Here is a 144,179-nt window from a genome sequence, read left to right on the forward strand (position 1 = left end):
ATATTTCAATGAAGAATTAAAACATGGGGACAGTTGTTAGAAATATATATTCGAGGAGTTCAGCCCCCAACCCAATAGTTACTCCTTTTTTGAGTTTATGACTGTCAGTGGGAGAAATCTGGAATAGTGAGGGGAAACACCACTAAATTGGAAAAGCCCCCCCAAATCTGTCTGACATGTTCTGTATTCTGCAATATCCCAAGGAGAATGGCCCTGTTGAATGACAGACATTGTAATATACAGTAGTGTGAAATCTGATACAGATTGGGTATCCCTTATCTGAAATGCTTGGGGCCAGAAATGTTTTCAATTGCAAATTTTAAATTTTTTTGTATTTGCATATATATATATAATGAGATTATCTTCCAGATGGGACCCAAGTCTAAACATAAAATGTATTTATGTTTGAGATAATCCTTATAGCCTGAAGGTTATTTTATACCAATACAGTAGAGTCTTGCTTATCCAACTTGGCTCATCCAGCGCAATCTTCCTCCTCCCCAGATCTACAGCTGTTTCAATATATTGTGATGTTTTGGTGCTAAATTCGTAAATACAATAATTACTACATAATGTTACAGTGTATTGAACAGCTTTTTCTGTCGATTTGTAAAATTTTATGTTTAAGGCTTTTCCTTAATTCCTCCTTATTATCCAACATTTTCACTTATCCAACATTCTGCTGGCCCATTTATGTTGGGTAAGCAAGACTCTACAGTATTTTAAAATAATTTTGTGCACAAATTTTGTATATATTTAACATCAGGAAGCAAAGGGGGTTATATCTCAGCCACTCGTGGCCAATTTTGGAATTTGAGACATTTCTAATTTCCAGATTAGGAATATTGAACCTATAAAATCCAGGAGTCACTTTTCTAAGATATCTAGATGTCACAATCACTTGATCTGTTCTTAGAGAGCGAAAAGGAACAATTCGCTTTTTGAATTGGTGTGCTATGTTTCAAGAACCCCTGCTGTTGTCATGCGGTTGAGTTCATGTTTACAGTTGCTGTTTTCATAAGACACAAATAGAGGTCACAAGTTGCTTTCCAAGAGGATGGTGGAGGGAAGAGGAAAGATTTGCAGCCTTCTCTAGTGAGGGATTTTAAATTTTTATTTTAAGTACTCTTAACTTATCTCCCAAATGCATTGACCTGAGAAGACTATGCTTTTAGATTTTGAGAGTACGGGAATCTGAAGATGCTATTAATTTACCTCAAGAATATGAAGTCTGAAATGTTTTTAGCTTCAGTTATTTACTCAAGACATGCAAAAATGATGTTTTTCTGCATTTTCTTCCTTTCTACATAATTTTTTTCCCACATGGAAATTTGACAGCGTTCTTTAAACATGGTTGTTGTGTTCCTTTAATTCAGTGGTTCTCAACCTTTTATTTGACTGGGGACAACTTGACCAGGAACCACTTGACCAGGGACCACTTTGACCAGGGACCATTCTCCAACATTAGTACCAAAAGGTTATTTGGGGTGCTGATTCAGAAAATTGCATTGAATAGACCACATCAGCTCAAGTTTCTGATACAGAACATATGCCATCCAGTAGTCACCATCTGCTCACTCACAGAAAACCATATTTAATAATCTAGAGCTGATGTGGTAGTAGTAATCTTTTGTGGGAAGTCAGCGTCTCCCCTTTCGACATCCCTGTTGCCTTGGCACTATAAGAGCGTTTTGCGAGACCAGTGGCTCTTGTTGCTGCGTGGTTTCGAGACAATGGTGAGGCCATGTACCATATTTTGGTTCTTGCGGACCACTGGTGTTCCATGGACCACAGGTTGGGAACCACTGCTTTGGTTAGTTTCCAGTTTATGGTGATCCTAATTCCACTGAGGCTTTTTGTGTGCAAGATTTGTTCAGATGAGGGTTTGCCTTTGCTTTCGTATGAGGCTGGGAGAATGTAAACCTGCCCAAGTTCGCCCGGTAGGTTTCCATGGCTGAGTAAGGGATTCAAACTCTGGTCTCCAGTCTAGCACTCAAACAACTACACTACACTCACTCTCTTCACTAGCCATACTACTTTCTAACTTACGGTATTTTTAGCTGTTTGCATTTTTATGTATACATGTTGTTTTATGTTCATCTGTGTCTGATGTCTACATCACACTAGAGCATGGATCCGCTTTAAAATCAGTTTCTGCTTCCTGCAGAATTCTGGGGTTTGTGGTTTAGGGAGGCCCAGGACCCGTCTTGCTGAACAGTTTAAAGGCCCCCTCCCTATACTACAAGCCCCAGAATTCTACGGGAGGCAGAAATGGATTTAAAGTGGATCCATACTCTAGTGTGATGAGGCCTATAAAGACACCGTGATGCTTTGTGTTTAGTAATACCTATGAATACCAGACGCTGTAGGCTATATTTCAGAGGAAGGAACTGGCAAAGCCACCTCTGAATATTGCTTGCCAAAGAAAATCCATGGGGCCACCAAAAGTTGACAGGTGACTTGAAAACACACACACATAACGCTAGAGTCTTGTTGATCTGCAAAGTCTTAAGGTGAGGAGTATTTTTCTTGCAATGACTACCAAACCCAACAAAATTGTTTTTCATCCTTACATGGGATTCAAGGCTGCTTGCAGTAAAATAGAAGGAGACATAGAAATGAAATGATTTTAAAAATGCATAAGTAAAAGAGAAAAATGTCCCCTCCCAGAGGACGCAAAGTCAGTTGCAAAAATCCTGTTTCAAGTAAAAGTGTCTTCCTGTTGATGGAAAAATGGAGAGGGAGCCAACCTAGTTTCCCAACCTGGGGAGCTTCAAATCCTGGGTTAATCTCCATGCCTCATTCAGCGAATGTTGTTGCCTTATGTGAGGGACAAGATGGTGTTTTTTTCCTACTTTTAGAAGACAACTTGACTGGTAGGGGAAACATTTCTTCGGCTTTTGTGAAGGGGGTGGATTATGTGGTGTAGTGTAAGTGTAAGTTCAAACTTCCAGTGGATGGGAACAGACAGGAAGCTGCCACAACCATCAGCACTGTCCTCCTGCATCTTTCTGCTGAGATATTCTACCCAATAGTAGAATAGTGAGCAAGACCTAACATGCCCAAAGCTCTTTGCAATGCAAGATATACATGACCATTGATCCAACAAGAGGCATTACAGGATTAACTCATGTCCTATTAGAATGGTTCGAATGCTTCTTTCAGAGGTGACATAACTTTTTCCAAGCCCATGGAATTGTTGTGTGTGACTTGGGGCCTGCAACTATAGCTGATAGGTCAATGCAGGTAACCTCTGGCACCGTCTTTTGCTGCTCAGAGGCCTCTTGTTGAATCTATTAGCCCTAGAAACAAGGTGGTGTTAGGACCCAGCAGCAAGAACAAGGTGGCAGCAGCAGTTTGGTGTTTCAACTTTCCGTCATTCTATTTAAAGGCTTTCCTGAGTCAGGAGAGCTGAGCTGCTGTTGACAGTTTGCTTCAGGCAACCCTGGAGACTATTGAGTAGAGGGGAGACAACACGGCAAGAGGACAAAATGGACACTGATTGCAACTCTGAGTATGAGGATGGATCACCTGATGTCTCTGTGGGAGAAGAGGAGGAAGAGGAGGCCCCAGCAGAGAGGCTCACAAGCAGGTATCTGTCTTCCAAAGGGAGCAAACTCCAACATCTGCTGGCTTTGCCGGTGCTTTGGAAAACTAACCTGGGGCATGTGGCTTTTGCAAAGCCAGTGCGTGGCACGAAAGGAAGTTGTATAAATGCAGGGGAGTTTTACGATGAAAATGCAGCTGTTTATGATTCTGAAAAGTGCCTTGTGTGTGCATTGAAGGCATTTTCTATTTAAAGGTCTTATATTGTGCCAGTACGATTGGCGTCTCCTCCTGCTCCACTCCTCCTAGTTGGTTTGTCGTCATTACATATCAATCCCAGTTTCTCAAGGGGTGTGGGAGGGGCAGAGGGGGAGTAAAATGACTGACTCCTAAAGGCAGGCCTTTCATGTTAGACAATAATAGGGGGAGAATTTGTGATTCTAGAGTTTGCTTTTAAGCAATGGATTAAGGATTTGAGGTTGGAGGCTTTGAGCTCTTTCAGTTTTGGATGTTTTGTAAATGATTTGTCTAATAGCACAGTATTTTTTTAAAAAAAGGAAAACATGTTAATTGGCATGTTTTGATTTCAGATTCTTGCTGGATGGAGTAGATCTCAATATAAGACTACATATGTATATACGGCAATATAAGACAGTTGGACTTGCTCAAGGACACCCAGGGTGTTTCCATGGCTGAGCTGGAATTTGAACCCTAGTTTCCAGTGTCTTAGTCTAACACTGAAATCACTGCAACACAATGTCTCACTCTGATGTGTTAGAATTAACTATTTCTCCTTTTTAAAACACACTTGTTTGGGACATATTTACGATATTTATATGCCACGCTTCTCACCTCGAAGGGGACTCAAAGTGGCTTATAAGATATATATATACATAGGTAAAGGTAAAGGTTGTCCCCTGACATTAAGTCCAGTCGTGTCTAACTCTGAGGTGTGGTGCTCATCTCCATTTCTAAGCCGAAGAGCCAGCATTGCCCGTAGACATCTCCAAGTTCATGTGGACAGCATGACTGCATGGAGCACCGTTACCTTCCCACTGGAGTGGTACCTATTGATCTACTCATATTTGCTTGTTTTCGAACTGCTAGGTTGGCAGAAGCTGGGGCTGACAGCAGAAGCTTACGCCGTTCCCTGGAATCGAACCTGCGACCTTTCAGTCAACAAGCTCAGCAGCTCAGCACTTTAACCCACTGCGCCACCGCATACAATATATTATATTATTACAATATCAGTATTATATATTACTATATTGTACTATACCATTATATTGTAATATTATTAGTAATATTACATGTAATATAAAATATATAATTATAATATCTTATTATTAGTAGTATTATATTGTATTACATTATAATATTATAAATATTATATGTATATACAATATATTTTATTACATTATATTATATTATTAGCATAGCACAGGATACAAGGTGGAACTGTCCTCCCCCTCCCCCCCCCTTCACTCTGGCCCAGAGCAGCAGTCTGTGCTGGGAGGAGGGGTCCCCAACTGATGACATATGCAGAAGACAGGTGTCATATTACATATTACTGTAATAATCACATCTACTTACATAGGGACCCCTGTTCGCACAGCAGGTTAAACCACTGAGCTGCTGAACTTGCTGACCGAAAGGTTGGTGGTTCAAATCTGGGGAGTGGGGTGAGCTCTCACTGTTAGACCCAGCTTCTGCCAATCTAGCAGTTCAAAAATATGCAAATATGAGTAGATCAATAGGTACAGCTCTGTCGGGAAGTTAACGGCACTCCATGCAGTCATGCCGGCCACATGACCTTGGAGTTGTCTACGGACAACACTGGCTCTTTAACTTAGAAATGGAGATAATCCCCACCTCCCAGAATCGGACACGACTAGACTGAATATCAGGGAAAACATTTACCTTTTACTTACATCTAGTATGCATGAGTGTGTGATTTAGCACAAATATGTTTAAGGGCAACTATTTCCCAATGCAAACCCAGTTTATTCTGCTGGAGTGCATACTATTAATTTTCTGGTAACATTGACCCAAACTAATTAACTACTTACATATACTGGCAAGAAGATTCCATCAGATGTAGTCCAAAAACGATTTTTCCACACCTGGGTAAATCCTATTGAAATTAGCAGAGTTTACATTTGTAAAGTGTTTACAAGACTGGAGGACAAATCCCTTTCTTTTTCTTGTCCTACTTTTGCCCTTGGTTATATTTATCTACTGCCTCCTTTCTCCACTTTACTCACATAAGAAAGGAAACATTTGCATGTGACAGTTCAACCAGCAATAAATTGGAATGCCACAGGGATCTTTGTAAAGATTGCAGAGTATTTTCTGGTTTACACTATACAGCGCATGTATTACTCATGGTTTTTGTGAGACTTCCTCTGCAGAACCCTTCACAGTCCTTTAATCCTCACAACATTCTGTGAATCATAATATTGACTCCTCCACCTCCTTTTCACTGAAGGAAAATGAAAGCTAGTGTGACTGGAACAGAAGACCGTAAGAGTCTGCTGGATTACACCCAATGCCCATGTTTCTCACAGTGATCAATTAGATGCTTATGAAAATTCCCCAAACAGGACTTACAATTAGGGGAAATGAGCCAGTCACCCTAGACAGTAGCTGTTCAGGGGAGATATCAATGGCAACTTCATGAGTCCCTGACTATTTCCCTCTGGTGGAAGACAGAGTTTTAGCCTTCCAGTACTTCCTAAACAGGTGTAGTGGTTTTGAGTCTTAGACTACCTTGGACAAGTCACACAGTCTTAGCATTTCTAGTCCCTTGCCTGATACCACAGGAACTTTTTGTCATCACAAAAACTCACCCTATGACAATACAGGAATTGCCACCGGGGGGAGGGGGGGTACAATCTCACATCCTGGGGTTTCAGGATGAAAAACTGAGACCAATGGATGATGTTTAAATATCACAGGGGGCAAGCCATAGCGATGTCACTGTATGGTACATGAAAGTATCAACTAAAGAGGTACAGACTGTGGTGCTCAAGTTTTTTTTGTTTGTTTTTTAAAAAAAGGAAATCTAGCAAAGGAGTACATACTTTTCAAGGCAGCACTCTCTCCCTGCTATTTCTCCTGCTAACCTGAAGAAGAGGTGCAAGGCCCTGAGACCTGGGAAACATGACAAGAGCCCTTTCCTGATCTCAGCTTTTGAAATCACAGGGAAAGGCATCCTGCTGACCTGGTATTCATAGCAGGGAGCCCTTGATGCTCCAGATTATTTGGACTATGTTTTGAACCAGAATCCTTCATCACTGGCCATAGTGCGTGGGACTTCTGGAAGCTGAAGTACAAAACATCCGAATGATCAAAAATTCCCTAGATGTGACAGCGCTTTCCCAGGTCTGCCACCTAAGATCCTTTGTAAGCAACACACGTTTATTATCTCACTGCAGGCAAAATATTCACTCTACTACAGTCTATTCCCATTTGTAAAGAATGAGCAAAACTGTATGTAGCTTTTCATAAATAGATATGATTGCTGTTCATTGAGTATTTTCTCCAAATCAGTGCCTCTAAATGTTTTGGACTACATCTCGCATAATTCCCTCACCATTAGACATGTTATCTGGGATTCATGGAAAATAAAATCTAAAACATCTGGAGGGCTCCAGACTGGAGAAGGTTGAAGAAGGCTGAATTGATTTTATTGGGTCTTTTCTAAGGCTAGTCTAAATCTTGACCTAATCCAATCATTCTACTATGAGATCATTTTGCCCTCATTGATATATACCAGACATGGGCAAACTTTGGCCCTCTAGGAGTTTTGGACTTCAACTCCCACAATTCCTAAACCTAGTATATACTCTTGATTTAGAGACTACATCCAACCATGTTAATGTTGCAGTTGTCATTGGATAGGCACATCTCTTAAAATACAGAAGCAAGTTTAACCTGTTCAAAGTTGAATCTAAAAACTGCAATGAGAGTTTAGAGGAATGAATCCAACAACCACACTGAAGAACTAATAAATACTAATTAGAGCAATGGTTCTCAACATTTGGTCTTTCAGTTGGTTTATATCAACTCCCAGAAATTCTAGACAATAAGTCCTAGAAATTTGAAGGATCAAAGACTGAGAACCACTGGCTTAGTGTGTGGAAATGGGACTTGGGAGAACCAGGTTATCATCCCCCCTGAGACGCAAAATAGATTGAGTAATCTTGGGCCAGCACTTTTCTCTCATCCTCACATATCTTACAAGGTTATTTTTGTCAGGATGAAGTGTGGAGGGGAGAGATTGGAGCTCTTTGGAGGAAAGGCAGGATAAAAATATTACCAATAAACAAACAGAGAAGTAAACACTGCTGTTGTGAACTCTCATTACTTTTTGTGGGGTAGAGGTCTCCTGTACTTGCCTCAGTATAATGAAAGCCATCTGAAGAACATTCTGTTAAGATCAAAACCAGTCATGGAAGTCTTCTACAAGGAAGCAGAAGTTCTCCATAAGGAAGCATAGAGAAAAATTTGTGTATAGAAACTTTTGTTAGAAATTTCCTTCTACAAAAAACAAAAAGAAACTATTGCTTTAAGAAGAAATCTGTTTAAAGAATCTTTGGTTGGAAATTCTCTTCCACAAAAAGAAATAATGATTAGCACTCTGAATATAACATACTTACGTTTCATTGTATATTAATGCTTGTTGTGTCATTTGTAATATTATACTACTGTAATAGTGGATTAGTGGATTGTTTATCTTGGGTGTGCCATTTTATAATGAAAGATAACATGGAACCTAAGTAATCAAATTTTGACAATGCTGATCTTTCTTAATCTCTATCACAGCTACTTTCATAGACCTCTCAAGAATGTTGTGGTTTGCATGACAAATCAATAATTTTAAACTTCAAATATTGCTTAGAAAATGTTGGATTGGGAAGGCTCTCCACCACAAACAAAAAGTCTCATTGCACTTGAATAATAATAATAATAATAATAATAATAATAATAATAATTTTATTTCTTATCCGCCTCTCCTCGTGGCGCAAGGGGGGTTATGGTACAGTTAAAATACATAATCATTGTAAAGCTTCTATAAATACACATATTAAAATGTATTCCTATAAAATATACGTAATAAAATACACAAAATAGGGATTTATGCTTTGAATGAAATTTTCCTGCTTCTTGGAAGGAGGTTGGAGAGGATGACCCACGAGGTCTCTTCCATGATTCTATGATTAAAGCATAAGACATGGTCTTTAGGTGTATTTTTAATTTCGACACCTAGTTTAGCTGTCGGAGCTCTTCCAGCAGGTCGTTGCACAGTATTGGGGCAGCGATGAAAAGGTCCCCTGAGTTACGGTGGCCAGTTGGGTTTTGGCAAGCTAGAGTAGTTGTCCTTCAGAGGACCTAAGTGTTCAGGGTGAATTATACTGGAAAAGGCAATGCTGTAGGTAACCTGGACCCAAATCACATATATAGACTTTGGTGGATTTCACACTACTTTATCAGATGCAACCTTCAATATGTTTTCATCTCCTTCAATATATATATATATATATATATATATATATATATATATATATATATGGTCCATGATTTCACACTACTTTATCAGATGCAACCTTCAATATGTTTTCATCTCCTTCAATATATATATATATATATATATATATATATATAGTCCATGTTTAAGAGTTTCTGAATTTCCTTTCCTCACCCCGGATGGGTTTTTACATGATGTGAGCAGAAGGAAGAAGTCTACACTGTCCAAAATGTTTGTATTCTTTGAAGGGGAAAGGATATTATGATAGCATGTATTATTTCAGTATTCCAAAGCTTCATCCCATTCCACTCTATGTATAACAGGCAGCTTTTATTTTCTGATAAAAGTGCTCATCGTGAGATTGGGATGGATTGAAGTGTTCTCTCTAGCCAGACCTTGAAAAAAATAGAGTTAGTAATGAGGTAGGGTCAGCAACAAGTCTGGCAATTATATTCTGGGTGTCACAGTCCAAAAAAGCAACTTATCCAATCTCTGTTATCTTCCTAGACCCAGGATACATATTATCAGAATGACACTGTTTGAAAGGAGACTAGGGCCCTATCTTCACTGCCATATAATGCAGTTTGAAACTGCATTATGTGGTCAGGATAGACTCATATAATTGAGTTCAATGAGATATAGATAGGTCAGTAGATAGAGTTTAGAAAGTTTGATCGGGAAAAAGCTGTTCCTGACTTACCCTTTCAGACAGTGGTTCTCAACCTTCCTAATGCCACAGTCCATTAATATAGTTCCTCCTGTTGTGGTGACCCCCAACCATAAAATTAATTTTGTTGCTACTTCATAACTGTAATTGTGCTACTGTTATGAACTGTAATGTAAATATTTGATATGCAGGATGTATTTTCATTCACTGGACCAAATTTGGCACAAATACCGAATACGCCAAAATTTGAATACTGCTGGGGTTCAGAGGGTGGGGAGTGGGGAGATTGATTTTGTCAATTAGGAGTTGTAGTTGCTGGGATTTATAGTTCACCTACTATCAAAGACCATCCTGAACTCCACTAACAATAGAATTGGACTAAACTTCCCACACAGAACCCCTATGGCTAATAGAAAATTTGATGACTCTTTGACACTCCCTGGCAACCCCCCCCCCCCCCCCCCCAGGGGTCCCAGGTGTTGAGGAACGCTGCTCTCAGGTTTTCTGTCCTGCACCTATCTTTGATATTCAGACAGATGCTCTTAGGGTCACATCCTTTTTGCAAGGTTTCAGCCCCCTTCCTTGAATTTTCCATTCTCTTTGTTTTTACAGAATGAGCTTAGCCTAGCTAGAGGAAGGATCCTAGTCTCTTTTTCTATCATCCATATGCTTCTCATAAAAAAAGCTTTTTGTAACTAGCTACTGGTTTTGCTCCTTGAGTGTGGTAACTATCTCATAGTTCCTCTTGATATGCGCATATCTCTGCGAACAATTACATGGCAGTGTAGGTGGGGCCCACGGGTTCTCTAGTCCTTGCCAGTGCAGGAATCTATAGCTCAGATATCCCAAACTTTCATTCAAACCTGCCATCAAAGAGAAACTTGTCCCTGCAAATTCTGGGGCAGCCTGCTCCACTGTTGAACAACTCTAACCATCGACTGGTTCAAGTCCTGCTCTCGGAAGCAGCAAGAGACAAGTTAACTGCACCTTTCATGTGACAACCCTTCAGAGAGCTGGAATTGGCAATCATATCATCTTTCAACCGTCTCTTCTCCAAGCTAAATGTGCCAAGGACTTTTAACAACTTCTTAAAGGCTTGGCTTTCAGACCATTTATTTGGATATGTTTCAGCTTGATTATTTTTTTCTTATATCTGGTTTCCAGAACAGGGCACGATAATACAGATTCCAAATTAGAATAAAAGTGGCACAATTGCTTCCCCTGCATCTGTTGATGCAACTTAATTGTATTAATTTTTTGCTAATCCAACCCACTTTTGTTGTTCTTGTTTATTTGTTCAGTTGCTTCTGACTCTTTGTGACCTCATGGACCAACTCACGCCAGAGCTTCTTGTCGGCTGTTGCCAGGCCCAGCAAATTCAAGGTCAAGCCAATAATCTCAAGGATACTATCCATCCATCTTGTCCTTGGTCAGCCCCTCTTCCTTTTTATTTCCATTTCCCCCAGCATCATTGCTTTCTCCAAGTTTTTCTGTCTTCTCATTATGTGGCCAAAGTACTTTATCTTTGCCTCTAATATCCTTCCCTCCAGTGAGCAGCCGGACTTTATTTCCTGGAGTATGGATTGGTTTGTGGTCCAAGGCACTCTCAGAATTTTCCTCCAACACCACAGTCCAGCTCACTGCTGACTAGCTTTTTATGCCTTCTGATGCTAAGCTATATACAAGAGTGACAAAGTCTGGTGATTTGGTCATTTGCTGTCTAGTGCAGAAGCCTATTTTCAGACCCCTCTACTTCTATACAGTTCTCCCTCGCTTATCACAGGTGTTCCATTCCAGGACCACCAGTGATAAGTGAAAATGTATTGATGTGCTACATTTTAAATGCTTAAACTGTTTTTAACTTAAGTAGAGGTACATTCCAATTAACAAAATACATATGTTCTTGGGCTTTATATTTTTAACAAAAGCCTTTGTACCAAAAACATGGGGGGAAACAGGGATAGATTCCTACACCACAAAAAAGAACAGTTTCAGCATCCTCCAAAATTAAAATTATACACATGTGGGGGGAAAAAGCAGGTCAGGTAAGCTTTACATAAATAAACAAAAACATTTGAGTCTTCTGGAGACCACCTCAAAGTTTCTTCCAAAATGTACCCTCTACTTTTTTTAATGATTTCCATTTGCTGGCAACACTCTCAGATCTATGCATTTTCAACAAGCCAGGAGAGTTGGTGAGGCAGCCTAATCTGCTTTCATCTTCTTTTCCATTTAGTCTTCATACATGCTAAGTAAGTGAATCTAGAGGAGGTTATTTATCTTGCGTGTTATATGTAAATACAGCTATAGGAGGATCAGTTGAGTCACAGAGGCGCAATGGATCAAATCATTGTGCCAGCTGAACTGCTGACCTTAAGGTTGGCGGTTTGAATCCACGAGATGGTGTGAGCTCCCATCTATCAGCTCCAGCTTCTCATGTGGGGATACGAGAGAAGCCTCCCACAGGATGGCAAAACATCTGGACATCCCCTAGGCAACATCCCTGCAGACAGCCAATTCTCTCATACCAGAAGTGACTTTTTTTTCTTAGGCTGCTTCTGGCATGATATAAAAAAAGGATCCGTTAATGTAAAATTTCATTTTTTCCTAACTCCAGCTTTATTGCATTGTTTTGTGCAAACACGTTTTTGCAATCCAACACTGAAAATTTGTCTTTCTCTAGCAGTCCTTCACTGTTCTCTCAATGGGAATATTGCAAAAAACAAACACTTCTAGCTATAGTTTATACTTTAAGACTATAGTTTAGTTGCATTTAATAGTTCTTTAAAATTACAATGGAATTCTAGCTATATTCTTTTAATCTGCTTTGTAACCATCTTTTGATCTTATGTGGAAGAAAGGCAGGCATAAATAAATACATTTGCCTCTAGTTTGTCCTGCCTAAATTCAGGACATGACATTTATTTCTGTTGAAATTCGTTTTGTTACTATTTGTCCATTTTCCCCATTTGCTAAAGTCATTTGAATCCTAATTCTGTTTTGTGAGGCATTAGTTGCCCTTCACAGTTTGGTGCCATGTGCAAATGTGATGAATGTCCCTTCTGCTCTGGCATCTAAGTCATTTATAAAGACGTTGAACAACATCGACTAGGAGGGAATGCTCTAGCACCCCATATGTCATTTTCCTCCAAGTTGATGGGAAACCATGGATGAGCACTCTTTCAATTTGATCTGTGCTGAATTTAGTTCTTTTGGGGTAGACTGTTGTTTTGTGATTCTCTGTGGAAAAAGAATAGTCAGAATTCACCAGCGCGCACAGGAGGAAGATAATTTGCTGTTGTTATTACATGCCCTCAAGTTAGTTCATATTTACGGGGATCCTATCATGAGGTTTTCTTGGCACGGTTTATTCAGAGGAAGTTTGCAATTGCCTTTTACCAGGGTTGAGAGTGTGACTTGTTTAAGGGGCTAATGGATTTTCAAAGCTGAGCAGGTATACAAACAATCCTGACCGGGGATGCTGGGAATTATATTTCAACACATTTTTGTAGACCAACAGATTCCAGTAATTTTAAAAAGTCCCAGTTCAGTTGTCACAAGCCCTTGATTTTCACGTCATATTTGTATGAGGATATAGGGCTTTGAATTTCTTATACACATTTTAGTTAAGTATGATGAGATCTGTGTGTGTGTGTGTGTAGCTTATGTAGACCAATAGGAATGTGATTAATGGAAATGGCTAATGTGATTTGATAAATGTGTTGGATGCATCTCTGGGAACTCACCCAAGTTTTTCCCATGCTTCTTCCTTATCGGTCATAGCTTTTTACAAGATGTGGCCAGAAATTCATCTTCAGGATGAGATCAGATTGGATTATGGATATGAGAGAGCAGCATAGCCCATCCTATCATTACAGGGAGAGGGAGACAGTGATTCCAGGCAGCAGATTTGGGGTGGGTCATTAAAAGGCAGCAAATTAGTGTCTATTGTTTTGATTTGATTTTTACTACCAACAAGTGGAAGGGACACCTGTGGGATTTGTTGTCTCAAGTGCCAAAATGCTTAACATGGGGTAGAGTCCTTTCTTTATGCCTCCAAAATGTCTTGGGCTGGCTCTGCAGAGCAGAAGACTCAATCTGTCTTGCTGTTTACTCCATGCTGCCCAAAATGTATTTATAACCCAACTGCAACCATTGACTCAATAAAACAAAGTGGTTGTACCAGCTACTACATTAGAGATGTAAAGAATTCTCACAGATTTTCTTGCCCTGTTGAGAAAATAGTTAAATCTCCATGAGATTTTTTTGATGGCATTTAGGGAACTTTTTGAGAAAAATTCAGGTTAAATGCACACAGATATACACACATTGTTGAAGTGACTGGACTGACCTTGAAGGAGCTGGGGGTGGTGACGGCCAACAGGGAGCTCTGGCGTGGGTTGGTCCATGAGGTCACGAAGAGTCGGAGACGACTGAATGAAGGAACAACAACATACACACATTGTGCAAGAGAAGTGTTTCATAAAGCTTTTCTTGTGTTTGCAAATGGATTTTTTTTTGCCTGAATTTTTTGTCTTAAAGTATTCTTTTTTATATAAAAAGAAAAAGAGTAAAGGCACACAAAATAAACAAATTACATCCTGAGTTTATCACTACATTTTACTGGGACTGCCATGACCAGTAATTCCATATTGTGTACCTCTGCAAAACAGGTATCAGAACCAACCTGTGCTATATTTCCTGGCTTATTCTTATACATGATGGCAGAAAACAAATATGTTTCAATACAGATTTTGGGGGTGGTGTGGGGAGACAAACACCTTAACACATAGATTTCCTGTGGCACCCTTAGCCCCTTTAAGTCATTCACCATGTATACAAACTATCACCCAGGTCCAGGGAGGGGAATTATGTGGTGATAGGGATTCCCTTCATCCTGGAAAACCAGGAAAATCCTAGATTGAAGGGAGGAAAAAAAATGAAACCTAGCAATAGTTCCTGATGGTATCATTAAATTCTATACATTCTAACAACCCCCCCCCCCCCCCATTTCCCTACTTTGAAATTAAGACAAAAATCATATCTATAGACGAGATAAAGGAATAATTCCTTCCCAGTTACTTAGTGAGACAGGAGAAGGAACATGCTACTCAGTTATTTAGGAGCCAGCATGGTATAGTCACTTGAGTGTTAGACTATAAATCTGGAGATCAGATATTGAATCCTTGCCGACCATGAAAACTTAGTAGGCAATGGTGCATTTTCAGCCTCAAAGAAAACCAAAGTCCCACACCTCGAACAAATGTTACCAAGAAAACCCCAAGAAAAATGCAATTAAGGTTGCCACAAGTTTAAACTGCATTGAAAGCACACACATACCATTAAATCTAGGTGATATCCATCTTCTAGCCAATAGAGCAGAGGATGAGCCCTGGAGCCACAAGCAATGGGAAGTGAGGAGGAATCATAGAATCATAGAATCAAAGAGTTGGAAGAGACCTCCTGGGCCATCCAGTCCAACCCCCTGCCAAGAAGCAGGAATATTGCATTCAAATCACCCCTGACAGATGGCCATCCAGCCTCTGTTTAAAGGCTTCCAAAGAAGGAGCCTCCACCACACTCCGGGGCAGAGAGTTCCACTGCTGAACAGCTCTCACAGTCAGGAAGTTTTTCCTCGTGTTCAGATGGAATCTCCTCTCTTGTAGTTTGAAGCCATTGTTCCGTGTCCTAGTCTCCAGGGAAGCAGAAAACAAGCTTGCTCCCTCCTCCCTGTGGCTTCCTCTCACATATTTATACATGGCTATCATATCTCCTCTCAGCCTTCTCTTCTTCAGGCTAAACATGCCCAGCTCCTTAAGCCGCTCCTCATAGGGCTTGTTCTCCAGACCTTTGATCATTTTAGTCGCCCTCCTCTGGACACATTCCAGCTTGTCAATATCTTTCTTGAATTGTGGTTCCCAGAATTGGACACAATATTCCAGGTGTGGTCTAACCAAAGCAGAATAGAGGGGTAGCATTACTTCCTTAGATCTAGACACTCTGCTCCTATTGATGCAGGTCAAAATCCCCTTGGCTTTTTTTGCCACCACATCACATTGTTGGCTCATGTTTAACTTGTTGTCCACGAGGACTCCAAGATCTTTTTCACACGTACTGCTCTTGAGCCAGGCGTCCCCCATTTTGTATCTTTGCATTTCATTTTTCCTGCCAAAGTGGAGTATCTTGCAGGAAGTTAAGTAATGACAACCTCATCAGATGAGTAAAATAGACATTTTCAGATTGCCCTTTTCTCTTACCTAGAGGTTAACCTCCTTATAAAGAAAACTGGATAATTTGAACCCACGGCTAGACTCAATGTAGCAACTCTATTTATATGAATCAGCACAAGTGCCTGAATTTTTGAATATTCCTTGTGTATAGCAATGGAGTTTGTCATAATGAATTTCTGCACTTTAAAATGTTTCCCTAAGCTACTGGTTCTGGGTTCTGGCCGGGGGTCTTTTGACAATATGAATCATAGGTCTGTCAGCACTCGCTGGCTTTATGATTCTCATATACCAACTTGATACCAACAGACTGGGATGCAATCCTGATTTGGAAGGAAATAGCTCTATTGTTTTCTTGGAACCTGCTTCTGTCTTGACTGCCTGCCAGAGCTAAGGCTGGCTGCCCACTCTCACATCATTCTACACTGGGAAGTGAGGTTCATTCACAATAAAAGGCAGAAGACATGCTAGTGAAGCATGAGACATTGATAGATTGCAGTTGGTCTTGGCAATCTGTTTTAGCACATTTAAAAAGCATGATTATTTCTTGCTCTTGCTGTACCTGGTCAATATTTCTTCTAATTAACCCAGAGCTCTTATACTTTTGTGTTAGAAAAGGGTGTCCATGAATGTAGTGCAGCATAATTATTCCATTTTTTTTAAATGGTTGGCATAACTTTAAAGTGGGTGATAGAGACATGGATGTAGTCAGATATTTTCTATAAAGTAGCTCAGTTGTAATTAAATATCTAGACCAGGCATGGTCAAACTTGGGCCTTCCAGGTGTTTTGGACTTTGATTCCCACAATTCCCAACAGCCTACTGGTTGTTAGGAATTGTGGAAGCTGAAGTTCAAGACATCCAGAGGGCCAAAGTTTAATCATGCCTGATCTAGACTGTATCAAGAAATCAGAAAAGGCCAAAATAATCTGGAGGGATGTGCTCCAGAGCTGCCCTAATGCAGCACAAGAGCATTCTCAAAGCCCTTTGGGCATTTCGATAGCAGACTGACTGAAGGATGCATTGGAGCCACTGCTGTGCCACCAGCTACAAGCAGTTCCTTTGCAGAGACTTGCTGGTGACATCACTTTTCTGGTCACATGACTGGGGCCCCATCTACACTGCTATATAATGTAGTTTCATAATGCAGTTTAACTGCATTGAATAGCATTATATAAGTCTGTACTGCCATGTAATGTAATTAAATGCATTGGGTATCCCGTTGTGGCCTCACCAGACATGACATCACCAGCAAGGCTCTGCAAGAGATCTACTTATGGCTGGTAATACAGAAGGTAATACAGAAATGTGTCTGTTGGACATATGAATACTGGATTGGGCCATTTCCAACCTGATCCAGCAGTCCATATTTCCAAACTTCTTGGATCTCTTTTCCTTTGTTTCGGATCAATAGCTAGAAGCTGTGCTACTGCTGCACAACCAGTAGTATGTCATGTGGGCTCACCACAGCAATTTCAGGGTGAATCATGTGTGCCATTTCTATGTACAGTTGTGAAAGTTGGCCAAAAAAGAAAGCTGGCAGGAGGAGAATTCATTCATTTGAAATGTGTTGCTGGCAGTAAGTTCTATGGATGCCATTGACTGCTAAAAAGACAAGCAAATGGGTACAAGAGCATCTATCTATCTATACATATAATAAAAGTCAAAGTTTGTATGCGGAGGACAAAGTGTGGCGGTGTGGCGGTGTATGTGCCAGCATTCTGATTTGACAGCCTGAAAGTTCCAAGATTCTGATTGGCTGCCGCTGTGGTGCTATTTGCATATGGTCTCTGATTGGCCAGCTTTACAGGAGCCCCTGGTGGAGAAAAGGGTTCATGACAGAAACGGAGACATGAGAGAAGGAAATTTGCATATGGTCTCTGATTGGCCAGCCTCAATTCCAAGATTCTGAGATGACAAAGAGAGGAAAGGAAAAGGCCAGGGGAGGCTGGGTCAGAACATTACCAATACAGACCAAACTTGGCACACAGAGCCCCCATGACACTCGACATCCTACTGCAGTTTGGAGAAGGATGAACCATGGATGATGGGACTTGCAGTACCATCACTCACATTCTGAGACCGCTGTTAACCTCATCAAATGACTGATCAGGACCAAACTTGTCACATAGACCTCTCATGACCCACCTTATGTCCTGGTGTGGTTTGGCCGGGGATGGACCATGGATTATGGGACTTGCAGTACCTTTGCTCAATTCCTGAGACCACTGCAACCCTCATCCAATTACCGATAAAGACCAAACTTGGCACAATGAGTCTCCATGACACACTCTACATCCTGGTGCAGTTTGGAGGAGGCTGCACCATGGACGATGGGACTTGCAATAACTGCGCTCCCTTCCTAAGACCATTACAACTGCCAACAATGATGGATCAGGACCACAATTTACACAGAGAGTCCGCATGACCCACTCTACATCCTGGTGCGGTTTGGAAGAATTTGTCAATGGATGATGGGACTTGCAGTCACTTCACTCACTTCCTGAGACCATGAGACCCTTGCCAATGACTGATCAAGACCAAACTTGGCACACAGAGTCCCCATGACCCACTCTACATCCTGGTGCACTTTCAAGGAGGACAGACCATGGATGATGGGACTTCAAGTACCTCCACTCCCCAAGACTGCTGCAACCCTCATCTAATGTCTGATCAAGACCAAACTTGGCACACAGAGCCCCATGACTCACTCTACATCCTGCTGCAGTTTTGGAGGAGGATGGACTATGGATGATGTGACTTCCAGTACCTTCACTCACATTCTGAGACCGCTGCAAACCTCATGCAATGACTGATCAAGACCAAACTTGGCACATAGACCTCTCATGACCCATTTTACGTCCTGGTGTCATTTGGAAAAAATTGGAGATGGATGATGGGACTTGCAGTAACCTCACTCACTTTCTGAGACCACTGAGACCCTCACCAATGACTGATCAAGACCAAACTTGGCACACAGAGCCCCAATGACCCACTCTACACCCTGGTGCAGTTTGGAGGACAGACCATGGATGATGGGACTTCAAGTACATCCACTCCCTTCCCAAGATTGCTGCAACCCTCATCTAATGACCGATCAAGACCAAACTTGGCACACACAGCCCCCATGACTCATCCTACATCCCGGTGCTGTTTGAAGGATGGACGATGGATGATAGGACTTGCAGTACGTTCACTCACTTCCTGAAACCATAGCGACACTCATTCAAAAACCAATAAAGACCAAACTTGGAACAGAGAGCTCCCATGGCCAACTCAACATTCTGGTGAGGTTTGGGGGAGTACAGACTATGGATGATGGGACTTCAAGTACCTCCACTCACTTCCCAAGTCCTCGGCAACACTCATCTAATGACCGATCAAGACCAAACTTGGCACAAAACCCCCATGACCCACTCTCCATCCTGGAGCAGTTTGGAGGAGGATGGACCACAGATAATGGGACTCTCAGTACCTTCACTAACTTCCTGAGACAACTGCAAGACATATAAATAACTGATAAAGACCAACCTTGATACACAATTCCTTTCTCAAATAACTCGGGCAGCGCCGGGTCCCCAAGCTAGTATGTTCATAAAATCTATCTGCTACAACTCCCTGCCATGTAGATATACACAACTAAAGCAATCCTGAAAACCACCCAACTAGCTTCTGTTTAAAGACCTCTAAAAACACAGAGCCCATCAAGGCGAACCAAGTTTGAGTCAGATCAGATCTGAACACTCCAGAAAGCCAAAATGAATAAACTGAGGCTATCATGCCTTGGACATATTATGAAACAATATGATTCATTGGAAAATATAACAATGTTTGGCAAAATGGCTTGCATCGCAGGTAGATGAATTCAGTGAACAAACCATAGCCCTAAGTTCACAAAACACGAGCAAGACTATGGATGACTATGATACTTACTGATTTCTCATTCACAAAGTTATGGGATGAAACCAATTTGACATCAAACAATAACACGTTGTTGTTGTTCATTTGTTCAGTCGTTTCCGACTCTTCGTGACCTCATGGACCAGCCCACGCCAGAGCTCCCTGTTAGCCGTCACCTCCCCCAGCTCCTTCAGAGTCAAGCCAGTCACTTAATGATGCCACCCATCCATCTTGCTCTTGGTCGGCCCCTCTTCCTTTTTCCTTCCATTTTCCCCAGCATCATTGTCATCTCTAAGCTTTCCTGTCTCCTCATGATGTGGCCAAAGTACTTCGACTTTGTCTCTAATATCCTTCCTTCCAATGAGCAGTCTGGCTTTATTTCCTGAAGTATGGACTGGTTGGATCTTCTCGTGGTCCAAGGCACTCTCAGAACTTTCCTCCAATACCACAGTTCAAAAGCATCTATCTTCCTTCGCTCAGCCTTCCCTATGGTCCAGCTCTCACCTCTGTAAGTTACTACAGGGAATACCATGGCTTTGACTATGCAGATCTTCGTTGCCAGTGTGATGTCTCTACTCTTCACTATCTTATTGAGATTGGACATTGCTCTCCTCCCAAGAAGTAAGTGTCTCCTGATTTCCTGGCTGCAGTTTGCAGTAATCTTTGCACCTAGAAATACAGTTTGTCACTGCCTCCACGTTTTCTCCCTCTATTTCCCAGTTGTCAATCATTCTTGTTGCCATAATCTTGGGTTTTTTTATGTTTAACTACAACCTAGCTTTTACGCTTTCTTCTTTCACCTTGATTAGAAGGCTCCTCAGCTCCTCCTCACTTTTGGCTATCAAAGTGGTGTCATCTGCATATCTAAGGTTGTTAATGTTTCTTCCAGCAATTTTCACCCCAGTTGGAGGACATAGCAATTTTTTTCACTGACATGGAAAATAAAACCATGGATTTGGGTTCCACACTTATGGAGGTCTTTATTTCTGTTGGACAGCTGATGAATTTACGACTGCCCTTACATAAGATATAAGCAGATTTCAGGCCTGCCTTCCCTGGTTGCTCATGCCCTCTACTTAGGGTTCGCATCACAGGTAGCATTAGCCATGATAGATCAGACAGTTGTCACTGGCCTTAGGCCATCTTACAGCTTACAACGTCTGCCAGGAACCGTCCATCATCTTTGCAAAACCTACAGTTTTAAGCCCTTGTCTTTTGCTACATATTGTGGAAATCAAAAGCAAATGAGCACAGAATATATTCAAAATGTAGGAGGACCTTTTACCTTCTTGAGGATTGTTAGGACACTCCTCCTTCAATAGCCTCTGAGGCAAGAAAGTCTTTGGTACCTATGATGTTTAACTTCTCCGCAGGACTGCAGGTGTGACTGAGAGATGTAAATGATGGACTTCTTCCAGACTCATTTCCTTTTATGGGCAGGAATCCATACTCTTGGGATAATTCTGTTCAGTGAGAAAAATCTGTTCTAAAATGTCAAAGCCCACATGCTGTCTGCTAAACTCTGATCACTCATTCAGGCTCCACACATTATTTTATATAATGAGCAGCATTTACTCATCACTGTTACATCATTGCTGGGGTGAGGGTGGGGGACATTTCATGGGATTTTACCCATATTGAATCCCTTTGGTATTTTATTAGTAGTTTTTTCAGCATATTTATAATGGGTTAGTAACCTTTCAGTCTTTTAATAATGAGCAAGGAGCAGTATTAATACATGTGTTAGAAAATTAACAAATAATGAATCTTTGATACAACCTTACAAACGCTGGGAAAGGTGGTGAGGAATGAATTATAAGGCCACCAACTGCAACCTTTAAATTATTTTTGGACTGCAGCACCCAGCAGTGTTAGTCAGTATAGCCAATGAAAATACTGGAAGGCTTCACATTTCCCACTTTCTTGTCTCAGTTTAGCACATGGCACCCCCAAACAGCTGTTGAGGCCTCAACGCTTTTCAGGGCTTAATACTGGGGCTGCGGTAGCACAGCGGATTAAACCACTAGCTGCTGGAAATCTACTAACCAGAGGGTTAGCAGTTCAAAGCCACGAGTTGGGGTGAGCTCCTAACTTCCGCCTACCTATAGTAGTAGTTCAAAAGCATGTAATGTGGGTAGATCAATAGGTACCTGTTCAGGATTCCTCATCGTCAGAAGAGGAAGGGGAGCAGGGAGGTGCTCAGGTCTTGGAGGGAGAGGAAGAAGAATCCAACAATGAGGTTTTGCAGGTGCCTACTTTTGTAGAAAGTCGGAGGGAGTCAGAGAACAGGCGGTGGTCAGCTCGATTCGCTGCTAAAAGATTGATGAAGTAATTGGGTGACGCCCTAAGCCCTCCTGCGTGGGTTATAAATCAGAGGCAGGAGAACTTATCTTTTCACTGCTAACAACAACTCTGTTACTGTTGGAACCTGCTTTGTGTTAAAGACTCCGTGATCTGTGCCTTTATTGTTTGCTGATTTTGGTGGGACTTTGCAAAATACTTTCATTGGTGTATGTAGTAAGACTTCTTTGTTTTCTTTTTCAGTTGCATTTGCTTATTTTGTTTGCTGGAGTAAAGCATTTTTGTTTTACTTTCAATTTTGTATTGAGGCTGTTTCTTAAGAGCAAAACAGGACAGTACCGCCTTGGCGGGGAAGTCAAAGGGTGCCCCATGCAGACATACAGACATGCCGGCAACAGATTGGAGAAGTCTTATCGACAAAAGGCTCCTCGGCATGGAAAAATGGAACAAGAGCACCTCCCCATGGCTGGAGTTGAGCATTGCCCCCAGACACCGGGGATGGAAGGAGAAAGCCTTTACCCCTATCTGTATATTGCATGTCACTGTTTAATGTGAAAAAGGCATTGAATGTTTGCCTTATATATGTAAAACTGTAATCTGCTCTAAGTCCCTCCAGGGAGATAAAGCAGAATATAAATAAAGTGTATTATTATTATTGTTGTTGTTGCTATTATTATTATTATTATTATTATTATTATTATTATTATTATTATTAGAAACACAACAAGATGAGTCCACAGCAGACAAGATCATTCTGCTGGCTGTTGTATTGGATCACACGTCGGACATTTCCCAAGCGTCTAGGATTGTGTGATGTATCGGCGAATAATGCGTGCAGATCCCAGTAAGGTGGCCTTCTGCAGCTGGCAGCTGGTAATTTTGTCAGTGCCAATTGTGTTTAAGTGCAGGTCAAGGTCTTTAGGCCTCACCCAGTGTGCCGATCACCACTGGGACCACCTTTACTGGCTTGTGCCAGAGTCTTTGCAGTTCGATCTTTAAATCTTCATATTGTGTCACCTTTTCCAGTTGTTTATTTTCAATCCTGCTGTCGCCTGGGATTGCAACATTGACAATCCATACTTTGTTTTTAACACAATCGTGAGGTCAGGAGTATTGTGACCTCTGTCTGTCTGAATTCGAAAGTCCCAGAGGAGTTTGACATGTTCATTTTCTGTAACTTTTTCCGGCTTGAGATCCCACCAGTTCTTTTTCGCAGGCAGATGGTATTTGTGGCACAGGTTCCAATGAATCATCTAAGCAATGGTGTTATGCCTCTGCTTGTAGTCTGTCTGTGTGATCTTCTTGCAGCAGCTGAGGATGTGATCTATTGTTTCATCTGCTTCCTTGCAGAGTCTACATTTAGGATCTGTCGTCGACTTTTCAATTCTGGCTTTGATGGCATTGGTTCTAATGGCTTGTTTTTGAGCTGCCAGAATCAGACCCTCCATCTCCTTTTTCAAAGTTCCATTTGTGAGCAACAGTCATGTTTTTTTCTTTGTCAATTTGGCTCTCAGTTTTTCCCAGGAACTGTCCATGGAGAGCCTTCTTTTGCCATTTTTCTCTTCTGCTCTGGATTGTATTTTTACAGTATTCACTCTTTGTGTTTTGCACTTTAAGCAGTTTATCACTAGTGACTTTCCTCAATGTTGGTTCTTGATCGCCTTTCACATAATCTGCCAGTGCATGTTTCTCTTCTTCTACCCTTTGTTTCACCTGCAGAAGCCCTCTGCCTCCTGATTTTCTAGGCAGGTAAAGTCTGTCAACATCACTACGTAGGTGTAATGAGTAGTGGATTGTCATCAGTATTCTTGTTTTTCTGTCCAGATCATCCAGCTCTGCTTGTGTCCAGTTCACAATTCCAGCAGTGTATCTAATGACGGGGATGGCTCAGGTGTTGATAGCCTTGATCGTATTTCTGTCATTTAATTTGCTCTTCAAAACCTTTCTGACTCTTTGGATATATTCTTTGCTGACCACATTTTTCACATGCCCATGCTTATTATTATTATTATTGTGCCAAGGACCGTGGGATTGGTTTTATAATATGAGGGTTCATTGGTGGGCATGTCATTATTAATTTTGAATACTTCTTGGGTTGTTCCTACCATATGTCTTCAAGTTGTTTTCAATTTACGGCAATCCTAAAGGGATTTCTGGTATGTGGCTTGTCCAAGTTCATTCAGTTAGTGTCCATGTCCAAGTGGGAAATTGAAACCTGGTCTCCAGAGTCAGAGTCTAACATTTCTGCTTCTCATGTCACAACTTGTTGACATTACAACAAGCTGTACATTTTTGCAAAACATTAAAAAGACACAATTCTCCTAGCAATGATTTCAATAACTAATTGAAATGCCTACAATTTGAGGCTCAGCATCTCTGGGAAAAGGACACAACTGTAGTTCTGGTTGTGCGAGGTGCTCTAGGAGCAATTCCAGACAGACAGACAGACAGACTATGAATGAAATGCCCCTAAACTGAGGGATGGAGTTATGTGGTGCTGGTGCTGGTGTGTGGGATACTGAAGGATGATGTGTCCAGCCTCCCCCTGCTTGCAAGCTATGATGTGAGAAGCAGAAGCAGGGAGCCCACGGGTGTCTTGTCACAACTCCTCAGCACACCATGACATACTAACAGGAGGAGGATTGACACATCATCCTTTCGCACCCTAGTCACTAATCCCAGAGTGTTCTGTCCCTCAGTCCTGTTGACTGGATTTTAAGGTGGCATTTATCATCATGGCAATGGTAACATGATAATAAATGGAAATAGGAAACATGAGGTCATAAGTTTAACAGCATTATAACTGACTAACATACTGCTAGCCAAATCACAGTAGCACAATTACAAAAAGAGACATCACTTGGAATGTGTTAGGCTATCCGGCAATGCCTCTTAGATTATTGGAGAGATTCTGAATTGTGGATAAGCCAAAATTCCAGTTGGTAACACCTGCTACACTGTTCAACTGATATAATAATACACAATGAAACAGAATACATTAAAACAAATATCCACAGTAGTGAAAATGTAGAGACTGTAATTGGTGAGAAAGTATCCCTCTAAATTGGGAGAACGGACTTCAACATGGAAATGCAAAATTAAGTGAAAACCAGTGTCAAATGATGATATTGGGGCAAAAAATCTCAGGTTCTTGGTTAGCTGATAGCAGCTGACCAAGACATCTGGGGTCACGTCTGGCATTTCTATGAAAATAGCAAGCAAATGTGTGGAAAAGGAGGCAAAATTCAAGTTGGGCATAATTAGAAGAGGGGTCTGAAATAAACTTTCATTATCATATTGCCTTCATACAAATGTATGCATTATCTAAAATACTTTGTAATACTCGGTAACCTTTTGATCACCACTTTAAAAGGATCATATTGAAGAGATGGGAAAGATGCAGAAAAGAGCTCATCTGAGAGAGGAGATTGTAATGTTTGGGTATGTTTAAAGTAGGAATAGAACAATTAAGGGCAGATGTAAAACAATGGATGAAGTTTATGATATACAAAAGTAAGTACAAAGTGCACAGTTTTTTTTATCATATCAGAAGCAACTTGAGAAACTGCAAGTTGCTTCTTGTGTGAGAGAATTGGCCATCTGCAGAGATGTTGCCCAGGGGGTGCCTGGATGTGAATTCATCTTGTGGGAGGCTTCTCTCATATCCCCACATGGAAAGCTGGAGCTGACAGACAGGGGCTCACCCCATCTTGTGGATTCAAACCACCAACCTTCAGGTCAGCAGTTCAGCTGGCACAAGGGTTTAGCCCATTGTGCCACTGCAGCTCCACCAAAGTGGAATGGAAGTGCACAGTGAAAATATGTCATTCACTATCACAAGATATAAGGGTTAGTTTAAATGATGACTCCCAATCGATCTTGGCAATGCCAAGAATACTATTGAACCTGCGAACACAAGTTGCCTACCAGCAGTGACTCATGGACTGAACAAGTCCCCTCTCTATTCTGCTTTGGTTAGACCACACCTGGAATATTCTGTCCACTTCTGGGCACCACAGTTCAAGAGAGATACTGACAAGCTGGAATGTGTCCAGAGGAGGGCAACTAAAATGATCAAGGGTCTGGAGAACAAGCCCTATGAGGAGCGGCTTAAGGAGCTGGGCATGTTTAGCCTGAAGAAAAGAAGGCTGAGAGGAGATATGATAGCCATGTATAAATATGTGAGAGGAAGCCACAGGGAGGAGGGAGCAAGCTTGTTTTCTGCTTCCCTAGAGACTAGGATGCGAAACAATGGCTTCAAACTACAAGAAAGGAGATTCCATCTGAACATGAGGAAGAACTTCCTGACTGTGAGAGCCGTTTAGCAGTGGAACTCTCTGCCCCAGAGTGTGGCGGAGGCTCCTTCTTTGGAAGCCTTTAAACAGAGGCTGGATGGCCATCTGTCAGGGGTACTTTGAATGCAATATTCCTGCTTCTTGGCAGGGGGTTGGACTGGATGGCCCATGAGGTCTCTTCCAACTCTTTGATTCTATGATTCTATGATTCTACATGGTTTGGGTCCAAGTTACCTACAGGATCGCCTTCTCCCACACAATCTGCCCCAAACACCGAGGTCCTCGGGAAGAGGCGGGTCTACTCCAGCCTGCCAGAACCCAACTGGCAACCATCACCCAGATGTTCTTTTCATCGGCCGCCCAAGACTGTGGAACGACCTGCTGGATTACAGCTAAATGAGCTGTCAGAATTTAAAACACATTTGAAGACCCATCTCTTCCGGGTGGCCTACCCAAACAGTTTTAATAATGAATTTTAAACTTGTCTTGTGTCCACTATATTTTAATCATTGTTCTGTATATTTTAATATATGTTTTTGTGGAAATATGGTTTAATATGTGCCTTTTATGTAATGATTATGTGTTTTTAGTTCTGTTGTAACTCACCTCAAGCCACAAGGAGAGGCGGGTAAGAAATAAAATTATTATTATTATTATTATTATTATTATTATTACTAATAGTGCTTGCCTTCCTTTCATTATATAATGGGAAACAGGCTTTACAGTTTGGATATGTTAGGGATGCATTGCTATTCTTCAAATCCTTCAACTTGCCTAACCACCAGCCATGCTGGTTGGGGATTTTGAGAGTTGGAGTCACTGCATTGATGAGAGTAAGGGATTATCAGAAAGCATCTTCTAGTCTGAAACTGGCCCTGATCTTCACGTATTTCCTAAGGAGACACATTTCCCTCTAAATTTGCTCCCCCCACTCGAGGAACATAAGTTTTCCCCTTCCAACACACCCACACACAGTCCCTAAATAAATTGATGCACTATGATTAAAAAGTTGTTAGCTGAGGAGGAATCTTGAGATAGCAGCATGACGTAGTCGCTTGCCTGTGTTGTGTGAAGGAGCCAGGCTCACCTTCTGTTGAAAGAAACATGATGAATGGGGGTACACCGAAGAAAAACAGTCCCATGGAGAATCACTGTGGATTCCAGATAAATCTAAGATTAAAAAGATAATGAAGTAGGTCAAGATGGATGATACTGTAGCTAGAAGGAATAGACAGCATGAGACTATTGTCTAGACCAATTAAAGGGAAGCGTATGTGCCTAAATGAAGTGCAAGCTTTTAATCAAAGCATAGAAGTTGAGCTCCAAATAGGGACAGGTTATAGTCTGTGGTGTAGGCTGTTCCATCACAACTTTTTGAGACTATCATTGATTATGGAGGGATGGGAGCCCTGCTGGTTTGCTATTTCCCCAATAAACATCAAAGGAAGAAGAAAAATAACTTTATTTTTCTATCCCGCCTCCATCTCCCCGAGGGGACTTGGGGTGGCTTACATGGGGTCAAGCCCAGCAACATACAATTAAACACAGAAATAACATATTAAAGTATCATAAAAACAGCATAAACAACAATAAACAAACATCATAAGCAACAACAGACTCATTTTTTGAGGGGGGGGGGAGGGGCCAATACGTGAAACGAGTTAAAGGATAGGCTGGTCAATAAGGTGGATAGAACGTATAGTAGCATAGGAATAGAGCAATTAAACAGGATCATTTCGGCTTAACTTTAAAACGTAGTAATCAAATATAGGAATTTGAATTCAGGTCATGGTTAGAAACCATCTGTCAAAGTAAGGAATATACATATGAAAACTGGGAAGTTCAACACATCTATGATGAGATAGCCCCCCCCCCCGCCCCCATGGTGTAGCAGGTTAACTGCTGAGCTGCTGAACTTGCTGACCGAAAGCTTGGCAGTTCGAATCCGGGGAGTGGGGTGAGCTCCTGCAGTTAGGCCCAGCTTCTGCCAACCTAGCAATTCAAAAACATGCAAACGAGAGGTACTGCTTTGGAGGGAAGACAATGATGCTCCATGCAGTCATGCTAGCCATATGACATTGGAGGTTTCTACGAGCAATGCCGGCTCTTCGGCTTAGAAATGGAGATGAGCACCACTCCCCAGAGTCAGTCACATCTAGACTTAATGTCAAGGGGAAACCTTTACCTTTACTATGAAGAGATAAGAGGTAATTATGAGTGCAGAATTGTTGCAGAAGATTTACCTGTGACTCAAAGTGTGAGAAATATTATAGAGGCCAGAAAGTCTACATATATCCAGAAATAATATCTACTGCATATAAAGTGATGGTCAGCTAAGAGCTCATCACATTTCACACTACAATGCCAACAAAGAGCCCTAGCACACTACACTGTTATAGCACTGATTCCATTTTAACTTCCATTGCACATTCTGTGGAATTCTAGGGTTTGTAGTTTAGTGAAGCCCAAGGGCTTTGTGGCTGAGAAGGATAAATTATAAACTGCATATCCCAGGATTCCATACTATGTTGCCATGGCAGTCAAAGGGGAATAATAGTGCAGTGTGATAAGGACCTACGTTGTTGCAGCTCCCTCTGCATTGATATCCAGTTTGCAAAGGTGAGTCTCCTTTGCTGGATTGAGCTCAAATGTACAAGCCTGAATTCTTGAGAATGCTCAGTTTATACCATCTAGATTATAATAAACATTTTGAGAAGTCTACATTCTAGAGATACCTGTCCTGAAAATGTCTTCACAGTCTCTATATTACTGTCAATAATGAATGATCTGGTGGAAATGGGGCCAAGCAGTACCTCATGCCACTTGAACTCCAGGGATTCTCAGCCTTCCTGAAAGATGTGGTAGCTAAAACAGAAATATAACTCTGTACTCCTTGTAGAAGTCAAGGTGTGGAGACATTCTTCTGACAAATTGTTTTGCAATTGTTATGGGAATTTCAGGAATGAGAGAAGAAAAAGCAAGCAGTTATATATTCTCTCCATATTCAAGTCTGATAGAAATATTTATTTATTTATTTATTGTATTTATATTCCGCCCTTCTCACCCTGCAGGGGAGTCAGGGTGGATTAGATTGCACATATACATGGCCAACATTCAATGCCATTTAGACATACGACATACATAAACAGACATTGAGGCAATTTAACATTCCAGCTTTTCTGGCTTCATGGGGATATACTCGGTTCTGGCCACAGGAGGAGCTGCCACTTCACCATCCACTTATGACACTGGGTTCTTTGATGGAGTACTTCCTCATTCTTCTGCACGCTGCTGGAAGGTTTTATTTCAATTAGCCTCCTTGCATAAAGCAGTACCTAAATTTCCTACTTGACAGATGCAACTGTCTTTTGGGCTGCATAGGTTAACAGCAAGCTTGACCATTAATTATTGGAAGCTTACTCCAACCTAGGCTGGCTTTGAACTCATGACCTCTCGGTCAGTAGTGATTTAATGCAGCTGGCTACTAACTAGCTGCACCACAGCCCGGTCCTAGATAATAGAATTTACTCAGTTCAGGTCTTTTCTAACACTTTTCTAACAGCAATGCTACTCCCCTTTCACACTACAGTTATGGCATTTTGATAACACTTTGTTTGATATGATTCCATCCTCTGGGATCACAGGGATTGTAGTCTTGTGAAGCAATTCTAAATCTCTCCACCTCAGAATTCTAAATGCCTCATGAAACTATAAATTCCAGAAATCATTGGAGTGATGAAAACTCAAGTGCACTTACATTTTTCATTTTATTTGTGAAGTTCCTGATAAACAACAGCTCAACTCAACTCAATCAGGGCAGCATCTTTTAAATTAAATGTCAGCACCTTTCATATGTATTAGGCTACCAAGTCCATCATTCCAGCAAACACTACTGAACTTGTTGAAGCCTTTCATGGCTGGAATCACTGGGTTGTTGTAGGTTTTTTCTCCCATCCTGGACTTTCCACAGATATATAAACCCAATTTTTCCTAGTTTCCAACAGAGCGTACAACTTCTGAGGATGCCTGCCATAGATGTAGGCAAAACATCAGGAGAGAATGCCATACAGCCTGAAAAACCTACAACAACCCACTACTGAACTGGTTGTGGATCTTGAACGTTGTAGTATAATACGTCTGGAAGCCGTGACAAATAGGGGACAGTGGTAAAATGTAGAAAACAGATTAGTTTGGGGTAGAGAAACATTTGTGGAGAAATGAGGAACAGAGAGATTCAGATTCACCAAGAAGAAACTATTCAAGTACTCAGATCATTACATCAAAAGCTAGCTGTTTATGTTTATCATCCTGTAGCATATGTTAAAAAAAAATTGTGTCAGGAGTGACTTGGGAAACTGCAAGTTGCTTCCGGTGTGAGAGAATTGGCCATCTGCAAGGACGTTGCCCGGGGATGGTCAGATGTTTTACTATCCTGTTAAGCAGTGGTTCTCAACCTGGGGTCTCCAGATGGTTTTGGCCTTCAACTCCCAGAAATCCTAATAGTTGGTAAACTGGCTGGGATTTCTGGGAGATGTAGGCCAAAAACATCTGGGGACCCCAGGTTGAGAACCACTGTGTTAGAGACTTCTCTTATGTCTCCACATGAGAAGCTGGAGCTAACAGATAGGAGCTCACCCTGCTCCCTGGATTTGAACCATCAACCTTTCGGTCAGCAGTCCTGCTAGCACTATTACGCCACCAGGGCTCCTGTGTAGATAAATGCAGGGGAGTTTGCTTGCCGTGGCTTGATTTGTAATGCTTTTTATTGAGAGGTTGGATTCAATAGCCCATAATGCTCCTTCCAACACACATGCACACACACATGCTCAACATATTGAGTTAAAGAATAGAAAGGAAACTTTTTCCTGATCTCAGACTTGCATGTAATTCTAACACAATAATACACATACCTATTATTCCTTAGGAGTGATGTAGACATAAATGGGAAAATGGGGAAATATTTTCCTGTTGCCTCGATTGATCTTAAGAAATTGTGGGAGGGAAAAGGGGAACATATTTTCCCTGCCACAACAGGATTTCCTTCAAGACATGTAAGTCAAAAATATGTCACTTATAAATTAAACCCATGATTACCTTTCAGTGACCAATTACAAAACAAAACCTGCTAAATGCAAAGCATGGAGCTGAGGAAAAGTTGTGGGATATAGCAAACAACATTTTGTCAAAGTGTGTGTGTGTGTTTGTGGGAGGAAAAACTCTGAAAATGCAATGATAAATGCATTGACCAATTTGCCTCTTAATATGACCACATGAGATATTTTCAATATTTTAAAATTTAAACCTTTTAATGATTATTTTGGAACATTGGGCAGTTTTTGTCTTTGTATATTTTAATGAATGACTTGAAAAATAAAGTTATACTTTCTTAATATTTGTTTCTTTAGCAGTTTAAAAAGGCTTAACCAGAATGAAGACGTGAAATCCAAGTTATCTGATGCTATGGATGCCAATCAAAGTGAAGATAGTGGACTGACATGGGAGACAAGTTCAAGCAGATGTTCCACATCCCAAGCTTCAGAAACTAGTGCTACATCTGGGGCTTATAGTATAGAAAACTCATATGTGGATTGTCCTCCAGGGAAAGTTAAATGTCCGATGGATGAGGGAAAGACTGCTCAGAAAAGATCAAGCCACTCACCAGACCAGGCACCAATGGATCCAAATAGGACAATAGGATCAGATTGTAAGAAATATGACTTTCCTGAAGGATCGATAAATATAAGCACTCAAGAAAGAGAATTAGATCCTGCCGATCCCCAGTCATGGCCTTTACAAGTACAACCTTCAAAGATTAAAGACTATTTGGTACACATCACACAGGAAGTGGTTCTTTTTGGCCCAGAAGAAAAGGACAATGCTTTGATGAGAAAGGGAGAGCTGCCTCTTAAGGGAACAGTTAGAGCGAGGATTCAGCAGATCACAGCTGTGTTGGAAGAGAGAAATAAAAAGATTTTCCGGAGAATAAACCAAAAAGATGTGCCCCCACCTTCAGATGTAATCAGGAAGCCTAGAGAACAACCCAAAATATTCGCTAGACAAGGCATTTCTGTATCTTTACGACATGTTGAGAGAGATACCCCAGATAAGAAGAACAAGAAGGAAATTATTTCTCATAATCTCAGGCACGTGGAGACCAATAGTTCAAAGGCTGGTGTGTCTGTTCCGTATAACAAAGATGAAAAGCGAGCACGGCGTCCTTTTCTGCCTGAAAAAGTAAATAACACTACCCAAAAGCCACCACCAATTTCACTGCGCTCATCTAACCAAGCCAAAAAGCTGGATACAAAAAAACAGTCACCTGTAAAGCAAACCTCAACCCCAGAACAAGCAAGCATTGCTTCATCAGATTGGCAGGACAAAACAGAGAAAAGATCAAAGCCAGCTCTACCTCCTGGGACTCCAACAATCACTACAGAGAAATCATCCAGCCATCTTGCTGAAACAGAGAAACAGAAAATACAGGATCATTCACCATTGACCACAAAGGTATCTGATACAGCAGAAGAATCGAAGCCTTTGCTAGAGCAGGAAGCAGCTCAGCTCCACCCCACTATTCCTACTGAATCCCTTTCTTATCCTGAAAAAGGTGCAAATAACCAGTCAGATTCAATTGCAACCATACCATCTGAACCAGCAATTAAGGTCACACCATATCCAAGTAGGTTTGGAGACACGCAGCCTAAGCATGAGCAACCAGTTTCACCTGATGTTGGAAAACAAGATGTTGAACTCACCATTCCTACACAAACGGAGGTCAAAAATGCAGCCTTGTCACATCCCACTGAAGATGCAGGGAAGCAAGACATTCCTCTTTATGCACCTGAAACTTCAGGGTCTGTGCCTGAGCTGGCAGAATTACTACCTTCTATTGGCAGAGCCAAAAAGGAAGAGTTGGAAGTGGGCTATTCAAAAACGGAAGAGACACAGGAGCAACTGGCCATGATTTTACAAGCAGATTCAAAGCCTCCGCACTCACAGCATTTGGCAAAAGAATCTGATGCTGGTGAAACTGAAACTGTACCTGATTTAGCTCTTACAACAAGCGGACAAGAAATGCAGGAAGAATCCAGGTATAAAACTTCAGAAGAGCACTCTGGCCTTCCACAGCCCTTGTATCTTTCAGGCGAAAGAACAGAGCATAAAGAAGAAGAGCATCTGGGATCAGATTTGACAGAGCAAGCTGCTTCAGCACAAATATCTGTGGCCATATCGGTGGAGCCAGAACATCCAGACATGTCACTGTCAAAAGGCAATGCAGAGAAGCAGGCTGCACTGCTGGAGGCGTCAGAGTTATTACTCCCTACTCCTGATGCACAGAGAGAAGAAACTCACCAGCTCTCTGTAACAGTAGCACAATCAGAAAATGAGCTTCCCACTATCTCTGAACCTATAAAGGCACCACAGGAATCAGAACCCTTAGAGCTGTCACACATCAGAGGTAAGGAAGTACGTCCGGACTCCCCAGTGGAAGCATTCAGCTCATCTGAGCAACTGCCATGTATTTCATCTCATCTCACTGAGAATGAAGAAAAACAGGAATCTCTGCCATCCCCACTAGTAATTGCAAGACCACTGCTGGAACACCTAGACTCTGCTTTACCATGCCCACCCGATCAAAGGGAGATGCAAAACAATCTGCCACCGGCCTCTGAGGCAGTTGCTAAAGGGCCAGAAGCATCATCACAACCACTGCTGGTTGTACAAAATGCTGAAGTTGCAAAAGTGGAGATCAAGCCTGCATCTCCCACAGAAAAAAAGGCATATCTTTCAAGAGAGACAGATGTTGTCATAGACAAGAAAGCAACTCAGCTCATTTCACCTCTGTCTACAGAACCTTTGAGTGAATCACTTGTTCCATCCCAAGAAGAAGAAAAGTTAAAAGACCAGTTCCATCCATGTACAAATGAAATGCCATCTTTGGTGGATAAATCTGAATCCCATCCCACCATCAGTGAAGGTGAGCAAGAACAACAGTATCATTTACCTGCATCTCAGTTGGATCATTTGGTCAAACCTGAATCAAGAAATCTGAGTATGGAACAGAACTCTTCTGTATTGCCCCAGTTGGCAGAAACAATTCCATTGTCTCTTGCATATGAATGGGATAAGAAAGATATCTGCCCTGACAAATCCATCACTGAGCCATTGCATCCAGATTCAGAACAGACTGTTTCTGCACTGGAAAAACAAGAAAAACAGCAGGATGAAGCTAAGAAAACTATTCAGCAGTTATCACATACAGATTTGGCAAAGGAATCAGATCTATTTGAGTCAACAGAGAAAGCAGAAATAAATGATACCCCAATACATTTGCCTGTAACTCCACAAGATTCATCTCACGCAGGTTATTTAATGGAAACACAAAAAGATCAGTGTGTTACAACAGATGCAACAGCTCTGAGTATACCATGCAATAAGGCTGAGGCAGAGAAATATGACATGGCAGAACCAGAATCAAAACTTACTGTAAAACAAGCTTTTCAGATTTCAGCAGCAAAGGTAGAAGCAGATTATTCAGGGCCAGAGTCACAAGGAGAATTAGAAGCAGAGTTTCCTGAACCTGGATCAAGAAAACATTTAAATGTGTCCTTCCCATCTCCAGATATAAGGGAAGACCTTCAGTCACAGAAATCTGTGATTCCAGAAGAACGGCCTGTTTCATTAGAGAGAGAGAGTAAAGACCATGAACGTAATTCACTCAAAACTCCAGTGTCAACATTGGAACCATCCAGTGCTGGTCCAGAAACTCTGGGAAGTCAAAACTACCCATGTGATACTTTGAATAAGGTACCTAAAATATCTCCAATAATTCCACAACTGGTTTCTGATAAAAGGAAGGAAATTCCCACAAAGGACGTTGGAAGTTTATCTTCATTCACAGAGCAGTCAAAACTTATTTCACAAGACCTTAAGGACAAGGAAGGAAAAAATGAGTTCCATCAGTTTTCTGAGGCTCAGCAAATGGTGCCAGATGAAACACAACCCTTGAGTACTGTCCCCCATGGTGGATCCAGAGAAGAGATGCCCAATTCTGTCACAACCCCAGAGACTGAGCTAGAGATGCCAAGTTCCATTCTAGAAGATGTGGTTTCCACAAAAGTAAATGAAATGCCTCCTTCTGAATTATCATATGCTGTTGCTGAAAGACAGAAAAAAGATAATTTGGCTTCACTTCTGAATAAGTCAGAGCAAATGGCTGCTGGAAAACCAGATGTACAAGATGCTCAACCTGGTTTGTTTCTGACTGGACAATCAGAAATGAGTAACCAAGAAAATGAGCCATGCCCTCCTGTGGCATCAGAGCTAGAAGATTTGTCCTTAATTAATTCCATCGAAGAGATCAAGAAACAAGAGACTTCTCCATCTTTACCTTCTGTGGAACCATCAGCACCCATACACCAGGAATTGCGGTATCAGAAGGGAGAAAACCAGGAAAGGATAACACTGGAGGCTGAACAGTCAAGAGAGCATGATGCTCCATTAAAGTTATCCATTCTGCAAGAGGAGAACTTAAAACAGATATTGTCAGTTCCACCTTTTCTCACCAAAAAAGTGGAAGAGCAGGAAATCTGTTCACAAATATTAGCACCCTCAGTGTCACCTGCATTGAGTCAGTCTGTTACCCTGAATCTAAATGAAGAAGATAAACAGAAAGGAATCGAAACTTATCCTACTGAGGAAGTAAATGGGATACCAGAAGAACCCTTGTCTCTTGCTGCGTTCCTCTTGTCTGAGGCAAATGCAGTACATACTTCTCTCCCTCAGACTACAGACAAAGAGAACCTAGACATGAAACCTCCTTCTGAGGAATCTGATTTGTTAACTGAAAAATCAGGAAAGGTGTTTGCTCTTCCTGATACAAATACAACTGCTAAAAGAGAATCTGAGTCTTCTGCAATACATTTTGAACCAGAGTTCCTTTCTGAAAAGCCTCAAGATGATGTTACTAATAGAAGCTGCTTTCAAGAAAAACTGGAAGACAATTCTGATATTCAGACATATCCTAATTTTATTCCAAATGAGATTTCCAATGTTGCTATATCAGAAGCCATGGATGACACTAATGTACAGAAGCCACGCTCAACAGTAGGCTCAGAACTGCCAGCAGACTCAGCCATCAGCAAAGGTATAGGAATTAGTGCAGAAGACATTTCAAAAGCAGCAGAAGAAAAGTGTTTGTTCAATTCAGAAGGAATGTTGGGAGAACCTAAAAATGTTTCAGAGGGAACCTTGAGGGAGCCTGAAAAGTACTTAGAAAAAACAAAGGAATCAAAAGGTCAGAGGAAAGTGAGAGAAGAATCTATTCTTGCTCCTGAACTTGATCAAGGAAAAGACACTTTTGATATTTTTGAAAGTTATGAGGTGGTGAATATTCATGCTTTGACTGATAAAGAAGATCCCCATGTATCAAACAGTTTACAATGTTCTGAAACAGCTTCTTCACTGAAAACAAAACCATGGAGTAATTCTGAAGATATAGCAGTTGACCATGAACCTTCAATAAGTGGAGAAGCCTTAAAAGCAGGCAAGCATGAAAATAGGCGAAATGAATCAAAAGAACGTATTGAACAAAAACGTGTCAAGGAAAGTACCAAAGCCAACGAAGAAATTTCCATTCTTCCAGAAAGCAAGGAAGATGATATTTTTAAAAATATTGACATGGAATATGTTGGTAACTTGATTAATGATACATCCTTCAGCCAGACTGGAAAAGAGAAGTCTATTAAGGAAGATCAGAGGCCATCTGATGTTACAAAGAAAACATTGGAGAAAGCTAGATCTTTAGCTGAAAGCTCAGAAAAGACTTTAAATGTTTCTTTATTAGAAAGGAATTTGGATGAAGTATCTTGTGGAATAGAAAAGAAAGAAAACATAATGGCCACCCATGAAAGCATCTTAAAATTATCAGGTGAAAATAAAGAAGTTGATGGTGTTACGGACACGGATAAGGACATAGAGAGTAGACTGGACTTAGTTGAAGCTGGTGTCCCCTTATTTAATTCAGAAAAAGACATATCATCTCAGTCCTCATTGACTTCCTTGCCTGTCTCTCCAGCCAGCCCTGAGCCACCTGCTCTGGCATTTTTATATAGAGACCTCCATGAAGAAGTAATGGGGGCAAATAAAGAAGACAATATATGTTCAGCCAGTGAAGAAATTGGGAGCACTGGTGTGTCTTTTCCTGCCACAACTCATGCTTCAAATGATGAGACTGAAATATTTTTGAAAAAGGACATTCCCAAAGATTATATTTCAAATAATTTGGAAGAATCCCAGAAGAAAGAAGTTCTGAAAGAACAGCCTATTAATGAACCAGCTGTAAATCAGTCAAACATCTTAGAGAACACACATGAACTAAACAAAGAACAAAATCAGTCTGTTCACATTCTAACTGAACCATATGACCAAACAGTGGCTGTAGCACCAAGAGAAATGGTGGAGAATATGACTGACAAATTGACAAAGGGGCCAGCTGAGATCGTGAGCAACATAAAAGTTGGCATTTGCCACCCTACACATGCAATTCCTTTTGGAAGTAAACTGTATGGGTCAGGTGCAAGCAATGATGATGAGGATAGTCAAAAGGAGGAATCCATACCTGAAGAAAGAGGTGAGATGCTACCAGAGGAAACAAGTGATGAGGAGTCAAGTCCAATACTTGATTATGCAGCAACTGTCTATCAGAATGAAGCAAGTGTACAACATGAACCAATGGACACTTGCTTTGCAGTTGGCCAAAATCAACAACGAATTGAAAAACCAGTTCAACAGACAGATAGTGGTGACCTCAAAGAACCTGTAGAACTAAGCCAACAGTCACTTGAAGCATTCTGCAACATTAACACTCCCTGGCAATTTGAGGGAGAACGACCAGAAGACAACTTAATATCAGCCCTTGAGCCTGTGTCACAGGATACAATTGTTTTAGAACATGAACATCTTTCAGACTGGGATACTGAGAGGCAAGCATTTGGGGAAAGTATCAACGATGATCTATATGAGGATGACACAGAAATAGCAGACCTACTATCAACAGAAGCAAAAGCTGAGAGATCATTTGGTGAAATGGATTATTCTCTTTTGTCACATGATTTTGACACCTACCCATTGTACTCAATAAAAGAGGAAGAGTATAGTGACATTGAAGAAGATTTAGCTGAGCTCATGGATTATGAAATGGTTAACCAAGATGATGTTTTTCAGGAGGAAACATCTTCAGAAGTGGCTTGTGAGGAGCTGCTGTTTGATGACAGAAAAACATTAGACCGCATTAGTAATACATATGAATTTGTGAATGAAGGAGAGATAAGCACACATGCTGAAAAAGATGAGTTGATGGATCCTGATAGGCTACCAAGAAATGTTCCAGAGATTGAGGTCCTACAGAAAGAAATAGATGAGGCACAGTTTGATACCTATTGCCACCAGTGTCGATGTCCCATCTCAGCTGATGACAAGCTTTCTGGGGAGCATAAGGAGCATGACATGACAGACTTGGATATAGCCGTGACTGTATTAAAGGTAAGCAAATAACATTCTGAACTTACTGTTCGATGTTATCCTTGATACTCATGCTAAATTGAGGAAGACTCAGTGAAATATGTATTATATATCAGGGTAAAAAGAGGAAATATTTGGTAATATCATAACAACAGCAGATTGTGTTGTTGTTAATTTAGTCGGGGTGCATCTACATTGTGAAATCAAGGTAGGCTGACACCACGTTAACTATCATGGGTTAATGCTATGGGATCTTGGGAGTTGTAGTTTAGTAAGACATCAGCACTATTTGGCAGAAAACACCAAATACCTTGTAAAACTACAATCATTCCCATCATTCCATAGCAATGAGCCATAGCCGTTAGCGTGGTGTCAAACTGCATTATTTCTACTGTGTCAATGAACCTTCAGCTACTTTTGAGAGAGACTTCCTGACATGTATTGAGTGTAATGGTAACTGGAGTATCTTCAGATATATTTTTTTCAGCACCTTGAGGTTCAGTTCTCTTTTTTGGACTGTAAATTATAGGCATCTAATACTAGTATCAGTCTGGAGAGCCAACAACAGATCTATATAGTATCTATTTTCATAATCATCATCATATTTAATTACTTATTAATCGCCCTCCATCCAAGAATGTTCTAGGCGATTTACAGCTAAATTGTAAAAGATAAAATACATACATACAGAAATTAAAAATTAACAGAGATTGAATGCTCTAGTAAAAAACCAGGTCTTAAGTGCTAGAGTAAAAGGCCCTAGGTCACGCATGGCTCTCATATAGGATAGCAAGGAATTCCATAAGGCAGGGGCAGAAATAGAAAAAGCCCTGTGTCTGGTACTTTCCAAGTGCACTTCTCTAGGACCCGGTATATAGAGTAAGTTGCATTGGGCTGGTCGTTGTGACCTCCGATGATGGGAGAATGAGAGACGGTCCCTAAGGTATGATGGACCCTGGCCATAAAGAATTTTAAAGGTCAGAACTAACATCTTATACAGGCCACGGTACTCAGTTGGAAGCCAATGTAAATGTTGCAGCACTGGTGTTATATGGCATTTCATGGGTGTTCTTGTGAGTAACCTGGCTGCCACATTCTGAACAATACGGAGCTTTCGTGTCGTAGACATCGGAAGGCCAACATACAGGGCGTTGCAATAGTCCAGCCTAGACGTGACCGTGGCATGGATGACAGTTGCCAGAGCCTCGTCAGATAGGTAGGGTGTCAGTTGCCTTGCTTGTCGTATTCTACCTAATCCTTTTAATGTCTCTTTCTTTATTGAAGGTACTGTATGTGTGTGCTATTGAATAACTGGCCAAGTTAATAAAATTTAAAATAAATTAACACAAATAACACTATAGTGCTTCATAAAAAATAACTAAATTGCCAAGCTGTTGAAAGGCTTTCTGTGTCACCAATGTTGTCTGTGCCTTCAAATATCAAGATTCCTATATGCATTTAATTCAGAAAGGAATATTTACACACACACACACACACACACACAGATTCCTTTAACATTACAGAGTGTTCAAAGCACTTTGCATTCATTATCTCTGTAACACCTGCATAACTGTGTAAGCCACATAATATTAATATATCTGTATTTCTCTTAAGGCAATGGAAGGGTACCCAGATCAGCCTTATACATCATGGCTTGTTTATCTATTGTTTATTTATCTATTTATTTATTTATATATATATATATATTTTATATAGCCAATCTTTTTCTCCAGCATGAGTCTCAAAATTGAAAAGTTTACAAAAATGAAATATCTCAAGGACTCTGGGTTCCTACCCATTGCATGGTGTCCTAATTTTTTTTCCTGACAGAAGTGACTTGAGAAACTGCAAGTTGCTTCTGCTGTGAGAGAATTGGCCATCTGCAAAGACATTGCAGGTGACTGGATGTGTTACCATCCTGTGGGAGGCTTCTCTCATGTCCCTACATGGGAAGCTGAAGCTGACAGATTGGAGTGCACCCTATCTTGCGGATTCAAACCACTGATCTTCAAGTCAGCAGTTCAACCAGCACAAGGGTTTAACCCATTGCACCACAGCAGCTCCTTAATGCTGTTAGGCAGGGGTCCTCAAATTAAAGCCCGGGGGCCAGATGCGGCCCACCAAGGTCATTTACCCGGCCCTCGCTCAGGGTCAATCTAAGTCTGAAATGACTTGAAACTACACAACAACAACAATCCTATCTCATCAGCCAAAAGTAGGTCCACACTTCCCATTGAAATAATAATAAGTTTATATTTGTTAAAATTGTTCTTTATTTTAATTATTGTATTGTTTTTAAATGTCTTTTGCACTACAAATAAGATACGTGTCGTGTGCATAGGAATTCATTAGTGTTTTTTTCAAATTATAATCCGGCCCTCCAACAATTTGAGGGACTGTGACCTGGCCCTCTGTTTAAAAAGTTTGAGGACTCCTGCTGTCAGGCCCGTAGCCAGGATTTCGTTTGGGGGGGGGGCTGAATTTTTTTAAGGGGGGGTTCGGGGTGGGGGCTCAGTTTCGGGGGGGGGGGCTGAGTCTGAGTGAAAGAGGGTCTAGCCTAGCAAACCTTTTGTATCATTACCCCAATACCCCCATGCATATGGGATATATTGAGTCTGGTGATCAGATCATGATATGAATAAACATAACAGTTTAAATAATGCACCAGTAAGGCCTTTTCGCGAACCACCATGAGAATTTGGGGGGGGGGTGAAGCCCCCCGAGGGCCCCCCCCCCCCCCGCCTGCTGTTAAGGCTGACATGAAATTTGAACGGATGGCTCCTCTGTTGTGTAAATAAAAAAGTTTGAGCCACCACTCTTCAAATACCTCACCTAGCATGATCAAAGGCTTTACTGGCTGGGTGATTTTAAGAGGTGCATTCCCCCAAAAAGCTGTCTTTCCAAACTCTATATTTTTCCAAATTCTGCTCCTACCTCTGCATTGCATCAGATTCCTAACATGCCCTTCCATGACTTGTAATTCTAGTGAACATGCCCTGTTATATCATTCAAGGGCAAAATTTCTTGATATCCATTGCAAAAGTTCCCATTGATTTTTTAATCGTGCTTGATCCCTACTCAGCATATTGAGATTCATACTACAACAGCGAATGCTAAGCAGTTACTAAGAATACCAAAAGTCACATGCTGTGGCTGCATCCCTAGACTGGTTTCTTGAAAGTCAAAGGACTTGAGCATATCCCCTGACATCACCCCTTGGCTCTGTGACTTGAAGAAGGAGCCAAAAATGGAATCTAGCTCTGAGAATTTCTCTACCAGGCAAACACTGCTTTCACCCTTATGTCTCATGTGTCTGGTTTCTACTATTCATATATTGTGATTTTAAAGGAAGTGCTTTGAAAACAGAGTACTTTCCATTTGGGCATTTCTCAATATTGCAGTGTGTAAGCCTGATAAATCCTTAATAAGAACTATTTTAAAAAGGAATATTGCTCTATAAACACACACAGCTACCTTCAAAGCACAGAATGTCTGTACATTTATCTTCTTGCTCAATACAAATATCACCAATTGGTATATAAATGTTAAGGATTCCTCTGACATTAAGTCTAGTCATGTCTAACTTTGGGCAGTGGTGCTCATCTCAATTTCTAAGCTGAAGAGCAGCCATTGTCTGTAGACACCTCCAAGGTCATGTGGCCAGCATAACTGCATGGAGCATCATTACCTTCCCACAGAAGCAGTACCTATTGATGTACTCACATTTGCATGTTTTCTAACTGCTAAGTTGGCAGATGCTGGGCCTAACAGAGAGTGCTCCCCTTGCTCTCCTGATTTGAACCGACAACTGTTCGGTCAGCAAGTTCAGCAGCTCAGTGGTTTAACCTGCTGTGCTACCAGAGGGCCCAAATTGTATATACATTTACATTTATAAATTATATACCCAATTGGCATATAATTTAGAAAATTATAAATATATATATAAATTGGTATATACATTTTATAATTTTACAAAAAGTCACAGATGCTAATTTGCAGTCTTACTTTACCCTTCCTAACAGTTATGCAGAGAAATCTGATTAATATTATGGGCATCTATGAAACACAAACTGCTCTTGAACAAATGTCCCAATATTCCAAAGGAAGGTCAGAGAGGGCTTTCAATTGTTGAGTGTTGTGCTCCATTTATTAACGAAACTAAGCCTCCATGAGAAACAGGTCCTGAAGAGAAGGAAAAGCAGTGTTACTTTAACTCAGAAGACAGCAATAACGTTTCAGTTGATTCAATACAATGCCAGGAATCCAAGTATTTTTATGTAAAAACAGGATCTGCTCAACTCCTTTTCCTTCCTCATATTTTCTGAAGGACAGGGCATCTTCCAAAGAGATATCCAATGAAGCTACAAATGAAATGAAAAAAAAAGACCTGTTCCCAGTACTGTGTATTAGGCATGGTTAGGTTCGGTCGGAATCTTTATAATTCGGAATAAATTTGGAAAGATTTCCTTTTTGAAGAGATTTTGAAGTTTTTAAGGAAACCGGAAGTCCCTTTGCCCTTCCGAAGCTTTTTCCGCCATTTCTCTTACGCATCAGTAAGTGAGTCAGAAATGATTCAGCTTTTCAAACCCGTGTGGATGGATTCCCTTCAGTTTCCTTTCCCTCCTGGTCAGCCTTGAGCAAGAGATGCAGTTTAACCCAGTTTTATAGATTCCCTTCAGTTTCCTTTCCCTCCTGGTCAGTCTTAGGCGAGAGATGCAGTTTAACCCAGTTTGGATGGATGCCCTTTGGTTTCCTTTCCCTCCTGGTCATCCTTGGGCGAAAGACGCAGTTTAACCCAGTTTAGATGGATTCCCTTCATTTCCTTTCCCTCCCATAATTTCTTCCCTCCCCCCCCCCCCCCCCCCCCACTTCTGGAAGAAAACAACTACTTTTAAAATAAAGACCATCCAATGAAACAGGAAATAACACCTTGACACCATTAACGAAGAATTTGGAAGTCTTTGAAGTGTTGAAAAGTTTTGAACTTTTTTTCTGTGAAAATCGGAATTGACTTTAGATCCAAATCACCAGCACCCCCTACATCCGAAATAAGTTTTGAACCATTTTTTTTATCAAACAAGCCTACTGTGTATGCATGTGGATTGTTGTTCATTGGCAAATGTTGTGATATATCTTGTTATCAGTGCCTTTTCCCTTGTAATTGCTTGTGATATCCTAAGGGTTATACCTTGCAGTGTCATTGGTTTTCATGTGGAAAAGGAAGGGCTAATGGTCAGCAGGCTTCAGAGAGACATTTACATATTAAAGTAGTTTTAGTAATTGAATGTATACACCTGTCCAAGAACTGGAATTTGCTGGAGAGTTCCTCTGTGTCTCAAGAGTTACAGCAATACACTGTTGGAACATTTAAAATTGAACATGCAGTATGGCCTACAAACTGGGAAACAAGGTGGGTTTAGCTCATGGGCTTTCTAGGCTACCTACCTGTTATGTGGATGCATTCACAAAAGCCGCACGGCTGTGTACAGTTGCTGATTGACACATAATTTATCCTCTTCACCTCTCTCCAGTTAGCAATTAGCCCACAGAAAAAAAGAAATGTGTCAAGAGATGGCAGATGATTTTGCTGTCACTACTTTGAAAAGGTCCCATTCTTTCAGCCCTGATTCTACTTTGACATTGGACATATGCGTGATTTCAAGACATCACTGACAAACATATCAGTGGCTTGATTCTAATTACATGCGTACATAATTAAAACTATGGGGTTTTTACAAATAGAAATAAAATATTTTGTTCTATCTTTTCACATTATTTTGATGGCTGTGAAAACTTATTTCAGGGTCAACTGGACAGATACCTAGATGTTTTACAAGAGAGATCTTTGAAGATTGAAGGGTTTGTCAGTGAGATAGAAGCTCTGTTCAATTCCATCGAGGTAAGTGTTGAGAGCTTTTTGCATGCCTTCAACTCTTTCAAGAATTTGTCTTTTATGGATTCATACTTCATAAATACCCTAAAGGTCCCAGATCTTGAGTTTAGAAGCTATGGGAGGCCACCAATGAATGGATGAGAGACTGCCTATGAATATCAGGTGCTGTAAGCTATATTTCAGAGGAAGAAACTGGCAAAACCACCTTTGAGTCAAACACCCTTGAGTATCCCTTGCCTAGGAAAACATCATGAAATTCAACATATACATACACATCCCCATTGTAATATTGTAGGCCCTTCATATCTGCAGGGAATTGATTCCAGGACCCCTGCACATATAAAGATGAAGTGCTATCCGATCCCTTCTACCACCTCCTTATGCAAGCCTGAAGGTAACTGCTGCAGACTCAGACCTCCTTCTCCTACAACCAGGTCCATCACTTTCACCCCCTCATTCTCTCCCTGGGTCCAATTCTGTGGCTTCTTCACCTTCAAAAGGGAAGCTCTACCTAATAGCTTCTGCCACAGCCCTCTTGTGAGGCAGGAGACTAGAAGAGTTGTCCCATACTGTTTTCAGTTCATTTTTTTCTTTTGGAATATTGCTTTTTTCAGATTTTTTAAAAATATTTGAGTTTTAAAAAATTCAGTCCTCAGTTGGTTGAATCTGCGGATCCAAAGCAGGAATAGGGCAATTGTGACAGACTACTTTCTGCACAAGAAATAACTTTTGAATGGCATGTTACCACAAATGAACAACTGATTATAGTGTTGTGCAATGCTGCTTTGCATCTGTTACTGGAGGGAGAATTAAACACATAAAAAGCTACTCAAGATTTGAAGGCTGTGACCCTTTTTAAAGCCAGTTATACAATATCTGTAACAACATCCTCAGTTGGCTTTTAAGGAGGCTTTTAAGGAGACATAGGAGTCTGTCTCCCTGGAAAAGTGCACATTAATTACTGACTGACAAGAAAATCGTCTTTAACACACTAAGTCACTTTCACATAAGTTTGTCCTTCAGAGTGCATAGTTCTTTGACTTTGAGAATCTTGTAATTGATGAGATCTGAGTATTTGAACACATGAAACTATCTTACACACAGTCAGCTAATGGTTCGTCCACTCAATCCTTATTTGGTACAGTCTTCTTCAGATGTGTGTGGGTATAATGTTCATCAGCACTAGTCATCATAGGCCAAGGCTGGTCTTGATGAAAGTTTAGGTCTAGAACACCTGAAGGCATATGGTTGGGGCCAGGCTGAATCCACATAACATTTTGGTTGCATCTTTCCATGGTCTCATTCAGAGGTAGGACTGATGTTGTCTTAAGCACACAGAAGTCACCAGACTTCCTACTCTTGGCTGCAGGTCAGATTCTTTTCCATCTTTGGTTTCTGAGACTGTCAAGGATTGCACTTGCTAATTCTACTTGTAAAACAGGTGTTCTAATGCTTCACCACTGAACTTTATATTTCTGAATATTGTTTTCCCCACTTTTCCTAGGAAAACTGTAAAGAAAAGGAGCAACTTTTGGAAGAGCAAAATGAAAACATTGTAAAGACAATAGTAGGGCACCATGATAGAACGGCACAGAGCTTTGAAGATGTCAAGAAGACAAAAATGGAGTATCTCTATGAAAAGATGGTTAATTTCCAAGAATATATTGATACAGCAAAGGAGACCCTGGAGGCAATTATCAAGGAAGCAGAAGAAATGGATGATTTTACTTTCCTAACGGTATGCACAACATTGACAATAAAAGACGTTCCCCAGAGTTTTTGTCACTTCAAAATGTCTCAGGACTTTTATATTAACAATATTTATAGGAGATGTGTTGTCAAAGGCTTTAGCAGCCAGAACTACTGTAGTTTCTGGGCTGTATAGTCGCGTTCTAGCAGCATTTTCTCCTGACGTTTCGCCTGCATCTGTGGCTGCCATCTTCAGAGGATCTGATGGTGGTAAAGCAAGTGGAGTATACATATATACCTGTGGAATATCCAAGGTGGGAGAAACAACCAATGTCAATTGACCAAGTGTGAAGGATGCAATTAGCAAGCCTGATTTGCAAGTGTTTGAGTGGGATCAATATATTAGCATGTGAGTAACTGAAAAGACTACATAGTCAATAGTGAGAGCTTCTGCCTGGAAGTAGCCAGGCCTTTGTTCCCTTGAAGTGTTTATTACCCGGAGACATCCTTTGTCTGGGTGGTGTTTGTTGGAGCATGCAGGGAATTAGTTAGTGTGTGTGTCTCAACTGTAAAATAAGATGCATGAAGCTGATTGGTTGAGCAATGCCCAGGGAGCAGGATGAGCCTGGGACTTTTGGATACTGTTACATTTTTGATCAGGCTTGAGCTATACAAGTGCAGAGACAGTTTTAAGAGACACAGATAGAGAGAGAGAGTTGGGAGTGTGCTGAAGGAGTTTATCCACATGGACAGAGAAAGGCCATTTCAAATCTCCCATAAAAGGGCATTATGGGAGTTGATGCAAATGATCACAACATACATATGTTGTTATGAACTACAAAGAGTAAACTAGTTGTTCTTTACTGTTCACCTGCGTGGCATATTTTCTTTCTTTGTCAAGGCAATGTGTGGACTGATCAAAAGTGTAATACATGTGGTTTATTTTACATTATGCCACCGTGTTCACTGGCCCTTGATTGCCTGGGGGGTTCCTGTGTCTGAGTAGGGTTTATTAGTTCCACAGGTATATATACTCCACTTGTTTTACCACCATCACATCCTCTGAGGATGACATCCACAGATGAAGGCAAAACCTCAGGAGATAATGCTGCTAGAACACGGCCATACAGCCCAGAAACCACACAACACTCACTTGATAGGAGATCTTGCAAGACTTTAGATTTGCACTATTTAGCTGTTCAGATTTAGCAAGGTTTCTTAATCAATCTCCATGCCTTAAAGCCCAGATTAGAACACAAGAAAGAATGGTTTAAAATGATTCTGCTTTTACCACATATTTAAAAGCAAGTTCAGAGTATGGTCAAATGCAGATGATTAATTGTCACCAGGTTAAAGAGTTTAATTGGTCAGTGTTCACATTTAATACATATTGTCTGTATTATCAAATATAGGATACAGGATGTTATCAGACATATAGAAATATAAAAATTCCGATCCAGATACCTTTTCACATCTAAAATGATTTACAATGTAAACAAAACCTGCTTATCAGGAAAGTGTTCTTTTTCCTTCCCTAGTTCTTACAGAAACAAGCCAGGGGCAATCAATTTATCTATCATTTAAAAAAGCAAAATATAGGTATACCTCAGGCTATATTTCAAAGGAAGGCAGTGCTAAACCACCTTTGAGTATTCCTTACCTATGAAAACAAGCAACTTGAACACACACACATATCTCTGTTCATGTAGCAGATATGTTCCTGGGTTTTACTTCTTTAACAGTAATTTTTTTACCAGAGGAAGAAATAACATGGAAAAAACAGGGATAAGTCCCTGCACCACAAAAAAAAAAAAAAAAAAAAAAAAGCAGCTTGGCTTTTAGGAAACAACCACCATTAAATAATTTCAATCATATCTTGCCTTTCCCCCAATGATGGGGCTCAATAGAGTTTACATATTATTAAGAGCACTGCATATTTAAAGTCATAGAAATTTGTTACAAAAATTATAGAAAAGTTATTTCTCAGATAAAATCTCTCACAAAAGAGCTGACCAGGTTACCTACAGGATTGCCTTCTCCTGTACAATCCTCCCCACAAACTTCTGTACAATCCACCTTGCACAATTAGGTCCTCTGGGGGCTGAGAGGTAGCGTCTTCTTCCTGTCGTGTTCCACGGTGTTCTATCTTGAGAGAAGACAGCGAGTTTAATCACTCCCATCACCCACTATCTAGTTAAACCCATTTCTAGTTAAATAATGCAGCTTTTACCTCATCACACAGGTGGCTGTTGCTTCCTCCCATTCAGTTGTCCATGGAGTGCCCACATCACAGGTTGTTGCGGGATTTTATTTTTGTTTTTTCTTTACGGAATTTCAAAGGTTCAAAATTGGAGTTACAGCAACATTTTTTTAAAAGGATGGAAGTCTACAAAAGGAGCACAGAAGGGCACAAAAATACTACCCACTGAAACAAACTGAAAATGGGCACAATTTTCCATGTCATGGGAAAAATACTAGTTTCTAAGCATTTTAAGTGCATGAAGATGACTGGAGTCTATTCTAGCCAGTCCTTCAAATTCACCCATTTCTACACACTGCGAATCGTGAAGACAATCCATGGAATGGGTTGCACATCATTTGATGGGATCAGTGGGATTTTGTCTTTGAAATTTGTAAAAATGGAGGAGGCCACAAGGTCTTTAGCCTTCTCTACCAAATAGTGCAAGTGGCTCACCAAACTATAGTTCTTATGACTCCATAGCATTGAACCTAGCAATTAAAGTACTGTAATATCAAACTTACAGTCTGTGGTTCGAATCTGCAGGATGGAGTGAGCTCCATTGCTAGACCAGCTTCTTCCAACCTAGCAGTTCAAAACATGGAAATGTGAGTAGTTCAATAGGTTCCACTTTGGCAGGAAGGTAACGTTGCTCTGTGCAGTCATTCCGGCCACATGATCAAGGAGGCGTCTACAGACAATGCTGGCTCTTCGGCTTAGAAATGGAGATGAAGACCACCACCCAGAGTCAGACTTGACTAGCTTTAATATCAAGGGGAAACCTTTATCTTTAATATCAATACATGGTAACATTATGAATGTATGAATTTAGCACCAAAACATCACAATGCATTGAAACAGCTGTGGATCCGGGTGGGAGGCAGACTGCGTTGGATAATACAGAACATTGAATGAGCAAAGGTTGGATAAGCGAGACTCTACGCTAGTTCAATGGATCCACCCTTTATCTTGCCCAAGGCCCTCTCAATACTATGCAGAAGGGACGAGGAATTCATGATTGAGATCTCAAATGTCTGAAGTTTGAGAAATCGCACCTGCTTCTAATAGTGTGTAATGTAATGAGAGAATGCCGATTTTTTTCCCCACATAGTGCTGAAAAGTTCATTTTGGAAAACAAGCATTGCTGTACTATCTTGTTGTACTGGCAGGGGATTTTGGGAGTAACACTCCCTAAAAGTAACATTTTCAGTAAAATTTGGAAAGTTTTATCTGTTGCTACCAGTTCATGAATTTCGCCTAAGTGGAAATAATCAGGAAATAAAATCATATGGATAAGATGTCTAGCACATTTTGCAATATGTATTAATCCATTCCTTCCCTCCCCTTCCCTCCCTCAGTCATCAGAAGAAATAAACAAAAGGTATATAAAAGCTTTGCTGCATTGTGGTGTGTATTAGGATCAGCATGTTTGAATGCTATAATATTTTCAAGCTCCATTGGAAGCATGCTGCTAGTATAAACACCTCATTTCAGAAACGCATAGATATTAAGGAGGTAATGGTGTGCTGGATAATGTTGCTGCAAAGTGTTTGGAATATTTTGCATGCATTTTGTTATTTGCAATTTAAATACTAATACATTTGGCATTATTAAATTCTCCCTCTCTCTTGCAATAAGCATCTGTGTAGCTGTCCTCCAGCAGGTGTTTATCATGATTGCATAAAACCATTTTAAAATTCCAGTTGTAATATGCTACTGTTTTGTGAGAGTTCATGTTTTACTGATTTAATTTCCCTGTTAGTTGAAATGTTAATGAACATGGTTCTCCTAGGCAATGAGGCACCAGGCAGAAATATATTTAGAGTTTGGTGTGTAAGTAAGGGCTCCAGCCGCAATGAAATTTGGGTTTTCTTCTGTAGTTTTTACTACCTCCACCAGAAAGATTGTATGGAAGCTGAAAGTTACCTGAGATTCATTTTAGAAAATTAATAGCAGTTTTTTTTTTAAAAAAAAGTCATATTTGAAAAACAAACAGTAGTTTTTCCAGATAGTTGAAAGTGATTCAAAATAAGGCAGCATGGTACATAACGTGTATATTATTACACAGTTTAATCCCCTTATCCACAGATTCAGAGTTCATGGTTTTGCTTTCCCATATTGCAAAAAAAAAAAAAAATTCTCTCTCACTCCCCTCTTCTGAAAATGTTTGTGGGTCTCTCTATATCCCCCAGTGAAATTCTATAACATGTTTCTGGCCCAAGTATAGTCAAAATGTAGGATTTGCTATTATCCATGGTTTCAGACATTCACTTGGAAAATACCCTCCAGATACAGGAGTTGCACTTTATTGCTGTTGCTTGGAAACATTTAGAATCATAGAATCATAGAATAAAAGAGTTGGAAGAGACCTCATGGGCCATCCAGTCCAACCCCCTGCCAAGAAGCAGGAATATTGCATTCAAATCACCCCTGACAGATGGCCATCCAGCCTCTGTTTAAAAGCTTCCAAAGAAGGAGCCTCCACCACACTCCGGGGCAGAGAGTTCCACTGCTGAACGGCTCTCACAGTCAGGAAGTTCTTCCTCGTGTTCAGATGGAATCTCCTCTCTTGTAGTTTGAAGCCATTGTTCCGTGTCCTAGTTTCCAAGGAAGCAGAAAACAAGCTTGCTCTCTCCTCCCTGTGGCTTCCTCTCACATATTTATACATGGCTATCATATCTCCTCTCAGCCTTCTCTTCTTCAGGCTAAACATGCCCAGCTCCTTAAGCTGCTCCTCATAGGGCTTGTTCTCCAGTAGAAGCACTACACAGGACCTCATCTCATGGGGACAGGGAGCAGGGGGAATTGTCTTCTTATCATGATGTTTCATTCTGTTCCATTTATAAGCAAAATTCATAATATATTCACCCCATCACATGCAATGTACTTTTGTCTGTTTCTATTATAATTCTCCATATTCTGAGCTATCACGTGGGCAAGTGTATTCTCTGCCCATTCTGCAGTCTTCTTCTTTTCTTTCTTTCTTTTTAAAAGCGAAACTTCGCAATTGTGGAAGTCCAAGATCTAGGTCTAAAAAAGGGGGGAAATATAGCCAGAGCAAAGTGGTGATACATTAAATTGCACAATTCCTGAAGAAGGAATTATTGTTAAAAATTACCATAAAAGTTTCATGCAAGAGGATTACTGAAAAGGAGAAAAGGAGCATCAAGGCTCATTTTGTGACTGCCCACAGGAACATCCACTCTTTAACATCACTAAAATGATATAACAAGGGAGAATCAAGCAGTTCCCATCCCATGCATAAATAAGCAAATTTACCTGTTTCTGCATGAGTTAGGAGATCTGAAGACAATTGCCACCTGATTCCTAAAACCTCCATTTCTATACACTTTAAGCACATTTTAAAGATGGAGTTCCATGGAGAACAGCTAGAAATAGTTTTGCATCATATAATGGGTTCTGTGAGACTCTAGAAACAGGGGTGATTCTGAGTCTGATGAGGTTTGTTGTAGCCTGGTCAGATTCTGAGTTCTCAGAAGATGAGGAAAGGTATGCTGGGATAGATTCAGAGGGCCCAGAGGAGGATAGAAATGGCCTGGAGAGAGTTGTTTTGGAATCTCCTGGCAGTTCCCATGAGACTGGAGAAAACAATATTAGTTCTCATGAGAACCTGTCAGAAGTGCAGTCTGAGAGAAATGTGGGAGACAAATGTTTGTCCAGGTCAAGGTGCTTGTAACTTTGGGGGCAGAGTATGCAACAAAGACTCGCTTTTCCCAGAGGCTTAGAGACAAGGAAAGGAAAAGCAGGTGTGTGAGGAATGATGTCATGGGAGGGATTGAGACCTTTTAAAGCAGTTCCTGTTGGTACAATCCTTTGTGAGAGCAATGTTTTATTCAGGTGAACAGCTCTCAGTTCTTGGTCCTATGTTTTTGGAATTCATGTATTCAAGTTTCTAAGTTTGTTCCTGTTCCTAGTTAATGTGTGGCATAGATTGCCTGCCTTAGATTCATGCTATCATGTTTATGGATTTTTCTGGGGTTTAACTCTTGAGACTGTATTTTGAAAGGATTTTGGACTCTCGGTTATCTTGGAAATAACTTTTTGAACTTTTATTCTATTTTTTATATTTGCTTATTTTTATATACTCTTCTTTAAATAAATTTTTACTTGCAGGATTATCTGGACAGAGTGTGATTTGTGGTGAAAAGGTGTTGGCTATGTGGAGACCTTTTTAAAGAAGAACTGGTTACCTATCATAGTATGGCCCCTGCATCCATGGGACCTGTATCTGCAGTTTCATTCATTCATGTCTGATAAAATATGTCCTCTTTTCTAGGTCCTCCAACAAGACTCTATGATATTCTCGAGCCAGAAGTTTTTCATTTCAATAATGTTTACTGTTACCCATCATTTTGCCTATCCACATGAATTCCATGAATGTATACCCTGTGGATACAGGGGTCAATCTGTATTCTATCCATTCATTCAACCATTATTTATTGCTGTTATTGCCCTACAGAAAAGTGATCTGTAGAGTTACTCATTGTAGTACTAACAAATTACTGTTGTAGGTAATATTTTGCCACTGAAACATATAAGAAATGGTAACTAAAGTGGAACCACAACATTATAACTGCAGTGTGAAAGAGCCCCGGGAGAGGGGGAAAGGCCACAAAAGAAGCAATCTGGTAGTACCATCTTCAGTGACTCCAGAGGCAGTCCAGTATTTTCCCATACTGACCACTCCTTCAGCTGGACTCTGTTTCTAGCCATAGTTGAAAAACTTGAGAGAAAGAGGTGGTAAATCATTAGGGAGCCCCAAGGAGTCTACAGCAGCAATATCAACGCAGCTTCTAGTAACACACACATATTAAAATGTGTTTTATTTTCATGGTGGCACTCTTCCCTTCAGATTCCACTGTTTGCTTGAAACATGGAAAGGAGATCTGGGAACCCTAAACAAGCAGAAACATAGTGCTGTAATTGTGGAGTGTGAAAAAACCCTGGGAAGAAAGGAAAGTTATGAATTGACCTACCTGAATGCCTTGGAATTCATATAGAGGCATCCTAGTGGAGTCTGTTGGGCTATAAACCCCATCATTTTCAGACACACAAATTGAGGCATGGATTGCAACTCCCATCATCCTCAGCTGGGGACAATGCCAGATTGGGAAGTCTGACTAGTAGTCTCTTAGAAGAAAATGTGACTGGCAGGAATTTGGAACATAAGTGTTTCTATTAGGGAGATATGAGGTTATATTAAAACATTTTGCTGCGGGTTCCATTTGCCCAGCTTACTTGTCCCAATGCATCCATCCCTATGTCCCACCTCGAAATCTAAGATCATCCGGGGAGGCCCTGCTCTCGCTCCCATCAACAGCACAAATGCGCCTGGCGGGGACGAGAGACAGGGCCTTCTCGGTGGTGGCTCCCTGCCTATGGAACACACTCCCAACTGAGGTAAGATCAGCCACCTCCCTCCTGGCTTTTCGAAAGAAATTAAAGGCATGCTTTTGGGACCAGACTTTTGGACAATAGATGCAAGCAGCACCTTAAAGGGATGTGACTGGAACGACGATAAGGCTGACGAGACTGTTTTACTGTTTTAATGATGACTTGTGTATTGTTTAATTATGTTTTATATTTATGGGGTTTTAATTATTGTAATTGTTATGTAATGGCCTTGTAATGGGGCCCATTGTAAGCCGTCCTCAGTCCCCCTTTGGGGGTTGAGAAGGATGGGATAGAAATACGAGAAATAAATAAGTAAGTAAAATACAGCATACAGTCTTTATGATATCTCATTTAAACAATAATTCATTTGCCTATATATAAATATGTTCTAGAAATGACACATCAGTCTTTTGCATAAATGCCTCTTTTACATTCTTTGATACTCATTCTGTATCAGAGTTAAAAATGCATTATTTTCTGCCTCTGTAATGAGCTCAGCAAACAAGAGCTAATTACTTCTAATCCATTTTGCTTTCATTTTTCCATCATCTGTTTTTGGGGTTGTTAACGCCTCATCACCAGCTGTTTTACATTGTATCTTTGGAATCAATCAGCTTCCCAGACTATAGTTCATTTTCTATCACACGTAAAATTCTTCAAAGGATACCGTTTATCCATTTCAATTCTTAGGTTCCCCCCCCCCCCCCACTTTGAACTGGCTTTGAATCTAAGACCCAAATGTCCTTTTGCTTCACAACTTCTAATATCCTTTCAGTCTGCGGTTTGCAGGTATTAATCTAGAGCAAGGCTTTCTAAACTTTTCCACAAGCAATGCCTTTTGGCCTGTGACCCTGGGTATATACTGTAGGTGTATACAATAGATATAAAAACCAAACATTTACTGATAACAAATCACCATTTGCAAGGCTTGCTAAACTGACTGAATTCCTTCTTATGAAGTAGGGCTGAAGCATCTTCTGCATAGACCACTGTATACACTGCAGAACAGATTTGTGTAAATGTCTAAAACAGCCACTTTTGATTAAGCTGAAGAAGTATATGAACAGTACTTATAATTGCAGGTTATTTTCTATAGTAAAATGTATAACCATTGTTACGAAAGCAATTCCTCCAGTTATTGTTGAACTTCAACTCCCAGAAATTCTCAGCAATATGACTAATGATAAGAGATTGAGGGAATTGTAATCCACAACATCCCAAGGGTCAAAATGTCAAAAAGGTTAAGGTTTAAAGGCTCTGAGCCAGCAAGAGATAATCTGGCTATTTTGTTCTTCTTCCGCTCACTTATTCTTTCATTCGATCTTTTTCTGCTGGATGAAGTGGAAGGATTATTAGGGATCTAACTGGGTAAAAGTTAGGATACTAAGCAATTCAATTCTATCCTCAGTTGCTGCTTCAAAACCTTTAGAGACATCAGTGGGGATTCCAGGCTGTAAACATAGCAAACCAGTTTGTTTTCAAAGTACTGTATATACTCGTGTATAAGTATAGGAAATTTATTTTTAAAAATCAGCCCAAAAAACCTGAGTTGATTTATTATTTTTGAGTAGAGTGGCAAAAGGAGATATCCTTAATACATCCTGTGAGAATCTAAAATAAGAACCAATTACCTCTACTCTCTCCAACATTACACAATTTCTGGGCTCTTTTGAATATCTGGACAAGAAAATGGCAGTGGCAGTGTCCAAGTGTGGTGGGACACTGAGGCAGTACTGGTACTTTCCCCTTCACTGAGGAATAACCCTCTACTTATCCAAGGCCTAAGGTCGACATATACATGAGGTTGACCTATACATGAGTGTATAGTATAGTATAGTATGTCCTACTATGTATTCTCTCTCTCTCTCTCTCTCTCTCTCTCTCTCTCTCTCTCTATATATATATATATATATATATATAGAATGCATGTGTGTGTGTACACATATGTACAGTGGGCCCTTGGTAGCCACTTTGGTTTGTTATCCAGTGGTAATAAAGAGGGTGCTGTTGCTTCATCCTTCTAAGGATATTAAGCATCTCCTAAATAATATAATCATGGAGTTGGAAGAGACCCTGTGGGCCATCCAGTCCAACTCCCTGCCAAGAAGCAGGGCAATCGCATTCAAAGCATCCCCAAATGCCTAAATAGACCTTCTAAAAATCTGGACACAAACCTTATTTTTGAATGTCAGTTACACTTAGGGTCTCCTCAGGCACAGTTTCCACTTTTAAGATATTTCTTTCAATCCTGTGATGAATGTATTGTTAAAGGCTTTTCATGGCCGGAATCACAGATATATAAACTCTTTTTCCTAGTTCCAACAGACCTCACCACCTCTGAGGATGCTTGCCATAGATGCAGGCAAAACATCAGGAGAGAATGCCTCTAGAGCATGGCCATATAGCCCGAAAAACCTACAACAACCCAATCCTGTCATGATTTTCTTTCTCTTCAGTTTATTCCATTTCCTGGTGGACAGCAACATTTGTTTTTTTTCCCCAGACAAAAATAATAGTGCTATTTTTTATGAGTTGTTGTCCAGGATTCGTTAGGCTGTTTTTTCAAATGGAGACTTTTCAGGCCTTATTGTGGATATAACAGGTTGTTTTACAGGACTGAGTTTGACAAGTGAATGTTAGAATGCTTTCGAATGTCTCTCTATATTTTGCTTCCCATAGGCTGCTTTCTGCCGTGGAGAATATTCTGACTTTGGAAAAGATGCCTGGTTCATTTTCGCAGTTCAAACACTATGCATGTGGTACAGCAAATGGTGACCAGACCTTAAAACACATCCCTGGTAAGAATCTGTGTGAACAATTTGGTGTCAGGCTTGAAAATATATCAGGACCTAAAAATGAAATGTGCTTGGGAAAGGAAATTGGTGTTGTGAGCTGGTGCATATAATTAGTAATCAGCTCAGTTTGAAGTGAAGTCTGATTGTGCTAAAGTGTTTGGATGATGGGAGAAAGAACTAGAGAAGCAACAACGAATGCTTCTTACTCATACTAAAAAGGGAAGTCACCTGCAGGTTTGGATTAGATATTATGCAGTCATTTGCAGCAAGTTTATTTGTATGTTAAGAAGAAAGACTTTAAAAAGTTTGCCTCCTGATCTGATCCTTAAGACCTCATAAACAAGGCCATGGTTTTGCCCTGCATCGGGGTGAATCCATGGGCTCCCAGCAAGGGATATGGAGAAGCTACTGCTCTATGCCCTGCATTGCCTGCCTTGCCTTGCCCTTCAAGTCATGTGGGAAAGCCTTGCCCCCTGCTACCCCCATTACAGGGAAGGCAGCATGGGAAGGCTCCCATGTTGCCGCAGGGTTGCCGCAGTGGCAGCGTGCGCAGCTTCCTCTCCCTTTTTGGGACAAAGCCTGCTAGGAAGTACCTGTGCATCATGTGAAGGGTTCTTTGCCAAAAATGGAGGGGAAGCAGCATACGATGGGCATATTGGCCCACCTGATGAGGCAGAAAAAGCAAGTTGTGCATCTTTTTGGACCTTCAGGTTTTTTTCTGTTTTTGATTGGCAGAAAATAACCTGACCATAACTTTGAACAAAAGGCATACTACTTCATGACAAGGGAGGTAGACTGAGAGCCAATTAATAACAACTAAAAATCATGTATTAAGATAATGCAATAATGTACTCTCTAAATATTGAGTTGCTTTGATAAGTTGTTTGGAGAGAATTGGGGATAAACAACTTAAAAATAATTACAGTGATGGTGTAAGTAAAAAAGCAGTGCATTTGTAATATATTACTTTCTTAATGGCAAGTAGGAGGAGTGTGGTACAGGAAAATTATGAACAAGATAGGTTCTGTAGGTTTGTTCTTAAGCTGACTTTGTATGTAAATCAGAATAGTTGCATTTTAAGTGTAACTCCAGCCATATCTATCTATCTATCTATCTATCTATCTAACTAGCTAACTAACTAGCTAGCTAGCTGTCTATCTTTGGATAGCATAGGGAAGGGTTAACACCCCTGTGGTGTTTGTTTTGCTGTCTGTGCTCCTGTTTAGAAGATTTCACTTCACTTTCTGTTCCTATGATCATTGGATTTTGAAAAACAAGGACTGGTGAGAAAGCTTCAGTTGAGACACCTTTTCCCCTAGATAACTCATTCAGGGTGAATTTCCCTTCTTAGGGGTAGATTTCTCTCACTTCCCATCCCATTTAATGCAGTATGAGTGTGAGTATCTGTGGTTTTCTTTACTCGTGTCCAACAAGATAGGTTCCCTCTAGGCATTTTCTAGATCCTCCAGCGTGACTGAGTGCTATTCTTGGACCAGACAGAGGTCCTTTGTTTCAATATGGTTTGTTATTAAATGTGGTTTCATGGATGTCCATCAAACCTGGGATCTGGTGGCTGTACCACAGTTGTTTTCTAAAGCATTCTGATTGGAGAAACATGACAAGAGGTGGGATGTTTTGCTTTTTACATAAGTCCTGCTGTGCCAGGAGTGTAGCAGGAGTGGAGCAAAATGATAAGAATTCTGTATCCCCCTCCAATTTACTTTCTTCAGACTCCAAATTTCTAGCATTGCAGATGGTCACTTAAAATAATTCACACCTAGAACTGTTCCATTTGCTGTGTTTGCACTCCTTGATAACTTTGTCAGCTCCCTTTCTAAATGCCCAACGGGTTTTTACGATACTGAAATGCTAGAAATTTGGGAACTGAAGGAAAATGTCATGGGGGTGGGGCAGAATTCTTATGGGTACATAATGTTCTCATTTTAGTTACACACCTACCTCCTCTGCTATTTTTTAAAATGAGCTTCCACCCATCTCCAAATTAATGTTTCACACAAAGCAACAAACAGATCTGAGAGGGGACATTTTGGGAGAAATGGCACTGGACCCCTTCTTCACTGCCATTATATCCAGATTATCTGCTTTGAACTGAATTATATGGCAGTATAGACACCTATAATACAGTCCAAATCAGATAATGTGGATTATATAGCGATGTGGAAGAGGCCTTGAGGATGCTATGGTCCTGACTGGTTGGCTCTCTCTTTACTATTAAGTAAAGTGACAAATGTGACAAATACAAGATACTTCACTTAGGCAGAAAAAACGAAATGTAAAGATACAGAATGGGAGACGCCTGGCTCAAGATGTTGGAGTCCTCGTGGACAGCAAGTTGAACATGAGCCAACAATGTGATGTGGCAGCTAAAAAAGCCAATGGGATTTTGGCCTGCATAAATAGGAGTATAGTGGCTAGATCCAGGGAAATCCTGCTGCCCCTCTATTCGGACTTGGTCAGACCATGCCTGGAAAACTGTGTCCAATTAGGGGCACCACAACTGTAGGGAGATGTTGACAAGCTGGAATGTGCCCAGAGAAGGACGACTAAAATGATCAAGCATCTAGAGAACAAGCCCTACGAGGAGAAGCTTAAAGAGCTGGACATGTTCAGCCTGAAGAAGAGCAGCCTGAAAGGAGACACAATGTCCATGTATAAATATGTGAGGGGAAGTCATAGGGAGGAGGCAGCAAGCTTCTTTTCTGCTGCCCTGGAGACAAGGATACAGAACAATGGCTTCAAAGTACAAGAAAGGAACATGAGGAAGAACTTCCTAACTATGACAGCTGTTCAGCAGTGGAACTTTGTGTTGTGGAGGCCCCTTCTTTGGAGGCTTTTAAGCAGAGACTGGATGGACATCTGTCAGGGGTGCTTTGAATGTGATGTTTCTTGGCAGGGGGGTTGGACTGGATGGCCCACGAGGTCTCTTCCAACTCTATGATTCTATTATTCTATGATTCTAAGTATTTAAAGAAACAATGGGAGAGCCAAGAAGGAATTCCCTGTTTGTTATCTTGTTGTGCTTCTTTTCCATTCCATTGTCCTTGGGTTTTATACTCTGAAATAATGTCTGTGTCTCCTGTCTCAGTAAATACAGAAATAATCTAGTTTGTGTTTGATGAAGGGAAGGAAAAAATATTTTGAATGACAAGCAGCTATTTTCCTTAACAACAAGAAATGTGCAAATGTCAGCATTTGCTTTCTTTGTGCCACAGGAATTCACAATTGCTTCGGAAATGAACTGAAAAGAGGTGGGGGGAAGAAAGAGAGGTTTTTTCTCAGTAGATCTTAATACATCAAATGGAAATTCAGCCATGGTAGATCTGAAAAAGAGAAGATTTTGTTGTTGCTTTGCCTTATAATTTAACACTGAAATGTGTTGGTTTTTTAAATCCATCCTTTGAAGACATTCGCTTCTCATTAGTTCTGATTGTTGACTTGCTTAAAGAGAATGTATATAAATCAGATACTGATGCTATACCATCCCACAAAGCTTCTGAGTGGATCTCGTCTTTGGGAAGTCAAGATCCTAAGCAGTGAGGAGAGTAATGTTCTGTAGTACAGAAATCATACTTCTTCTGCAAACTAGTATCCTTAATTAATTACAATTCCTGGGAGACTTTGGGGGATGATCTACACCAAGAATTGCTTGCAGAACAAGTAGGGCAGAAACAGAAGGAGATGTGGGCATGCAACAAGCCCCACTATGGAACAATCTTTGTGTTCCTACACTCTTGGTTTCCATGGAGATTAAATCTGAAGATCTGAAAAGGTCCACATTTGACAGAATGCACTTACAAACCGCCCAGGATTTGTCTCATAGGGGTCCCTGATCTTGGAACTGTGTAGGTTCATCTGAAGGTGGTCACAAATTTCTTTTCAGACCTTTGGACTAAATAGCCAAAGTTCTTTGGGGCCACCAGATGGGCTGTGATGTTCAAGATGTGTCTGCATGGACTACCACACCCCCTCCCCCATACACACATACACCCCTTCCCCTGCCAATTCTGTCCTCTTAATGTTGCAGGTAAAGATGTGCATGAGGCCTAAAACTGCTATAATACAACACTCAAACACAGGGGAACTCCAGACAAGAAACAATCAGGAATACCTAATCACCTGTCAACAAAGGATTTTCCCAGGCAGTAACAAGCCACACATAAAAACAGTTAGGCCATCAAATGCTAATCAAGGTGGCCAATTGAAACATTCACACCTAGTTCCAACAGACAAGAGTTCTTTCTCCCATCTTGGACTTTCCACAAATATATAAACCCAGTTTTCCTAGTTTCCAATAGACCTCACAACAGACATCTGAGGAGGCCTGCCATCGATGCAGATGAAACGTTAGGAGAGAATGCTTCTAGAACATGGCCATACAGCCCAAAAAACCTACAACAATCCAGTGATTCCAGCCATGAAATCTTTCGACAATACATTGATATAATACTGATGATGGCCATGCTAGACAAACTGATGTGTAGCTACAAGATGGAAATCAAACTACACTTTGAAAAGTTCTAAAAATGATGCTTAAACTGGCCATTTTGATTGTGAATGAAAAAAGGAGCCATGTGAACAGGGGCCAGAACACAATCATTTCTTGGACTGGAGCCATACACCAGTTTTGTTCTGAAAATAATTCCAGATTGAATTTTTTTGGAAACATGCCATGTTATTGGTACAAGTGGTCCCTCAGATTGCTTCACTCATTGTGCTTTACTTAGAGGATTCTACAGCATTGGACATATGAGGCATAGTTATATCTGCAAGTGAGCCTCTGTAGCAACTGTGAGAGTGGTACTGGGATGAGATAATAGCAGAATTTGAACTGCTGGCACTTGAGGTGATCACCCCCCTCTCCCTAATGGATGGGACAGACTGATGGCAATGGCAATAAATTGTACTTTGTAAAAATGTTTAGGATGCAGCTCTTTGACTTTCAGAAACTATGTGTTGTTGAAGGCTTTCATGACCAGAATCACTGAGTTGCTGTGAGTTTTCAGGGCTGTATGGCCATGTATCAGAAGCATTCTCTCTTGAAGTTTCATTCACATCCATGGTAAGCATTCTCAGAGGTTGTGAGGTATATTGCAAACTAGACAAGGGAAGTTTATATATCTGTGGAAGAAAGAAAGAACTCTTGTCTGTTGGAAGCAAGTGTGAATGTTGCAATTAATCACTTTGATTAGCATTGAAAAGCCTTGCATCTTCAAGGCTTTTCTAGTTTCCTTGTCTAGTTTCCAATATACCTCACAACCTCTGATTATGCCTGCCATAGATGTGGGCAAAATGTCAGGAGAGAATGCTTCTGGACCATGGTCATACAGCCTGGAAAACTCACAGCAACCCAGTTTCAGAAACTAGTTTGCAAATTTAATTAGGAGAATGGCCAACCCATGTGCTGTTCACTACTGGTCCTAAAGATCAGTGTAAAGGTCCTAAGATCAGTGTAGTCTTCCAGGGTGGCTTTAAGGATAACTTGTTATAATGGCAAATGCCTGCTGGTACATGCAATCCTCAAGAGTAGCAACATAATGAATAATTGCTTCTCTTTTCTTTCAGTCCCACAGACACCAAAATTACAGCCTCAAGATCCGAACTCAGCCACAAGCACATCGATCACAGTGTACTGGACTGTGAATGAGGAGGATGTCATTGATTTCTTCCAAGTTTATTGTATGGAGGAGTACCCAGGAAGCAGAGAACAAAGCGGTGTGTGAATGATTTGGCCTTTGAGCCAAGGCAGGATGCTTGGAGTGGAGGGACAGAGGGCACAAAGAGCCCCGTGGGTTGCTCATTCATGGGTATTTTTTAAAGCTACCAAAAGCATAAGGAAAGAAAGATGTAGTGATAATGAGGTATAACTATAGTAAATACAGTAGTTATGTAGCACTTCAGATGGGAGGACTTTTCCATATATCGACATCTGGACAACATTCCGTGATTGATTCCTGTTTGTACTCCAGTTCCTGCAATTATTAACGCAAAATGTGATAGCTGACAATTTCTGTGTTATTGGGGTGGGGAATCTAATTCAGATTGTAGTCTGATCTTCAAAAGAGCTTTCTTGTGTGTGGAGAGAGGGTCAGCACTTTGGATAGCTTTTCGGAAGTACTATTTTCTCTTGTTCTAAACACTACTACAACAATTTCACAAACCGGTTCTAAAATGCTCTCTTCCTGTCCACCCATTGTCTCCTAGCAGCTTGTTTCAGATTTATCAGAATCAGGAATATATAGAAGTGCATGGGTGAAGTTGTAAAAGTTCAGGATTTATTTAGGAGGCAGTATGGGTGGAAGTGAGGAGGAAGTGCAGAGTAGGGCATGGGATTAGATGACTCTTGTAATCTCTTCCAAATTTATGACTCTATGATTTTATAAGGACATGGTAAAAACAAAATAAGTCTAAGAGATGGTGCCCTTTATTCTGCTGTCCAAACATCATGGAATCCAAAGCAGCACTAATAGAATTAGTAAGCTCCTTACCTGGTAGTAAGGACTGTAGAAATGAGTAAATATGTACAGAATCACCATCAGGAAACAATAATAAAACAAAAAGGGCAAATGAGAATATGAAAAATTAATGTTAGAAATAAAAGCTGTATATTTAAATTCAAAGAATTTTAATCTATTTATTTATTTCATGTCAAAAGCATTGCATAAATTAGTATAAAACCGATAAAAATAGAAGGAGCGCAGGTGGCTAAATATCTTTTGACCAAAAATGGGCAACAGCAACCGCATTGTCTGTAGCCTCCAACAATTCTTCCTCTGTACATGAGGCAGAGCATAGTGGACAAACATACAGATGTGAAATTGTCTGTTCAGCTCCACAGTCACATAAGGTGTGGGATTCGTTTAGGTAGTGCCATTTTGCCAGGTTGTCTTTTGATCTGCCCACTCCACTTCCGAGTCTGTTTAGGGACTTCCAAGTTGCCCATTCTTGGTTTGCCCCTGGAGGAACACCCTCACGGGGGGGGGGGGGGTGATCCAGTTGGGATTTCCTGGTTTAGCTGTCCAGAGGGACACCCTTGCTGTTGCTGGGGGGACACCAAGAGGAGTGGTACTTCTCATAAAGCTTTTCCTTGAGTTGAGTCTACTGGGAGGAGGCTGGTAGCCATGTAGTGGATGGCTTTCACAGTGTTCAACCTTATTTCTCTCACATTTAGCAGCAACTTCCTGTTGGACATTTATTTATTTATTTATTACGGTCGCTTATACCCCACCCTTCTCACCCCGGGGGGGGGGGGGACTCAGGGCGGCTTACACAAGCAAGGCACAGTTCAATGCCCACATTACATGACAACAAAAACATAACATCAGTTAACGACAGCAATTATAGCAGTGATGACAATTAACATAAGCAATAATTATTATCGACAAAACAACCATAAAACCCGTAAAAGCAATAAAAACAATAAAAGCAATACAAACCTCATTGCTGGTCAGCGTTTAACAGACTCATAGTTTAGGTTCTACTACCACACATTATCGGTCCTATCCGGTAATAGGACCACACATTATTGGTCCTATCAGGGCATTGGGGGGAGGGGGTGGAGAGGATGCCAGCTAGCTTGTAGAGTTTTATCAACAGGTGTAGGTATGCATTAGATATTAATCTATGCATTAGGTATTTTATCTGTGTGTATCCCATGCTATCTGATATTGAGAACTAAGCAGAGTCAGCCTGGTTACTACTTGGATGGGAGATTGACAACAAAAACCAGATGCAGTAGGCCAGTGGTTCTCAACCTGGGGTCCCCACATGTGTTTGGCCTGCAACTCCCAGAAATCCCAGTCAGTTTACCAGCTGTTAGGATTTCTGGGAGTTGAAGGTCAAAAACATCTGGGGATCCCAGGTTGAGAACCACTGCAGTAGGCTATATTTCAGGGAAATGAACTGGCAAAATCACCTCTGAGTATTCCTTTCCTAAACAAATTCTATGAAATTTATGGGGTAAGTGTAGGTCAATAGGAGACTTGAAAACACATGCTTCACCCACACACATAGAACCTTTAAGAAATGTATGATTTTGGAAGTGGCGTGCTTTTATAGGTCTGATGCATGTATATCTGTGAGGTGTCAGTGCATGATTTGAAACTTTCTAACTATAAATGTCCATAAATATAGATGCACAAGAACATTTTAGACAATGAGCATTTAGAGAAAGGGCTATAGTTCAGTGAGAGAACACATGCTTTGCATTCAAAATGTCCCTGGCAAAATCACAAGCATCTGCTGAGAAGGCAAAAGAAAGCTTCTTATCTGAAATCCCAAAGCATCATTGGCAGTTACTTTAGGCAGCACTGAGCCAGAAGGATCCATCACAAAGCTGGAAATCTTTCCTTTTTGACAACAATGTCTACCATCCCACAGTCAAAATGGCCACTAGCTGGAGGTTTTTGAACATTAGAATCCATAAAAGGCATCTTTTCACAGCTCTATTCAATGATCCATGTCAGTATAAGAGTGTTCCATATTTCTCTGCCATCACAGTTTTAAGATCTGCTCATTTCCCTTAAATGGTTTGCTAAAAATGAGAAAATGTGCACAGCCTATAGGCAAGATGTTGTCACATTAGTGACAGGGTCTGCCCACATAATAAATCCCACCATCTACTGCTTCATTTCTAAACTTAGTTCTAGCAAATTTGCCTCAGCACAGTACATGCGAATAAAATAAACGGCAATGCAGCAACTTTACTTCTTCCTTATGTTCTGAATCATGCCCTGGCTGATATAAGGGAAAGGAGCTTCAAGGTGACAAAGTCTGTTCCCATGGAACATATATATTATCTTTCTTTTATCTTCAAATATTTAATTGTGGGTGCAAACCAGTCATCATTCATGTCCTGTAATAAAGATTCCAGCAACAGGAGAACTATATCATTAAAAATTAATAGGTGTAATGATGACAGAGCTTGGAAAAGTTGCTGTTTGGACTAGTTGTATGACCCCCCCCCCCCAAATATTCTGATACTATCTAGGGAATTATCACCTTTGAAAGTAACTTTTCAATGCTCTAAATATTTTTCCAGGCTCTACATCTCTTTACTTCTCGAGGTCCCAATTTTTTTCATGTCAGGAGCGATTTGAGAAACTATAAGTTGCTTCTGGTGTGAGAGAATTGGCCATCTGCAAGGACGTTGCCCAGGGGATACACTGATATTTTTACCATCCTGAGGGAGGTTTCTCTCATGTCCCCACATGAGAAGCTGGAGCTAACAGACAGGAGCTCACCCAACTCCCCGGATTCAAACTGCTGACCTTTCAATCAGCAGTTCTGCTGGCATAAGGGTTTAACCCATTGCACCACTGGAGGCTCCAGTTCCCAAATAACTCTATGTAGTTAAATATTTTACATTTTCCAGCTAAGTATTTATAACCGTTTTCAAAGAATTCTGGAAAGAGGATAGACTGATGATTGGCCCTTTTCTACCTTGCTGCTTGCTGCTTAGATATGGCATATTATCCAGCTTTTTATATTGTTTCAATGTTTTTATTGTAATAGTTGTTGTTCCTTTATTTACGTTTGATTTATATTCTTTCCAAAAATGCCCAGGGCAATACACAACATGAGTGTAAAGTGTAGTTTATCCGTAATTAAAAATGGCAAGAGAACTGAAGTAAAAAGTAAAGAAACAATTATTTAAGGCCATTTCTCACTACTTCCGTTATGCATGGTTTTTTGTTTTGTTTTGTTTTGTTGCTGGGTGTAGGTTTGGTCGAAGAATATCGTGTCATTGTGAAGGAGAGCAACTGCATTTTGGAAGACTTGGAGCCTGGTCACAGTTACAGTGTGTGGGTTATGGCTGTGAACTACACAGGATGTAGCTTTCCTACTGACAAATCCACATTTAGAACTGGTAAGCAGCTTGGACTTATGGAGGCATTTCCCCCTTCCCCTTTTACTTACACTGTTTATGTGTGGGATATGTGCACACGCAAAAGAGATATAATGGAAAGAATGGGGGCAATGAGTTCTACTAGGATGTGCTCTGTGATGGCATTCAGATGACTCCAAAGACCGGATAATTTTATGTGTTGCTTGTTGAGTTGGTTCATACATATATCTAAGACATTAGGAATGTGCAGCATCACTGACAGGCTTTTCCTTTTGCTGAAAGAATGGGAAATCACAAAACCCTAAACTGACATTACTTCGCCGATCCCTCGTTCTCCAAGTATGATGGCCTTCCAAGTGCAGTGTCTTGGCGGTGGGTACATAGGTGACTGTGGAGCCCATTCTTATCCACATGTTCTTTCACAGTGAGGACATTGGTTTCCAGGTGGAAGGTGGTCCTGGTCAGGGTTGACTTGATGTGCCTTTCTCTTGGCACGTTTCTCCTTTTCACCCTCCATTTGTGCCTGTTTGAATTCTGCAGCACTGCTGGTTACAGCTGATCTCCAGTTAGGATGCTCAAGGGTCAGGGCTTCCCCGTTCTCAGTGTCTATGTCATAGTTTTAAGCTTTAAGCACATCTTTAAATCTCTTTTCCTGTCCACCAACATTCTGTTTTTTGTTCTTGAGTTGGGAGTATAGTAACTGCTTTGAGAGATGGTGATCAGGCATTCGGACAACCTGACCAGTCCAGCGGAGTTGATGACATATGAGCATCACTTCAGTGCTGGTGGTCTTTGCATCTTCCAGCTAAGTGAAGAACAAGCACCTTGGTATCCCTACAGATGTCCCAATTCTCAAACACTCTCTGTTTCATTTGGAAAAATTCTGCACTTGCACAGCTCGAGCGGTGTTGTATTTCAGTATCAATGTTGACTTTTGTGGAGAGTGCCGCATCACTGACAGGCTTTTCCTTTCAGTGCTAGAATGGGAAATTAAGCAGTTCTATATGCTTATTTGGATATAGAAATTACAATTTCAATACCCTTCACACCATCACCAAACAGGCACAGAAGAATAATAGAATCATAGAGTTGGAAAAGACAAGGGGCATCTAGTTGAACTCTCTGCAATGCAGGAACACTCAATCAAAGCATTCCTGAAAGATGGCCATCCAGCCCCCAGAGAAGGAGACTCCATCACATTCTGGGGCAGCATATTCTGCTGTTGAACAGATTCAATCATCAGGAAGTTCTTCGTAATGTTTAGGTGGAATCACTTGTGTTGTAGTTTGAATCCATTGCTCTGTGTCTCAGTCTCTGGAGCAGCAGAAAACAAAGCTGTCTCTTTCCTCAATATGACATCCTTTCAGATATTTAAACATAGCTATCCTGTCTCCGCTTAACTGTCTTTTCTCTAAGCTAAACAAGTGGGCTTATGGAAACAATATATGCCCTTAAGCTTACCTGCATACAGTGGATGATCTGCATGGTTACAATGTGTGTAAGTGCATTTGTTGCACTGGCACGGGGGTTCATTTTACTTCACTTATTTTAAGTGACCTCAAAACTTGCAAAAACAAATATTTGATTCGATGCAACAAAGTAAGGAGAAATTTAAGACAGTCCACTAATGATACTTCTCTTTTTCGGTATTAAAAATTAAACAAGGACAAAGGTAAAGCCGGTTGTCCTTCCTAATTCTGCTTGTGAATCTTTAGAGCTTGGAATACAAATTCCACAGCTAATTCGGTTATATAAGATTATGTCTTCATGTCTAGTCTGGCCATCTGCCATTCTAAAGCCCTTCTTGGAAGGGAGCAATACAAAGACAAATAAGACAGGCTCTTTTCAGAACTTAGAAAAGTTAGTGTTTTGGATTACAACTGCCAGATTTCCCAGTGAACATGGCCACCAAAAACCCAAAAGCCCCTGGTTGTCCTGGCTGGGAGATTCTGGAAATTGTTGTTCAGAAAGCATCTTTTTCTTCATCTTTTCCTTCATCTCTATGACTATTACATGAGTGATAGTGAACCCTACAGCCCTGTCTCGCCCACCATTGGAGAGAAGAAAAGAAAGAGATCCACTTATTTCTGTTTTGGTCTTGCCTACTTTGTCCCACTCCATCCTTTCCCACCATCCCTTGTCCACTTTCACAAACATATCAATAGTTATGAGTAAAGGCACATTAAAAAAATGTGCACTTATAAGAAGATATCAGAATTCCTCAAGTTGCCCAGCAAACTGCTCCATTACTCTCATGAGGTCCACCTTGACTACTTAAACTTCAAATGATTTTGATCAGGCATTAGCTCCTGTTGAAGCCAGTCAACAGGATGCCTTGCCACTTCTTGAAAATGGGACAGAATGAAGCTTCTCCGTATTCAATTTCTATGTTGCCCATAATGTGATGTCCATGTATATAGTCACCTCTTTGACTGCTTGAATGTGTTTATGATGTTGGCCCTACAAAACCATCAGTTACTCTCCTATATAATTTCTCAATTCTAGATCAATTTTTCCTACATTCTCTCATTCTGTTCTGTTTTCTGGTTTGTTTTTGTTTTTGCTTTTTTTTCTGTTTTGCTTTTTTGCATTTCAATCATTTATGAATAGCAAGCCCTGTTTGGGTGTGTGATCAGTTTCCTTCTTGACTCCAGACAGAATATTTCAATTTCTTTGTCTTCTGCCTTTGTAGTTGGATTATGAATATATTGACATGTTTTCCTTGAAATCCAATTATTCACTTAGGAGAATTTGCATCTACTGTTTTTGCTACATCTTTCCTCACTGTCAAGCAATTTCTTCTTAGATTTTCATTTCCTACTAAAATATTGTATAATGTCCCAATCCTGTCCTTTTTAGTTTGCTCATCGCAAGTATTGCAATGTTTATATGTTCCATTTCATGTTTTGCTATGTCTAGCTTCCCCTTATTCACGTATCCCGCATTCCATGTTCCTATAATATTTCTTGTGCAACTTAGAACTTTCCTTTCACATCTGAGGCATGTCAAAAGCTGAACAGCCTTTCGGCTTGAGTCCAATTGCATCATTAGCCACATCACTACTCATAGTTGTTTTTCTCTACTCAAGCAGCTCCTTGAGTGCATTCTGACCTGGGAATGTCATCTTCTGGCATTATCTCTTGTTTTATTTTGGGTTGTCTCATCCTAGGGCTTATGTAATAAAAGACATTCAAAGTGGACTTACTGTATCTCCTTTTGCACAGTACTACCAGATCTTAGCTATGGTGCTGTTACCGTTGCCTCTGAGATATCCTTCACCAATGCCCTGCTACTGTTGCTGTTGCTCAGTAGTGGTTTAATGCATTTAATTTGGATCTTCACCAAAAGTCTAGCAGACATGGAAAACTCTTTCAGGAACACTACTGCCATTAACATAGCCTCTACCTTTGCAAGAGTATGCAGTCCCATCAACATAGAAAGGTAGTATTGTAGTGTGAGACTCTATGAGACCAGGGTTCATATTCCTGCTTGGCCATGGAAACTCACTGGGTGAAACTCTCTTAGCCCCAGAGAAAGGCAATGGCAGCATTTCTTAACAAGATAACCATTTGATGGGTATGTTTTAGAGACATAACTGTCAAAAATGACTTGAAGCCATACAACAAGGAAAAACAGAGATAAAACATTGGTTGCTGAATAAAAAACGATTAATAAGGATGTTTAGAGCCCCCGGTGGTGCAGTGGGTTAAACCGCTGAGCTGCTGAACTTGCTGACTGAAAGGTCAGTGGTTTGAATCCAGGGAGTGGGGTGAACTCCTGCTGTTAGCCCCAGCTTCTGCCAACCTAGTAGTTCAAAAATATGCAAATATGAGTAGATCAATAGGTACCACTACGGCAGGAAGGTAATGGTGCTCCTTGCAGTCATGCCGGCCACATCACCTTGGAGGCATCTACGGACAATGCCGGCTCTTCGGCTTAGACATGGAGATGAGCAACAATCCCCAGATTTGGACATGACTGGACTTAATGTCAGGGGAAAACCTTTACCTTAAGAAGGATGCTTAGGTGCTTTATAGAATTGTTGTAATGGCACATACGAATGGACATTAAAAGTCCTGGAAATAATTTTCTCTCAAGCTACTGCACATTCATGATCTAATTATTATCACAAAGATATTGTCAGTCATTCTATCATGGACGCACAGAAGCCACCCTCTCTTCTTTGCAGTATAGCTAATGTGCCTTTGTATTCCCAGCTCCCCGAACACCAGTTATAAAGGCAGAAGAATGCACTGTCTGTTGGAATACAGCTACCATTCGATGGAGCAGCAGCAATCCAGAAGCGACAGACTCTTTCATGCTGGAATACTGCAGACAGTATTCTCCTGAAGGAGAAGGTCTCAGGTCAGTCCCCTACGTGTTGGAACACAGATAAACTGGGATGGAAGCGAAAATGAGTTTCCCTGAGTCGGGATTATTTCGAGGAAAGATTATTCTGTTTGTCTTGATCTCCCTAAAGAAGAAATCAGCTTTGGTATAGTGATTAACATTTGTGCCAGATGCTTATCTCTAAGAATATACTTTTGTTTTAAAAAAATCAGAAATATCTTTAATTTGTACACAGAGTTGAGGTGAAATCTCAAAGCCTTACTTGGGTGCCTTCCAACCCATCTGTAGCAGAATTAAATGTATGGGGCCTTAGGCCAATCATTCCACATCGATGTCCCATGAACTCTGCCTTTTCTCCAGCTGCGTTTGTACACAAAAATGGATAGAGCAAGCCTCAATGCAGTAATTCTGCTCACTGCGTCAGATCCTTGAGTATTTTTATTCTACACTGCCCCTCTGCCCCTGGCTATTTCATCAAAATGTGGGGTATAAATGTGATAAATACATCTGAGTTTCATGCTAGATAGGTAGTTATTTATTTGTGCAATTTTGTTATTTATGAGCTGTTTTTACGTGAATTATTTTAGACAACTCCTCTTCTTTCTTCTTGTGAGGTACCCTCCAGCCAAATCTAATTTATAGCAACCCTGTTGTAAGAGATTTTTTTTTTAAAAAAACTATTTAGTTTGTCTTTCCCTTCCTCTTAGGTTGAGGTCGCATCCACACTGCAGAATTATAGCAGTTGGACTTCCATGGCAGAATGCTATGGAATTCTGGGATTTGTAGTTTTGTGAGATATTTACTCTTCTCTGTCAGAGAGCTCTGATGTCATTGGATGGAGCCATGGCAGTTCAAATAGTGCTTAGGGAGGGGATTTTAAACTGCTCAGCCTACAAATGCAAACCCCAGAGTTCTGCATGAGGCAGAAACCGAATTTAAATTGGATCCATGCTCTAGTGTGATAAGGCTGTAATTTTGGTCACCCATTATGTTTCCATGACTGAGTGTGGATTTGAACTCTACTTTCCTGGAGTCCTTGACCAATGGTCAAACCACTGCACTACTCTGGCTCTTGGTGGAGTGATTCAAATTCTATTCAATTGCCAAAAAACTTACCATCAAAACAATTACACTGCTAGAACAGTTATTAGAATGTATAGATCAGAGAATGTTTATCTTGAAAAGAAAAGTCATCAACAAAAAATAAGTAGCATCTGTCAATAGATTACTAATCTCAGATAAAAGTGCATTCCATAGAATGGAAGACAATTGCCTGGAAGCCTCTAGAGCTGATGATGTTCATGGAACCCTTTCCAAAGGTCCTCAGCAATTGAAGAGGTTGAAAAGTGAGATGTGTCCTTAGATATCCAGGGATCTTTGTCTCCAACACAGAATGCACCTGCCTAACTTGTGATGAAAGAAGTTCTTCCACAGAGATATGAAACATGTTTCCCAAATGATGGTGGACTTCAAGTTCTGGTAGCCTTAGCTAGTATAGCCAATAGTAATAGATGTTGAGCAGTGGTTCTCAACCTGTGGATTCCCAGATGTTTTGACCTTCAACTCCCAGAAATCCTAAGAGCAGGTAAACTGGCTGGGATTTCTGGGAGTTGTAGGCCAAAACACCTGGGAGACCCACAGGTTGAGAACTACTGATGTTGAGAGATGCAACCCAACATGCAACCCAACAACATCTGGAGCACCCCATGATTTCTACTTCTGATTCTGAGTTTAGCAGTCCAGTCTTGGAGGAAGTATAGTGATGCTCTTCCCTATACTTAGCCTGCTTAGGAGGGAATAGTGGACAAGGCAAAATGTTTTTATTTTGTATTAACCTCCTCTGTAATTTGGTGGAACTTGAGTAATGTCAGACTCCATCTCTGGAGACCAAATCCCCACTCAGCCATAGAAGCCCACCTTGAGCAAAACATACTCTCTCAGCCTCAGAGGAAGGCAATTCCCTTCTGAACAAATCTTACCAACAAGCACCTTTGATAGGCTCTCCTTAAGGTCACCGTAAGTCAGAAATGACCTGAAGGCACACAACAACCACAGCTCTGTAGTTTGCTCAACGTTTTGGTTTATCTGAACCTGAGAACAACTTGCTTGTCCTGTTTCTTGATTTTCCCTTTGGCTCCTTTGTGTTCTGTTTTGTTGGCAAATGCAACCTTGTTAAAGGGACAAAGGCTAATGCACATTGGCTTCCCTCCCAGGCTTTGTGCCACTCTTGGAAAAGGAAAAATGAGGCAGCTACTAAGGACTGGGCCAATTCATTAGTTGCAGGCAGGGACAGAACAATGCTGTGGTTCAAAAGAGCTTTTCTGAAACTACATCAGTGGCTGTATATTTAATCTTGCAAACATTACAGTTTTTAAAAAAACCAGTTTTGCGATTGCTCTGTGGGATTAAACCATTCTACTCTTGCTGCTATGGAGAACTGCCATGCAAGGGAAATAACAGCAGCTTTTCCCAGCCTTGTGTCCTCCAGATGTATAATCCAACTACATCTCCCATTTTGCTCAGCCTATGGGGATGATGGTTGTCTGACATTCCTGGACTGCATCTGTTTGGGTGAGGTTGAAACTGTGTTTTCCCTGACAGACAAATTGCCAATGTGACTAATTTATTTTGAGCAAGTTGCTGACTGACTCGCACAGTCAGTTCTCCATGTGTTTGCACAATCTACAGAAATGAAAATAAATGATACTTGGTTTTTAATCCCATGAATCCACCTTAAAAGAAACAGGGAGTCTTTTATCTTTTTTACTGGTACAGATGTAAGCGGAAGGCATGCAATATTCTAATTCCCCATTCCTAGGCCTTATTTAGTGCAACATTTCTGGCTCCCTCTCAGCCCCATATCTGCTCACATTCCTTACTCACACTATTGGAGAAGCATAATAATGTTTTAAACTATTTGACAATTAACTGTTATTTTTAAGTACCAAAAGAACTTGCATCTACACTATAGAAATAATTCGTTTGATAGCACGTTAACTGCCATGGATTGATGCTATGGAATCCTTGGAGTTGTAGCTTTACAAGATCTTTAACCTTCTCTGCCAAAGAGTGCTGGTGCTTCACCAAATTCCAAATTCTAGGATTCCTGGTAATAGAGCCATGGCAGTTGAAATGCTGTAAACCTCATAATTTCTACAGGTTAGATCAGGTATGGGCAAACTTCGGCCCTCCAGGTGTTTTGGACTTCAACTCCTACAATTCCTAACACCCGGTTAGATGCACCCTTACTTTACCCTAAAACCAGCATATAATCGGAGCCCCCGGTGGCACAATGGGTTAAACCGTTCTGCCAGCAGGACTGAAGACCAATAGGTCAGAGGTTTGAATTCAGGGAGAGTGCGGATGAGCTCCCTCTGTCAGCTCTAGCTCCACATATGGGGACAGGAGAAAAGCCTCCCACAAGGATAGTAAAACATCAAAACATCTGGGCATCCCCAGGGCAACGTCCTTGCAGATGGCCAATTCTCTCACACCAGAAGCGACTTGGAGTTTCACAAGTCACACCTGACACACACAAAAAATATAACGGATCTGCCAAAGTTTGCTTGAAGAAATCAGGCACACAATCAGCAATGATTGGAAGTAACCTTTAAAGCCCTAAATAAAAATACTGTGTAAAATAGATACTTGCTGGCCTGAACCAACAACTAGTAGGAATTATGTATTGTCCGTCAGACTGTATGATATCATGTGATTGTGAGTATGAATGGTGTGTATTCTTTGTGTGTATGTGTGTTAGTAGTTTAGCCATTCTTGCTGTTGTCATACAATTCCTGTTGAAGATGGGGAATTCTTTGGCAGCAATCATGATATCAGTACAAATAAAATATTTTATAAAATAAAATAGAATTAAAATAAAATAGAATTAAATAGAATTAAATAGACTCCACAATCATTCTTTAAAGGGTTGAACATACTTGCCAGCTGATTTAGATTCCATCATCAATAATGACTTTAAACTGTGAATCTTTTAATACTGTTTATGTTTAATTCTGTTTTAATATTTGTATATTTGTGTATTTGTATATTTTAAATGTTGTGCTAACTTTTTATGTTAAGCTGCATTGAGTTCCCTTTGGGGAACATAAAGCAGTGTATAAATAAATGTAACAACCACCACCACCACCACCACAACAACAACAATAATAATAAACTGCCATTGTGAAACTGCTTTATTAGAACTGTCCTAAATCAAAGCATCAGATACCTTAAAATGGAAGTGAAAGTTCCAGTCTCCCTTAGGGCACATCACAAAAAAGAAAAGGAGAGGAGAGGAAAGGAAATGAGGCAGTATACAAGCTTTGCTCAGAACCCAAGCCTTGGAAGGCCCTTTTGGACTATAAGATCCAGAATCCACACCAAGCCATACTGACTAATGGTTTCCAGAAGTTGTAGTCATAAAAAATAATGCTTCCAACAGCTCTACCTGCAGTGTTAATCCATAAATTAACATAGATATGGGAATGTGGTTTGGGGGTTGGTCCTGTTCGGCTGTTGGCACTGACACTGATCGCCCAAGCACTCCCCACTTTGAAACAGCCAAGAAATACCCTTTCCAGGTGCTGCCAAAGATAACTGGAAATGGCAGAAATAGATTCCTGTAATCAAAATGGCAATGGGACTTCCAGGGCTCCGAGGCATCAAAAAGCAGCAAGGGCTTCAGGATCTGGAGTAAGCCCCATCCAGGTTTATTGTTTCATGTAAACAAAGTCTTTAAAGTAATTAAGTGTTCTCATACATGTGAATACAGTTCAATACCACTTCAACTGCCATGACTCAATGACAATTGTAGTTTTACAAAGTCTTTAGCAATTTCTGCCAAACAGTGTTGGTATGCCACCAAACTACAAATTCCATAACATTGAGCCATGGCAATTAAAGTGGTGTTGAGCTTCATTAATTCTACAGTACAAATGAAGGGTAGCACTTTCTTCCCAAACGGCTGGAATAAGATGGAGTGAAATGGTGAAAGATGAATCTTATACTCTTGTTTTATGAATGAAGGGAGACAGACATTTCCCTCTTGAATATTGAAGTTAAATCCACACACCCTTTGTTCTGGCCACATCTGCTGTGTTTATTATAGTGCCACGTAGCTACAGCTCTGTCCACTCAAAACAGCTTACAACAGCAAAACTGCAGACTCTAAAATGATTGCTGCGGAAACACTTTTGTCTCTGTCTGTGATCAGAATGAAGAAGCAAGTGAGTCTTGAACCTGAATGGAATTCCAGATATACTAATGCTGCTCTGTTTGCTCATTTTGATTTATTCAAATATTAAAAATAACCCGGCTTCTATCCTGTGAACCAGAATGGTGCAGTACAGTAGTTTAAGTGTTGGATTACAACTCTGGAGACTGATGCTGCATCTACACTGCCGTATAATGCAGTTTGAACTGCATTATATGCACAGTATGGACCCATATAATGCAGTTCAAACTACATAATTTGGCACTGTAGATCCAGCCCAAGGTTTGAAATCCCATTTGACCATGTCACATTATCTCAGAGCTCTTCCACACAGCCCTATATCAGAGAACATCAAGAGAGAAAATCCCACATTGTCTGAGTGTGGATTCAGATAACCCAGTTCAAAGCAAATATTGTGGGATTTTCTGCCTTGATATTCTGGGATATGGGGCTCTGTGGAAGGGCCCTAGGCATCAGAAAAAGGCAAAGACTTGTCCCCTCTGAATAAATCCTGCTGAAAAAACCCCAGGATTCTGTCCCCATAGGTTGCCATAAACAGGAAATGAATTTATATCACACTTTACTCTTATATGGGACCCAAAAGTATGTAGTACATATCACCCTTTCCCCTCTCTGTTTGCCTTCAGTTCTGCTATATCCCATGATTGCCACATCTGTAACCCAAGTGTTCTTTTTCTCAACTGCATTTATGTCTGGAACATCATGTTCTAGTGGTTCATCAGCTGGAATATCAAAGTTCCATAATGATTTTTGCATCATTGTTTTTGACATGACAAAGTATCATTGCAGGCACTGTTTTCATGGTGCTTCTTACATTCGTTCTAAGTAATCTTACCACACTCAATAATAAGGTGGTTAATACTTGTTGCCGCGGCTATTTTTTTAAGATTGTTTAGTTCAAAATTGACGTTAATTAAAATTTTAATCAATTGTGCAGATTTTTAATAGATTAATTAATCACATTATTAATAATCAAATAAGAAGTGAAGTTATTTGCTTCTCTCTTTCTGCTCCTGTCAATCCAGTTGCCTTTTTAAAAACATCTGCTAATTCCATCTGTGTGACAAGCCCCCTTTCCCAAATCTATCTACCCCCTCCTTTGACAGTAGTGACATTCAGTTGTCTTGTACCATTTTACCTGAACTAGTTGTTAAAATTGTGCAAAGATGTCGAGATTAAGGATTTTAAAAAGGGATCTGGAGTAATGAAGGAGAGGAGGCGGAAGAGATTAGAGTACGCAAGGCGATGTAGAGGTAAGAAGATCAGAGAAGAGGAAAGGACTGGACCATGCAGAACTACGAGGAAGAGCCATGCAGGGACATGGATGCCCCAAAAACCCACTGTCCATTGAGACTGGAGGGATGCATTTACCTATGAAGACAAAAATTAGAACTGGTTATTAATTATTTTGAATGATATAACTGATTTTAGAATAATATCTTTTCAGTTGACAGGGCACTCAGATTTCCCCTTCACTCACGCCTTACCCACAGCAACCAAATAGTTTTATGGATCTAAAACATCCATGTAGGTTCCTTGTTTCTGCATCAGATTTCTAATGGACATCCAGCCTCAAACTGGGTTCCAAACTTCAGGCTGGGCACCTTTTTCTTCTTTTCATTCAGACTTGAGGCTCAGACTAGACAACATGTTTACTGCATATTCTCCCCCAAGAAGTGAAAGTTTGTCATCAAACATGATATCCCCAAAGGGGGGGGGGGGTCATGAGGGGGTATCAGAGGGGCCACCAAGGACCATCAGAAAACACAGTATTTTATGTTGGTCATGGAAGTAGTGTGTGGGAAGTTTGGCTCAATTCTATCATTGGTGGGGTTCAGAATGTTCTTTGATTGTAGATGAACTATACACCCAGCAACTACAACTCCCAAATGTCAAGGTCTATTTCTCCCAAACGGCACCAGTGTTCACATTTGGGCATATTGAGTATTTGTGCCAAGTTTAGTCCAGATCCATCATTGTTTGAGTCCACAGTGCTCTCTGGATGTAGGTGAATTACAACTCCAAAACTCAAGGTCAGTGCCCACCAAACCCTTCCAGTATTTTGTGTTGGTCATGGGAGTTCTGTGTGTCAAGTTTGGTTCAATTCCACTGTTGGTGGGGTTCAGAATGTTCTTTGATTGTAGGTGAATGATAAATCCCAGCAACTACAACTCCCAAAAGATAAAATCAATCTCCCCCAACCCCATTAGGATTCAAATTTGTGCCAAATTTGGTCCAATGAATAAAAATACATCCTGCATGTCAGATATTTACATGATGATTCATAACAGTAGGAAAATTACACTTATGAAATAGCAACGAAAATAATTTTATGGTTGAGGGTCACCACCACTTGAGGAACTGCATTAAGGGGTCGCAGCATTAAGAAGGTTGAGAAACACTGTCTTAAAGTGATGAACCAAAATGGTCTGATTCTGTACTACGATTGCTGTTTTAACAATTTATTTTAATTGCTGTTTTTAATTGTAATTGTTATTTTTTCAAATCTGTTTGTTTGTTGGGCATCGACTTGTTGCCAATTGTGAGGTTGCCCTGAGTCCCCTTCAGAGTGAAAAGGGCAAGGTACAAGTATGGGAAATAAAATAAATAAATAAATAAGATAATGGGCTTGAGAGATTCTTGTTTAGGAGGAGAAAACATTTTTGTAAGCATCAAATCCCTTTGTCTCTTTCATTCATCTGCCCTCTGCGTTTTATCAAAAGCACTTGTAACAAAGCCCGAGTGTAAAATCTAAAGGAAACATGTTGAAACACAGCCAGGATTCGTCACGCTTTTCTAGTACAATGAAGCTATTCTATTTCCAGCAACACTGGAAGCGTGTCGCTGTATTTTATAGAGTCCAATGTGTAGATCATCCATAACATTCAGCATATTTTTTTAAAGAATGAGTTCTCTCCCCTTTCTTCTAAGATGGGGATAACATGGTTCAACAATTTGTGATCATTTAAGAAATATTACACACCCAAGCAGATCAGAGGGAATGTGAAATGAACCAGCCATTTGTGCCCTTTGTGCCATGATCAATATTTTAGCATTACATGATCGAAACTCTTTTCTTACTGTTGTTATAGTTACCCTAGCTAAAAGCTTAGCAAGTGTGAGAGTATTTTTTAGTAGAGAAATAAGTAGGGGAAGCAGTTAAATACATTCTCTATACACATCCTCCTTCTGTAGGCTATTCCTGCTCTGTACTCTCTTGTTAATTATGAACGTTGTCATGCCATGGACACAGTGAAACAGATAGTCATGTCTTCTACTTTATAGGAGACCATCTTATCAGTCTCTCATGCAAGAAAAAAGGAATGGGGGCCCTTAAGTAGCTTTTTCAAACTGCACAATTATAGCACTATAATTCCCCATCACCTGTTCTGATCCATCTTTGTACATTTTCATTTAGAAACTGGTTGCTTTATTTAGTAGTCAACCAGATTCATAGATGATGTTTCCCAAGTTTTCTTCTCAGAAAGAGCTTTATTTGAGCTTTTTTCTTGGGCATGCTGCCCAGCCTTAATGCCCACCTTTCAGATATGTATCATATACAAGACGTTGCCCTCTGTTATCACCTCACACCAGTTATCCTTTTAAATAGAGATTCTCAACATTTCTTGGAGTTTATAGATCCTTTTGGGAGAATTTACCCTACCAATTTTTAAATTTTCACATACTTCTATGTACCTTATTTTGGAGTGGTTCCACTTCACTTCTTGATTTATGGACACTAGACACTGTCGGAATGTTTTATCTGTTTTTATTATTTGCTGGTAAGTCGGTTTTGAGTTATACTGGCCCTCTTAACAAGAGATTGGAGTCCCCGTGGCGCAGTGGGTTAAACCCTTGTACTGGCAGGACTGCTAACCAAAAGGTCGGCGATTCGAATCTGAGGAGTGGGGTTCACTCCCATCTGTCAGCACCAGCTTCTCATGCGGGAACATGAGAGAAGCCTCCATCAGGATGGTAAAACATCCTAGCATCCCCTGGGCAATGTCATTTCAGAAGGCCAATTCTCTTACACCAGAAGCGACTTGCAGTTTCTCAGTTCGCTCCTGACACCAAAAAACCCTCAAGAGATCAGTAATAATAAATAGATAATAAAACTTTATTTATACCCCGCTCCATCTCCCCCAGGGGACTCGGTGTGGCTTACATGAGGCCATGCCCATCAGTACAGTACACACATATAACACAAAAACATAACAAAACCAAAAAATAAAATACATAAAATGCAAAACCAATATAATAAGCAACACAACAATATATAATCAAGCATTAAAACACAGAAGATTTCACTGGGCAGGGCCGGATTCAAGGATAAAATTGTCACCAGCAGCTTTGCCAACGTAGAGCTGTCGTTTCTTTGCTTGGATCGTTTCCCTGTAGTGACACCTTTAGTTTCTCCTGCCAACATTTACTTTGCCAAATGTTATCGGTTTTTCCAGTGAGTCATGTCATCTCATATATCCAAAATATGATGGTCCTAATTTAGTTATTTTGGCTTACATCAAATGTTCTCATTTGATTTGTTTTTGGATTATCAAATGAATTGCAGTCAGCCCTTCACATTTGCTGGGGTTAGGTATGCAAGATGCTCATGAAACTGGAAAAACTGAATAAAAATATCTAATTTTTTCCCTTGGGGAAAGCCTCTCTGGGAATCACTAGATCTCCCAGCATGACTCTGTAGCAGGCATGGGCCAACTTGAACCCTCCAGGTGTTTTGAACTTCAACTCCCACAATTCCTAACAGCCTTAGGCCCCTTCAGGAAGGAACTATGGGAATTGAAGTCCAAAACACCTGGAGAGCCAGCATCCATCAGGAGTTAAACATAGATTCACATTGGATTACACCTACAAATGCCCAGAATAGTGATCTTTCTAAAGCCCTTTCTATACTGCTTTGAACTGGATTATATGACACTGTAGACTCAAATAATCCAGTTCAAAACTGGATTATAGAGCAGTGTTAGAAGGGGCCTAAGAATCTCTAGATCCCCCAATGCAACTCTTTAGAATCATGCTGGAAGATGTCAAGATTCCTAGAAAGACTACTCTAATCAAATCTGTGAATAATAAAAATCCACAAAGTGAAACCCACAAATTTGGAGGACCAAATTTTATAATTAATTAATTAATTATAGCCAGCTAGATAGCCACTAACTAAATTAGTAGTTTTCTATTGGGCCTTTTTCCGTCATTGAGTAAATGACTACCAGTCATCACATATCTGTGTACTAAGCCTTTGCTGATGAGTGTAGGTTTCCTCCACAGATAGCTTGCATCCAAAAAATGGTTTTTGATGACATTGTATATAAATTCCTGTTATGAGGTAGGAGCTGCATCACCAAAGCTATTACTCACTTCAAGCATTTATGCTCCAGCTGCTCCTTTTAGGGGAATGTAGGCATCCAGGGTGGTTATAATGATCTGAACTGAACTCAGACAGTTTTGCTACAGGTTGTTCTAGTGTAGGAGGTAGGCAGCATTTCACTGCTTCTGTTCATAATGAGCACCAATGTGTTTTCTGGCCCCCGCCGCATGTGCTGGCACTGCCTTGGAGATATGGAACTTCCAGCATTTATTATGGGAAAATATTGTGTATGTGTGGATGGTGTGTAGGAGGACACTGATATCAGAGTGCCAAGCCCTACACACACATGTGTTGCTCTAGTCTTTTTATTAAGGCCGCTATGAGTATTTATATAGTGTTGTTAGGTACCCCAGAGTAAGGACCTCTAATACAGCCAATGGGTTTTATTCTGTGCCTTCATGGAATCAAAGAATTATAGTTGGAAGGGGCCTCATGAGAGTCCAATGTGTGGAAAGTCTGTCCTATGAGTTTTCTTGGCATGATTCAATTTGCCATTACCTTCCCCTTAGACTGAGAAAGTGTTACTTATCCAAGTTCACTCAGGGTGCATCTATGCTGTAAAACTAATTCAGTTTGACACCACTTTACCTGCCAGAGCTCAATACTATGGAATCCTGGGATTAGTAGTTTGATGTTTTTGGTCATGTCAGGAGCAACTTGAGAAACTGCAAGTCGCTTCTGGTTTGAGAGAATTGACATTGCCCAGGGGATGCCCAGATGTTTTGATGTGTTACCATCCTTGTAGGAGGCTTCTCTCATGTCCCCACATGGGGAGCTGAAGCTGATAGAGGGAGCTCATCCACACTCTCCCCGGATTCAAACCTGCGACCTGTCGGTGTTCAGTCCTGCTGGCACAAGGGTTTAACCCACTGCACCACCCACTGTAGTTTGGTGTGGCACCTGTAATCTTTGACAAAGAAGTCTAAATCCACACCTCCCATTATTTCATAGCATTAAAGATGGTTAAACTGCATTAATTCTGCAGTGTGGATGCATCACCAGTGACCTTCCATAAGCTAAGTGAGATCTGAACCCTTGTCTCCCAGAGTCCATCTCCAAAACTGCTACACTGCACTGGCTCTTGATACAGCCAGATTAATTACAATATATGATAAATGTTGGTTTTCATTTTGCCAAAATGTTTGAATTATTTTAATCCTGTTTGCAACTAAGTTGTTTCCCTGGTTGCTGCTTTTGTCATCATGGTCATTTTTCTCCATTTCTGCCCTCCCTGTCCTTGGCCTTATTTGCCTGCTTTGCTGTTTCCTACAATTGACTGCAGTGGTTTTATTTACGGACTTCTGTAATGTCCTCACAGCAGACATTGTGCTGAGGTGACTTTGAGAAAAAGACATCTTGGGTCATTCCAATCAGAATAAATGGTAGTGAGAGGCGAAAAGATTAGGACAAGGACAGTAAGGACAAGGTAGAGTAAACAAAATTATACAGACAGCATCACTGTAATACTATGAATGCATTCAAAATGAGTTCATTCCAAGGGAGAAATGGGCCAGTTGGCCCACACTGCCCAAACTCTCCTCCTTTTGGGATAAAATCTGAGTTAACAATGAGTGCTTCCTATCCTCTTCCTTGAACAAACTTTCCTCCAGTTTTTCCTACCAACTTGCTCACATTTCCTTTCCAAGTGGGATGATAGAGAAAAATAAGGAGAACCTAGGAGGAAAGTCGTTATTTCTTTCCTTCACTTAGAGGAGATGATTAGCATCTCTTGAGATGATGGGAAATGCCTAGAGCTGAAGTGCAAAACACCCGGAGGACCGAAGGTTAGGAACCACTGCTAGGTAATAGTTTTCCACATAGGTATTTAAACTTCATGTGATTAAAATTAGCATTGGATTGTGACTCTAAAAACCTGGGTTCAGTTCCTCACTTGGTCATGAATACCTACTGGGTGACCTTGGGTGTATCATATATCCTTACCTTCAGAAAAACCTGTGTTTGTTGTTTATTTGTCCAGTCACTTCCAACTTTTTGTGACCTCATGGACCAACTCATGTCAGAGCTCCCTGTTGGCTGTCACCACCCCCAGCTCCTTCAAGGTCAAGCCATTCATTTCAAGGATACCATCTATCCATCTTGCCCTTGGTTGTCCCCTCTTCCTTTTTCCTTCCATTCTCCCCAGCATCATTATCTTCTCAAAGCTTTCCTGTCTTCTCATTATGTGGCCAACGTACTTCATCTTTGCCTCTTAATATCCTTCCCTCCAGTGAGCAGCTGGGCATTATTTCCTGAAGTTAGAATTGGTTGGATCTTCTTGCGGTCCAAGGCACTCACAGAATTTTCATCCAACACCACAGTTCAAAAGAGTCTGTCTTCCTTCACTCAGCCTTCCTTATGGTCCAGCTCTCACATCCATAGATTACTAGGGGGAATACCATTGCTTTAACTATGTGGATCTTCGTTGCCAGTTAGATTAGTTTTAAGATCACCATAAGTCAAAAATGACTTAAAGGTACACTACAATTACCTGTAGGAATAGACGACTGTGCTAATTTCAGTTGTGCTCAGTTTTTCATTTTTTTAAAAAAAAAACCTCTAAAACTTGATGTATCCTGGACTTTGATATTATTTGATATTATTTTTCAAAAGTCTGTATGAAAATCCCCTTGAAATGTGTACACATTACTCTTTGTGCCTTCTGTGCAATTTTGCCCAATATACTCATATATTAATATACTTATATGCTAGGAACTTTTTATGTTCCTAATATAGTGCCTTGTTTAAAATACATTTTTGTTAATGATGAGTACAAGTGTTCTTAAAATTCATGCATTCTATGTAGGGTTTCTTCAATTGAAGAACTCCATTGCAAGCTCTGGGAAAATACAAACTTAGGATAGCTCAAGTTCAATGTGTGCCTTTGTTTAAAAATAAACAATTTAGAAAGTTTGCATTAACTTGTGAACCAAACCTATTTCTCCCTCTAGTTCCTTGTCAGGGCTATGAGGTCACATTGTGCATTGATATGCTAGTGCCTCCACTGACTTTGGTTACATATGATTATGCCTTTATTGTACTGATTCTAGGATAAAGGTGATTGAGACTATAAAGAAGTTCAGCTCGGTTCAGATTATAAGAGAATCTGAGAGTCTTTGAAATCCACTCTGCCTAAAAACACTCCTCTTTGAAGTTTGGATACGTTTTAACCTTTTCCGGTTCTTTTCTTGAATAAGAAAAGGACATAATAAAAGACATATTGTGAATAAATGAGACGTCTATTTATGTAGCGGCCAATCCTTCAAAGCTCTGTGATGCAGAACTGTAGCTTGTGATTGTTCAGCAAAAGGAATGCAAAAGAGGATTGTGAACAAGGTGTAATTCTAAAAAAGAAAGAAAGAAATGTACATTAACTGCTCCTCATTCTTCAGTTTCTACTGCTACCTGGTGGAAGGCTGGTGAAAAAACAGCTCCTAAGGTTTAAATAAGGCATTGGTTTTTAAGTGGACTGAGATGACATGAATGGGTTCTGTTAGGCTTGTTGTGGACACACATTTTTTTCTTTTTTCTCAGTGTTTCCTTCAGATCAAGTAGGTTTATAGGATTTTGGAACATCCCAAAAATAACTCAGAGTAATGGTTTATACACAACATGGGAACAATCCCTGTTTCAAACTGCCAGGAACCATCTGGAATAACCACCTGATCATCAATGTTTCCATGCTGTTTTGTGAAATTATTGTCAGTCTTCCATATACATACTTTAAGATCATAATAGTTGAAGAGGAAAATTAAACAGGACACAATCCATTCTACTGCAATGCCTGTGGTTCCATGTGTATGGGATGATCAAGGCTCCAGATCATGTGGCAGCATTAGTAAGTGTAGATGCTAAGTACCAAGGCTTGCTGCATGCAGAATGGTTGCACGTGGGGACCCAAGAGGAAAGGTGTAGTGCATCCATCCGTCTTCTTGTATTGGTGAGGAGTTATTATTATTATTATTATTATTATTATTATTTATACCCAATTTATCTCCCCTAAGGGGACTCAAAGCAGCTTGACATCATAGCAATAGTATACAATTTAAAATATATAAATATACAAACATTAAAACAGTTAAACACAAATAGCACTAAAAATTCACAATTAAAATCCATTAAACCATCTTCAAAGTTAAAAATCACAGCACCCTGTGACTAGATCTTAAACACCTTCTTCTTTAAAAGCCTGTGTAAATAAAAAGGTTTTAGCTTGCCACTGGAAGTACAGCAGGGAGAGGGACATTGTGACTTCCCTGGGTAGGGAGTTCCAGAGTCAAGGACAGCAACCAAGGAGGCCCGCTCTCTCGTTCTCAACAACCAGGCTTGAGCTGGAGGTGGAACCAAGAGAAGGGCTCTCCTGAAAATCTCAGGACCCAGGTGGTTTCGTACAAGGGGATGCAGTCAGCCAAATAGTCTGCACCTGAACTGTCTAGGGATTTAAAGGTCATAATCAGCACTTTGAATTGTGCCCAGTAACAAACTAGCAGCCAGTGGAGCTGCTGCAGGAGGGGGGGGGGGTTGTCTGCTTCCTATAGCCAGCCCCAGTTTGCAACCTGGCTGCAGCTCTTTGGACCAGCTGAAGTCTCCAAGCACTCTTCAGAGGCAGCCCCACATAGAGCATGTTATAGTAATCCAGGCTGGATGTAACTAAGGCATGTATCACCATGACCAGATCTGGCTTTTCAAGGAATGGGCACAGTTGGCAAAGGCCCTCCGGCCAATGCCAAAACCTGAGCCTCCAGGTTCAGTGCCAAGTCCAGGAAGACTCCCAAACTGCAGACTTGTGTCTTCAGGGGGAGTGTAACCCCATCCAACACAAGCTGGATCCCTATTTCCTGATCTGCCTTACGACTGACCACGAGCACCTCTGTCTTGTCTGGATTAAGTTTCGGTTTGTTTGCCCTCATCCAGTCCATTACTGATGACAGGCACTAGTTTAAGGTTAGAACAGCTTCCTTGGAATTAGGTGGAAAGGAGTAGTAGAGTTGGGTGTCATCCCCATATAGGTGGCATTGCACTCCGAAACTTTGGATGACCTCTCCCAGTGGTTTCATGTATATATTAAACAGCATGGGGGACAAAATGGAACCCTGAGGAATGGTCAACTGTCAGGGGTTTGAATAGAAGTCCCCCAGCACCACCTTCTAGATATTTCCCTCCAAGAAGGACCAGAGCCAGTCCCATCCCAGTGAGACAACCCAGAAGGATACCATGGTCAGGGGCAGCTCAACCCATTACGCAAAGTAAGCATTTGCAGTATAGTTGATTTTGCCCGGGGGTGCTCTTGAGGCGCTCTTGGGGAAAAATAGACCTTGACATATGCGAGTTGTAATTACTGGGATGTATAGTTCACCTACAATCAAAGAACATTCTGAACTCCAGCAATGATGGAATTGAACCAAATATGGCACACAGAACTCCCACGACAAACAGAAAATATATATCAGTGATTGGTTGGGGAGGGGGGCAAAATATTGTTTGCTTACCATTGAAAGTTACCTAGGGCCGCCTCTGACCATGGTCAATGGTATTAAAAGCCACTGAAAGATCTAGGAGAACCAACAGGGACACAAGTCATCCATCAAGGCTACCAAAGCTGTCTCTGTTCCATAGCCAGGCCTGAAACCAGGTTGAAGTGGATCTAGATAATCTGTTTCATCCAGACATCCCTGGAGGTTTTACTCTAGGAACTATCTAATATGTTGAGCCCCTATCTAGCCCCTATCTAGCCACAAAAGAGTTTCAGCACTTTGGAGAGCTACTTTAAAGTTAAGACAAAAGCTCAAGGGAGATTTACCACCGGACTCCCATGGGAGAGATCAGCTACCACTGGTTGTGGAACTTCTTGATTTAGGCTTTTCTTGGGAGGATTATTGAGTCCCCAGATTTTATGCCACCACCACTCCTTGCAGCATACACATCCTTGTGGAAATCATCTCTTATCAGATGTACATTAAATTAAAGAATTGCACTCTGGATAATTATAGTCTGCTCTCCCATTTGCTGGGGTTGAAGACATAGGATACCAGCAAAAGTGGGGAAATGGCAAATAAATAAATAAATAACACTTTTTAAAACCCGACAACACCTCTCTGGGAATCTCTAAGTCCTCCAGCAGTACTCTATAGTCAACTTCCAGTGAAAGAAACATACTGGAAGACCTAAGCCCCTTCCACATAGCTGAATAACTTCCCACATTATCTGCTTTGAACTGGAATATGTATATGGCAGTGTGAACTTTGATAACCCACTTCAAAGCAGATATTGTGGGTTATTCTGCCTTGATATTCTGGGTTATATGGCTGTGTGGAAGGGTCCCTAGAGATCCCTAGAAATAATATTTTAATCAAATCTGCAAATAATCAAATTTGCAAAAGTAAACCCGCAAATGTGGAGGGCTAACTGTACTTTTATCGTATATAGAAATGTTCTATAGCAGTGTTTTTAGGCCATATGATGTCAGGATTAATAGCTATTTTTGTTTCCATTGTGTCAAGTATTGCTACTGTATTCATGACCATTGGCTACAACTGGTCCCTCCCCATTATTTCCTGGAAACTCAGAAGGGAGCAGCACCAACACAGGGACTACTGCTTTGAGTAACACTGCAATATAGATTTGATTACTTTTCCATTTTATGTTTTGCTTTGCTTTTCTGAGTTGAATGTCATGCATTTATATCAATAACATGTATTTTTATTTTTTAAATCCCCATGAGTTGCTTCTTTCCTTTGTGAATTTTTTTATCTGTTTTCCTGTTAGGAGAAGAAAAGCAGCCTGAGAAATGGGATGATTTTTTTTTCCAAAGGAAAAACAGTCATGGATATTGTTGCTTTTTTCCCCAGATCTCTAGCTGGCATTAAAAGACCTGAAATGAAAGTTCATCTAGAACCCAATGTAAATTATTTCTTCTACGTGAGAGCAGTGAATGTCTTTGGAACGAGTGACCAGAGTGAAGCCGCTCTCATTTCAACAAAAGGTAGACAAATAGTCTCTCTAACCAGTGTGAGTTTTGGAGAAAAGAGGAAGTATGCACAAATAGAACAAGTTTCTGTATTTAGCTTCAGGAAATATTCAGGAGCACTCGGTGTCGCAGTGTGTTAAATCACTTGGCTGCTGAGTTTGTTGACTGAAAGGCTGCAGGTTTGAATCCGGGGAGCGACATGAGCTTCCTCTGTCAGCCCCAGCTTCTGACAGTTCAAAAATATGCAAATGTGAATACATCAATAGGTACCGCTCTTGTGGGTAGGTAATGGCGCTCCATGTAGTCATGCCCTTGGAGGTGTCTACGGACAACGCTGGCTCTTTGGCTTAGACATGGAGATGAGCACCCACCCCCAGAGTTGGATACAACTGGACTTAATGTCAGGGGAAAACCTTTACCTTAAATGTTCAGTGCATTCAGATTTGGGAAGAGCCCAACTCTTATATGACCTTCACACTTATTAGGTTTTATGAAAATGTGATTAAGAAAAAACAGACTGTGTTGTACTTTGCATTTGTAACCATGTCCTTACAATGCAATGCATATGCAACAAGAACAGCAAGCACCTTGAAAGCAGATGTGTGGACTGTACGCAACATTGGACAACAGATGCACATTTATGGCACAGAAAAGAGACTGTGCAGCAAAGTTCCTCTGCTCCCCAGAACAATTCAAGGAGAAACTATACACAAATCAAATCAAATGTTACAACCATAACCTTGCCTGCCTGGATTGGCTGCATTTTGTGTGAATAGATGAATGAGTGAAAGATACATGGTTACATTTGTTGTGTTGCAAATCACTGTTGTTAGTCTTCAGGAGGATTTTTTAAACCCATACATGCACAGAGAGAAATGCTTTCCCATCATCTAAGTCAAAACACGTAAGTACAGATTTAGACAGAAAAAAACATGCAAATGTTGTATCAAAAGATATGTTACACTTTTGGAAATTATTTGGTCCCTCGTCACTTATTAAAAACATTATTAATGTAATAAATTTAGAGACTGATTATGAAAAGTTAGTGGAAGATGTTGTCTTGACATTATGCCCACATGTAGAGAGAGGAACATTAAATCTGGGTACAAAGGCTTTGGTTTAACACTACTCAGAGCAACCCCAGAATTTTCTGCTGTATTTAATATTATCTGCTGTTTCCCCCTAATTACCCCTTTTAGTGTTGCGGCTATGTAAAATGCAGTTGATTGGTGTCAGTGAAACTTGGTCTTGGAAAGGGTACTATCAGTTTCGTGGATACAGAGCCGGAGGAATAAGAAGTGTGTGCAGCTACTATTTTACTTTAACTGCTATAGTAGAGTCCTATGGAATTCTGGGATTTGCAGTTTAGGAGCGGTAATTAAGATTCTCAGCCAGAGTCCCTGAGCCTCACTAAATAACAAACCTCAAAATTTCATTGGATGTAGGCATGGCAATTGAAGTGGAATAGTAGCACTATAGCAGTGCAGCATGTTAAAGGAGCCCCTGGTAGCACAATGGGTTAAACCCTTGTGCTGGCAGGATTGAAAACCAACAGGTTGCAGGTTCGAATCTGGGGAGAGCATGGATGAGCTCCCTCTGTCAGCTCCAGCTTCCCCTGCAGGGACATGAGAAAACTCTCCTACAAGGAAGGTAAAGTATCACGACATCCTGATGTCCCCTGGGGAACGTCCTTGCAGATGGCCAATTATTTCACACCAGAAGTGATTTGCAGTTTCTCAAGTCGCTCCTGACATGAAAAAAGTGCAATGTGTTGATGCTTTAAGTATAGATTCAGTGCTTAAGAATTATGCATGTCTATCAGTGGGGTTGTGTATATTCAATTTGTGTCCTTCCAGATGTTGTTGGACTGCAACTCTGAGTTGTCCCAAGCTGGTACTGTGAATGGTGAAGCCATCTTAATGGGAATTGCAGCCCAACAACATTAAGAAAGAAGGCTACAAATTTTTCACCACTGCCAAATGGAAGTGTTCAAATGCCAAAATTTACCAAATTCGAATGAGCTCTTTAACCTAGGGCCCTTCCACACAGCCATATAACCCAGAATATTAAGGCAGATTCTGGGATTCTGCTTTGAACTGGTTTATTTGATTCCACACTGCCATATAATCCAGTTCAATGTGGATTTTATAGAGCTGTGTGGAAGGGGCCCCAGACGATGGTGGACTACAAATCCTAGAATATCTCATACCTGGCTATGGGGAGTAGGCTGATGGGAGGTGCAGTTCATCAACATCAGGAGGGCCACCCTTTGCCTGCCACTGTCTAATAAAAACATCTCGTACAAAACCATTGGATGAGTCTCATGAAGAGGAAGTCTACAATGGAGTAACAGCTTTTCCTCCCATAGTCCTCTTCTGCCCTGTGTCTAGACAGGAGCATTCACTGCCCACAGATATTTGAATGAGAGCATTGTTAAATGCAAAAAGTGGCATTCTCCTTTATTTCAAAAGGAATTCTGAATGATTTCAAGTCAGTTGTGAAGGGCATTGTTTCACTGACTGGGATTTTTGTAATTAAGATTTATATGATTCACTACAAACTGTCATTGCAATCATTTCTGAAATGATGTTTATTTCTTCCCTATGAATCACAATAGGAACTAGATTTCACATAATGAAAGGAACAGCTCACCCTGCATTTCAAGTGTCTCCAAACGGAACCATGATATGCCTTCCTGAGGACACAGAACTCCCCAAGTAAGGAATGCTCATATTTACTTTCAAAATTATTGACCATTATTCTAAAGGTGAAGCAAGGAGTGTTACATAAAGTGTGCATTAAAGGTGTTCTTTAAAAAAAATACAAGGAGGGCAGAGATTGGTATGTGTGCATCTTCTTTTCAATTTCTTTTAGTTCGCGTTACTGTGTGTTTTGAGATTTGTCTTCTTTTATTGAACCTTATTAAAACAAGGCCACTAAGCTACCTGCTTACAATGCTTAACTGGAGGAAAGTCTTGTTTTTGGTGTTGCTGAACCTCTTGAGTTTAAAGATGAAACACCACACAATAAATGTTGGATCATACTTACTTACTTAGGCGATCCCTCATTGTCTGAGTTTATGGCCTTCCAAGTGTAGGATCTTGGCAGTGGATTCGTAGGTGACTGTACAGCCCTATTCTAGACCTAATGTTCTTCAACAGTGAGGACATTGGTTTCCAGGTGGAAGATGGTTCCAGTCAGAGTTGGCTTGATGCGCCTTCCTCTTGGCACATTTCTCCCTTTCACCATCCATTCGTGCCTCTTCAAATTCCACAGCACTGCTAGTCACAGCTGACCTCCAGTTAGAGTGCTCAAGGGCCAGGGCTTCCTAGTTCTCGGTGTCTATGCCACAGTTTTTAAGCTTAGCTTTAAACCCATCTTTAAACATTACATTTTCTGTTCTTGGGTTTGGAGTATAGTAACTGCTTTGGGAGATGGTGATCTGCCATTTGGACAACGTGGCCAGTCCAGCGAAGTTGATGGCATAGGAACATTGCTTCCTAGAATCATAGTGGTCTTTGCTTCTTCCAGCATGCTGACATTTGTCCACCTGTCTTCCCAAGAGATTTGCAGGAGTTTTCAGAGGCAACACTGATGGAATCATTCCAGGAGTTGGGTGTGACGTCTGTAGACAGTCCACATTTCATAGGCATATAACAGGGTTGGAAGGACAATAGCTTTATAAACAAGCACCTTGGTATCCCTATGGATGTCCCGATCCTCAAACACTCTGCTTCGTTCAGAAAAATGCTGCATTAGCAGAGCTCAGGTGGTGTTGTATTTCAGTGTCAATGTTTAAGGTCTTCAGGAGAGGCCCTGCTCTTGATCCCACCCTTAACATAAACATGATTGATGGGGATGAGAGACAGGGCCTTCTCAGTAGTGACCCCCCGCCTATGGAACACCTTCCCTAGAGATAGCAGATTGGCCACCTCCCTCTTGACTTTTAGAAGGAAAATCAAGACCTGGTTATGGGACCAAGCATTTGATCAGTGAGTAGTAAGTGGAAGAAGATCACACAACTTATGGCAATGAATTGACCCAGATTGGTTTTTGGATTTCGATTTTAATTGATGTGCCTTAATTAATTGTTGTAATTGTTGTTTTAATTTTTAATATTTTGATTGTACTATCATTGTTTTTATAATGCTAGCATCGTATGATGCTTCTGGGGGGAGAAGGGCGGGGTATAAATATAGGAAATAAATAAATAAAATAAATGTTGACTTTTGTGGTGAGGTGGCTGCCAAGGTAGCAAAAATGGTCAACATTTTCTAACATTACACCATTAAGTTGAATTCCTGGCATTGCAGAGGGGTTGGCTGTTGATTGCTGGAAGAGCACTTTTCTCAATGTTCAATGAGAGGCCGAGCTTCTTGTACATTTCTGCAAAAGTGTTTAGAGTCAATGTCCGTTTGGATGTATTTTGAGGAAGGGACATGGCTTGCATCTTTCTGGATTCTATTGCATCCAATTCCATTTCTACAGCTGTATAAATAAATATACTGTATAACCGAAGGCTTTAATATCACTGTGTGCTGCATCTGAAGAAATGGGTTCATATCCATGAAAGCTCATACTAAAATAAAAACTAGTTAGTCTTAAAGGCTAACAGAAGAAGGAACAGTATAGCATAGTATTTTATCTTCCTTCCAGTGAAGTATTTCATTAGATAGGTAGCTTTGGGGAAATAATTTCCTGGACATAGCTGTACCATAAAGGCAGTAGATCCCATCTGATCTTAGAAGCTAAGCCAAACCATCCCTAGATGGTACTTAGATGGGAGAGTGACAAAGAAAACCAAGTCCTGTAAGCTGTATTTCAGAGGAAGGAACAGGCAAAACCACCTTGTCTAAGAACCCCCTACGAATTTCATGGGGTCGCCATAAGTCAACCAGCAACTTGAAGGCAAATACAGAGTCTCAAAGGTACTGCCACATTCATTTCCCTTTCCTTCTTCTTTTTAATGCAGCAAAGGACCGACACAGCTGCATCTCTAAAAACTCTTTAAATGTAAAAGAATGCTGACTGCTTTTGATAGGGCTGAAATCTCTCAATCATATCAGATTTTTTTGTGTGTGTGCATGTGCATTAAGTTTTTGTTTGACGTTGGCCAATATACTGAGACTCTACCCTTGCCTCTCCCATCTCTGTGTGTAGCGGCTCACCTGTATTAGGTGAGCTCTTGCCTGCTCAAGGATGGCATTACTGGGAAACCACTGTGAATGGCTGTGCAGCTTTCAAGGTTGGGATCTGTTATTCCTCTCCATCACATGGCAGTAACCTGGGACAGAACAATGCTTCCTGGTGTTTGCATCATTCTAGTAAAGAAAGGTAAGGAAAGGAAGTCCATTCTAGAAAAAAAGTTGAGAAATTACATGCTCTTTCTAAGAAAATTGTTTGGGTTTCCCAGACATCCTTTGACTCCATATCCCTTTTTTGTGTATTGTTTTTACTTGTAGACCACTAGACTGTTGTTGTTTAAATACAATTCACGGGCAGTGTTTATACAAGGTAATGTTGCCCAGATACACAGGAAACACTATTTGATTTGTGAGTTATTTTTTTTCACCTATAAGACAGTTGGCATGGGGCCACTCAAGTTTAGCATTGCAGTGAATAATAATAAGACAGGGGGGTCTTTGATATCTGTTGCAGTTGGTTCAAAGGACCTGTGTAGATACAAAAATCCATTAATGCTGAAGTCCCATTATATGCAAAGGCATAGTAAAATGGCACCCCTTTCATAAAATGGCATAATCAAGGTTTGCTTTAATGATTTCCCCCATGGATGCAGAATCTATAGATGCAGGGAACCAACTGCAAATAGTGACACATTGGAGGGTAGGTTGGATATTATGGGAAGTGGCAAACAACAAGGTATGTATAGCACCAGAGGCACCAAAAATAAAGAGGATTGTAGAAAATGAATATAATGTTCAGATATATGAGTGTGTGTGTGTGTGTGTGTGTATGTATGTGTGTGTGTGTGTGTGTGTGTGTGTGTGTATATATGAGAGAGAGAGAGAGAGAGCTGGAATTAAGATCATAACAAGAATGTCAACAGAAGACAAATAGCAATAATAAAAAACACCAAACAATATAGATAATGTATAACAACATTAATGGCATTATGGGTAATGGCTAATGACATTCTTCCAGGTAACATCCATTTCAATTTCAAGGGCTCATTCAGATTGCAATGAGTGTTTACACAAACCAATTCTAAGGACAACCCTGTATCCTAAAGATATGAAAACCTCACCTATTAATTCCACAAGAGCAGTGCTGTTACAATACATATTGTTGCAAGTGAATGGTGAGAAAAATATGTGTGCATATGCCTTCAAGTCCTATGTTGAGCTATGACAACCTGATGAATTTCACAGCATGTTCAATGGTAAAGGAACACATAGGGCTTTATCACACCATGCTGTTATACTGACATAGTGATGCAGTACTCCTGCTTTTGCCTCAACATCATTGCTCTATGGACATTGCTGCATGGAAGAGCTGCTCAACATGCAGATTTTAAGTACTGGAAATAGTTTGTTAATGACTCCCTTTTCCCATAACAATTCAGTAACCAGATCAAGTGTGGATATATCATAATGCTTTCTTCCATGAATTATCCATTGGTGGGAGCAACATAGCCAGGTTATCCCTCCCTTAAGGATTTCCAACGAAGTCTCTGACATAGAAGCCCCTGATCACTTCTGGTGCTTAGACAGGGAAAATGACTTTTGTAGTATGTGCTTCAGCCCCTCTTAACACAGGATTCAGATTTATATATTTATTTATTCATTTATTTTATTTTATTTTGTTGCTATATCATCATAATATTATAGCATGATGTATCACTGTGCCATGATTGTGTTATTACAATAGGCTTTTTAATAAATAAAAAAATAGGCAAACCAATAATGAAATGAAGGATCGGGTAGCATAGGTAATTATGCCTTTAATATAAATTTAAAATGTGCAAATAAGGCACAATAGAGAGCATCAACAATCACTTAGCCTTGTGGGAAGTGGCAAGAGAAGGTTTCAAATGGAATAACATGGTCCAAAGAAGTGGTGTGATAAGTCTCTCAGAAGTGGTTTTGCCAATTTCTTCCTCTAAACTATAGCCAAAACTTATTGTCCTTTAAATAACAGCTGTAAAGTTGTGTGAACAGTATTGGATCAATGCAGAGCCTATAATTATTATTATTATTATCATTAGTAGCAGAAGTAAAGATGGTATTAGTAGTAGTATTAATATCCTGCTTCCTCTCTCAAAGGAAATTAGAAGTGGCCAACAATGCAAAAAAAAAATGCAATTTCTAAAGTAAAACCTGCAACATATGAACCACTAAAACAAAATTAAACATAGCATTATAAAAATATATAGTTGCAATTATATAAAAACATTAAAAACTATTTAAATAGTTTAAATGTTCCCTTTTCCAACAATAGTTCCTGGAGTCCTTCAGCCATCATGGCCAGTAACCACGTTGGCTGGGGAATACTGAGAACTATACTAAAAAGTAACTTTCCTATGCTTTGGATGTACAGCATATCAGGAAGAGATGTCTACCCTTTCCGTGTGCCGTAATTCTGCCAGAAATATTTTCCTACAACCAAATAGCTTTACTATTAGATCCATGAAGTACCAACCTTTGCAACATCTCTGGGAAGGAGACCATTATAACTGTGCTGAAGTTAAATGCCATTTGCACAATCAAAACACCCAAATGGATCCATAGTAACTTCTGGATTGGAATGCTGCATGGATTTCTTGCCATGGGTCTGTCAGAGTGGCCCAAATAGGATTCCTTAACTCAGAATGGGTTAGAAGTTCAGTGTGAACTTACTAACTTCATAGCTGTAACTTGAATATGAACCAAGGCACTGAGGTCTAAATCCGTCTCTTCAAAAGCAGAAGAAAACAGAAAGGTTTGCAGAAATGTGTAAAGTGGGGAAAGGGTACATAAAAATGTGTATATTTGGAAAAATGTGTGTTTGTATATGTGTGTGTGTATTCGGTCAATGACCAGCACCAAAAAATGAACAAACATTGGAATAGGAACATATACATATAAGAAACAGTGTCAAAAGCCAAGTGGGAAAAGAGCACACATAAATGTGTATATTTGGAATTGTATACAAAAATATATGCATCTGGGAAAATGTAAACAAAAGTGCTTTCTTCAGTGGACATTTGAATTTGTACAAAATGTGTACATTTTGGGGAGAAATGAATGAAAATATATCTATGAAGTTTAGTTTATATATTTAAAAAACACACACACACAACTACAATCCAATGAGAAGCTGGATCTGACCAAAACAACAAGTGGAAAATGCAAAGCCAGTGTAAAATAGAGATCCAGAGATTTGCTCATGTGTGTTCCTAGCAAGATCACACTCTTCCTTTTCTGTCTGGTACAACTTTCATTAACTGAAATAGGAGCAGAAATTTGAGCCCCTAGAATTTGTAGCTGTAATTAATACTCCAACCACAAGACACTTGTCCTTTGCCTCATCTGATTTTTCTGTATATAGGATATATTTCTACCATAGTGGCTTCACTCGAGGTCATGCAGATGATTTAGTGGGTGACAGTGTCGGGAGAGAAAGGCATGTTCTTTTGGAGTGAATCCAGAGCTCAGGAACTCTGGATGATTGGTGCTGGAAACAGAGCTCTAATGATATACTCTCTGTCCTTTACTTTGACAGATAAGGTTACACCGTGGTGCTTTCCAGTCTTCCGCTCTCCTTAATCTGATCAGGACATTTAGTATAACAATCACAATCATCCATGGCAGTGGACTATTAATGCCGTGCCAAGTTGCCTTTCAGGGTACTGGCTTCATAAAACATAGCGGTAGTAGCACTTACCTTTACATAGCACATTTCAGGTTTCCAGAGTGCATTACTTAAATTATCTCACAAAATATTTCAATAGTGTTGTGTGGGAGGATTATAACATTAGTCTTGCAGAATTATTTGCGAGCAAATTGGGTCTGTGTATGTGTTTGGGACTGCTTTGTCTGGATGCATTCCCAAGTCTTCATTCATCCATGTATTTAAAGCAGCCACTGAAATGGTTATGTCAGACGTAGGTCAATTTCTCTTCCCCAACCTAACCACCATATAAACATAAATAATAAAGTTTCAGAGGGTTGTAAACCTGCATTGAGGTAGCCTGGATGCCACTAGATCCCCTGCAAGTTTTTTTTAGCTTGTCATGGAAATGAGCCATGTTTCCTAAAAGTTTCATTATGTCAAGGACAGAATATTTCCTGGACCAGTGGATGGGTGATGGTAATGAGAAGGAAGATCTATATATTGTGGCATCTCTGAAAAGGAGAAAGAGTAGTGGAAGATGCAAGGGGTTAATCCAGTATTAGAAAAGGATACAGTAGGCCCTCAGCTTTGCAGGGATTGGGGTGCAGGGTCCCCATAAAATTAGAAAATGTTAATAAAAAGTTCTATTTTACCCCAATTCCTCTTTAAGAATTTTTGGGTGGCTGCACCAGAAGTTGACCATAGTTGAGTCATCCTGGAGGATCTAGAGATTCCTAGGGAGAACATATTATGAAAATCATGAATAATCAAATCTACAAAAGGTAAACCCACAAATATGAGGGGCTTATTATATTTTCAAATATAATAGTATCATCTTCCCAGCCTTTAATTTTGTCTATTAAACCCCCTTTTTTTTAATAAAAAAATCAGCCCACACACAATTGGGAGCAAGCCAGCCAGGATATCACTTATGCAAGATGCAGTCCAGAATTTTTTTTTCAGAACTAGAGTCCTGTAATTTTTGAAGACTATTCCTCTGAGTATAATATACCCTTAGACTAAAAGAAAATAGAGTAAGAAACAAACACATGCTTGGCCTGTAAGTCATACCTTCCAACATTTCAGTGATAAAAACCAGGTCAAACAACATCAAAGTGTGGTCAAAATGGGAAAGTTACTAATGAGGAAGAACATAGCTGCAGCATTTTTTTCTTCATCTCTTTTCTCCCCTTTCTAAGTTAATTGAGTGCAAATTACTCTTGCACATTAAACTCAGTTTGAAGGAATTTAAAATAGTTGAATCTGGGCAGGGGAAAGGAGCAAAAGAGAAAAACTGAGAGATTTTAAAAGCGGCTGAAGAAGTTGGATGACAGAAGATTAATCTGGATTGTTTTTGGCAAAACTGGAACAGTTGGAGGGCATTTAAGGGTGCTTCCATGCAGTTCCTATAATTTGGGAGAGGACGGGTTAAAAAGGGGGGTGTGACCTGATGACATGTGTGCTAAATGTGCACTCAGTCACAGCAACGGAGGGAAAACCCATCTCAAAAATGTCCTCCTTTATCCCTCTTCCGGGAGAAAAAAATCAGATTTTCCCATGACTATGTGGCTCTGCAATCCTGCAAAGTTCGGGATTCCCTTTTTACCTCTTGTGGAGACTGCTTCCCAGCCCGTCATGGTTTTTAAAAGCCCGAAACATGGACACACAGCTGATTTTCAGCTGGTTTCAAGACAGGAGAAGCAGAGAAACATTGGAGGTCTCTGAAAGTTATTTATTTATTTATTTATTTGCTATATATATAACCCACTCTTCTCACCCCGAAGGGGACTCAGAGCGACTTACAGATTATGGCAAAATTCAATGCCATATAATACATACAATAATAAATATAACATATCAAATTATAAAACAGTCAAAACATATAAATACAATAAAACAGATTAAAAACATAATTATAATATTAAATAAGCAATTTGGGAAGGAGGGAAAATTTCCCGCCGTTATGCACTGATGTGTATATGTGCACATAGGAATTTCTCCATCTTTGTATTAGGATATTCAAATGTGCACACAGCACATAGTTGAGTGATTTTTTAAAACTTCCACCGCATGTCCCTTGTCTACCCTCCGTTTTATCCCGAGACACAGAAGGTCTGTGAGAATGGTGGGGAAAGAAAGCCCAGGACTGACAGGTCTCTGTGGGGACCTGCTCTGAGGTCTCAGGTTTGTTTGTCCTGCATATTAATCTCACGTTTTGGCGCTGTCTGGAAGTGCCCTTAAAATAAAAGAGAACAGCAATGGTGATCTGGAAGTTTATACTGGTACATAGTAACCACCAAAATAAATTTACTCTCACCAAAACATTGATCAATATCACTACAGATGTTATGTCCTCAATATTTCTATTTGCTGGCAAAGAAAATGCAGTAAAACAAACATCAGTAATAGATTGTGCTACAGATTCTTATTTACTTTTGGTTTTCTTCTCTTTTTGCAGTTTTGTGTATAAAGTGCTACACGATGGTGAGATGAGCAACGTCATTGTGACAGAGCAGCCAGCCCGGATTGGCATTCTCCTGGACTATAATGCTGGACGACTTTTATTTTTCAATGCCGAAAGAGGGCAGGTCCTGTCTGCCATCAGGCACAAATTCAACCATCCTGCTCACCCAGCCTTTGTGTTGGAGCAGCCAGGAGTGCTTAACTTGCACACAGGAATGGAATTACCCGAGTTTGTGAAGCAAAGCTAAATTAAGCCTTTGTTTTGGTCATCTTCCCCTTCCACCATCCACCTAAAATACTAGAGTTTGATACCATGTGTTTGGATTGTCTTTTTATTTATTTTTATTTTTTGCCTTCCTCTGATTCACATCAGTGCTCAGAGACTCAAAGGCCTAAGCCAAGAACTCTAGTATCGTTTCCTTCCCCAAACAGATACCTACGTGCCAAATTTCCTGCACCATTTCTCAGATTAATTTTCATTCTTGGGGGAAAATGTTTGACAAGTCAATCAAGGAAGCTCTCCTTAGGAGCAAAAAATATATGAAAACACATGTAAAACAGCCAATCAAAACTAGCCCTAAGGATTCCCTGGATGGTGACTATTCTTGCTATTTCTGTCCACTGGAGCCATGTGCCTCAAAATACACAAAACTGTAAACAAGTTAAGCACGTAAGAACAGTGTCTAGATCAAAGCAAAAGAAAACCTGTCCCAGCAACCAGGTGTCCATGGGAGGTTCCCAAAGCAGGAGATGAATTCAAGAAGACTGCTTCCATTGTCCCAATAATGGCACAATGAATTTTATACATATTTATACAGAATTTATACAGATTGGGTATCCTTTATCCAGGAAATCAAAGTGCTCCAAAATCCAAATTTGTCCACATGGATGGCTGCAAAAGTGACACTTTTGTTTTCTGGTGGTTCAGTGTACACAAATTTTATTTCATGCACAAAATTAGTAAAAATATTATGTATAAAATTACCTTCAGGTTGTGTATTATTATTATTATTATTATTATTATTATTGCCCTGCTTTTTCCTCAGAACTGAGACTCAAAGCATTTAGAAAGCAATGCAAACAAAGTGTACAAAGGTAAATATTAAAATAGAATTAAACTTATACAATTATTAAAACAAATCTATTAAAACACAAGATAGGTAGATTTTCCTTAGTAGAAATAACAAATTAGTCAGGGATAGGGTGCCTTTTCATATTATATAATATCATGCTATGATTCTGCTTCAACAATGATGGCTGTATCCTATAGGTGCCTGGAATTTGCAGATTTGATAGCAGTGGTGGTGAAAGGAAGGCAAGGGCAGTGGGAAGGGGCTATGGCAGCCGGTCTTACAGTATAATCCAGTGGCAGTTCTCCCTCCATCCAACCCAGAGCCCTGCACAACACCTTCCCTTGTCTTTCTGACCTTTTCCTTCCAAGACAGCTGAGTGCTCAATGACCCTGCCAGCACAGGTATTTTTGTGCAAATGTTAAATATTGTTTGGAGAGTCTAGAGCAACATTTTTTGTTCCCAAACTTTTTTTGATCAGGGTCCACTTTGATTAGGGACCACTTTGACCAGGGACCACTTTGACCAGGGACCGTTCTCATCAGTACCAAAAGGGTTATGAATCATTTTTTGGTCAACTTTAAATTTGGTTTGGTTATTTGGGGTGCTGATTCAGAAAATTGCATTGGACAGACCACATCAGCTCTGGTTTCTGATATGCCATCCAGTAGTTGCCATCTCCTCACAGAAAACCATATTTATTAATCTAGTGCTGATGTGGTAGTAGTAATCTTCCATGGGTAGTCAGCTTCTCCCCTTCCAACATCCCTGTTGCCTCGGCACTATAAGAGGGTTTTGAGATTCCAGTCGCACTCGTTGCTACGTGGTTTTGAGGCAACAGTGGAGTAATAGTTAGGCTGTGAGCCATATTTTCGTTCTTGCAGACCACTGGTGATCCACGGACCACAAGTTAGGAGCCACTGGTCTAGAGATATTCATGGTTTTTTCTCAAAGTGGAGGGCTGAATAGTGTTATTTTTGCAATGTTCATAAATGCTTTCAAGTAATGCAAGGAGGCTAACCCAGCTACATCTGAAGCCTATTGAAGTTCATAGAAAATGCAAACTTTAATAGGAGTGGTCTGGCCTCAGTAATCCATAAAACCTGGGAGGGAAAATATAAAGCTGACTAAGGCCCTAACTACATTGTCACATAATCCAGTTTCAGAATGCAGATTAACTGCATTGAATTGGATTATATGGCAGTATAGATAGGGCCTAAGAGGCAGAACCCTTCATTTCTGATTCAAGAGACTGTAGATGCAGAAATTTTGTAGCATAGAGGCTATTCATCTGCAAGCCACTAGTAGTCTCTTTTCCAAGAAAGGTAAGAGGGTATCCTGGTTCCCAATGTGGGGCACAAGCCCCACAGGGGGGTAATTTGATTTTTAAAAGAAGCCATTCAAGAAAGTTATTAACAGTGCATTTTTTTGTATTTCTTATGGTTCTAGGGGCTCATACACAGTATATAAATATATATTGTGACATACACATTTTAAAAATTGAACTCGGAATGTACATGGTGGTCAACTGGTGACAATGGAGAGGAGGAAAGCTTGCCGATAGGAAGGAAGGAATGGAGAGAGCATAGAGAGAACTAGAGAGCACATGAGCACAGAAAAGTGAATCCACTTTCATTCCTAACAATGTTAAAAGAACACTTTTTAGTGTTCTTTTAACATTGCAAATTAAAAGAACATTGAGTGTTCTTTTAACATTGCAAATTATCCAAAATATATAAAATATTTGTGTTTTGCATATTAATGTAGCAACAACAATGTGAAAAAATACAAAACACAATTATTACTTTCATAGGTAAGTCAATATTTTGTATGAAAAAAATAAAAAAAGATTATCAACCACAAGAAAATTAACAGGTGACATTATATTCTCACATATTCTCACCAAATACACACAATGAAGTTGGACTCTTTAAGTTACCCTGAATTTGATGTAGATTACTCAAATCAATTGTGCCTCAAATATTACTACTGTCCACTTGATAGTTGTTCTGTTTCATTACTTGACTTTATCAAGCACGAAGAGTTTTCAGTAGCAAAAACCAGTATTTGTCAGGTTTGAGCATAGAAATCTCGGTGATCGGGCATTCGGACAACGTGGCCAGTCCAGCCGAGTTGATGGTGTAAGAGCATCGCTTCAGTGCTGGTAGTCTTTGCTTTTTCTAGCATGCTGACATCTGTTCGCCTGTCTTCCCAAGAGATTTGTAGAATTTTTCAGAGGCAATGCTGATGTAATCATTCCAGGAGTTGAGTATGAGGACAATAACTTTATAAACAAGCACCTTGGTACCTCTATGGATATCCCAATCCTCAAACACTCTCTGTTTCATTCGGAAAAATGCTGCACTCACAGTGTTGTATTTCAGTGTCAATGTTGACTTTTTTGGAAAGGTGGCTGCCAATGTAGCAGAAATGGTCAACATTTCTAATGTTACACAATTAACACATATTTATGGCATTGCAGAGGAATTGGCTGCCATTACCCATCTAAAACCCTCACTTTGAAATAGGGTCCCTTTGAGATGACATGTCAGTGGCCTTGTTGACTGATTGATTTTGGATCTTTTTAGAGTTTATGTTTCTAACAGGGCTAAACATTTAATTGGGTTTTAATGTATGCTTTTAATTGATATCCTTTTACTGTCTGTGCCACCTTACATCCCAACCTTGGAGGAGGGGGGAGCTGCTGCCTGCCTTCAAGTCGTTTCCAGCTCCATCTGGTGGTCTAGACTGTGATGATCAAAATTTCTGTCACAATTTCTTCTCACACCAAAGATTCAGGGAGAGAAATGTCAGTATATTGGGCTTTGATCCATAGAAGAACAAGCCTCTGTTGTTCACAACAGCTGCTGCCCTGTAAAGCAGGACTGGAGTATTTTATAAAGGTGGTAATCACGAATATGTAGGGGCCATGAAGGCAAATTGAAGCATAACTCTATAACATGCATACATAACTGTAGTAGTTAATTCCAGTCAAGGTCTTTTGCTAAATATAGAGGAGATGAAGGGATGGCAATCACATTTCTTGTCCTGGGCCCAGTGCCAGCTCTCCATGGTCCTTGTGGAGCTTAGAAACATTACTTTTTTGGAGTCCAGTTGTCCTCTTACTGCTGACTCTTTCTGGCAACTACCATACCTTTGGCATTTCTGTCTGCACTGCAGGACTCCGTTAAATATATTGCTCCTTTGCCTTGAGCTTGGTGTAAGAAATGGCAGCTTGTTAATATTCTACTTTGCAGCATTTCTTCTGTTTTGATGTAAACCAATCAGAACCAAATAACAAAAAGGTTAGCAGCTGTTGCATCTAGGAAGGTGTTTGTCTGTAATTAATTGGGGAAGCCCAGCAAATTAGTACACCTCTCCTTTAAATGATTGCTGTATTGATTTTGTGTTAAGTGGGTAGATATGATCTTCTGCAGTTTAGAAAAGAAGTAAACCTATCTCTTAGCAACTGAACCAAGGACTGATTGCTTGAAGGGAGATTTTTAGAAGAAGGAAGAGGGGAAAAGCACATGACTCGATTGCAGAAAGTCCAACATCTCTGAATATGCTTCTTGTATATGCATAATACCTTGAAATATTATGCCTCTGTTAACTGACAAGAAAAGAATAAAACCCCATGATCAAGACAGAGCAGAAATAACCAGATCTTTCAAGTTTTAAGATGGTTCCTGTCTTGCGTGTGTGTCCAAACTTGCCTTCTGTAATGTGCTCTCAACTGCAGTGCAGCGGTAATGGAAAGGATTAATGGCTGCAGTACAATAGGCTAGGAGAAAGTCACTGCAGAGAGCCACCTTAATGAGATGTTAATGAGGAGACTGGCAAATAAACAATAAATAAATAAATGTATGTATTATGTACTACTCATGCCAATCCACTCTATATATAGCAAAAGGGCACACAGACGTGATAGAACAGGAGTTTAATGAGAAGCAAATGAGAAGCAAAATGAGAAGTAAATAAAGATGTTTATTTTCAGTTTATTTACTTTAATCATGAATGAGGATGAGTAATGGAGGTGAATTGCCAATACACACATGGAATGCCAAATGGTACAATCAAGTTCCGAATCCCTTTTATTATCGTCGAAGACTTTCATGGCCGGAATCACTGGGAATCACCTCTGAGGATGCTTGCCACAGATGCAGGTGAAATGTCAGGAGAGAATGCTTCTAGAACATGGCCATACAACCCCAAAAACCTACAACAACTCTTTTATTATCTTCTTGGAATCATTTAACTAAGAAAATATGGCCTTCTCAGGGAAAAGATGGCTTTATTTCAATTTCCACATGGAACTCAATTTTTCTTATTTATTTATTTTCTGTTTCCACCTCTTTGTATCATTTCTTTTATAAAAGACTGGCATCAGGAGCCTTGAAACATCCAGTGTAGCATGTTATAGTTAGAAGTGTCTTTATAGAAATGAAACCCAGGTTTCTAAAATAATTCCCATTCTCATTTGTTTTTTAAGACTCTACATTTATAGACACATTACTGAAAAGCTTCTTACCACATTATGAATATAGAATAGTACCTTTTATTTCTGTGCTTGCAAACAAGCTTTATTCAATTGCACTTGACAAACAATGCTTGATTTTTTGAGTGTTATTTTGGTGTTGTTATTCTACATCTTTTCAGACAGTGACAGGTTTGTCTAAATAAGAAGAAGCAGGTCTTTTGCCTCGGGGTGCTTTCTGCTGGGTGCCACATGTGAAGTTTAAGATATATTTATCTTGATTGCACATTGGGCCCAAAAGACAGATTAAATTGCCTGTAAGCATTAAAGTAGCATGGTCTCTAGAACAGTGTACACAAATTGGTGGTCTATGGACCACTACTAATACATGAATCCTCCGCTGCCAGTCTGGAACGTTTCCAGGGGAGAAAGGAACAATGGTAACCAATGAGCAAATATACTTAACTTACTTACTTAGGCGATCCCTTGTTGTCCGAGTATGATGACCCTCCAAGTGTAGTGTCATGACGATGGATATGTAGGTGACTGTGGAGCCCCATTCTTGATCCACATGTTCTTCCACAGTGAGGACATCGGTTTTCAGGTGGAAGGCAGATCTGGTCAGGGTTGGCTTGACATGCCTTCCTCTAGTGACATTTCCCCATTTCACCCTCCATTTGTGCCTCTTCAAATTCTGCAGCACTGCTGCTCACAGCTGGCCTGCAGGTAGAACGCTTAAGGGCCAGGGCTTCCCAGTTCTCGGTGTCTATGCCACAGTTTTTAAGGTTAGCTTTAAGCACATCTTTAAATCTCTTTTCCTGTCCACCAACATTCCATTTTCCATTCTTGTGTTGGGAGTATAGTAACTGCTTTAGGAGATGGTGGTTGGGCATTTGGATGTGGCCAATCCAGAGGAGTTGATGGTATAGGAGCATCGCTTCAATGCTAGTGGCCTTTGCTACTTCCAACAGGCTCACATTGTCCACCTGAGTTTTCAAACAAGGCATTAAAGCCTTGTTAAAATGGGCATACATTGTTAAAATGGGCTTACATAAGGAGTTCTAATGGCACCAGAATAGAGGTGAATATGGATTTGGTTATTTCTTTATTCGGTTAGAATAAATATGTAACAGAAAATAACACTCACTTATAACATGGCATTATGTCTAGGCATGGGGGCTGGATCCAAATTCAGGTGTGTGCATCTGGCTCATGGAAGCAAACTTCTTTGCCCCTGTTTCCCAAAGCAGCTCTTCTACCTTCCTGAAAATGCTACCCAAAGAATCAGGGAATCCTGTTGGCAAATGTGGGAAGTGGAATCCCCAGAAATCAAACAGCTGCAGAAGACTCATCCAGTTGACAGGTTTTGGTCCGATAAAGGTAAAGGTTTCCACTGACATTAAGTTTAGTCGTGTCTGATTCTGGGGAGTGGTGCTCATCTCCATTTCTAAACCTTCAAGGTCATGTGGCCAGCATGACTGCGTAGAGAATGGTATACTCACATTTACATGTTTTCAAACTGCTAGGTTGATAGAAGCTGGGCCTAACAGCGTGAGGTCACTCTGCTCCATGGATTCGAACTGCCGACCTTTCGGTTAGCAAGTTCAGCAGCTCAGCAGTTTAACCCGCTGCGCCACCAGTGGGCCTATTGGTCCGATAGTAATTGATAATCAGGAAAAAAGGATACTGTCCCATAATGTTGGAGACAGAGAAGGAAGACCACATTATAGGTAGATTGATTCAGTGGAGCAGTCTGTTGATAGCATGGACTCAGGGAAGTCAGAGATTCACCAAGAAATCAACGCCAACATGATGGCAAATGACAAGCCTTTTCTTGCTGCCTGAAGGGACGACAAGCTAACAAGGTATCTTGTGCTCATTGCTAGATTTTTATATTCAAACTACATGGTTTGCGGAAAACCATGCGAAATTCAATGTGGCCCATCTATTCTAAGGAAATTTACAGCAAACTACCAGCCCCATCTGCTGACAATTAGTGAAATAGCACAGAACATATTTAGAGCTGACTAGTTTAAATCAATATAAAGTGAGGGCTCAGGCATGAATAAAGTGCTGATTTCACAGAAAACAATACATACTTTTTGAATATAAAAATCTGAAAAAACATGATCACTGTATGCAAAATCATTAGTTACTTGTTTCTGCTGACTTTGGCAATATCATTTCACTCCTTCCTATCAGAAAAGTGGCTTTAAAAAACCAATAAATAAAAACCAGAGTCAGCATATACATGGATCTGAAGTTCCACATGGCTGACACCTCCAGACTTTTGAGCTCTACAGTATATTTCTGAATACAATGATATTGTTGCATTTGACTACAGTGGAAGAGGAGGAGGGTAGGATCATTGATCCTTGTTTACTAAAGCAGGCATGTGCAAACTTTGGCCCTCCAGGTGTTTTGGACTTCAACTCCCATAATCCCTAATAGCAAGTAGGCTGTTAGTAGTTGTGGAAGTTAAAGTCCAAAACACCTGGAGCGCCAATGTTTGCCCATGCTTGTACTAAAGGATCCCACTCCTTTTCCATCACATGTACATCAACAGAAACCTGGTTAAATAACCCACTGGCAACTATTGGTGTTATTGAAAACCATTTTGGATGAATATCCACAAAAAAGCAATATCTTTATTGGCCAACCAAAACTCAGAAAATACATAATATAAGCTTACAAAGTTTCACTGGTTTTCTATACAGATAAATATGCTAAAATCATACATATGTGGCAATGTCAGTCACAGGCCTACATTTTGTGTCAGATGCTATTTCTGTTTTCAGTTGAGATGGGAGAAGATGCGATGTGGGAGTGGAAGGAGGTGGTTGAGTTGTGATGTGTCTCCAGAGTGGGTGGGGGGCGTGCTACTGCTGTAAAAGCAGCTGCCACAGCCCTTCCCACTGCCCTTGCCCCGCTTCCCACTGCCACTGCCACCCCACCTGCCCACCCACGTGGTCTTCTTCCCTCCTTCCACCTACCCTAGAGATCTGGGCATTACCTGCCTATTCAAACAAATGAGTTATTGTGAGAGGGAACATGCACTCAGGTGGCTCCAACCACCCCACCAGTTGAAGTACTTTTAGTGTGTTTTAAGTGTGGTTTGGGAGTCTAGAAGTAATCATGGTTTTCCCTGTTTTGTGCTGATCCTGTACTCCTAACCATTATGAAGGTAGAAGGCTGACTGTAATGTCCTGGCTTTCATGATGCCCCAAATCAGCAGCCTAAGGTGACTTCTCCACTCTACCCAATAAGAGTGTCAGTCCTGATTCTGGGTAGGTGTGTATAGGATTATGCTGTTATATCTTCTCCTGTTCTAACCAGATCTCTCTATTGTTGTCACTATGTTCCTCAATCTTATGAAAGTGTTTTGAGCAAACACTTATCTTTGCCTTCATCTGAGGCTGAATTTAATTTTCCCAAGGTCAATAAGTGGGTTTCCATAGCTGAATGGAAATTGAATCTCTGGTCTCCCAATGTCCTAGTCCAACATTCAAATCAGTAACCATTCTGACATTTCTGTCTCTACATACCTGAATATAAATAGCTTGTTCTGGTAGTTCTAGTGTGTGTATAGAAATTGGCTTTGCTGCATCAGTCAGCCAAGATGGTTGCTCTAGTAATTTCCACCCACAAAGCACTTGTGTGGCATTTCTAGGCTGGGACGTCAAAGTAAATGATATGAACCTCTATGAGTCACACACAAGATGCTACTTCTCTCCATATAGCCTCTGGTGCTCCAAGTTAGTTCAGTAGAGGTGACATCTGATTTTCTTCCTAGTCCTTTGCTCTGGGAACGAAGGACTAATTGGCTTCTCACTGTGGAACAGAGCCGGTAAAATTCCCAAGTATATAACAATTCATTCCTTTGTATATAGTTCTTCTAAACAAAAAAAACCAACCCAGCTGTATAATAAACATACTGTAATGTTTTGGCAAAACCGAACACACAAATTTTGCATGTCCCTTGCTCACCTAAAGAGCCCACTTAGCAACATAACCCTACTTCTGGAAACAAAAAAAAGGCCACTTCTGGTACTTTTCTTTCATCTAGGAAAATATGTACAATAGACATTATTACAAATGGGTTGTCCAGAAATTAAGAAGTTTAAAACAGGAAAATTAAAGAAAAAGAAAGGGCAAATTTATGATAAAATGCATAATTACAATAGATTTGACTACATAATTGAACTTCATGTTGTAGAAAACCAACCTACCTTTCTTCCTTTCTCTCTATCATTCATTCTCTCCTTGGAAGAGGATTTTCTATTATGGTAGTTTTTAACTTATCTATCTGGAGGACTGCTGGGAGTTACAGTCCAGGAATAGGAAACTGGAAATATGCACTGTATTGTCATTTAGCTTTTTTGGATTTTAAGTCCTTTCCACGTTTTTTTTTTTGGGGGGGGAGGTTATGAGTGATAAGTCACTCATTGGTCTGTTAAGGGAGTAGTGTCCAAATTTTGAGTTATGTTAATCCCACAAATGTACATGACATTTTTATTTATTTATTTATTTTTATTGAGCTTTGCTTTAGGGTCTTATGCATTCACATATTTTCCCCATCTCTCCAAATTTGATGATGCTTTGTGAACAACTTTTAATTAATATTTGATGCCCTTTACCGTTTTAAATCTTGAATAAAATCTCGGTGGTCTGAGGCAACAAAAGATATTTAAAGACGGCCCATGGTAAAGAAAAGATTAAGAACTGTTGCTCTATTAGTTGAGATAGTAATGTTCCTTCTGCTATTTCTTTATCCAGAATTACTCATTTACATATTTTCATTGGGCTAATTCCAATGTTAAGCTCAACTAGTTCAGACCCATTGAAATGAAAAGACTTTAATCACTACAGTTGGACTTCTTTGGTTGGGATGAACACTGGCTTTAGTCCACACTTCTGCACATTATTAACAAAGAATTTTTGATAGTTTCATTTGATTAAATGTTGTGACTTTTCTGTTAGCAATTCTCTTTCCCAGAAGCAATGCTCACAGGGATGAGGGAAATATTAAATCACTAATCTGGATATATATGCTTTGATTTCACAGCCAAATTCTACTAAGCATAAGTTAATTTAATTTATAAGTATTTAATTCACTGGAGTTTACTCTTTAGTAAGTGTGCACAGAACTAGAGCCACAGAATGAAGTCCTATGCAAGTTTACACAGAAATAATTTCCTTTGAATTTAATGCGACTAGTACCTTTTAAGAACCTCATCACACTAGAGCAGGCCTGGGCTAACTTGGGCCCTCCAGGTGTTTTGGACTTCAACTCCCACAATTCCTAACAGCCTTGAGACCCTTCCTTTTCCCCCTCAGCCACTTAAGTGTTAGGAATTGTGGGAGTTGAAGTCCAAAACACCTGGAGGGCCAAAGTTTGCCTAGGCCTGCACTAGAGGGTCTATCCTCTTTAAATCTTGTTCTGTATCTTCATTGTAAACTGCTATTTTATCTCCTTTGTCTCTGTAAGTATATGTGTACACATACACACACATACCATTTCACATGGAAAATACAGATCTATAGACACAGCTACAACTGTGGATAATACAAAAAAAAAAATAAACCATTTGGATTGAAATTTTAGAAGCCTCTTCTTATCCACAGGAAATACATATATCATGGCAATGGAGTCTGTGGATTTTGCACTAAGTGAGCTTTCACTTGGTCATCAGACATAGCCTTGTTCATATAAAGTTCAAGATCTAACCATGGCACAGCTTCTCCTTTTGCTTCTGTTCCATAGTTTCTTTGACAGGGCTTCAATTAGATGAACCAGTGGGAGACACCTCTGTTTCCACAGTTTCCTGTTTTCACCTGCAATCCAGGTGAAATCCCTCCACCCCGTCCCGTACCTTAGGCTTTGCCTTCCAGCTACAGGTAGACCAACTCGGTTGCTTCCACTATGTCAGCTATTGCTGCTATTGCAATGTAAACTGATAGAAAGGTAGGTAATGATAGTGTGCATAATCAAAATTTGGTTGAGCTAGTGCTTGTTGTTCTGGGGGGGGGGGGGGGACTCTAATTTTTGCTTCTCGTATACTTGACTTTTGGATTTGGTTAACCAGTTAAAATTCATGAGTAAATCAAGTTTTTGTTTTGACCTGAAATTTGGGGGGGGTGGTGGTGGTTTGAACCCCTAAACTGCCCCTTTGGTTATGGATTTGGTCACATGGGAGTTAATGCCACTGTTTGGGATCATCCACCAAGCAGACTCTCTCCTGTGTCCTCACCAAACGCGAGGTGGTGGGATTGTAAGGAAGGATTTTTAAACTCTGGTAAACACATATGAAGAGAGACCATCTTTTGGATAATATGGATTGGAGCTACTACTGCAAAATCAATGATCTGTAAGAATTGGCTTCATGTTGATTTGCACTTAAAATTGTACCCAAACGTGCCCTGATTACAAAAAGTTCTGCATTAACAGAGGAATAAAAAGTTGTGGCAATTGACACAGTATCTTTATAGAGTAGGAAAAACACACATGATAAGAGCCTGGAAAAATTACTTTTTGGATTACATCACCCAGAAGCTTCCTGTCAAGATTCATGTATTGATGATGTAATCTGAATGTAACTTTTCCAAATTCTTATCATGATTTATTCTTCTCCCATGAGCATTTCAAGTGATTCACTCTGAATCTCATCCCACACACCACAAGCTGAGTCAGCCACTAAGGAACAAGCCAAAGCATTCGAGTAAAGGGGAACAAGGATCCGGGGAAGATAATGATTCTGTGAAGGCCGTACCTGCAGAATGATTCAGAAAAGTGACGTGGAAAGAAAGTAAATACAGAAAACATAAAAGTGGGAGGGATATAAAAATAGAGAGGTAAAACTGAAGGATAAACCTACACAAAGAATGAGAAACCAGGGGAATAAAAAGGTTATGAAATAAGACAAGTGTGTGACAGGGAAATAAGCGATGTTTGGTTTTTGTTCCCAAACAAAATGTTTTTCTCTCTCTTGAAATGACAGGTAATCTCAAAACACAATGCATTTTGTACACCTGATTTAATTGGTTATTTATATACAGGTTCAAAAGCAATAATATATAGCTCAACTCACTGAGAACTCAGCCTCACTGAAATCAATCAAGTTTCCTACTGAGTTTGCAGGTATTGGACTTCATCCTCATAGTGTAATTCTGGCCATGCTGGCAAGGGATTCTTAGGGCTGCAATAATAAAACTGTTTCGGAGTACAGTTTACCCACATTTTATGGTTTGAAAATACTAAATGCAGCAACATCTCTGAGTAATGTACCCACAAAGGATCCATTTTCATATCCTTTGCAGGAATGGGATAAACAGAATCTTAAACAATCAGTATTTTGGTGGCGCAGCAGGTTAAACCACTCAGCTACTGAACTGGCTGACCATAAGATTGGTGGTTGGAATCCGGGGAGCGGGGTGAGCTCCCGCTGTTATGCCCAGCTTTTGCCAACCTAGCAGTTCAAAAACATGCAAATGTCAGTAGATCAATAGGTACCGCTTCTGCGGGAAGGTAACTGTTCTCCATGCAGTCTTGCTAGCCACATGACCTTGAAGGTGTCAACGGACAATGCCGGCTCCTCAGCTTAGAAATGGAGATGAGCACCACTCCCCAGGGTTGGACACAACTAGACTTTACTATCCTGTTGGTTGTTTTCAACTAGAGTAAACCCATTCAATCAATTGTCGTATAATACATCAGTGTGTAGATAAATCCCATTGATTCCATGGGTCTACTCTAATCAAGACTAGTAACTTGATTCAGGCTGGAGTTTCTAAAGATTTATTGGGAGGGAAAGGCAACACTACATGTGTAACAGCAATATGGATGCATTATGCCTACTTTTCATATACAGTAAGGCCCCCATAACTGTGATGGCGCAAGTGGCACCACCTATGTATAGAACTGTTAGTTGTAAGATTTAAACTGTTGTATCATGCTTAATCCTGCCCCTTTTTACCCTGCTTATGTATAGTTGTATGGATTGGTTGCTTGTAGCTGTCAATCAGTACTGTTTGGCTCCACCTCTTCCTGCAAGAGGGGAGAACTTCCCTTTTCTTTTCATTCTGCCATCAGAGTTTGTACCAGATGGACGTGAGTAAGAGACCTGACTCTAAAGGACTCTGATTTAAGTTACCTCTTAGCACCAGTTCTGAGGTTTTTTACCCCTGGGACTCATGCTTTATGTCCAGATAGTCCTGGACAATTATTGAGGAGACCCAGGCGCCCTCAAGCCGGTTCTTTTGGCACCAAAGGAAGATCCTGAATCTTCAAAACATAGGCCATCTGAACTGGGGTTGTGGTTTGCTCCGGCATTCACAGCCATTGAGGAAAGAGGAAACTTGGTGAGGCTTCTCAGCTTCAAACCCCTTGGACCCAGGACTAATTGAGACTGTAACGTATGTTTTCCTTCACCCTTCTAAAGTTTTCAAGCTCATTGCTTTGAAGAAATGACTTTGTGATAAATAAAACTTATCTTGAGCTATTTACAGCGTTTTGGCTTTTTGGGAGTTCCAGTTTTCTATAGGAGGGCAAGAAACAATCCCCTGGGGGAAAGATGTCCATCCCTCCTTTATTGAGAGTAATAGCCCCCAGGCGCAACGGCACAATAACTGTAGAACCCATATCTACGGTTTCGCTTACTCACTGCCAGGAAAAAAAATTATCTCTAGGTAACTTCAGGCCTCTATCACCGGCACAATAACTGTAGAACCCATATCTATGGTTTCGCTTACTCACTGCCAGGAAAAATTGATATCTCTAGGTAACTTCAGGCCTCTATCACGACTCTATGGTATGTTGTGCCCAGAAGTCAGATTATTTAATAGCATTCAGTCATATCTGCAGTTTCATGTAACCATGGTCTGGCTGGGAACGTATCCTCCATGCATACAGAAATAATAATAATAATAATAATAATAATAATAATAATAACAACAACAACAACACTTTATTTATATCCCACCCTTCTCACCCCAAAGGGGACTCAGGGCGGATCACAGTACACATACACGGCAAACATTCAATGCCAGTTTGCATAGACAATACACAGACAGACAGAACAGAAGGAAGTGTGTTGTTTCGACTCAGTGTCTAGCTGTTTTGGTACCGTGTAAGGTTGGGCTCGAGTCCAGCCACAGGGGGTGTTGTTGCTTCATCCTCTATGACGAAGAGCTACCAGGACTTCCTCATTCAATTTGGTGGCCCAGCATTTTCTGATCATCTTTCTTTATGGCATCGTAAAACACCTCCCCTGCTTTTAGCGGTACCTAATGTCTCTAATTACAGCTAAAGGTATTTTTTATTTCTTAGGTAAATAGTGAGCAGGGCTGACAGTCAGGTGCTCATGCTGACCCGGGGCTTCGAACTTGCAACCTTTCGGTTAATAGATCTTATAGTTGCTGGTGATTTACCAGCTGTTCTAAACCTCCATTACTATACTTTATAAAACAGCTTAAATAATATTCTATGCCTCAAAATAAGAACCAGTGTGATTCAGGGGACTTGTGCTGAAGAGATATAATTTAATTTTCTCGTGTTTTAAAGCCTGTATTTCTGTTGGTAAAAGATATATATGGAGAGGGGGGGGGGGGGTTATTGTCTGCCTTGCACTGGTTTCAAAGTGGCACAATAATAGGAAATAATGTGTGTCCTGGGAAAAATTATGGGTCAAGTCATGCCAATGCAAATTCAGATAGACGTGGCTATCACATAGAGAAAAACTGAGAAAATGCAAGAGGTAGGGGAAAACCTACTAGCCTCTCAAGTTTAAAGACAGCAAATCTAGATTTCCTTTCCATTTCTTGAGTTTTATTGACATAACACTCAAAGGAAAAACAAAATATCTGAAGTGACCAGGGCTGGAGTCATGAGAAGTTTCTGCTACCATTTATCCCATCTCCTGGTAACAAGCGCAGCTGCCTGATCCCTGAAATGTGCTTTGATTGTAAACTATGCCTGCCATTAACTCAGTGGCGTCCCATTTGCCACAAAACATTACAATGTAGATGATAGAGTAGCTGCTTTTTAAAAGGCTGCCACAGGAAATTGGCATTGACCACAATCCTAAATGTAGATCCCACAGCTTTTAAACAATGGCAAGATGAATAATGTGCTCAGTTAGAAGGCTTATTGGCTTGTCACTTAGATAAGACCACCGCGAGGCAGGAAGAACGACTGTTTTAATAATAAATGATGTTTTCTATGGGTTGAGTTCAAAACAATGGTTCCAAGATCTCATTCTGGTCAAACCTCAAAACATGTTTGGATTTTAACAAATTGCAATCTTTCCCTGTGGTTATTTCTGAAAAGCACAATTCTATTGTAATGGTGGCTACCCAAATACCATATACAGCAGACTCTCAGTTAACCAGAACTCTCTCAAGCAACTGGAAAAACGTTGAAGAAATAATACTTTAAATGCACAAAACTGTTTTCATAATACAGTAAAACTGAAATAATACTTTAAATGCACAAAGCTGTTTTCATAATACAGTAAAACTATGTTGCATTAATCAAATAAATAAATAAATATTTATACATTAAGTTAAATTTGTCATTATTTGTCTTAATTTGCTTTTAATTACTGTATTTCTACATTCATATCAAATCAATACAGAGTTTATGGTATGGAATGGGATATAGTATTAGTTAGGCCTATTTATTAATAGTAATTATTAAGCAACCAGAAAATAATTTATCCAACATCTACCAATCCCCATGGGTACTGGTTAACTGAGGCTCCATCAATACAGATTATCTAATCCAGTTTATATACTCCAGTTTAAAGCAGATATTCTGCATTCAGAAACTGGATTATATGGTTAGTGTAGATGTGGCCTGAGGCCCCTTATACACTGCCATATGAAATCCAGATTATCTGCTTTGAATGGGAATAAAACACAATATAAGCACCAAAATCTCTGCCTTTGGATACTGGTGCAGTAGCACAACAGAGAAGGAATTTTGAGAGAACATATAAACCATATTTAAAAACTTATAAATCAGCAGAATCTTGTACATCTTCTTAGGAATTTATAAACAGAAAAACAAACATATAACACACGCATCATGGTTCATTCTTCCTATACTAAATAATTGCTTATCCTTACAACTAAACCCGGCCAAAGAGGTAGACAAGGTATAAAAATCTAGCTGCACACAGTCACTTGCTTTTTTAATGGGCCTCTTAACTGGGATATAGAGGATGTTGGGCTGGAGAGGGCATATTAATTACAACTTGGAACACGTGTGAGCATCTAAGGTATAATTAATGTTCTTTTAAGTTGTATCAGCCCAACATTTCACTAAGCAGCTGTTTTCATTGGAGCTATACTTCATGATAATGTTAAAAACATGTGTTTTCATCCTGTGTGTCCTAACCACTGCCACCACCACACAACCAACTCACATCAATTTTCTTCAATAACTTGGATTGTAGCTTTGGAAAAAGGGCTTGGATATAAAAAGGAATCGGGAGGCCCAGTTCAAAGCACCAGCTTCTCAAAAGTTGTCTCCGATATGTTTCAAAAAGACAAGTGTGGGTGGAGATCTACAAAACATAGATGTAAGAAATGCCAAAATCTCAAACCACTGACCAAACTAATTTATAGTGTGTAACTCGGTATCTGTTGAACATCCATCTTTCTTTACTATTGTAATGCCTGAAGGCAGGAGCTTTTGCTTAATAGATTATTTGATATTTTTAAAAGCAGGATGTAAATCACAAGTAAGAACCCTTCCACGCAGCCCTATATCCTAGAATATCAAGGCAGAAAATCCCACAATAACTGCTTTGAACTGGGTTATCTGAAACCACACTCAGATAATGTGGGATTTTCTGCTGGGATATTCTGGGATATAGGGCTGTGGGGAAGGGCCCTAAGAGAAGTGCAGCTTTTTGTGGCCCACATGACTCCCCAGATTTTCAGAAGCTGTCTGGTCCCCTGATAGAATTAAAAGAATTTTTTGCTCTAAAATACCTACACCCCCACCCCCACCCCCCACCCCCCGCATGCACCAATTTAGACCCTAGAGAAGGATGTTATTTCAATTCACTTCTCATATATTAAGAAAACATATTTTCCCTTTACAAAGCACCTTGTAGAAGTGGTGCATCAAGGGTTGAAGCTCTCCAAGGTTTTCTGGGGGACCAATGTGCCCCACTAGTCTTCCCCAATTGCCCCAATTAGACTATGAGGAGAAGACTCTCCCACTGAATGGAAGGAATTGGAAGTACCGTGGTTATTGTTGTGTGCCTTCAAGTCATTTCTTGTTCAGAGTGTGTCTGTCCTTGCCTTCATCTGAAGCTGAGTGCGACTTGCCCAAAGTCACTTAGGCTGTTGTGGATAGCTTGGAAAGCGAGGATGAGGATGAGGAGATGCTGCTGCAAGGCTCAGTGGTTGAGATTTTATTTTATTTATTTTTATTTATTTATTGTGTCAGGGGCAACCAGACCATTGTATTACATTTCTAACAGAACAAAACAAACAAACAGACAAAACACAAAGTTTGCAAGCTTGGTAGTTGATTAAGAAGCAACCAGAAGTGGTTGATATGGAGCCAAGCAGCTCCCTCAGCTGAACTTTGAAACAGCACCCAAGGAAGGGACTATTACTTCTCAGCCTGCAGAACAAGTGCAAGCAAATTCATCAGAGCAGGCTTAGGAAGAGTTAACTGTTCCATCTTTTGTGGACCTGCAAAGAGAGAGGTCTCCGGTGCACAGATCCTTGAGATTAGCTTAGAAGTGAATCATCAGCAGGCAACACCTGTGAAGTTAGGCTGTCAGGAGCTGAAGGGTGGCACCTTGTTGCTGGTTGAAATGTCAGTTTTAGAAGCTATGACCTCAGACTCTTGCTATCTTATATTCATGAACTCTGGACTTTCCCCTTGAACCTCGGCTACAGATTCTGATTCTTTGTAACTCTGGACTCTGATATTTCAGCTTATGACCCTAGAACGGACATTTGGCTTCTCTGTTGTGTTGCCCTGTTAATGTTTGCCTCTCTGTTGGACTATTGGCTCGACCAATGCTGAAGTCATTACACCATGCTGCCTATTTATTTATTTACAGCATTTTTATCCTACACTTTTCAGCCTGAAGGCAACTCAGGACAGCATACAGCTTGGCAACAATTAGATGCCACTACATACATAAATATCAATTAAAAATATTTAATATCACATAATAAAAATCCATATAAAACCAATTAAAACTATATAATCCATGTCTTCCAGTTCAACTCCTTATCCATTTGCATCGTCCAAGCCGTTCCGTGTTCATTATTTCACCATACTGTGTTTATTTAATTACACTGCGTTTCCAAAAGCTTGCTCAAAGAGCCAGGTTTTTACTCTTTTCCGAAACTTCAGGAGGGGGGGGGGGCGATCTAATATCCCTAGGAAGGGAGTTCCACAGCTGAGGGGCCACCACTGAAAAGGCCCTGTCTCTCATCCCCACTAAGTGCGCTTGCAAGGAAGGCGGGATGGAGAGCAGGGCCTCCCCAGGCGATCTTAAATTCCTGGATGGTTCATAAGGAAAGATACATTCGGACAGGTAAGCTGGGCAGGAACCGTTTCGGGCTTTATAGGCTATAGTGAGGGGAAGTGGCTTGGGCTTTATTTATTGTTACACTGCAATTTTATACATGCCTACTCAGAAGGAAATTATATTGGAAATTCATTGTGTCTTACAGAGTCTACTTGAACATTAGAAGGAACTTCCTGTTAGAGCTGGGTGGCCCTTGGGATCTTTCCAACTCTGACTGCATGACTCCCTGGGGAATGTGTTAACCAAAACCCACGTTTTTGAACTCTGATTTGACGCAGGAAAGAAGGAGTGTTAGTGTTAAGGAGAATCACATAGCTCATGTTCACAGAGCACCATTCCTAACCATTTTCTGTGTTTATTCAATGACATAATAGGGAAACAGATGTGTGGATTATGTGCTTCTCAGAGTTGAGAAGGCACGATTCAGATTTTGGCATTTCATACAATCCTTTGGCAACTGATATGTGGGTCAGGCAGGGGGGAGATGTGTTGAAAAACCACCATGTTGTGGCTCTTTATGACTAACTGGTCATCTATCTATCTGCATGCTACTGGGTAGATTCAGTTTTTAGCATGGCATTAGCTTTCTTTCATTTTTTCCCTCCCTCAAATATACCTCTCAGTTCAATAAAGCGGTAATATCACACAGCTACTTGTTTTCAAATACCTCAATACAGTGGAGAACACAGTCTCGAAGAGTGGAAGGGAGGGGACATAAAATTAAGAGGGACATAACCACGGCAGGGTAAATAAAACCCATCTGGCATACAGAATGCCAGTGTTGGAGATATGAAAAGACGAAGTTAAATGGTGATAAAAGCTTCTCTTTTTTTTTTACTCTTTATAGCACATGTCAGTTAGAATATTTATAGAAACCTCTGAATCCTGAAATGATTGCTGAAGAACACAGCAAAACACCTTTTTTTTTTTCTTCTGGAAACTTAAGAAAATTTCTATAAGAAAATAATGAGTATCAGCCACAAAAATAAAATCCTTTCAAATGCCACATCTGTTTTTTTCTCAACCTTGGAAGGAGTGCAGAAAAAAGCAGCACCCAATCCTTAGAAATGTTCACAAATGTAGATAATAAATTTGTGAACATTTTTGGTTTAATAAAGAAATTAAACCAAAAACTTGGTAAAATGTGTATTCCATTCCAAACACCTATCTTTAGGATCACTTTTTTCTGACAATTCATAGAATCATAGAGTTGGAAGAGACTTCATGGGCCATTCAGTCCAACCCCCTGCCAAGAAGCAGGAATATTGCATTCAAAGCACCCCTGACAGATGGCCATCCAGCCTCTGTTTAAAAGCTTCCAAAAAAGGAGCCTCCACCACACTCCGGGGCAGAGAGTTGCACTGCTAAAGTCTAAATTCCTAAAGTCTCCAAACTGCTAATTACAGCAAAGTGAATAAATTCTGGCACAATGTGATAAAATAAATGTAGAGAAAAAGTTGGTTTATTAGAGGTGTTCATATATAATTATCTTTAAGTGTAAGTAAGGCACTGAGTGTATCGGGGTAGGATATTGGTCACAAAAATCTGACTCAGATAGGTAGTGTGGGAAGTGTAGTCTGTAGGAAGGGAGATGTCTAAAACCTGATTTCTCACAAAAATTGCCACCCACAGAAGGTGCCTCCATCCAAATGTTCCGTGTCCTTGATCCTCTGAGTAGTGTTGGGGGGCTGTTATGAACATACCTAAAAATAAATCCAGCTCACTGGGATTTTAAGGTTTGTTTTAAGGTATTCACTGATACACTTTGCATCAGAGAATAGAATAGCAAGCAGTAAGTATACAAGACACATTACACTGGTCACCCCCCCCCCCACCCCCTAAATTTCTTGGTATCTTGGTTTTTAAGACCTTTTCCTGGGGTTATTTGGGGCACTGATTCAGAAAGTTGCACTGGATAGGCTGCATCAGCTCTCATTTCTTAGATATGGTTATCATAATTTTCTATGGGCGAGCAAATGAAGACTGGTGTGTCTTCTGGTATGAATTCTGTATCTCAAAAACTAGAGCTGATAGGCAAAAACTGGTGCCATTTTTGGAATCAGCACGTCAAATAGAAACAGCTCTTACATTTGAGGTGCCAAAATGTGTGTTGGCCAGTGTTACACCAACACAGTACCAGGAAGTGGCTTGTCCTTCTATGGAGAAAGTAGCAAGGAAAGCATCCAACATCAAATCTATCCATTTCACCATGAAAGACATGGCACATAAAATAAACAGTATAAAAAAGAGTGAAGGAGGGGGAGAGGAATCGAGTGGTAGCTTTATGGACTTTATCACACAAGGCAGGCAAACAGGTTTTGCACCTGGATCATCATGTCATGGTTCATATCACACAATGCTATTTGCATCCCACTACTGGTTTACTTCCCTCCCCATGTGATTCTCTCATCCTTAGCTATTAGTGGGTAAAACATATCAATAGTTTCCAATCCCATGACATTCCCTACCTTGGGTCCAATTCAACTCAGTGCTGGCATTCTAACAGTAAAGTGACATGAGAAAGCAGGATTCACCACTTCTCCCAGCTTCCCCTGGCTATTCCCAAGCTGGTTGTTTTGTTTCCATTTTATACTTTATATTTATATTTGCCTTTTTGCTTTGTTTTAAATGCTGGATTTCAGTCATTATCCTAAAATAAATAAATAAATAAAGGAACCACAGAGTGCAGGAGGGCATGGTTAGGGAGAGCATGTAGAAGCATGTATTTAAAATGGCAAATTGGTGCAATTGTGCTAATAAAGAGTGGAGCGGCATTAAAAGTAATCGAACAGGTATGTTGTTGTAGTTCAGGCTTTGATTGTGCCTACATCTGATTTCTCTGGGGATTCTGGGCCTGGTAATAATTCTGATGACACTGGGGATTCTGGGTCTGCAAGTCAACAGGAAGGCCAGCAAGAGAGTTTAAGCCCTGAAAATGAGCGGTCTTTGTCTGAAGGCCACATTCCTGAAAGGCAGTTTGCTAGAGAAGCAAGGTCACAAACAGATCTGAGCTCCGAGAATGAAAATGAAAGTCCAGGTGGACAGACTAATGCACAGTTAGATATTTTATGTTCTGTCAACATAGGGCTTCTCAGGAGAGTGTACAAAGGTCAAGACGATTGTTAGCGAAGAAGTCCTTATCAATTTCCCAAGAGAGAAGGCATTATTATCTCTCTATATTAGTCCAGGGAATATTGGTGACTGAGTATAGATCTATTGTCAAGTCAAGGGATTTCTAGTTCCATGTTCCCTTTTGCTTATGTCTCGTGATTCCAAGTTTTGAAGACTGTTCCTGAATCTCATGTTTTGGGTTTATTCTGCTTTTACATTCCTGGTTTGTGATGCTACTCCTGTGTTTTGATTTATGTGGATTATTCCTGGTATTCGGACTTTGGTTTTTTTAATACTATTTTGCTGAATTGCTCTCTCTATATATTTTACCTTGGCATGGAGTGTGTGCTAAGTATAGAGGTGGTTCCCAGCCTTCAGGTGCAACATAGGTATTGTGCTGGTACAGCTGTGCCAGAAGCTAAATGTTCTTTTTCTATGTATGGTTAGTTGCACGTGTTTCTGTTAGCCAGGCTTTTTGCAGTTAAGCAGCTTCCCCCAGGCTGCAGTCATTGGCTAGCAGCCTGCCTATCATCGTTGGGGCTTTTGGAACTGCCCCCTTCCCCAGGTTCAGGAGGGAAAGGGGGACAGTTTGTTCAGTCTTACAGTTTGAAGCCCAACTACAGGACGTGTGAGTTTTTCCCTCCTGTAGAAAAGCTTCGTTTCTTACAAGCTTGGCTGGGGAAGATAATTCTCATAACTTTACTAAGAAATACAGCACAGCCCTTGTTAAAGAAACAGATCCACAGCATTCGTGGAAAAAATCCAAAGGACTCCAGCTAGAAAATCTTCAGAGTTTTAGCCAGTAAGGTCTACTCGAGTACCCATAAAGCAAATTGGAACCGGGAATAGGGCCCCATGCCAGCTAAGCCTAAAAGACAGATTGCCCAGGGAGGGGTCAAAAGGATTTCCCTCATAGAAGAAAGAAACAGTTCATGAAGCTAGTTGCCTGTCCATTGTGGACAAGTTAAGAAATATTTGGTTGATTTGTTGAAGATCTAAGAAGTATTTGACTGATTTGTTGTATCAATAAAGAACTTTGTTCAACTTTCCAAGCTTCTAAAGGCTTTGTATAGGGAAATTCATTGGGCCTCTCAGCCGAGGCACCCCGGCATCCCGCTGGGCACATAAAGATCACGTCCTGTTAATAGACAATTGCTACAGGCCCAGCATGTGACAGCACAGGTATCCATTATACACTAAGGCAACTGTAGTAGAATGGCAGATTAGTGTGATAAAGGTATTCAACTAAATTATTTTACCATAAGATTTTTTGTGGATTTCAATCCACTTATTTGAATGTACTGGTGATCACCTTTTAATATTATTTATTTATTTATTTTAAAATAGTGAAACAGACTAACGTGGGTGGCTAGTTGTTTGGAAACTGCCACAAGGAATTAAATAGAATACACAGTTTGGAGGGGAATGGCATTTTAATGATGATTGTGTCTTAAAGCCCAACATGCGCCACATTTAGCATGAAAAACCTCTTGCAAATCGAGTCTTTGTTTGAACTAAAAAAAAGTGCAATGATAAACATTTAGCACTTTGGAGAAGTGTGTCAGTGGCGGAAGAATTTGGACTCATCAATACAATGAAGTAATTTGGTACCTTGCCTGATTGAAATGTGAAGCTAGAGTCCAAAAAGCATTTAGGTATAAAAGCTTTAAGTATTCAGCTGAATTGGACCAAGAGCCAGGACGCTGAATATTAAAACAGCATAGAGTCTACAGCTGGGATAGCAGGAATTCAATATGTCAAGCCATCTGCATAGCCACATCTTGCATATATACTTTGCACAAATAGAGGCTTTAAAAACCATAACTGTGAAAAGCCATTGCCAGAAAAAGGTTAGAGAAATAGCCTGTAAGCATTTGTCACTGCAGCGCCAAGAGCAATAAAAAGTGAATCATTGAAGACACATACCTGAATATATCTGGGAAATTACTTGAACAACTCTAACAAAATTTTAAAGCAATTATGAATGTTATAATAGAAAAGTAGATAGTATTTATTAGAATATGGGTTTACACATTCTTTTCCGATTTTCTCTCTTTGAGAAAACAAACCAACAGGATTATAGCTTGCTCTTGAAGTCTAAGCTGCAAGATTTCTAGGAATTCATTTTTCATCTATCAAGGCAAAAATACTTTTCTCTCTATGTCCAAATCACATTTCATTACACTAGCATTACGAACCCATCAGGCACAAAAGTTATTCTATACAACTGAACAATCTGATGAAAGATTAATGAAATATAGCAGAAATATATGTTTGCTAACAGCCATATTTTGTAATTAAACGCCTTTCTTCCCAACTAATGTAGAGTTAAGAGCATCATAACAAACATCACCCTGAAGGGGACTCAGAGCGACTTATATTTAAACTCGACTACTGCAATGCACTCTACGTGGGACTACCCTTGAAGGTGGCTCGGAAACTACAACTTGCCCAACGTTTGGCAGCCAGATTAATAACTGGGGCTAGTTACAGGGAACAGTCGACCCTCCTGTTTAAGGAACTCCACTGGCTGCCGTTTATCTTCTGGGCCCAATTCAAGGTGCAGGTTATCACCTACAAGGCCCTAAATGGTTTGGGACCCACCTACCTTTGTGACTGTATCTCCCGCCATGAATCAGTCCAGGCCCTCCGATCTTTGGGGGAGGCCCTCCTTTCGCCCCTGCCAGTTTCACAAGTTCATCTTGTGGGCACAAGGGAAAGAGCCTTCTCCTCTGTGGCCCCCCAACTCTGGAACTCATTATCTGGAGAGATTAGGAAAGCCTAGAAACCTTTAAAAAGAACCTTAAAACCTGGCTCTTCTGCTGCTCCTTTGGTGAGTAGGTACACAACCTCACATTATTGATCACCCACAACGTTTCTGTCACTGGAGTACATGTCCCGTCCCCCGTAGGAAAGCGTGGTTCCACAACCCCGTTTTTTATGAGCTCCCCTTTTCAAATAACCTGCTCCTCCTTTTATCTCACCCGAGTTTTTAATTATTTTATTCTGCACATGTGGCCCACCCATTGTCACTGTGATTGTGTGTATTGTAATTTTATATTGTTAATGTATTCATATGTTTTTATGTAATTATGATGTTGTTTGTTGCTTGTGTTTTTTGGTTTCATTTTGCTGTAATTTTGTTGCTTGGGCTTGGCCTCATGTAAGCCGCCCCGAGTCCCAGTTGGGGGAGATTGTGGCGGGGTATAAATAAAGATGATGATGATGATGATGATGATGATGATGATGATTATTATTATTATTATTATTATTATTATAGAACATGTGTGGATGCTCACATGAGATTTCCTTTTCCAGAGTGAGTTTTTTTTACTAGTAAATGCAAAGATTGCCAGGGTGGTACAGTACGTTCAAAGTTGGACTTGGATTCCAGGGGACCAGGGTTCAAATCCTTGCGCAGTCATGGAAACCTACTGATTAGTCTTGGCCACATCACATTATCTCAGCTTTAGAGGAAAGCAATGGCAGATTTATTTTGAATACATCCTGCCAAGAAAACCCTGTGAAAGGACTGCCATGCATTTAATAATAACATAAAGGATGGTTTAGAGAGAGTTGACAGGCTTGACACAATTGAAAACAGAAAAACAACCTGAAAGTTGCATTTTGCTCATCAAATTCAGATCTACCACCTGCCAGTTTTTCTTCAAGGGTCTTATGTGACTAAGGGCCCATCCAGACAGGCCCATACCCCGGGACCTGTCTGGGTTTTTATTGGGGACATCCAAATGACCCCGATAAAGATCAATTAATTCTGAACAAAGTTTCTCTGCTTTGTTCTGAATAAATAAAAATTCTAGTAAGATCCAGATCTTATGTAAGATCTGGGTCTTAGCAGGTGTGGGTCTTGCGTGGATTGGACCTGGGGACTGCATCATTTAATCCCCGGGCCCCAATCTACAAAGCCATCTCAGCTTTTCAGGTTCTAGGAGGCCAAAAAACCTAGAGAACACCCACCCCTACCCCTACCCCCCCCCCCCCCCCAATGTGTGGCAGCAGCTTTAGATCAGTCTTAGCATCTGGCTACCGAGGAGGGAAATCTGGGATTTGGGGTGGGCTGTATGGACAGGAATGCAGATGAAAACTGGTTAGTTTTACCTGTTTTTGCCAGCAATCTCCTGCTGCCTGGAAGTGCCCCAACTGGCCAAAATCTCTTAATATAATAGTTCTATGATGTAATTATTATGGTAATTTACAATTTCTAAAGGACATGCCAAAACAGTCCCTAAGTCATCAATATCATGTTGAACTGTCAGCATGTATTTAGGTCCCTAATTATTGAGTTTCTGGGAAGTAGTAGAAAGAATTTTTTCACTATGCACTGCATGACATCCTGATTCAAAGGCCCCTTCTACACTGCCATGTAACATCCAGATTATCCGCTTTCCACTGGATTATATGGCAGCGTAGACTCATATAATCTAGTTCAAAGTAGACAATGTAGATTATCTGTTTTGATGATCCAGATTATATGGCAGTGTAGAAGGAGCAAAACACATTGTGACCAGGGATAATTGCAAGGTGGAATGGTTGGTGAAAGCCCAGTTTTACTCTGTTTATTCAGAGTAACATAACTTCAAGATACATTAAGACTGCAAATTCCGCCACAGGCCAATTGTGGCAAATGGATTCAATTATGTCAAAACTAGTTCCTGGATTAATTCAAGGATGTGTGTGCTGAAGAATACCAGGAAATTATACCAAGGGAATGTTCCAAATTTTATCAAGGTTTTCTAAATGAGCAAAGTAGAGCAGAGAAACATGTTTGATTCTCATGTAAAGGCTGTGTATGTTGATGAACTATACAAATTTATAATAAAAAGCTATGGGATGCTGTCAGAACAGATGTAAATTCATATAAGGGACTGAGGTTTGTACTGCTTGAAATGGGAAGCTTTTTATGAGAGGCAGTACACCCTGGAGCTGAAGTTATTTTTATAGTTGACTTTATTAAAAAAGGGCATCATGAGTTGGGAGAAGGAGGGTATGAAACACAAGGTGGAAGTGAGCCACATGGAGGTCAGTGAAAGGATTTCACCCCTTTTGTTCCTGGTGATGGTCCATAAGCATCATTCTCAAATGTTAAATGCATTCTAAGCTTGAGTGAGGGGCATGTAGCCAAAATACATAACAGGATGTCTAACTGATGTGTATAAAGAACTGTATCAAAATGACTTTTGAAGAAAGGTATCTAGTATAGCTCCAAGGAGAAAAAAATCATGTGGACCTGGGGAATATGGTATTTTGTTGCATATATAATTGCACTCCTCCCTCCCATTTGGGGAGGGGGCTGTGATTATTATGTGATGGTGACCATTACGTGATTAAAAAAAATTTTTTTCACCACATAATAGTACATGAAAGGACGCAGCCATGTGGGTGGGTGATGGTTCACCCGCTGGTGTGGTTGCCCATTGGAAGGAGCACAAGTGCAACTGAGTGCACCCTCAAAGAGGACAGCTATGTGGGAGACAGTTCACCTGCCCACATGGCTGCTCCCTCGCCAAAAGAGAAAGGAGGCAAGCAGGGAGTGAATTAACTTCCCCGCCCTGCCTGCCCTCTTTCCCTTTTGGAGCTCTCAGCTGAGTCAAGTGTCAAAAAGGCAGTCACACCCTTAGTACACTTGCCCAGGAAACTGAACTAGGGGTGCAACTATTATCTTATTTTGCCTTCCCCAAATGGGTGTGTGACTATAATGTGAAGACTATTATGCAATGAAATATGGTAAATTTGCAGCTTTGAAACTGAATACAGGCAAGACAGACGTACTCCTGGGTCAGTCGCAAGGCCAAACAGGGTATAGGGTTACAGCCTGTGTTGGATGGAGTTACCCTGAAGGCACAGATTCGCAGCTTGGGAGTTCTCTTGGACTCATTGCTGAGCCTGGAATCCCAGGTTTCGGCGGTGGCCAGGGGAGCATTCGCACAGCCAGATTGTTCAACCGGAGTGGCGTACAGGAAGCATACAACCCCCTTTACATCAGCTCCACTGGCTGCCAGTCTGCTACTGAGCAGAATTCAAAGTGCTGGCTTTAGCCTGTAAAACCCTAAACGGTTCAGGCCAGGCTTACTTGTCCGAACATATCTCCCCCATGAACCATCTTGGAGATTAAGATTGTCTGGGGAGGCCCTGCTCTCAGTCCCGCCTTCTTCACAGACACAACTGGTGCGAATGAGAGACAGCTTTCTCAGTGGTGGCCCCTCAGCTATTGAACTTCCTCCCAAGTGACATTAGATCAGCCCCCTCCCTCCTAGCATTCAGAAGAAAGTAAAAACTTGGCTGTGGGAGCAGGCCTTTGTAGTATAGTGTAGCACAGTTAACAGATTTGGAATATATGTAATGACCATGGAATGGCTTGGACGATGACTATGGATAGCGTGATTTTAATATGTAATGTAATGTTTTTAAATGTTTAATATGTTTTAATTTTAATCTAATTTTATTTTATTTTTTTGGAATTGTGTGTGTTTTGAGGCATCGAATAATCGCCTCTCTGTAAGCCGCCTTGAGTCCCCTTCAGGGTAGAGAAAGGCAGGGTATAAATAGAGGAAAGAAAGAAAGAAGGAAATTGTTGAAGAATTGGATTGAGGGAGCTAAAGCAGAACACTGGGGGTTTCAAATCAATTTCATGATTAAAAGTAATGGTCAAAGACAAAACTCCTAGGGATGATGACTCCCAGGCAAAAGAACTGGTTGACTTGATTTGTATTGAATGATCTTTATTAAGCAGCTTCCCAAGTGTGAAAGGACACCATAAAGACAAATATTCTGTTTTCTATAACAAAAGCATGTTGTTGTTTTTAAAAAAACAAAACAAAAACACTGTAGCCTTAAATAATTCTATACCTGAACTAGCACTTGGCATTTTCCTAATGATCTAACTGTACTACTGTTTAGTTTTCTGCTAGAACAAACAGCTTATTTATCAACCACAGAATTTGTCCTTTCAAACAAAGCATCCAAAAATGGGAACAATAAGATTCAATGTCTTTTGCTGAGAAAAAGCAAATTAATCTTTCTATCTCTTTAAGGCCACACATCATGACTAGCTCTGCTACAGCGAATGCATTTTAAAATAGAAAACATTTTCAGTAGGGCAGTGGTGCATTTACAAGAAAGTGTATGGCATTTGTGCGATCTGAGCCTATGCGTGTTCAACTTTAAAGAAGAGCCCACTGAGTTCAATAGCCATTGGTTCCCAAGTAATTTCTAGCACCACACAAATATACATGTTGTTTTTTTGCCACATTATACTTACAAAATAGACAAAGCTAATTAACAGCATTCTTCATAATTATTTGTTATATTAGATAGAAATATACAGTCTTAGTATATTGTATCATTATGTCTGTATAATTATCTGCACCTTTAAATAATTAAATAAAACATGCAGAAGTAACCTCAGACTTAAATTTATTCTTGCTATACATTCAGAATAATTATTCTGAATAATATTTGTGAAATAGTTTTACATTCTTTATTTTATAAAGTAGTATCCGGTAGGTATATTTATATATACAATTTACAGACTTGTGCACCAGCTTCTCTACACAAATACATTTAGAGAACAATGTCAGGCTTATTTGATTTTGCAAAATAAAATCAGAAATAATGAAAAGATATCTACATTTTATATCTATATTGAAATTATCTTTAAAATAGGACACCAAATGATCAAATTGTTAAGGATAGCTATCACTGACAGAGTTTTCTAAGATCTACAGAGATACTCGCAGGAACATCTCAGCAAGCAAGAATCCATAAGTGGCAGGCTAATACCAGGAACCTCAATCCATGGTTGATACCAAATGAGAGACTCCCTCCTGGGCACACAGAAGACTGTGCTCTGCCACATGCACCATGGAGGACCTTCTTATAGCAACACCAGAGGCACTCCAAGTGGCCAGCTACTGGTCAAAAAACATGTAATATAATGGCAAGCTTTTAAACTTTGTGTTGTTGTTTTTTTTAAAAAAAAACATGACAACTATACCTTTGGTTCAGTCCTGATACAATAAATAAATACTGAGTCTTGTTTCTGAAATATTAGTAAATATACTGAAAATTCAGAATATTTAAGAACAGTCCATGATTCTATCTGAATATGTTATCATTTTCCGGTACATGCCAAATTGGAAATGTCCCTAAGCTACATAGAAAAATGGGAAAACAATCCTGAAGTATCCATGGTTAATATTTTCAAATTACTTCCTGTCCACCTCAGTTCCTGTTCTCCTGGTGAAAGGGGCCCAGTCTTCTATTAAATAACCAGGTCTAATTTAAAATAATAGCTTTGCTAGGCCATGTAAGACACAAGAATTGTTCAGATGAAAAGTATCTCATAAATAATCGTATACAGTAAATCTGATTTAACCGTTTTGTATGTATAGAGAAGCTCTGTGTTCACTGAAACTGAAGGAAAATAAGCTCTGCTGCAGATTCCAGGAGAAACCCAATTGCTTCAGTGCTAAATGATGGTCTACAACAATAGTTCTGTGCCTAACAGTACCTCTGAGCGTAGCTTTGTACAAAGCCAATATCCCTGTATTCAGTTAACTTATACAACTTCTAAAATAACGGAGGTCTTTTCAGATTTATCAGAGATAAATACACAAAACTAAAAGCCAATGAAAGGCAGGTAAATGGAAATAACACCACTATGATATAAAGAGCTGAATCTGGATTTCAAATAAATAAATGTGCAGAGGACAGACCTCTAAAATGCTGTTCTAGGAGGCAGGGGAACAACTTGTGACAGTATGAAATGTAACAATAAAGGAGGGTGGCCAGCAAAATCTGAGGCAATTTTGGAGATGGTCTTATGCAGGCTAATCAAATGCATCTTATTCCTGATGAAGAGCAGATTTGAATAAAATTTCTATATTATTATTATTTTAAAATTACAGTTTAAAAAACCTGCATCAATATAAGCACTGGTTGCAAAAACTGGTTGCATTCGTACTAAGCACTGGTTGTAAAAACATAGTACAAAACTTCTGAGGATACCTGCCATAGATGCATGTGAAACATCAGGAGAGAAAGCTTCTGGAACATGGCCATACAAGCCAGAAAACTCACAACAACCCATAGTATAAAATGCCAAATACCTCCCTTTCGTTGCTCTTTGTGCAAAGTGAGCTGACAATCCAATTTTTCTATACTATCTGATCCAAATTATAAATCTATAAAAAGTGTTGATCCAACTAACTATTCTGACACACATTAACCCAGCCAAGACATAACATGATTACAAACAAAACTGAAGCTTAATTTGGCAGAAAAGGCTAACAATATTTGCATTCTTTCCAAAAATGGAATTTTACTTTTTTTGGTCAAGAACTGTACTAACTCTAAAAGGCAAGCATTATGCAGCACTTAAGGTGAACGTGTACCAAATGGTACAATCACTCAACAATTGGCATGTGATCACCTTGGACGTTTGCTGTTTCCATTACGTCCAGAGGATGCACTGGTCAAGGGATTGTGCTGGCTCCAGTTCATCAATCCACCTTTCTCCTTCAGTTCATGTACATACACAATTAGTGCAAAGATCAATTAGGCAAGACCCATATAAATATGACATGAAAGCTCTCAGGGTGACAAGCGATTTGGGGAACTACTTCCTTCTCCAGTTCTAGAAAGTTTGAGAGTTGTCAGTTTCCGCGGAGGGTGCTGAGGGCTCTTTCGAAGGTTATCATCCATCTGCAGAAACAACAGATGTGCCAATTCAGATATTAAAGAAAAGCATCTATTACTTTAACTAAGAATGCTTTAAGAAGGGAAGATGGGAAAGGCTCTGCTCTCTTCATTTATAAGTCCATTTTCCATCTGATCCCTTTTTATAAATCACTAAAGACACAATTGGACCAAAATGCATTCAACTACTATCATCATGTCAAGTGGGTTCTTTGCAAAGATAAAGAAGATAAGAAAAATGAAAAGGGGAAGAAAGAAAGAGAACCTTTTCAATCAGGTTGGATTCCTTATTGACAAGCTGTGTGAGTTTCTGCAAATTTGCATCTACTGTATCGGGACCCACTGGAGAGACACCTAAATAGCCAGAACACACAAGAAGAGAAACTAAAGTTAGGAAGAATGACAAATCCTATTTGCAAGTTTTTAATGATGTTTACAGGGGAAAGAAGTCTGATAATTGTGAATTCCTTAACCAATATGGAATTCCAAGTCCTTTTCAATCTCCATTTTATAATTTCTCCCAATATTTTTTTTAAAAAATAATAATCCCAAAACACTCTGGAAAAATAATTCTATTAATATTGCTTTGGTGCAAATACGGCCATGTTTCTTTTGAAAAAACCACATGCTGAAACATAAATGAACGGCTTACCCAATAATTTCAGTCTAAAGTAGCAACTCAGAATGTCATCACAGAAGCGGCACAAATTAGGAAGCATCTTCAAATGATCCTGTAACTGGACTTTTGGAAATGGTATTTTGAAAAGAGGAGCAAGAAAACCAAACACGAAGGCATCTAGAGTTGTAGGCCTTGAGATAACAAACATAGGACATGGTTAGCTCAAATTCCATTAGACACTAACTAAAAACAGAGAAGGATATAAAACAACATAATGTTTTTTGGAGATTCTTACATTTACATGCAACCTAACTCATAAGGAATTTTTTTGGACAAGTGGTGTTTCCTCATTCCCTAAGAACATAATGTATGGTTCTTCTTGAAGCATTTAAAAATTAGCAGCAATTAAAAGTAATGATTAAGTAACATATCACTAATGGGGAAATATAAATATACGTTATTTTTTTAAGCAAAATGGAATAAAGTTTTTCTTTATTTTTATTCCACTCTTTTAATTATATAGATACTCACAAATTGCTTTAAAAATAATAATGTTCTAAGATTTTCTCATCTTTCCCTTGATAAAGCAGTAAGAAGCCTTGGCATGTCAAGCATGAGATCCCTCTTTGCACACAATCAAGAAACAAACTGTGAACAAAAAGTCTAAATATTGTTTAGCCATTCTCATTTCTAGTGGGAGAAATTAAGTCAGGATATAAGAAACAGTGGTACGGACGGAAGTTTAGTTGAAGTGTATTTATTGCTCTCTAGTATAGCAGCCTAAAACAATATCAAGTTATGTAAGTTTGGAACAGAGGACAGCTTTGCACAGCACTGTCTGGCGAGTCCCTCTGACAGTATTTACAAAAACACCCTTCAAAATCCGGAGGCAGCTTTGCATTTCAAAAGAACTTTTAAGCTTATTTCTTTTCTTTTTTTTTTCAATGTTAAAGCATGATAATAATAATGTATCAACGGATAAATAAACATGGGGTGCTTTAAAACTAAACAATGATGCATGAAGGAACAGATGCATTTTTATATGAGCTGGTTTTCAATTTACTAGCATGCAAGTATCAATTTCACTTCTAAAGTCAGGAATAAATCTAGTTCACTATCTGTGAGTTTTTGTTTCTTAATTATGTTTTACTAGCAACTCTGTAGTCTGCGATCATCACAAGTTGAAAACAGGCTGATACTAAAAGTAGCATATGAAAAGAGGACTCCCCAACCTGCTAGAATAATCAAAACAAAAATAGGTTTCGAATGCAAGAAGCACTTGGGCACTGATGCTTCCATGGTACCTGTGCTGTAAAACATTATCAACATTCTTTACTCACATATTTCCAAAGAAAAACGGTGATGTCCCCAATCTGTGGGACAGAAGATTCAGGCACTCCTTGGCATCTCTGTAGATCTAAAGAAGTCAATGTTTATAATCATTAACTTCAAATTAATTGACTTCATGATGGGCAGTCAAGCATCAATGAGAAACAACATGTATCACTTAAAACACATCCCCAGTTACATAAGGTCTAAATTTATAGGTCTAAATACAAATAAAATTGTTTTGTTGTCCTTAAAGCACAGGTAGACTTAAAGCTCAAAGTACAGGGGTTGCACATGACCCCCTTTGGGCTCCAGTGGGCTGTGTCTCTCCAGCTTTAATTTTCTTAATTTCCTTCATAGGGGCATGAGAGCAATTTTGTCTTACTCCTGGATTATTTTAGGAGAAGCCTTTTTGAATCAGCAAGTACACTGGATATAATTTTCAGCTAACTTCCTGGTTCTAAAATACCACTCCCAGATTGGAAAAAATGGATATTACAGTAGAAATTTACCATCTTGAAAATCAGGGAAACACGCACTACCACAAAATGCATTTCCATTTATTTTAGCACTACAATATTGATAAGACATTTTCAGAGGAGCAGTAATCAAATAAAACATACCTGTGCTTCCACTTCAGCCATACTGAAGAGTGGAGGGCCCCCTTTTGTCAGCAAGATCCTATTAAGGGCTTCCCCAGCCATGTTTCTAGGCAGAAACCAACTCAATGGAAATGGAATCCTTGAGGCAAAGCATGGTTTTGTCACTCTGTAGTAATTATCAGCTTCAATCCAGAAAGTGTGCATCTACGCCACAACAATATTAATGTTCAAAAATTAATATGAGGCTTTGCCACTTAAAGAACCAAAGTTCTGACCTAAGTTTGATTTTTTAAACCAATTTTAAAGAATCAAAGGTCTGGAGTTTAACTATCAGATTATTTTATGGCTAGACTCAAAATTCAGTTATTAGACTGTTTCTCTCTCACACACACATACAAGCAAGCTAACACACACACCATTTGAAATATATAACCGAAATTTCAGATCACAGGATGGATTTAGTTGACCAGAGACATGCAGAAAAGATAACAAAAAGACCAAGTACTCCATTAAAGGAATCCATTATACATACGTATATACTTGTGTATAAGCTGATTTTTATAGCCATAAAAAGGCTGAAAAAGCCCACTTCAGCTTATACTCAAGTCAAAGTTATTTATCATTTCACTTCATCATCATTATCATCATTATTTGAAACACAACAAGATGAGTCCACAGCAGACACTCTACTGGCTACTGGATCACATGTCGGACACTTCCCAATAGTCTAGGACTGTGTGATGTATCAGCAAATAATGCATGCAGGCCTTTTGCAGCTGGCAGATGGTAATAAATATAATAATAATAAAGGGTTATAATAATAATAACAACAACAACAACCATCAAGGGGACCAACTATTTTAGATCTGATCCTAACCAATAGGGATGCCATGGTTAATGGGGTGAAAGTGTGATGATCCTCAAATGGAGTTTTTCTTCAGCAAAAAGGTAGCTTAGAATATGCAATTGCTAGTGATTTAGTTTCAGTTTAATAAAATAAAATAACTTCCTTGTCTGGTCAAATGCTGATTTTAAAGAGATCTGATTCTAGTTGTGTTCACTAATCCCCAGAACCAATACTGTTTTAAATTTCTCATAAAAAGCTCATACAGGACCAAATTTCTGACTATAATAGAACTGTTTCCTCAAGTGGATTTATGTATGTGTTGATTCACTAATAACTGATTAAATCCATCTATTCTAACAAGATTTCAACGATGAACACAAATTTAAACTCTATTCAGTTAGTAAACTAAGCATGTACTTGATTTTGGGATGATGAGACAATGATAAATAACTTATAATGTTTTAATTAATGTTTAACTGTGTTTTTATTAGTGTTGGTGACATCTAATGGCTTTCAGTTGTAAGCCACCCTGAGTCCACCTCCGGGGGTGAGAAGAATAGGATATAAATGTCTGAAATAATAAATAAATAAATAAATCTTTGGTCAGCAAGAATAACTATCTTACCAAAGCAGGGTGTAGTTTTTCTTCAAGTAGTGCAATATATGCCAGTGTATCAGCTCCTTCTTTTGCAGAGAGTTCATAATCAGCATTATATTTCTGGCAATAGAAAGAAATAAGAGATTAATATATTTATGCAGCATTTATAGGCATCTTTTCAAAAAATGAACAAAATAGTTGTCATAATGTTAAATGGATGTACATTCCTGATTTTTTTAAAACAAACAGATAATAAGTAAAATTGTAATCTCAACTTTTCCTCCAAATTAACAGTTGCAAAGGAGAATTGTGATATAACTGTTGGATTTACAAACACCTGATTCTAGGCTCAGTGATTTTACCTGAATTCAGATGAAATTACATTATTTAAGAAAATAATCTGGTCACAACTACATCATACAGTTCAGATTTACCTGCCATATTCTTTTATATTTAGGAAAATAAGTGATGGCAAGGAAGCCCTTCACTCTTCTAAAAGATGCAAATAGTTCATGAAAAACATACTTGTGATCCTGTTTGGCTTCTCTATTCCATAAAGAGAATCTGAAATCATGGGGTTTGAGGGGATACAACTCCATCTTTCACATGGATAAGTGCACCACAGAGATCTGATTATGACTTTCCACAGGATCCTTTCCTGCATTGTACTGCATTCCCAATCAATCTGCAGCCATACTTGAATGTTCTGCCCCTGATGCATTTTATATTAAGCAAAATATGTTTTGGTGCTTAATGTAAAATAACATGTAGATTTCTGTGCCTGAGGTCATGCAGAGCAGGGGGCATGTCCTCCCGATTTTATGTACAAAGGTTGCTGTCATCAGTAGTCTTGATAAATTCAGAGTTAAAGAAAATGCAATGTTGTAATGCCCTAAGAAAAGCATTCGATTCTGCTTGAGTTAGAAATGCCCAGCAAAGGAAGACATGTGGCTTTCTGGCAGAAAGGGAAGAACAGAGGAGGTTTTGCTTGGTTCCTACCAGGATCCACTCTGTAAGCTGATTCCCAGGTACTTACATAGGCTAGATCTACAAAAATACTCTAAGATCGAAAGAAATACTCGGAAAAAATCCTCAGCCAACAAGAGTCCAAACATGACAGGCTAAAACCTGGAACCTCAAGCCATGGCTGAAACCAAACGAGAGACTCCTTCCTGGGGACACAGAAGACTGGGGAACTTGGAAGGTGCTGAACAGGCTGCGCTCTGGCACCACAAGATGCAGAGCTAACCTTAAGAAATGGGGCCACAAAGTGGAGTCCACAATGTGTGAGTGCGGAGAAGAGCAAACCACAAACCACTTACTGCAACGTAGTCTGAGCCCTGCCACATACACAATGGAGGATCTTCTTATAAAAATGCCAGAGGCACTCCAAGTGGCCAGCTTCTGGTCAAAGGACATGTAGTGTAATGCCAAGCTTTTAAATTTGTGTTTTTAAATACATTACAACTGTACCCTAGGCTTGCTTCTGATACAAGGAAGTAAACCTAGGCTAGAAAGACTGCATTCTTATTATTTAGTTATACTCATAAGAGGGCTTCATTTTAAAGACTTGGTGACAGACTGTCGATTTCTCAGTACACACTGCTTGTTTGCTCTCCTACCTTAACAGGAGAGATGGCAGCCAAGCCCTAGCAAAGGTGTTCTTTCTCCAGAATGTTCCTTAGTCACTGAAAACAGTTTTAAGTATTCTGACTCAAAATTCTTTCACATCCTGATTTTTCAGCTTTCACTTCCTTGATTTTCCAGTCTTCCATGCTAGCCAGCCACTGAATTCCTAATGTTAAAACTAAGCTGGAAGAAATCCTTAATAAATAAAAAGATGAGAAATATATTTATTAAATCCATTGATTACATCCTTTTTCATTTATTTGGAAATCTGTAGAAATTTCTGAATGTTCTCTTTGAACAAAATATAGATAGACAGGGATTTAATGACCTGTTAGACATTAAATGACCCGTTTATTGAACTCCTCTCCTTTCTTCCCAGTTTTGAATAGCAGAACAAAATGTCATACCATAAATAGCATAAAATCCATTCAGTTCTCAAAATGATCTGCCATGCGGCACCGGGCTGTTGTCATTCACGAAACACAAGACCCAAATCCGTTTGTGACACAGAACTAGTAAAAAAGATTTTGGGATGTTTTAATTAACACTATGCCCTAAATCCAACTAGTAAACTTACACTTATGTAAGTTATATTGATTCCATAAATCTATATTCAGCTATAGTTAACAACTAGATTTAGGATCATATATTCCAACTGATCTTTTCATTCACCTTCTGAGAACTGCTAACACGTTGGAATCTTGAAATGATAATAGATTTCTTACTAGTTATGGTATTTGGTTACGGCAAAAATGCTAATTCTGAGATACCTGCTGAAATAGATATGGTTTCCTCTACTCATTGGGAATCCCAGTTCTATAAGGTTTCTGATCACATGAAGAGCATCTATATGCAGGGCAACCTCCCATATCCAGACTTGTCATTCTACACATGAGGAGAAGGATGAGGGCAGAGCACATGTTTTTCCCACCTAGCATGCTGATACAACATTCTTTGCAAATAAGAATATAGTATCACCACTGGCTGGCTTACTCCCAAATCCAGGTTCTGTACTGCTAATATTGCTTTTTGAGAACCTACAGCGATATGTCCAATGTCTGGATCAAATTTAACTCATACTACTGGCAACTTTCCATGACTAGCTTTGCCACAGACTGTTTTAATGTACGTCACTGTTTTATGCTTTTTTGGTAAAATGAGTATTACAGAAATATTAAGAAATACATATAATAATAAAAGAAAATATGTGTCTGTCAGACCCATACAACCATGAAACCTGGGTGCACCTACACTATAGAATGATGCAGTTTGAGACCACTTTAGTTGCCATGGCTCAATACTATGGAATACTGGGAATTTATGTTGGTTAGGCAGAGACTAAAGACCTTGTTAAAACTACAACTCCCAGAATTATATCATGTTGAGCCAGGGCAGTTAAAATGGTACCAAGCTGCATTAATTCTATCATAAAGATGCACCCCTAGATATTTAAAGCTGACATGTATATTAAAGGAACTTAGGGTAGGGGATTACTTTGTTCTTAATGCATTTATTGAAATACATCTTGACTTGACGCCTGCAAATCTTCAGTACTATTTTCAGTCCCCAAGCAAGTCCTTCTTCAAGAACCCGAAGGTGACAGAACTCTCCCAGGGATCGTAGGTTGTAGGGGTGTCATATGGGAACAAGGGTTCTCAGAGAACCTAGGGATGTCAGCAGCCATGGTTTCATTTAGATAAGGTAGGCACAATGTCTCCTACTCTGACAGCTTTGCAATTTGAAGGATTTTGTATATCAAACTAAGCAGTAGTATAACACATGGGAAGTCAGGCACTTGCACTAATACACTAATACACTTTTTTCAAGCAATCACTTCAATATTCAATAGCCATAACAAAAGCTGTGCATTGTTGAAATCAGTAGACTCCTTTTTATCCACTTTTCTGTCAGAAGGAAGAGATCAACACAGAATAATAAAATCACAGAGTTGGAAGAAACCTATCATCCATTTCTCCTGGAGGAATAAATGAGCCAGCACTACTTCAACCAGTATCTTATAGCAAAGCACCACACAAAGTATAAAGCAAGTACTTTTTGGACAGTGAATTTAGTGTAGCCCTTGATAATACTTACAGAAACCCACCTGTTTTCTTAAGAAGTTTAATATTTTTGCTGGCTGAGAAATAACAGTGTCTCCCGATATCAACAATGGCACGGTCCCTAAAAGAAAAGAATCAATCAGGTGAGATTATACAGTGAAAAGCACCCCAAAAATGGCAATTTAACAGACATTTAGGTTTGCCACATGAGAGGCGATGACTGAACAACCAAAAACACAGACAGAAACTGAATTACATGCTCAGTGTAGACTCATTTAATGCAGTTCAGTACAGTGAGGCAGGATTATAGGAGTTTTTAGTATACTGACCATATAAACTGAGTTACATAGTTCCATACTGCGGTTGCTTTGCGTAACACAACATAAGACCCAGTCATGATAAAAAAATTTGCTTGTGCAGAATGAACTGTGTATGTGATGCCTGATTAAAATGTGTCTTAAAAAGCTAATTGCTATTGTATGTCACCAAGTCTTTTCCAACTTATGGTGAACCCTATAATGAGGTTTTCTTAACAATATTTGTTCATAGCAGGTTTGTCTTTGTCTTCCTTTGAGGCTGAGACACTATTATTATTATTATTATTATTATTATTATTATTATTATTATTATAACATTTAAATCCCCTTTCCTCTCCTAAAGGAGGTTGTGACTTGCACAAGGACAACCTCTGGGTTTTCGCTTACAAGCAGAGATTTATGTATATATTTATTGCATTTACGTAAATCCGCCCTTTTCACCCTGAAGGGGACTCAGAGCAAAGCACAATTTGATGCCACATATACATACACAGGATAAAAACCAACATATACATTAAAATCAATTAATGAAAAACATCTTAAGGCAAGTTAATTAAAACCACACAATCCAAAGAGTCATATCCTTGTTTCCAGAATCATAGCCTCAAACTTATACCAGACTGGCTCTCATAAAAAAGCTAATGCACATATTACAAAAACTAAAGCAGTACCTCTTGGTGCTCTCCAACAATGATCTATAATTTTCACTTTCACTGGGGCACTGGAAAATCTGGCATAAGCCTGCAACCAAGGTTGAAAGAGGAACACATTCAATCACTGTATTTACTTTTCACAATTTAGACAATACAGTCATGAAAGGGAATAGTAAACTGGGATGGAGAAACACCTACTTATTCGATTCATAAAACTGTGGCATCCCAACCACTGGGTGCATAATTACATTATAGTGTAATGACATCATGGCTTGCCATTCTCAACACTTAGAATTAATAGAATACAAAGTACAATGAAGTGTAAATTAGTCAAATGACTAATAGCCCCTCCACACAGCCATATAGCCCAGAATATCAAGGTAGAAATTCCCAAAATATCTGCTTTGAACTGGGATATATGTATCAATACTGCCACATATTCCAGTTCAAAGCACATATTGTGGGATTTTCTGCCTTGATATTTTGGGTTATATGACTGTATGGAAGGGCCCTAAGAGAGATGGATAAAACATTACTGATTTCAAAGCTCTTTGAAATGGATTCAGCAAAGGTAATCCTTTTGATACAGAAATGTGATGAGTATGTAACAATGCTGGTGCTGCTTTGCTCTGGATTTATAATAAATAATAATAATAAAACTTAATTTATATCCTGCCCTATCTCCTCGTGGGTACTTGGGGAGGTTTCCAACAACCAATGGCAGACATTCAATGCCATAAGGTGTTAACAAAACCAAAACATCCCAAAGTACCCAAATCAAAAACACGTCAAAGTGATAATTAAAAAAAACATTGCTACAAATTAAACAACAACATAACAAAATTACATTATCACACATAAAACAATTAATGGGATAAAACATTAAGATTTGAACTATAAAAGGTTTAAAATTTAAAGCCAACACTGCCAAAATATCAAGCCATGTCTATTCCATGGTGTCTGTGCTAGATATTCTATTCATCCTGTCTGTGTTGGAGGAAAGTTCTGAGAGTGCCTTGGACTGCGAGAAGATCCAACCAGTCCATCCTCCAGGAAATAAAGCCCGACTGCTCATTGGAGGAAAGGATACTAGAGACAAAGTTGAAGTACTTTGGCCACATCATGAGGAGACAGCAAAGCCTAGAGAAGACAATTATGCTGGGGAAAGTGGAAGGCAAAAGGAAGAGGGGCCGTCCAAGGGCAAGATGGATGGATGGCATCCTTGAAGTGACTGGACTGACCTTGAAGGAGCTGGGGGTGGTGACGGCCGACAGGGAGCTCTGGTGTGGGCTGGTCCATGAGGTCACGAAGAGTCGGAGATGACTGAACGAATGAACAACAATATGCTTGAGACCATTAAAAGGTTTGACCTATTTTGAATCTTTTCTAGGGGCCCTTCCACACAGCCATATAATCCAGAATATCAAGGCAAAAAAAATCCCACAATATCTGCTTTGAACTGTGTTATCTGAGTCCAGTCTGCCATATATTCCAGTTCAAAGCAGAAAACATGGGATTTTATTCAGCTGTGTGGAAGGGGCCTATGATACCAACAACGTTTTTGCACTGCAATTCCAGCAACTTGGGGTGTGTCTACACTGAATGAATGCAGTTGGACTCCCCTTTAACTGCTATGGCTCAATGCGATAGAATCATGGGAGTTGTAGTTTGACTTGGCCTTTATTTATTTGTTTGTTTATTTATTTAAAACCTTTATATTTCACCCTTTTCATCCCAGGGCGGAGCACAACATATATACGGCAAATATTCTGTGCTGGGACATAAAACCATAAATATATACAAACATTAAAATCACTTATATTCACATTAAAAGTTGCTTAAAAACCATCTCAGGACACCATTTTGTCTCATTGCACTGCCCCAAAGGCTTGGTCCAAAACCAGGTCTTCACCATCCTTCTGAAGGACAGGAGGGAGGGGTCTGATCTAATATTGCCAGGAAGGGAGTTCCATAACTGGGGGGCAATCACTGAGAAGGACCTGTCTCCCGTCCCCACCAAACGCGCCTGTGATGGTGGCGGGACCGAGAGCTGGGCCTCCCCAGAAGATCTTCGTTTCTGCAGTGGTTCGTAAAGGGAGATGTGTTCAGACATGCCTTTAGCCTTAGAATAATAGAATCCTAGAGTTGGAAGACCCCTCATGGGCCATCCAGTCCAACCCCCTGCCAAGAAGCAGGAATATTGCATTCAAAGCACCCCTGACAGATGGCCATCTAGCCTCTGTTTAAAAGCCTCCAAAGAAGGAGCTTCCACCACACTCGGGGCAGAGAGTTCCACTGCTGAATGGCTCTCACAGTCAGGAAGTTCTTCCTCATGTTCAGATGGAATCTCCTTTCTTGTACCAAAGAGCGGCTGGTGCCTCACCAAAACGACAAAGTCCCAGCAGACCATATTACTGAGTCATTGTAGTTAAAGTGGCATCAAACTGCATTAATTCTGCAATGTAGATGCACCCAAGATCATGTAGTTCAGATATTACCTGCCAGTGTCCTGGGAGTTGTAGTTTGGCGAGGCACCTGCACTCTTAGGTAGGGGAGGCTGAAGACCTTGTAAAACTACAACTCCCATGATTCCATGGCAGGTAAAGTGGTGTCAAAATGCCTTAGTTCTACAGTGTAGTTTCAAGGAGTTCTAATTCCAAATTAAAACCGAGTTCCCCCAAGCTCTGCTTCGCAGGTATAACTGAGCTATGGAAGGATTGCTGCCTTTCCCACTCCATCCAACGTAAAAGTCCTTCAGAGGAGAGAGCGAGACCCAAATAGCGCTGACTCCCCCTCCCTCCTCCCCACAGTGAACCTGGCTTCGGCTTGCGCAACCCGCCTAGGCCGCAGTTACCATGACAACCAGGCACTCCGCGTGCACGGAGGGCAAGCCCCAATCGCCGCCCCAGCAGCTCAGTTCCATGGGGGACGCCATCTTGAGGCGGCCGACCTTTGCCCCATCAGCCTCAAGTCCCGCCTCCTCCGCCGGTTCCAGTGAGCCACGCCTCCCAGGGGGCGGGGCCAAGCCCTCGTGGTTTGAAGCAAGCAATTCTTGTGCCTGGAGGCATCCTGCCAGTGCTCCTATCTTCATCTATCTATAGCAGTGATTCCGGACTTCAACTCCCAGAAGCCTCAGCTGCCGTGGCCAATGATAAGGCATTCTGGGAGCTGAAGTCCAAACACCTAAAGACCAATTTTTAGGGAAATACTGGCTAACAATGATTCCCAAAAGTTGGGTCTTTCGTGTTTTTTGGACTTCCAATTCCCAAAAGCCTCAGCTGCCTTGGCCAATGACGAGGCATTCTGGGAGTTGAAGTTTAAAGCATCTGGAGGGCCAAAGTTTGGGAATTATTGCCCTAAAGCAGGCCTTGGCAAACTTGGGCCCTTCAGGTGTTTTGGACGTCAGGTCTAAAACACCTGGAGGGCCTAAGTTGGCCCAGGTCTGGTATAGAGATTACCACAGATCTGAGATCACA

The 144,179-nt window shown here is 40.1% G+C and overlaps 2 protein-coding genes across 4 annotated transcripts; one reads left to right on the forward strand and one right to left on the reverse strand.

Moving 5' to 3' along the window:
- Nucleotides 1–3,389: 3,389 nt before the first annotated feature.
- Nucleotides 3,390–101,096, forward strand: CMYA5 (cardiomyopathy associated 5). Of its 3 annotated transcripts, none has more exons than XM_060761608.2 (13): nucleotides 3,390–3,592; nucleotides 31,872–39,009; nucleotides 44,792–44,887; nucleotides 46,386–46,619; nucleotides 50,168–50,190; nucleotides 56,904–57,022; nucleotides 62,603–62,752; nucleotides 66,759–66,905; nucleotides 71,102–71,249; nucleotides 88,699–88,832; nucleotides 91,435–91,534; nucleotides 93,978–94,151; nucleotides 100,108–101,096. In XM_060761608.2, exons 1-13 carry the CDS (start codon nucleotides 3,492–3,494, stop codon nucleotides 100,358–100,360), a joined length of 8,817 nt encoding a protein of 2,938 aa, XP_060617591.2. In that variant the 5' UTR covers nucleotides 3,390–3,491; the 3' UTR covers nucleotides 100,361–101,096. The 3 variants fall into 3 exon arrangements, with proteins under 3 accessions (XP_060617591.2, XP_060617592.2, XP_060617593.2); XM_060761609.2 differs by having other exon boundaries at nucleotides 31,875–39,009; XM_060761610.2 differs by lacking the exons at nucleotides 50,168–50,190; nucleotides 66,759–66,905; nucleotides 71,102–71,249; ... (2 more) ...; nucleotides 93,978–94,151; nucleotides 100,108–101,096.
- Nucleotides 101,097–129,055: 27,959 nt separating this feature from the next.
- MTX3 (metaxin 3) lies at nucleotides 129,056–143,660 on the reverse strand. Its single transcript, XM_060761607.2, has 9 exons — nucleotides 143,558–143,660; nucleotides 140,722–140,791; nucleotides 139,778–139,854; nucleotides 136,072–136,164; nucleotides 134,621–134,803; nucleotides 134,009–134,085; nucleotides 132,702–132,859; nucleotides 132,315–132,403; nucleotides 129,056–132,055 (listed from the first exon to the last, which is right to left on the reverse strand). Exons 1-9 carry the CDS (start codon nucleotides 143,636–143,638, stop codon nucleotides 131,945–131,947), a joined length of 939 nt encoding a protein of 312 aa, XP_060617590.2. The 5' UTR covers nucleotides 143,639–143,660; the 3' UTR covers nucleotides 129,056–131,944.
- Nucleotides 143,661–144,179: the final 519 nt, after the last annotated feature.

This window comes from Anolis sagrei, chromosome 2 (genome assembly GCF_037176765.1).
Source record: "Anolis sagrei isolate rAnoSag1 chromosome 2, rAnoSag1.mat, whole genome shotgun sequence".
Lineage (NCBI taxonomy): Eukaryota > Metazoa > Chordata > Lepidosauria > Squamata > Dactyloidae > Anolis > Anolis sagrei.

Excerpts from the sequence above, each read along its gene's own strand:
- CMYA5 (XM_060761608.2), top strand. The coding sequence starts at position 3,492 with ATGGACACTGATTGCAACTCTGAGTATGAGGATGGATCACCTGATGTC. Across the intron at positions 46,620-50,167 it reads ATGATTTTACTTTCCTAACG|TCATCAGAAGAAATAAACAA; the intron begins GTATGCACAACA and ends TCCCTCCCTCAG. Across the intron at positions 88,833-91,434 it reads CGCTCTCATTTCAACAAAAG|GAACTAGATTTCACATAATG; the intron begins GTAGACAAATAG and ends GAATCACAATAG.
- MTX3 (XM_060761607.2), bottom strand. The coding sequence starts at position 143,638 with ATGGCGTCCCCCATGGAACTGAGCTGCTGGGGCGGCGATTGGGGCTTG. Across the intron at positions 140,792-143,557 it reads CGGAGTGCCTGGTTGTCATG|GCTTATGCCAGATTTTCCAG; the intron begins GTAACTGCGGCC and ends CCTTGGTTGCAG. Across the intron at positions 139,855-140,721 it reads TTGTTGGAGAGCACCAAGAG|GGACCGTGCCATTGTTGATA; the intron begins GTACTGCTTTAG and ends CTTTTCTTTTAG.